This window comes from Mustela erminea, chromosome 18 (genome assembly GCF_009829155.1).
Source record: "Mustela erminea isolate mMusErm1 chromosome 18, mMusErm1.Pri, whole genome shotgun sequence".
NCBI classification, from domain to species: domain Eukaryota; kingdom Metazoa; phylum Chordata; class Mammalia; order Carnivora; family Mustelidae; genus Mustela; species Mustela erminea.
The window spans coordinates 4402305-4543180 of NC_045631.1; the positions used below are offsets into that span (position 1 = coordinate 4402305).

At 41.6% G+C, this 140876-nt stretch overlaps 5 protein-coding genes and 1 long non-coding RNA gene across 8 annotated transcripts in view; 1 reads left to right on the plus strand and 5 right to left on the minus strand.

The window, feature by feature from the left end:
• Window positions 1-503: 503 nt before the first annotated feature.
• On the plus strand, window positions 504-36357 carry LOC116577374. Its single transcript, XR_004280496.1, has 6 exons — window positions 504-528; window positions 17404-17471; window positions 17672-17699; window positions 18788-18891; window positions 19561-19660; window positions 34690-36357. It is a non-coding gene; the product is annotated as an uncharacterized LOC116577374 (long non-coding RNA).
• On the minus strand, window positions 5097-34068 carry MYH8 (myosin heavy chain 8). Its single transcript, XM_032320456.1, has 39 exons — window positions 34024-34068; window positions 32227-32466; window positions 31487-31630; window positions 31244-31400; window positions 28828-28855; window positions 28617-28731; window positions 28440-28532; window positions 28248-28311; window positions 27288-27386; window positions 27093-27196; window positions 26755-26893; window positions 25486-25604; window positions 25246-25395; window positions 23968-24138; window positions 22436-22745; window positions 22258-22325; window positions 20360-20447; window positions 20160-20277; window positions 19684-19807; window positions 19454-19590; window positions 17757-18012; window positions 15098-15340; window positions 14828-15004; window positions 14602-14747; window positions 14430-14520; window positions 13952-14341; window positions 13406-13532; window positions 12931-13049; window positions 12610-12806; window positions 11361-11544; window positions 11112-11277; window positions 10892-11016; window positions 9652-9960; window positions 8777-8980; window positions 7661-7786; window positions 7400-7570; window positions 7107-7211; window positions 6438-6533; window positions 5097-5384 (listed from the first exon to the last, which is right to left on the minus strand). Exons 2-39 carry the CDS (start codon window positions 32434-32436, stop codon window positions 5235-5237), a joined length of 5820 nt encoding a protein of 1939 aa, XP_032176347.1. The 5' UTR covers window positions 32437-32466; window positions 34024-34068; the 3' UTR covers window positions 5097-5234.
• Window positions 36358-52669: 16312 nt separating the features above from the next.
• LOC116577892 (myosin-8-like) lies at window positions 52670-53923 on the minus strand. The gene is made up of 3 exons (XM_032321682.1): window positions 53906-53923; window positions 53662-53757; window positions 52670-52869 (listed from the first exon to the last, which is right to left on the minus strand). Exons 1-3 carry the CDS (start codon window positions 53921-53923, stop codon window positions 52717-52719), a joined length of 267 nt encoding a protein of 88 aa, XP_032177573.1. The 3' UTR covers window positions 52670-52716.
• An 81-nt stretch (window positions 53924-54004) lies between these two features.
• LOC116577895 (myosin-4) lies at window positions 54005-77946 on the minus strand. Its single transcript, XM_032321684.1, has 35 exons — window positions 77728-77946; window positions 77497-77640; window positions 76967-77123; window positions 75965-75992; window positions 75758-75872; window positions 75173-75265; window positions 74950-75013; window positions 74707-74805; window positions 74477-74580; window positions 72653-72791; window positions 71946-72064; window positions 71695-71844; window positions 71412-71582; window positions 69599-69908; window positions 68747-68817; window positions 68275-68362; window positions 68070-68187; window positions 67637-67760; window positions 67410-67546; window positions 67027-67282; window positions 65427-65669; window positions 64954-65130; window positions 64585-64730; window positions 64238-64328; window positions 63762-64151; window positions 61410-61536; window positions 60830-60948; window positions 60510-60706; window positions 58829-59012; window positions 58584-58749; window positions 58358-58482; window positions 57400-57708; window positions 56448-56651; window positions 54314-54439; window positions 54005-54223 (listed from the first exon to the last, which is right to left on the minus strand). Exons 1-35 carry the CDS (start codon window positions 77929-77931, stop codon window positions 54005-54007), a joined length of 5514 nt encoding a protein of 1837 aa, XP_032177575.1. The 5' UTR covers window positions 77932-77946.
• A 13116-nt stretch (window positions 77947-91062) lies between these two features.
• LOC116577371 (myosin-1) lies at window positions 91063-115333 on the minus strand. The gene is made up of 39 exons (XM_032320455.1): window positions 115235-115333; window positions 113300-113538; window positions 113065-113208; window positions 112786-112942; window positions 111652-111679; window positions 110789-110903; window positions 110612-110704; window positions 110414-110477; window positions 109643-109741; window positions 109449-109552; window positions 109159-109297; window positions 108863-108981; window positions 108623-108772; window positions 108338-108508; window positions 107263-107572; window positions 107096-107166; window positions 105894-105981; window positions 105694-105811; window positions 105268-105391; window positions 105043-105179; window positions 104695-104950; window positions 102260-102502; window positions 101990-102166; window positions 101027-101172; window positions 100857-100947; window positions 100381-100770; window positions 99656-99782; window positions 97935-98053; window positions 97594-97790; window positions 96107-96290; window positions 95667-95832; window positions 95453-95577; window positions 94730-95038; window positions 94440-94643; window positions 94004-94129; window positions 93743-93913; window positions 93372-93476; window positions 93153-93248; window positions 91063-91324 (listed from the first exon to the last, which is right to left on the minus strand). Exons 2-39 carry the CDS (start codon window positions 113501-113503, stop codon window positions 91172-91174), a joined length of 5820 nt encoding a protein of 1939 aa, XP_032176346.1. The 5' UTR covers window positions 113504-113538; window positions 115235-115333; the 3' UTR covers window positions 91063-91171.
• A 2953-nt stretch (window positions 115334-118286) lies between these two features.
• LOC116577369 (myosin-2) overlaps window positions 118287-140876 on the minus strand; it is a 25741-nt gene continuing 3151 nt past the window's right edge. For all 3 annotated transcript variants that reach the window (XM_032320452.1, XM_032320451.1, XM_032320453.1), the window contains 36 exons: window positions 140127-140283; window positions 139030-139057; window positions 138832-138946; window positions 138655-138747; window positions 138196-138259; window positions 137977-138075; window positions 137253-137356; window positions 136571-136709; window positions 136085-136203; window positions 135848-135997; window positions 134548-134718; window positions 134137-134446; window positions 133445-133518; window positions 132536-132623; window positions 132304-132421; window positions 131150-131273; window positions 130925-131061; window positions 129233-129488; window positions 127459-127701; window positions 127189-127365; window positions 126961-127106; window positions 126786-126876; window positions 126313-126702; window positions 125344-125470; window positions 124552-124670; window positions 124215-124411; window positions 123322-123505; window positions 123079-123244; window positions 122855-122979; window positions 122374-122682; window positions 122084-122287; window positions 121411-121536; window positions 121150-121320; window positions 120962-121066; window positions 120748-120843; window positions 118287-118439 (listed from right to left, as the gene is read on the minus strand). In XM_032320452.1, coding sequence (XP_032176343.1) covers window positions 118287-118439; window positions 120748-120843; window positions 120962-121066; window positions 121150-121320; window positions 121411-121536; window positions 122084-122287; window positions 122374-122682; window positions 122855-122979; window positions 123079-123244; window positions 123322-123505; window positions 124215-124411; window positions 124552-124670; window positions 125344-125470; window positions 126313-126702; window positions 126786-126876; window positions 126961-127106; window positions 127189-127365; window positions 127459-127701; window positions 129233-129488; window positions 130925-131061; window positions 131150-131273; window positions 132304-132421; window positions 132536-132623; window positions 133445-133518; window positions 134137-134446; window positions 134548-134718; window positions 135848-135997; window positions 136085-136203; window positions 136571-136709; window positions 137253-137356; window positions 137977-138075; window positions 138196-138259; window positions 138655-138747; window positions 138832-138946; window positions 139030-139057; window positions 140127-140283 — 5475 coding nt within the window. The remainder of the gene's footprint in view (window positions 118440-120747; window positions 120844-120961; window positions 121067-121149; window positions 121321-121410; window positions 121537-122083; window positions 122288-122373; window positions 122683-122854; window positions 122980-123078; window positions 123245-123321; window positions 123506-124214; window positions 124412-124551; window positions 124671-125343; window positions 125471-126312; window positions 126703-126785; window positions 126877-126960; window positions 127107-127188; window positions 127366-127458; window positions 127702-129232; window positions 129489-130924; window positions 131062-131149; window positions 131274-132303; window positions 132422-132535; window positions 132624-133444; window positions 133519-134136; window positions 134447-134547; window positions 134719-135847; window positions 135998-136084; window positions 136204-136570; window positions 136710-137252; window positions 137357-137976; window positions 138076-138195; window positions 138260-138654; window positions 138748-138831; window positions 138947-139029; window positions 139058-140126; window positions 140284-140876) is intronic.

Sequence of the window (140876 nt, forward strand, 5' to 3'; positions counted from 1 at the left end):
GGGAAGAAAGGCCAATAGGGCAGGGGCGAAGGGAGCCAGCCATTGAGGGAATGAAGCGGAAGAGGTGGCCAGGGGCCAGATGGCTTAGAGCCCTGCAAGCAAAGGTAAGGACTTTGGGTTTTAAATGTCAGCTGTTATCATAACGGCGGTTTATTCCTCTTTATTGTGTTCCGAGTGTTGGGCCTATGAGCATCTCTGCTTCATCCTGCCCAACAGAAAAGAATTCGGCTCATGAAAACGCTGTGGCAGGTATTGGGGATAAAAAGCTGGTTTTCAGTTTATAATGGGGATGGATGCGCCACCGCTCTGAAAACCTGGGAAAACACCCCTCCCCTGGGCTCTGAGGGCCACGCTGATCTGTTAGAAAGAAACAGTGTTTCCATGCCCAGAGAGGGGAGGGGTCACTTCCGGTGTGCCCCCAGAGCATCATGGGAGGAGTTGTGGTGGTGGTGGTGATGGGGGGAAGACCGGAAGTGACCCGTCGCCACCGGTTGGGACCCAGTGGGAGGCGCTGACGAGACCTGGAGGGTAAGTGTGCGTGTGTCGGGGTTTGTGAGGCGGGTGGCGTTTGCGCCTCCGCGACCCCAGGACCTATTCGACCTGTTCGCGCTGGAGGTGACAGAGAATAGCCCCCCGAGGCAGTGTGGCGGGGAGGGGACGGAAGTGGGACTGGGGAGCGAATTTGAAGGCGGGGCCAGAGGAATGATTCTGGAAACTTCTCGAGCCGCCAGATTGCACGTGGCGTGTGGTGAAATCTCGCGAGTCGCGTGCTGCGGCGTGCCTCGTCCTGTTTGGGTTCCGCTCTGTGGGTGTCCACGGCGTGGTTTCTCCGAGTCCTGAGAAACAGTAAGATTCTGTTGCTCGAAGGCACCTCCCTTCCCCCGTTCCCATCTGCGCTCTTCCCGCCTCCTCTCCTGGCTCGAGACCTTGGGCTTCGAACCTTTGAACCTAGGACCTCCGTCTCCCTGAGAGCGCGCCTCGAACCCTAGTTTCTGGGAGACGGGGTGGGAACACAGCCTACCCTCCTAGGAAGGTCGGGCTGCTGTAAGCCAAGAGAAGCCCTTTCCTGGGGGCTTTCCCCAAGGAGGGACTGGTTTTCCTAATTTCTCACCTTCCCCACCGGACAGGCTTGCTTTCTCCTTGTGGGCTCCGGAAGCAGCGTCTTGGTGGCGGCCCTGGGAGCCAGGAGGGAGGGATCGGGCTGCCAAATTCCAGCCTTAAGTAATTTTCTTGCCATCTGCCCACGGATGATTCTTGGGCTTCCCACTTAGGAAAATGTGACCCGTGAAGGCCGCCCTGAAGGTGGCCGGGGACACTGGTATGTGTAACATGGGCCCAAACCCCAGCCAGGGCCAGGAGGCAGAACTTGGGTTTGCTCCCTGACAGCTGCTGTGTTGGCTCTGGAATGTTAATCCCCGCCCGCTGAAAGCTTGCAGAGGCTTTTAGCAGCTGTGCTGATGGGCTCCTCCATCAAATGACCCTCTCCTGCTTCACCTTTCTGCAGTCGGTTATATCCACGTCTTTGATGAGAGGAGGGTGTGAAATGTCCCCGAGGAACGGGTCATTTTTATTTTTTCTTAAAAAAAAAAAAAAAAAAAAAAAAAAATATATATATATATATATATATATATATATATATATGCCTTTAAAACAATTCCAAAGCGGGGCTCCTGGCTGGTTCAGTCGTTAGAGCGTGGGGCTCCTGGTGCTCAGGGTCGTGAATTCGACCCTCACCTTGGGTGTAGAGATTGCTTAAATCAATACACTTATGGGGGAGGGGCTTTGGGAGAAGGGGGTGGGATTATGGACATTGGGGAGGGTATGTGCTTTGGTGAGTGCTGTGAAGTGTGTAAACCTGGTGATTCACAGCCCTGTACCCCTGGGGATAAAAATATATGTTTATAAAAAATTAAAAAAAAATACACTTAAAAAAATTTCTCCTAAGAAAATTTCCCACAACTAGTGCTTACGTTATAGACTGAAATGTAGGATCAAACCGCAAAGGAAAATTTTAGATCTCTCCTGAAATTTTAGCATAGAGTTTACCTAAATTTTGGGGTAAGTTCTTTTGCATTTCTCCCACCGTGTTTGTAAACATAGACACAACTTTTTATTTTTATTTTTTTTAAGATTTTATTTATTTATTTGACAGATCACAAGCAGGCAGAGAGGCAGGCAGAGAGAGAGAGTGGGGGAACCAGGCTGAGCAGAGAGCCAGATGAGGGTCTCCACCCCAGGACTCTGGGATCATGACCCGAGTGGAAGGCAGAGGCTTTAACCCACTGAGCTTCCCAGGCACCCCTAGACACAACTTTTTAAACCAAGTTGTTAAATCCATACACAGCTGGGATATCAGCCAATAGACAGGATTTTGTGGCCTGCCTTTAAAATTTAAGAGATAATGAAAAGTTTCTTGTGGTATTAACCCTTCTTCCACATGATGATTTTTCTAAAAAGAATTTATTTACGTGGCGGGGGAGGGAGGAAATGGGAGAGGGGAAGGAAGGGGCAGAGGGAGAGCAAGTCTCAAGCAGACGAGTGAGGAACTGGAAATGATGATGACCCAGTAATGCTCCACAAGAATGAGTTCAGTGTTAAAGGATTAGGAAGGCCCTTAAAAATACTGATGAAGCCATCATACATTTCTGCAAAAAAGGACATTTTTGGGGCGCCTGGGTGGCTCAGTGGGTTAAGCCTCTGCCTTCAGCTCAGGTCATGATCTCAGGGTCCTGGGATGGAGCCCCGCTTGGGCTCTCTGCTCAGCGGGGGGTCGGCCTCCCCGCGGGCCCCCCCACCCCCCGCCTGCCTCTCTGCCTGCTTGTGATCTCTCTTTCTGTCAAATAAATAAATAAACCCTTAAAAAAAGGGACATTCTTTGTGACTTCATTGCAAAAATTGAAGATAAGGGATGTCACAGCATGGAAGACTGCTTATTACACTTTGGCTACTGTAAATAATGGTGCAGTGAACATGGGCTGGGAGGGAGTGCATGTATCTTTTCAACTTAGTGTTTTCAGTTTTTTTCAGGTAAATACTCAGAAGTGGAATCGCTGGATTGTAGGGTAGTCCTGTTTACAAATACTTGAGAAAAGTCTGTACTATTTTCATGGTGGCTGCACCAGTTTGGATTCCCACTTACCAGTGCACGAGGGCTCCCTTTTTTCCCCACATCCTTGCCAACACTCGTTTCTTGCTTGTCCTTCTGTCAGGTATGAGGTGGTGAAATGTTTATTTAAATCTTTTGCCTCTTTAGGAATTGGGCTGTTTTCTTCTTACTGAATTTTTAGACTTTTTCCAGTCTTCTGGTTACTAGTCCTTTATCAGGAAAGTAATTTGCAAATATTTTCAGTCTGTGGCTTGTCTTTTCATCCTCTTCAACAGTGTTTTCAAAGCGCAGCAACTAGGGGCACCTCGGTGGCTCAGTGGGTTAAAGCCTCTGCCTTTCGCTCAGGTCATGATCCCAGAGTCCTGGGATCAAGCCCCCCCGCCTCTCTGCCTACCAGTGATTTTTATCAAATAAATAAAATATTTAAAAAAAAGAGCAGCAACTATATTATGGTGAAATCCAGTTTATCAATTTTTTCTTTCCTGGCTTGTGCTTTTGGTGTTGTAGCTGAGAAATATTTGCCAAAACCAGAGTCACAAATATTTACTCTCATGTTTACTCCTAGATGTTTTTGTAATTGGGGTAGTTTTGGTTTTCTCATTGATCTAAAATTTTCCTTAACAAAATTTATTTTATTTATTTTGAAATTTTTTTCATTTTAAATTTTGTTAGTAATCTTAGATTTGAGATCATGGGCTATACAGTTTATACTGTAAAAGACTGAAGCTAACAGCGTTGGTAACTGGGGGGCATAGATGCTGGAAGAGGGACATAAAATACGGTCTTTGCCTAGGTCACCGTTTTTGCTGTACTGACTCCCCTCTTTCTGGAGACCAAACTCCTAATGTTTGCACTGTACCGTTTCTTTCTTGTTTTATCCTTTGTCCCACATTTCTCAAGTTCCCCCGTCTTTCTCTTTGACTTCCTCATTCACTTGGTCAGAAAGTCCTTGTGTGCTGCCTTCATAATTCACCTAGTATCCTGCACGCTCATCATTTCCCAGCACTGTTTTTCCAGTTTGAGCTACTGTCATTTGTTATCTTTTATTTTACTGTAGGCTCCCAGCTAGTCTCCCAGTTTCCATCTTTGCCGCCTGCAGTCCTTTTCTCAACATAGCAGCCAGAGTAATTTTTAAAAAATGTGTGTTAATATATCTTCTCTACTTTAAACCCTCCAAAGCTTTGGCATCTCACTGTAAAGACTCAAGGCTGTGGAAAGGCCCTCAGACCTTACGTGATTAGGCCCCTGGTTCCTCTCTTATGTTATAACTCTATCTTGCTCATTCTCCTCCAGCCCCTGAGACATGTCAACTTGCCCCTACCTCAGGGCCTGTGCATTTTCTGTTTTTCCCTCAGCCTGGAAGTATTCTGACCTCACATACTCACTTGGCTTATTCTCTTGGTTCCTGCAGGTCTCTGCGCAAATGTCTTTTTTTTTTTTTTTTCTTTTAAGATTTTAATTAGAGAGATAGTGTGCCTGCATGTGCCTGAGTGGGACAGAGGGAGAGGGAGATGCAGACTCCTCACAGGGAGTCCAGCCCTGCTTCTTTATTTTCCACTAGCAATTATCATTTGACATATTACATGCTTTCTTATTCATTGGTTGCCTTTTTGCCCTCATAGAATTTAAGTTTCCAGAGGGCAGGAACTCTCTTTGCTCACTGCTATACCCACAGATCATAGAATAGTGCCTGGCATGGAGTAGATGCTCAGTAACTACTTGTGGAGTGGATCAATGAAGAGGTCCTGTCTGGAGAAGGAGACTTAGGGAGTGTTTTCCTTAGTGATTTATAACAATCTAGAGAGATTTAATAAAATCAAGTCCAGTAAAAGATACTTATATGTGTGTTTGTGTGTGTGTTGCGGGCGTGTGGTAGGGGTGGGAAAGGTGATGCTGGGTGGTGATGGAGGTACAAAATACTGAATGCTCTGTAAGACCATATATAGTATTAAAAAGTAGGTGAGAACTGTATTTGAGAGTAAATAAGTTTGTAAATGAAAAAAATGAGTATGAGCTTGCTCCAGTTTTTATTTACTCAACATTAAGAGAAAAGTGAACATCATCAGTGGCCCAGAATAGCACATTTTGTGCATTTCTTCAGCCTCTTGACAGCATCAGGCAGATGTGTTCACTCTGCACTGATTTTCGTGTGGACCTCCCGGCTCTTCACCCGCAGCTTGTTGACCTGGGACTCGGCAATGTCAGCCCGCTCCTCGGCCTCCTCCAGCTCGTGTTGGAGCTTGCGGAATTTAGCAAGATTAGTGTTGGATTGTTCCTCCTGAGAGGAAAGATAAAATTGTGAGAATTAGACTTAGTGATTCTCACTGCACTTGTCACCAAATAAGATTATTTCCTCAACTCAGATATGTCCTTATGGTCTGTTTCGCATGTCTGACTTCAAATCTGAACAGAACTTGTCACTTCAGGTGTGTATTTTTTTCACTCTAAAGAATGAAAGAAGAAACACTTTTGAAGTGGAAGGACTGCCTTAGTCTGTCAAAGCCATGTGTACGTGAAATCTGTTTCTGCTGCATGGACTGGATAGAAAGAAGGAAGAGAGCCATGTGCCCTGACAGAGTTTAGTAAGTAAATGCAAGGTCAAGTTTCAACCTTGAGACAACCTCACCTAGCAATTTTTTGGTCATATATTTTGACTCTGGCATACAGAGAAAGGGAAAAAGTGGGAAAAATGGGTCTGAGAAGATGCATGCATCTGTTGGTTTTACTTATTACCACTTGAGCTCCTCCCTTCCTTCTTTCCTCTCCTAACTTCCTGTCTACTTCCAACCTACCACATTGTGTCTGGAAGAGTGGGGAACATCAGGAAAAGTGAGGCTGGAGAATCTTCCAGCATGTTCTTATCTGCTACAGTACATGTGGAGAGATGAGCCCCTGATGATACTGGTAGTGTCAGGAACGAATCAGCTGGGGTAAAGATTTATGTTTGGCTCTTAAGAACACTTGGTCTTGTACATTTCTAGAGGGAGAGGAGTATTTATCGTGGACTACAGTTGTGATGATGTAGTCTTTGCCGCTATCAAGGTGGGTTATTTGGAACTTTGCTTTATTCCCCCAACTCTTACAAAATGCCCAATAATAAAAATATCTCCTCTTAAGTCCTATTCTGTAATCAGGATTTGGGGGTAAGTTCATGTTTATAATATCATACAATATGAGTGGTATATTAATTGAATTTAAATTCAAAACAAAACAATAAAAAATATTACTGGTATATTCTTATTTTGCTTGTTTTCTCATTGACACATTCTCTTAATATATTTCTACCCCAAAAGAAGTTTTCATCCTCCCTCAAGGGCTTAAAGGTACTCACAGCCTCCTCAGCTTGTCTCTTGTATGATTTCACCTTCGCTTGTAATTTATCTACCAAGTCCTGCAGCCTGAGAACATTCTTGCGGTCTTCCTCAGTCTGGGGGTGTGGAAAAACAGTCTGCATTCAGTACAATGGAATGAGTCTCTCTCAGGAGATAAAGTAAACCACTTTGGTATGGTGGTAGGTGGACCTCGGGTAAACTTGGTCAACCTTGAGCCTTCCTCCGTAGTATTAACTAGCCATTCTTGCTAAATGTCCACACTGTGCAGGCACTGTGTTAGGGAATTCTGCACATCTTCTCTGATTCTCGCCTCCCTACTCTGAAGAGTACATGCTGTTACTCTCTTTTATAGGGAATGAAACTAAGGTTTAGAGTGTTCAGTAACCTACCCAAGTTCAAAAATTAAGAAGGGCCAAATTAGGATTAATACCCTGTTTATCTGGCTTTAAAACCTGTATTGTTTTCTCTGATACACAATTTTCTAAAGTCTTCCATGACCCTCCTAACTTAGAAAAGGGTCTGAGACAAGCATTTTTATCATTTGCCCCTTATATTTATATACTGAGTTCAGGCGGATTTGTCTGTGAGCACCACGTAAATAGTTAAACAGATTGTCAGTTTCCCTTTGGGCAGGAAGTCTGGATGTTCTAGAAAATTTTTCCCTTTACCTGGTAGGTGAGTTCCTTTACTCTTCTCTCGTGTTTCCGCAAACCTTTAACAGCCTCAGCATTACGTTTCTGCTCATTTTCAACCTCTCCTTCAAGCTCACGTACCTACAACCAAGAAAGATACGTATATAGCTAGTCTTAGGGGATATTAATTAGCTCACGACCTGCTGAAGATATTTTGGCTGAATGCCTTCAGCCTCAGGACAAAGCTGGGCTTTAATATATAGGGAGAGAGAAAAAGAGAGGGAGTGTCCTTTTCCCCTTCCCAGATTCAGAGAGATTGTGAGACCCACCCTGGCCTCCAGTTTCTGGATCTGCTTCTTCCCGCCCTTCAGGGCCAGCTGCTCAGCCTCGTCCAGACGGTGCTGCAGGTCCTTCACCGTCTGTTCCATGTTCTTCTTCATGCGCTCCAGGTGGGCGCTGGTGTCCTGCTCCTTCTTCAGCTCCTCGGCCATCATGGCCGCCTATTTAGTAAATGCATCAAGACAATAAGGAAACCTGGTAATGGCAGGTAACACACCTGTGTCAGTAAAACCAATGCTTAGCTTGCTCACATCAGTGATGGCCTTCTTGGCCTTCTCTTCTGCATTGCGTGATTCTTGAATGACTTCTTCCACTTCACTCTGGAGTTGTGAAACGTCATTTTCCAATTTCTTCTTGGTGTTGATCAGGCTGGTGTTCTGTTAAAAGTAGTCAATGGAAAGTGATAAGACTTGTTTGCCAATGTGGGATTTTACAGATGTCTTACTTGTTGGCTTGTGCAGGGGACCTGACAGCAACAGTTTACTCAACTTTAAATTTTGTTCACTGCAAAATATTAATTATTTGAAAGATTGGAACAGCCCCCTCCCACTACCCCAGTGTCTGTCTAATTTATGCATGAGGACTTTTGAGATTTAAGAATGCCTATATTAATTAATTGTTCTTTCAATTATATTTCAATCAGACATTACTAGTGTTATATCCTCAAAAGGTTGGAAATAGAAGAAAGTAATTGATTTTTTTTTTTGTGAGTGCCTGGCATTGGGAGTTTTTCAGTTGAGAAAGGATCTATTCTCTGATAACTTTCATGGTTTGCTCCCCAGGGGAATACTGAATTAGTCTTAGGAAAACATTTTATTAAAAATTTAACCCAGTGCTTCTCAAAGGGAATCAGCACTGCCTCAGTGTGTATTTGGAAACATTTGGAGGTAGGTGTTTTTGCTTGTTAAAATGACCACCCGATGCTACTGCATTTAATGTCCAGGCAAATCAGCAATATCCTGCAGGACTCCCATACAATAAACAAAACAGTGCTAAATGCAGAAGGACTCCTGACGAGAAACACTGTGTGGCATATTTTTGGATTCCGGAGTTAACAAATCATCTTTATTCAAGTTTATTCTAAGTCATGGTTTTCAGGATCTAAGAGTCAAAACTCTATAAAGATTTTTTAAAATAAAACTCTCCTTTTAGATATTAGAAAATCTTAAAAAAAAGAGACATGTAGGAACACACACCAAAAAATTGCCTATTGTCTCACCATTCCAAGATAACTGCAGTTAATATTTTAGAGCATATCCCCCATCCTTTTTTATATACATATATTTATAAAAATGGAACATTTTTCTGCTATAATTCTGATCCATCACTCAGCATACATCTGCATTTGTCTGATGTGGAGGTCTTACCTGGGTGTGCAGGAGCTGGACGCGCTCACTGGCATCCAGGAGCTCCTGTTCTGCGATTTTCCTGCTCCTCTCTGTCTGCTCCAGAGTGGCCCGAAGCTCCTCGATCTCAGCCTGCAGCAGGTTGGCTCTGCGCTCCACCATGGCCAGCTGCTCCTTCAGGTCCTCCTGGCCCCGCAGGGCGTCATCTAGGTGCAGCTGGGTATCCTGTTAAGTTAAAAAAAAAAAAGCCTTAGACACTCTGAAGAGGATGAGAACATCCCAGGAGGTGAACTGGCAGAATGTACTGGTGCCAAGAGCAGGAAGTGACAGGCCTGTCATTTGAGTGTGAAAATGGTGATGTCACCAGCTTAGGTGAGTGAGAATGATCAGGAGACCGAGTCTCATTCTATTTATGCCATTAACTGGTTATTTTTTCATGTGTGAATAACTAATGTCTGTCACTTAGAGAGTATTTTCCATATGCTCTCCTTAGTACTTGACATCTGTTATCTCATTTGATTCTCACAGGAACCCTATGAAGAGGGTAGTTTCATTCTTAATTTGTAGAAACAGCAGAGAGGTTCTGAGAGGTTAAATCATTGGCTTAAAATCAGGCAACCAGTAAGTAACACAACCAAGGCTCAGGCTCAGGCTTATTGGTACCAAAGTCTTGTACTCTCTCCCATCTCAAAGCTTATCTCTGGGCTTCTGTTTGTTCTTTTATATAGCATTTCTGTAAAAATATATTCTGTGCATATTTAATTTAGCTATCTCCATACTGTGAGCTGTATAATTTGTTAAAAGAAAAAAAAACTGGTTTTTTTAGCACAAAGATGTTTTGCTGAATGGAGGACAGGTCACTTCCCTGACTTAGCTGTTGATGTGGACCCGTTTACCTTCAGGATGCCTTGGGTGTTCCTGTAGTTCCTCAAACTCTCTGCAGCCACGCGGTTGGCATGGTTCAGCTGGATTTCCATCTCATTGAGGTCTCCCTCCATCTTCTTCTTGAGCCTGATGGCATCATTCCTGCTCCTGATCTCCGCATCCAGGGTGCTCTGCATCGACTCCACAACCCTGATGTGGTTTCTCTTCAGCTGGTCAATTTCCTCATCCTTCTCAGCAATTTTCCTGTCGACCTCAGACTTGACTTGGTTCAACTCCAGCTGGATGCGCAGGATCTTTCCCTCTTCATGTTCAAGAGATGCCTTAGCAAAAATAGTGATCAATTAATAATGATCAATTATTATGATCAATTAATTATAATGATCAATTAATAATTAAAATAACTTAAATATTGGGAGTGTATTGCCTTGTGAGCTAAACTCTTAACATTAGTTTGTCTGATTTTACAAAGTACAACGTAACAGTTCCAGCAACCTGCTAGGTAAATCATTTTTTTTGTTGTTGTTTATTCAGTCAGATTATATAGGGCAGCTCTGTAATAATGGTGCTTTGTAAAGTATTAAGTGCTGTGTAAGTATTACTCATGCGAGTACTAACAGAACTTACTTTTAAATTCATGTAGGAAAAATGAACCCTCAGTCTGTTTTATACATTAAGATGTTTGTAGAAATTCTCAATTTAAAAACATTTTTCTGATTACAGAATATATATATTCACTGTAGAACATGGGGCAATATATAAAAAAAGGGGGAAATTCCTATTGTGCGCCCTACCCAAAGATGACCATTTTAATATGGTACATATTTTTTAGTCTTTCTTTCTACTTATGCATATATTTTTATATGATGAAAATTATAGTGTATATCCACATGTGTCCTTGCTTTAAAATTATTGTCCACCATAAATACTTCCCCACATTAATTATATTTAGTGATTGGATACAATTGCATCATATGAATGTTCCATAGTTAGCTTCGTCTTGTTCTGGGATTGGAAATCTTTGTGCTTAAAGATTTACTTCCATTTAAGAGAATTTTCCTGAGGTAGATTCTTATAGAATTTATGGGTCAGAGTATTATATTTTTAAGGCTTTTGCTGACTATTGCCAAATCATCCTTCATAAAGGCTGTACAAGTTCATATTCTCCCAAGTGCTGTAATAATGGGTCCATCGCCCACTTTGAGTGTTTTCACCCATGTCTTTGATTTTCCCCCTTAGCAGAATAATATGTACCTCTGCTTCCTCTAAGGCAGCCTGAATGTCACATTTCTCTTGTTCCACTTGCTTCTTTATTTTCTCCAATTCATGGATTTGCTTCCCTCCCTCAGCAATCTGCTCAGTGAGGTCAGAAATCTCCTCTGTGGGTGAACAGACGGGAGGAGCAGTCAGACTCATGCAACATTGCAAGGGTCTTGCCAGGCTGTTGGAAGTACAGAAGTTCAAGAGCACTCACGCTGCAAGTTCTTGTTCTCTCGCTTTAGGGTTTCCACATGATCCAGGGATTCCTCGTAGGCATTCTTGACCTTGAACAGCTCAGTGCTGAGCGCTCGGGCTTCCTTCTGGGAGGCCTCAAGTTCAGCCTGAGTTTCCTCGTATTTCTGTTTCCATTCCGCCAGGACCTGAAAAGCACCAAATTGTCAGCTTCTGCAAGGAGTAAGGGAGACCAAGTAAACATCGATGAAGTTTAAGCAGGGCGGGCCACCTTGTCGAAGTTCCTCTGCTTCTTGTCCAGGGCGGCACAGGCCGCGTTTGTTCTCTCCACGTCCAGCATGAGGTCCTCTACCTCGTTCTGGAGCCGCTGCTTCGTCTTTTCTAGAGAAGCACATTTTGCGTTCACGGCTTCTACGTGCTCCTCGGCTTCTTGCAGACGCTGGGCCAGCTTCTTCCTGAAACGTTAGCCAGGCAGTTAAGGAGAGTGGTCTGGAACCGGGGCAAGCGATAACATTATAGAAGCAGGCCTGCTTTTATAATGGCAGAGAACATATGGTTATCCAAGCTGTGGCAGCCAGAGCTGCTTTTTTGATCGGTCCTTCATGAAGAGGTCCGAAGTGGTGAGCCCCTGGGTTCAGCCCTTAGAAGCTGCTGCTGGTGCTCCATTGTACGTGTCTTTCCACAGAAGTAATTCAGGATTTTCAGGACTTGCGATTGAGTCTGGTCGCAGAAAATGATTATTCAGGACAATTTTATTGATTGATGTATATATCTCATCTCATCCCAAAAAGAATTTGAGGCTAACTAGATATTTTACTGGGCAGAAATGTACTGAGCATACTCATTTGCTTTCTGACTTTCCATTTCATTTTATGTACTTTTTCCTTAGAGAAAAATAGTTTCTGTTAATATGTATTTGAAGTTCTCACCAGAGAGAGAAATTGATGGATAAATCAGGACAGTTTAAGCAAGGCAAGTTTTCTTTTTTCCTTTTGAATTGCCCACATTCTTCATTCCCCATTGAGTGCTAACTCTACATCCTAGTGGTACAGAAAAGCCTTTCATCCAGAAGCCCAAGAAGATCTACTTGAAGGTCTTCTGTGGTCTATACACAGACTAAGGGTTTATTTTATTTAGACCAACCCTGGACATTATGTACAGTTTGGTAGCCTCCAGCATGGGTTTGAAGAGCTGTGTCTTCCTACTGCAATACTAAAGAAGGTGGGCTCTGGAATCAGGATATCTGGATTTAATCATGTACCCTTGGGTTAGTGGGTAACCTCTCATAGCCTATTTCCTAGTCTGTAACATAGGGGTAAAACATGATGTTGCTATTAAAACTAAATGAGGTAATGTGTATATATAGTACTTGACACATAGTATGCGCTCCATAAATTTAGCGTCTGCTATTACTGTCATGTTACCATCATCGACATCATCATCATCCTGTTTCTGGGAGTTGCTGGGTTGTGCAGCTAGAAACCATGTAATTTTCCTCCCCCAGTGATCACAGCACGTACTTGGCCTCCTCCAACTCCTCCGTGCGCTGGATGGCGTCCGTCTCGTATTTGGTCCTCCACTGGGCCACCTCACTGTTGGCCTTGGACAGCGCCCTCTGCAGCTCGGCCTTGCCCTCCTGCTCCTCCTCGTACTGTTCCCGCAGCAGGTCACAATCGTGGCGGGAGGACTGCAGGGCATGGGCCAGGGCATTCTTGGCCTGCGGGAGGACTAGTTCAGTGACTTGAATGCATTTCTTCAGTGATACATAATTTGTATACCCAGACTAGAACCTAACGGGATGTACTTCGATTTGCTCAGCCAAGATCGTTGGTAAAACTCACTTTAGTTTCTTCTTCCAGCTGACGTTTCAGCTCCTCTATCTGCTGCGTAGATGCTTGTTTGCTTCTTGAAAGCTGAGAGACTAAAGCATCTTTCTCATCTAATTGTCGGGAATATTCTCCTAAGAATAACAGACGTAAATGAATTGGTTAATGGCATAAAACTAAGCTTAAGCATTCATATATGTGTATACCTGTACATTTATATATGTATATACATCAAATATATATTTTATCTGCTTCTAAATATGCATATAGAGCTGGTTAGAACTGGAGGCAAAAAGCAGAAATGCCACAGAAGCGTCACAGGTAAACTATTCTGCCGATTCTCGCTTTGTATTCTTTATTACTTGCTCATCACATTGCACCAGATTGTTTATTTCCCTCTAAAGTGGGAGGGAGTATTGCTGTTTCTCCAGAACCACTGGAATCACTTTTATCTAGTATATAGTTCCAGGGCCCAGGGGAAGGTCCGCACCTGCTTCGGTCTGTAGACGCGCTCTCTGAGCCGTCAGGTCGTTGATCAGCCGCTGCTGCTCCTCTTCCTTCGTCTTAAGTTCACTCACCTGGTCTTCTAGAGTGCGACACATCTTTTCAAGGTTCCCCTATGGGATGTGGCAGTGAAAGATGAGTCACTGAATGCAGTAAAAAAAAGTTAAAACTTGAGTAAAAATACTTTCAAGTATTTTTAGAGTGAATAAATTCAAGCATGAGTAGAAAATTATGGTGCCAACTTGGATGGGACAGGCTAATATTTCAGCATGGTGAGGGTGGAATGTCCCTGAAGTAGCCCTTGTTGGAGCCCGTTCATTTTTTCCAGCAGTACTGACACTTACTTAAAGTGGATTTTGAAATCATCTTAACAGGTCATAAGGAAATGCTAACAGAAATGAAGTAGAATGGAATATATTAGAATAGGAAATATTAGATTAGTGCTATAAACTGCCAGCAAACAACGTTTAGTGACAGAACAATGAGTATTCTGCCAGGTTAATTACTATCAGTTGGAGACGGTTTGGGGTACCTTGGCTTTGGAAATGGCCTCTGTGTTACTGGCGAGGTCATCGATTTCCATCTTCATCTCGCTCTTCTCCTTCTCCAGCTTCTGCTTGACCCTCTGCAGGTTGTCTATCTGCTCCCCGAGCTCGGCCACGCTGTCCGCGTGCTTCTTCCTCAGGGTGGCCGCCGTGGCTTCGTGCTGCAGGGTGGCCTCCTCCAGGTCCCTGCGCATTTTCTGGAACTCAGCCTCACGCTTCTTGTTCATCTCGACCTGGGCAGAAGTGGCCCCACCGGCTTCCTCCAGGCGCTCGCTGATCTCCTCCAGTTCCCGGGAGAGGTCAGAGCGCTGCTTCTCTGCTTTGGCTCGGGAGGCCCGCTCTGCCTCGATTTCCTCTTCCAGCTCCTCGATGCGGGCCTGAGGGTGACACATCAACATTAACATAAACTCATCTCAGTCTCAGGGTTTTTGGGGTACAGAAAAAAGTGAAGGTGAGATGGTTTACCTGCAGCTCTTTGATCTTCTTCTGTAGCTGAACTTCTACTGCCTGCTCATCTTCAATTTTGCTTAGCAGATTGCTGATTTCAAATTCTTTCCTGTAGACAGAAGACCAAGACATATTACTACTCATGAATTGAAAAATGATATCACATGGAATTTTTTTCTGGAGTTCCTACTTTTTGAGTTTCTCATCAAGTTGCTGCTTGTCATTTTCTATATCCATTGTGGATTCTTGGGCCAATTTTAGGTCTCCCTCCAGTTTCCTCTTTGCTCTTTCTAGATCCATTCGAAGTTTCTTTTCTTGCTCTAGAGACCCTTCAAGCTAATGAGAAAGGAAAATATGTTAAACATTGAAAATGTTTTTTAAAAAATCCTTTAGATGGATATAAAAAACACACTTACATCATCCACTTGCTGCTCTAGCTTGGCTTTAGCCTTGGTCAGGGTGTTGACTTTGTCCTCTTCTGCCTGCAGGTCATCCAGGGTCTGCTGGTGGGCCTCTTGGAGGGCTTTCTTCTCCTTGGTCAGCTTCGCGATGGTTTCGTCCAGACCTGCCATCTCTTCCGTGAGGTTTTTCACCTTAAAAAATTAAAAAAAGAAATGCTAGCTGTGCTAAAGCATGTTAATAGGGTGGTAGAACGTCTGCATGGTAGAACAGAATATGATGCATACCTTGTTCTCTGTGGCGTGCTTCTCCTTTTCAACCTTGGCCAGGGTCAGCTCAAGGTCGTCAATGTCTTTCTTGAGTTCTGAACACTCGTCCTCCAGTTTCCTCTTCTTGGCCGTCAGCTCGGCGTTGATCTCCTCCTCATCCTCTGCTCTCTCAGTCACCTCCTTGATCTTGGCCTCCAGCTGGATTTTGTTTTTGATCAGTTGCTCACACCTTTCCTCTGCATCAGCCAAGGCATCAGCTTCCTGTGGAGAGATTCGTTAAGGTCATTAGAGAGCTTGTTATGGTTTTGAACTTGTTCTTTGCACAAAATAGTAGTGTTTGCTGACTTGTCGTGCCTTTTTCGGTATGAATATATATTAAACTTAATTGAACATCATTACCTGGCCTGGAGACATGGAGTTAATTAAAAGCAAGACTATATAGACTTAGAATCAAATTAATTTGAAAAATGACTGGATTGAAGTGTCTAGGAGAATGATAGGCCTTGGGAAGCCTGAGGTCTTGTCTCCGTATTGTCTCCAGATGGATGAACATGGGCAAATTACTGTATTCCTTTATCTTTAGTTTTCTGATACGTAGTTGAGAGGGCGGAAATAAATGATCATTGGGAACATTTCAGGTGTGATATCAAAAGATTTTTTTAAAAGAATTTATTTATTTATTTGTCAGAGCGCACAAGCATGGGGAGTGGCAGCAGAAGGAGAAGCAAGCTCCCCACTGAGCAGGGAGCCTGATGTGGGATTTGATCCCAGGACCCTGGGATCATGACTTGAGCCAAAGGCAGACGCTTAACTGACAAAGCCACCCAGTGCCCACAAAGATTTTGACTTAGGTTGGTTAGATTTGGTTTTGCTCATTCCCTGTTCACCTCAAGAAACTAGTTGTTTGGCTGAATTTAAAAAGGAAAAGAAAAAGAACTTAAATAATTTTATGCCTGTGAATACATTTCCATGAATCGTTTGTTAATACACTCACAACCTTCCTGATAATCCACAGTAGTGCTGTAAATGTCCACAGTTTTCATTTGTACTTTAAGGATCACCTGTTAGTCTCAACATGAAGTTTAGAATATACAAGAATGTGTAATTTTGAGGCATTACATAGCCCTGAACAGTTTTTATGAGTGACTGAGGAATTCAAATACAAATCAGCTCAGCCTTATTAGATTACTCTTGCCTGGGGAATTTCTTTGACTTCTCACTCAGTGTTTGTTTTGTTCATAGCTTATGTTTTTTAAATGCCTAAATGAATGACAATGGGAACTTCCCAGGGGTCCTTTGCTCTTATTTTTAATAGTGATGTATTTGGTAAGTGTTTATTCACTGACTGATGACAAGAGCTGTGAAGAGACGCAAGGCTGAAGCAGCTGTTGGTTGTGTGTTTTGGAAAAATGTAACCTTCATGTAAGTGAAGGTATCAGAAGGGAAGTTGAAAATAGCTTTAAGATTTTAGGGAAACTATCCTTTTCACAGGTTTTTTCATGGCAGCGGTGGCTTTTGGACCATGCAAACGGGAGGTTGTCCTTGGTCAGAGTACTGGTCCAGTCTGTCCCCCACCCTGAGGACAACTTCTTCCTGAGCTAGTAAACAGAAGCTTTAAGAGCTTGGGATGTCTGTCAGAGGAGGGCTCACAGAGGGAACTTGGCTCTACCTTATACATTGGTGGCTCAGTTCATGTAACTGCAGGCAGATTTATTGAGCTAAATCTCAGGGGTTAGGGATGGAGAGAAGTAAGAATAAGGGGCACCTGCACCCCAGTGTTTATAGCAACAATGTTCACAGTAGCCAAACAGGCAAGAGCTGAGATGTCCATTCGACAGATGAATGGATAAAGAAGATGTGGTTCGTATATACAATGGTATATTACTCAGCCATTAGAAAGGATGACATCTTACCATTGACACTAATGTGGTTGGAACTGAAGGGTATTATGCTGAGTGAAATAAGTTAGTCAGAGAAAGACCGTTACCATATGGTTTCACTCATATGTGGAGTATAAAAAACAGCAAAGAGTATCATAGGCGAAGGGAGGGAAAACTGAATGGGAAGAAATCAGAGAGGGGGATAAACCATGAGACACTCTTATGTATAAGAAAACAAACTGATGGTTGTTGGAGGGGAGAGGAGTGGAGGAATGGGGTAACTGGGTGACAGGCCTTAAGGAGGGCACATAATGTGATGATGGGCACTGGTGTAGTATGCAACTGATGAACCAGAAGTTTCTGCTTCTGAAACTAATGAGGTACTGTATGTCGGCTACTTGAATTTAAAAAAAGAATAATGGCCTTTCTTTAATTTCAGTACAGTTTCAGATTTGCATCTGGAGAATAGGACGATCCTCATAAGGCTGGGATGAAGCACGCCAGGCAAATGGGTAAGCTGTCTGACTGCAAGCTGGGTCCTTGCCTTTAAAAGGCTTCCTTCATGGCTGCTAGATTTGTTATATTATTGAATGGTCTTTAGTTCTCCCTTTCCCATTTGTAATTTGGAAGTCATTGTGCATATCTTCCTCATAGGTCTACTGAGAGGTAAGTGAAACACCTAAAAAAGTAACTTGAGATTTTTCTTTTCCAGGACAAGGCTGTTTGTAAATCTGAAGTAGGTATGCCTTCCAGAAATGCTGTGGTAACATGTTGCATTCAGAATACAGAATACTCACGGACTGAACCTGGAGCTGCAGGTCATTTTTCTCTTTTAAGAGAGTGACCATTTTTTCCTCCAGTTCCTTCCTTTTGGCCTCTGACTTGGCGAGCTCGTCTTTGGTTTTCTGAAACTCTTCCTTCATGGTGGCCATCTCCTTCTCGGTCTCCGCGCTCTTGAGGAGTGGCTTGATCCTGAAGAAGAGCTTCATCCAGGGCCAGTGCTTGACGTTCATGAAGGCGCGGATGTTGTACTGGATGCAGAAAAGGGCTTCTCTGAAATGATGTAAAAATATCAGCGTCGATCAAGTCATCGGGACCAGTGTTACTGTTGTTAGTTTTTATTTTACTCATAGGTTCCCCTTGTGGTGAGTCCCCAGGTGTAAATGATACAGCAGATTTTGTGTATGTTCCATGCGGGCTTTATACAGACACAGACACATTCATCGTAGTGCCCCGTGTAATCAGTTTGCTGAAGTGTATGGCTCATATTGAACAGTTCTGTGTTCTCAAGACCCATACCACGCTAGCAAAGGAGCAGACCGTAAAGCGGGAATACTTCGCACATATGAGAAACACATACCAATTGAAGACCATTTGAGATATTGCAGTATTGGTGATTTGGGAGTGGATGTGGCATTTGTGAGTTGGTTGTGCTGCCAGGCTGTTGGCCTGCAGAGTGAGCTGTGAGATGACACCGGATGCTGAGATGCCCCGCCTGAGTAGTTTAGGATTTAGCACATCTTTCTTGAAGCCTTTCCTCTTATTTTGATTACCACTGAATTATCCACTCATAACTTTTGTTAGCTTTTTCAGATAATGTACTGGCTTTCCTCAGATTCTTTCAGATGCCTCATTCTTATTTGCTTAATTAGATTGTTAATATCTATGGGTGATTTAGCATGCATGGAGCACCCAAATTTGTTTTATCTAAGTACAATTTTTAAATAGTAATAAAAGATGTCCCTTTTGCAAACTGTAGCACTAGACTAGCAAGCTTTGCTGTATACCTCTTCAAGCTTATTAAAATGAAAATTCACTTTCTGTATAGGTCCAAATTATAAGAACCATGACTCTGAGAAGGCAAATACCATGACACAAACCACAATGTAGATGCGTGGGAAGGACTTGGGAACACTTACAATACCAGTCCAAGTAAGCAGGGGAGGAGCAAAATGAACGCAAAGTTTGTGTGGTGGTGGTAGGAGGGGGCAGGGAGTGCATCAGTGCTGGACAGATACAGCTGGATGAGGCTCACTGGAGAAAGGACAAAGGCAAGTTCTGGATTGGTAAGTAAGTAAATTAGGACGAAGGGGAAGGGCTGGGGCAAACCGGAAAACAGGAGATCAGCAAATTACTCAGCCTGGCTGGAAGAGGCTGTGTGGTTGGGAATGACGGATGTCCTGGGGAATACAGAGGACCTTGACAGCCACGCAAGGCAACTGGATTTGTCAGGGGGGCCACAGACTGAGATACGCATGTTGGAAACTGTGCTTATTACACGTTATTCTGGCAGCTCTGTGTGAGGTGGATAGACAGGGAGAAGCTGGAGGGAGTCCAAGTGTGAGGGCTCAAGAGAAGGCGGATATGTCTTAGCAGTATGTCCTAATCGTGTGAAAAGCATGTATTTGTCACAAAATAAAAGTTAATAAATGAGAAAGGCTGGGTGATAGTCCCATAGGGACTTTACAGTGCAGATAATCTGCACTGTTGTTACCTCCTTTGCAACATCTTCTGATACTCGACCCTCATTAGGAATCCCCTGCAGACGGCCTGAGTTCTTGTTATAATCTGGGCCAACTTTTCATCTCTCATTTCTTCCAGAAGACCCAGAAGTCCAGCTTTGAAGAAAACCTGGAAAAAACGAGAATCCCGAGTCTCCCCCATGGTACAGGAGACACAGAAATAGAAGGGCATGGAGCAGGTAGGAATAAATGACAGATATACCTTGGTATGACCGAATTTATACTGGGTGTGGTCAATATCAATAGAGGCAAGAAGTTTCTCTGAAGCCTTCTTGCTGTCGATGAACTGTCCTTCTGGAATAGCACTTGCATTTAAAACTTTGTATCTGTTCAGTCAAACAAAGGAAAGAATGATTAGCAAGGTATGATTATATGGGGCAACCAAATGACCACAAAAATCTGAGAGAAAAAGTAAAAGAAAATCCAGCTGTCCTTCAGGTGCAGATAGTAACACAGTGTGATTTTTCTGTAGTTTAATGCATGCGTCCTTCCTGTTTATAAGAAATACCACCTCTTCGAACTCTCATCCTGTCCTACTGCCAGAAGACTATATTACCTGACTTCTTAATTTTATAGCATTTACTAAGCAGGGCACATGAAATATGATGAACAGAGGACAACAATTAAGATGATAGAATGTTCACAGCATTCAGTGAAATACAACAAAGAGACACTGGCCTTTGTTTAAAATCCCCATAAAGGATCCTGCTCGGGAACCCCTTCCTGCAGATGCGGATCCCTTCCAGCACCCCATTACACCGCAGCTGGTGCAGGACAAGTTCATGCTCCATGGCCCCTGAGAGGAAGAACACACATGCCTCATTTCATGGTCTAAAGCAAGCACCCTGGAGCTTGTTTGGGCATCAGATGGGTCTTACCTGGAGTCTTGGTTTCGTTGGGGATGATGCAGCGTACAAAGTGGGGGTGAGTGCTTCTCAGGTTGGTCATCAGCTTATTTAGGTTTTCCTAGAAAGCCAGACAGAAGGGACTTGATGAGAAAGTTTGATTTCAGATTGCTTTTTTGTAATTATTCAGAGTGAACCTAGGCACTTCCTTAACTGTGAGGTATAAGCCTCTGAGGCTTCAACTGCTCTGTGTTTTTAAGGTCTTCAGAGTTCTAGTCTGCCAGTTAGTCACAAGGCCAAGTGTTGGGAAGAAATGCAGGTCTCCAGGGTATTCATTTATAACAGTTAGGATCTAGTGTCTAAACAAACTGCAAATCCCATAGCCTTGATGCATAGGAATTGCTCTCGCCTGGGAATCAGAAGACAGAATCTGTGGTCTCATTCTGATGAGCTGCTTGACTATAAAATCCCACTTGTCTTTCTGGACCTTAATCTGAAAAGAGTTGAGATTACCTCTTAAATTCTCTTTCATCTCTCTCAGTGCTAGTAATTTTCACAGTTGTAGTTGACACTGGGAACCTAAGCTAGCCCTTGTCCCACCTTTGCCGTTCCTTCCTTGAGGTTATTATTCTCCATGGAACCTGTGACATCTTGTTTGTAATTTTTTTTTTTTTTTTTTTTTGATGAGCCTAAAATCACGAGACTGTATAATCTTGCATGGGTGGATCTTGGGTGCCTGGAAATGATCCACAGCCTGAAGCATCTAGGGGATGTTATTTCAAAAATAAAGTAATTGCTTATGACTGATGATGTTGTCTTACTCAACTATAGAAAACTCACATGTAAATATTTCTCAGTATTTCTTAGGTATAGTCTTTGAGAAGGCACAGTTGCTTTTTTCTTCTTTCATATCCCAGTTAACTATTAGGAAACAAAGTAAGTACTGTGGGCTTCTCTTCTTGAAGACATGTGCAAGGATAAGTTTATGAAGCAAGAGCCTACTTGGTGAGATAAGGCAGATTGGTAGTGAATAAGAAAAAGAACTGGCCAGTCTTCCTCTAGTGACAGGTTATAGTCTTCAGTTTTAAAAGGAATGAGATTTAACCATGCAGAGTCTGACAAAGCAGCTGTGGTCCAGACATTTCACACATTTCCCTTTGGAAGAGTTAGTTGTTAAGCTATCTGACAAAATCACATTACTTGTAGTAAAATTATTTGTTATTTTAATTTTAAGAGATATTTTGTACCTTAATCATCCAAATAAATCATTAGTCTTGGTTTTAGAGGATTTTCTGCCATTATAAAAAATTAAATCGGGGCGCCTGGGTGGCTCAGTGGGTTAAGCCGCTGCCTTCGGCTCAGGTCATGATCTCAGGGTCCTGGGATCGAGTCCCACATCGGGCTCTCTGCTCAGCAGGGAGCCTGCTTCCTCCTCTCTCTCTGCCTGCCTCTCTGCCTACTTGTGATTTCTGTCTGTCGAATAAATAAATAAAATCTTTAAAAAAAAAAAAAAAAATTAAATCCACGTCAGAGGACAAAGATGTATATTGAGGGAAGGATGTGCTAAAGAGCGTGTCTCTGGTTCATTGTCAAAGAACTCAGGAGCGTTCTTGAAGGGCAACATTAGTAGAATAAAGATAACAGCTTTCCTTGGGTACAGCTTTGAAGTTCAGCTATGCTTCTTTAAAAATCAGCCTGATTACATAATATGAAAGCTGCTAAGGCTGTTTCGGCATTACTGAACACATTAGATGATCGTAATGAAGAATAATGGGTAGAGCATCTGGCCCTGTAAGAGAAGTATTGCTTGGTTCTATCATGATAAGAGTGAGTATTTGAAGATTCCACTCTCTCCTGATTTATTCTGAACCCTGTAATTATGATAATTTATAGAAACCGAATAGAGTTTTTGGGTGAAATTGGTACTTTACCCTGAAAAGGGCTGACACTGTCTGGAATGAAGAACCCTTCTTCTTAGCACCTTTCTTTGCGCCACCATCTGAGGTAGAAAGAACAATCTGTTAATTAGAGCAGAATCCTAGAGGCTGGAATGTTATATTGACATTTGGTGGGAATGGGCTTGATTTAGTTTAAGGGCACAGAAAGTACCTGCTTCAGCACTTGCGTAGGTGGAAAAGAGACTGGCCAGAGTCTTCATTGCGGACTTCTGGTACAGCCCAACCACAGTGTCATTCAGAGGGTCCTTGTTCTTGTCAAGCCAGCCACCAATGTTGTAGTCCACAGTGCCAGCATAGTGGATCAGAGAGAAGTGGGCCTCGGCCTTGCCTTTAACAACCTTGGGCTTCTGAAAGTTGGCCGACTTGCCCAGATGCTGGTCATACAGCTTGTTCTTGAAGGAGGTGTCTGTGGCCTTGGGGAACATACACTCCTCTTCCAGGATGGAGAAGATGCCCAGTGGCTGAATTCAGAAAGGTGGACATTAGTGTCAATGTCTCTTTCCCAAAAGATGCTGATGTGGTGGTTGTATCTGATTGAATTATCAGAACTGCCAGATATATATATATATATATGAAATAAACCAAGTCATAGCCCACAAAGAAATCCTTTCATTATCATTGGAGTGGCTTTCCCACCATTCCTTGTCATATTCAATCCATACCACACTTTCAGGTAAAAGAATAGCAGAATACAGTCAGTATAACATGTACGGGCATTTTGTTAAAATGTTCTGTGTTATCACACATTTTATCTATTTAATGAATTAATCTACTGTCACTTTTATTTTGTTATGAAAGGGATTTACTGACTTAGAGTGATGTTTACTTTATATGCAGTAGTTGAATAATATAAATAATCCAAACTTTATTTAAGACATTTTCTGTATTTAATCCCCTTTGGTTTATAGAAAACTATAAGCACTTAGACTTCTTGACTTCCAAACAGATTATCTTTCATAGAGGTTCTCGCTGAGTTACATGTGTACTAATTTTTATCTAGAAAAAAGATTTATTTATGTTGCTGATGTCTTCGATTGCGATGGAGATAGATTCAGAGCTAGTGAGGTAGTTCTGCTTTAAAACCAGGTTTGAGTTGCTATTAGGACAAAACTGGTTAGAACAGAATGAAACTAAACACGCTAATTCTTCTTCTTCTTCTTCTTCTTCTTTTTTTTTAAGATTTTATCTATTTATTTGTCAGAGAGAGAGAGAGAGCAAGCACACGGGCAGGCAGAGGTAGAGGAAGAAGCAGGCTTTCAGCTGAGCAAGGAGCCAGATGTGGGATTCGATCCCAGGACCCTGGGATCATGACCTGAGCTGAAGGCAGATGCTTAACTGCTGAGCCACCCAGATGTCTGCTGCCACTCTGATCCTTGATACGCAGAAGTTGAAAAGAGGAGGTTAGTTCTAAACAAAAATTCTGTTTGTTCTGGTATCCTTCTATGTAAGATCACTGTGATACTTTCTAGAATTGCTTCAGACACTTGGGAAAGTTATCCTTGCACTCTGTCTTTCCTTTAGAAGTCAAACAGAGCAAGGTGCTGGGGTGGCTCAGTCAGTTAAGTGTCCAACTCTTGATTTCAGCTCAGGTTTTGATATCAGGATTGTAAGTTCAAGCCCCGAGTTGGGCTGCCCATTGGGCATGGAGCCTACTTAACAAAACATGAAGAAAGTCAAACAGACCTTCTCGATGAGCTCGATGCAGGCAGCCAGGTCCATCCCGAAGTCGATGAAGGTCCACTCGATGCCCTCCTTCTTGTACTCCTCCTGCTCCAGTACGAACATGTGGTGGTTGAAGAACTGTTGCAGCTTCTCATTGGTAAAGTTAATGCACAGCTGCTCCAGGCTGTTGAACTAAATAATACAAAATTTTCAACATTAAGTGGGTTTTTTAGCAATAAAATTCTGAAAAATTCTTTTATTGAAAAACTGAAAAATTCTTTTAGTGAAAAAAATATGGAATCCAGTAAAGAAATAAAATTAAACTAATTGTTGTTCTTTCAGAGGTCCCAAGGGAAAAAAATGATAATTTTTTTGACATGAGCCTTTATTGTGAATTCTGGGCATTATTTAAAGGCACAGGTGTCAATTATACAGCAAGACTTCTGGTAGAATCGACCTCTTCACAGCTATAAGCTTGCATAGCAAAAGCATACCTTGAAAGTACAACCACGGTCCCATGAGATATGGTTTGGTTTTAAGGGTGAAGGAAATTTATTGGAAAGACTTCTTTTACCATCCCACTCTCCAATTCAGGATAAAGTTCTCATTTTCAATCTTGTCTGTCACAGAATAAGGAAAGCTTATGCTGCAAACTTTTAGTGGATGTACAAAGTGGAATAATAGGCAAGATTTTCTCCTCTCCATCTCAAACGTCTAAATGCTATTCTTCTTGCTGGGTCTGTCAAAGTAGGGACCTGATGACCTGAAGGAATCTTTGTACTAATTTACACCTGCCTTTTACACATGCTACAGCAGATGCCCTGGAGGTGAAATAGTGCATGTCCGATGAGCCTGGGACAGGAGAGACTATGACCAGTGTGCTTCCTCCTCCACCGGAGATGCCCTGTCTACATGTCTGGGCTCTTGTCCTGGCTTTGCCTTAAAGGGCTATGGGATCTGTAGCAAGGGTTTTCATTTCCCTGTGGCTCTTGTTTTTCCACATGTAATTAGTAGTAATATTCATTATCCTTTCATGGGTTGTTTGGAAGATTAAATGAGGCATCATTAAATGAGCATATTAATGTGCTTAGTGGAGTCCAGAAATACCCTCACTCCTCCACAAATGCCAGTGATGGTTGTCATTACGTTTCCGTTACTGCCTAGTTGTGTGGGAGGTCACTGCTGTCCTGGGTGCTGATGGAGGAAGCAGTGTGGACACCATAAATATACAGGAATGCCTAGTGTATCAGAGCTCATGGTATTTTTCTCTCACTTTTTGTTAATATGAAGACAACTCACATCAAAGATCTCAAAGCCAGCGATGTCCAAGACCCCGATGAAGTACTGCCTGGGCTGCTTGGTGTCCAGCTGCTGGTTGATGCGGGTGACCATCCACAGGAACATTTTCTCGTAGACGGCCTTGGCCAGAGCACCCACGGCGTTGTACACCTTTGTGGACAGGGTAGTGATTATTGGTGCTACTGAAGACATGTTGTGAAGGCCTGGGACAGGTATCATTCACTGAGGTCACACACTCACCTGCTGCACAGTTTGGCCTTTGGTGACGTACTCATTGCCGACCTTGACCCTGGGGTAGCAGAGGGCTTTGAGCAGGTCAGCAGAGTTCAGGCTCTGGAGATAGGCTGCCTTGTCAGCCACTGCAGAGACAAAATTCAAGAAACGTTTAATGGTGGATATCCCCTTTAACCCAATTTTCTATGCTTCTCCAACCCATTTTCTTTATTATTTAAATAAAAAGTTTTGAGTAATTCTGTAGAAGGTCAGATGAGGTTCCCTGTACATAAGAGCACATGCTTGCTAGTAAATAGTCAGGTACATTGGTCTTTGGGGATTTATTGCAAGCAGCTTTTGAGAAATTCATCAACAGTTAACATATGTCCAGTGTATATGGCAAGAGCCATAGGACCTGCTCTTAAGGCAGGCACGTTAGGTGTGGTAGGAGGCAAGAGATAAATACATCTTAATATTTGCTGTTAGGGAGAGATAAAAGTGACAGTATTTGGGTCCTGATTCCAGTTTTGTTCCTCCCAGTTTAAATCCACTTTTTCAGTTTCATTATCTGAAGATGTGGGTATTAAATTTCACTGTGCGCCCCCTTCAGAGTCTCTTTCTGAAATTCTGCCAAGGACTGTAACGTAAATGCCACAGGTCCAGTACCACAGAAACTGCTGACAAGTTTAGAGGAGGGAGAGATTGTATCAAGCTGGGGGAGGAGGGTTTCAGAAAGGCTTCAAGGAGCAGGTAACTTTAGTTTCCTTGGTAGGTCCTTTATGGAACAGATGATTTTTCTTTCTCAGTTCTTTGTTTATCTGACGGCCTAGAGTGCCTGCGGGTTTATATATAGACAGTACAGATGTGCACAGATATCTAGGGATGTCCTTTGTCCCCTGCTCTATCAGGCAGATCCTGTCTGCCCACGCACTAGTGGGCCAGCCAGTGCTGAAGTAGGCTAATATGCCAACTTGTCTCACGTATGTGGCCACCGTTGCCTTAGCAGAGCAGGAGCACTGTGCTGTCTCTTCCTTTCTCTCATGATCTGGCCCCAGCTGTGCTTTTTAGATATGTCTTTCTAAGCACCTGTTAGGGTTCATTTTAACTTATTTGGGCTACTTAGAAATGATAAAGCTAGGACACATGAGGGAGGAAAGATGGGGAGGAAAGTGTGTGGTGTGTGTAAATATGTACATGCCCTCCAGAATTTTAGCTGTAACAGAGATGTGAGTTTAGAATAGACTTTTTTCCTGCCATAATCTTTAATTCAGACCCAGAAGAAGGTTCATCTGGGACCTTCGGTGCCATCCGGCTCGGCCTGCTCCTCACGCTGCTTCTGCTTGAACTTCATGTTCCCATAATGCATCACGGCACCCGTGAGCTTGTAGATGGAGACTTTCTCTTCAGGAGTGAAGCCCAGGATGTCAATGGCGCTCTGCCAGGAAAAATGACAGGATAAATGTTAGGACAGAAGACACTGACTTATTTTGGAGAATTTATACAGTATTGTAGAATAACCACACCTACAGTGGGCTATTTTTGCACTTAATGAAATTTTTTTCAGAGAGAGAGAGAGTGAGTGTGTGTGTGTGTGTGTGTGTGTGTGTGTGTGTGTGTTTGTGAGTGAGACTTACATCTGTGGCCATCAGCTCTTCTTGGTCATCAATGCTGGGGACTGTGATCTCCCCTTGACTGATGAAGGCATAGTCATATGGGTTGGTGGTGATCAGGAGCATTTCTGGGTACATACGGTTGAGGGTATACATTTTACATTAGAAATTTTTAATAGAACTAATAATGTTTATCTGTAAATTTAAGTTCTTCCTTACCAATCAGATCTGGCTTCTTATTGGAAGTAATCTGATAAAAAATATGATAGCTTCTTTCTGCCTTCAGCTGGAAAGTAACCCTAGACTTTTCTAGAAGATCTGGAAATAGAAATATATATTAAATTAGAAAAAAAATCAATACAACTTAAATATATATTTTTTTAGAGGAGAGAGGGAGGGAAGGGAGAGAGGGAGGGGGAGGGGCAGAGGGAGAAGGGAGTGAGAGAATCTTAAGTAGGCTCCTCAGTGCAGAGCCTGGTGCAGGGCTTCTTGATCTTACGACCCTGAGATCATGACATGAGCCAAAATCAAGAGTTAGATGCTCAACTGACTGAGAGACCCCAGTGCCCCAGTGCTGCTGAAATACCAAATGAACCTCAGTGTCTTTGCTAAAACTGGGGGAATTATGTTAGACTTTGTTGACATTTCTGCCTGTTGATTGATCCTCTTGGTGCTGCATATAAGAATTCCAAATACATATGGCAACTGTGCAAGTTTCTCATCATCTAAGAGTAGAGAGAGAAACCTGTCTGCTTCAGTAAAAATAAATTTTTAATGTGGGTGACCCGTGACCTCTGGATTATAATTGATCTGTAATATCTCCTCCTTCCTCATGTCACCTGAGACTTTGTGGTGAGCAATTACTTAGAAGTATCTGCCAAAGCTCAGATGAAGAGAAGTACTATAAGCCTATAGGTGACTTGCAGGAATCCAGATGTAGCCCTAGTGTTTGTCCTGGAAAGAATATCAGAGTTCCTTCTGTGGCAGGAATTTCAGAATGTGCTCCAGAACTATCAGTCTACACTGAGGTTGACAGAGCACACAGCGGGTTTATGGATAAGTCTGGTATTAGCTCATGGGCAACACTGGCAACAGGCTTGGCACATGCCAAGTGTTCTGAATATCCTGCACATGAAATCACTCATTTCTTTTTGGATTTTGAGTCGTCCTGTTACTCACATGTTTCAATATCTGCAGAAGCCAGCTTCCCTGTAGTACCAAAGTGGATTCGAATGAATTTGCCCTTGAAAAGAGAAAGATTCGTATGGAAAAGTTGAAACACACAGAAGGATGCAATTGAAATGATAATCCGGATATGTATTCTCTGGCATGGAAGGGCTGAGAAGATCCCTCTGTGACCAGGAGACTTACAAAGCGAGAGGAGTTGTCATTCCTCACGGTCTTGGCATTGCCAAAGGCCTCCAGTAGAGGGTTGGCACTGATGATTTGATCTTCAAGGGTCCCCTGCAAAGGCAAGAGCAGTCCTTACTTCTGGGGCTCCAGACTTTCCAAGAGCCCTGCGAGTCTAGAGTCTGGCCGCAGACCCACCTGCATTTTGCCAGGGGTAGGTTCCTCCTTCTTCTTCTCCCCAGTGACTGCAATTGTTGCAAAGTACTGGATGACACGCTTGGTGTTCACAGTTTTCCCTGCACCAGATTCTCCGCTGTCAAACAGAGACCAGAGAAGAGATCAGAAATATTACAGCTCACGTTGTCTATATCTAAGACAATCAAAACCAGAGAAGGGAAGAATCACGTACGTGATCAGGATGGACTGGTTCTCCCGATCTGTGAAAGAGAAATCAAGACCATCAGTTAAAAAAGAAAAAAATTTCAATATAAAGATTAATGAGTCAGTTTAGATCAAACACAGCTTGTTCTTTTAACATTTTGAAGATGTCACCTATGATTTTGGTTTTATGGTTAGTCCCCAAAGAGCCCTTGGTTCTTGGAGTAAAATTTGTGACAATGACAGTCAGGCTATCATCGGTTTCCTTTTGTATCTTATTAATTTTTAAAGACTTCGTGAAGATCAATTTCAAACACATACCAAGTAGAGACAGTAACATAGGGAGCACCCCATGTTCCTATCATACAGCTATGACAATTATTACCATTTGGCCGATTTTATATCTTCTATACTCCCATTCCATTGTCCCTGGATTATTTTAAAGAAAATCTCAGGCATCCTATAATTTCCTCTATCAGTACTTCAGTAAGAATTATAGAATTTTGAACTCATGAGGGATCTTAGAAATTACCAAGGCCAACTCTTTTATTTAACAAACAGATAAAGAAGAGGAGACCTACAGAGGAATCAGTGACTTTTTGAATAATAATTATGTAGCTCATTAAGGTCAAAGATATTCAGGTCTTTTGACTTCAACTTTATATATTTTTCTGCTACTTGCCCTCCTCCCAGCTCTTAACATGACTAATTTGAGTGCTGGTAGCACTAAATAGGGAAGGGATCTGGAATTGTAAATGTGTTCATTTAGTCTTACGTTCCTTTTAATTTCATGTACATTTCTAAATCACAAAAACAGACATTTTTACTAGTTATATGACTGATGTTTTGGATTTATACCAATTATCTGACATGTTACATCTCTAACTCTGTTTGAATGAATTCTCAAACCTAAAAATCTGTCATTGAAATAGATATAAATCTGGATGTTATTTCAATGTGGATGTAGACTTCAGAGAACTTATTCAGAGCAGTAAATGGAGACTTTAGAACAAATTCAAATGGGTTTTTTCCAATAGCAGAAAAATTATGAAAGATCCTATCATATCTCACGGGAGCACTGATAAGAAAACAAAGTTCTAGTCTCTTTTGGCAAAGCTAAAATAAGATGAATCAGGTCAGAGGCCACAGTTTAGCATGGTTTTGTATGCAGATCACATTTGCAAGCTGTAAGTGATCTTGAACTTGGAGCAGTCCCAACGTTGGGGAGTGGAGACCTTGGTGTAGGGGTGGTGGTGTATAGAGCTGAGTGAGTGCAGCTGCTGAGTATTACAGCCTCTGAAATGAGCCAGCCCATGGATCATTTCTGGAAGGTAGCTAGCTTCTGCTGACAACGAAAGAACAGTTTCCTGGCATGAAATCCTTATGGAATTGCTGGCCAATTTATAATGGAAGATTCCTATTTTATTCCTTTCTCTTCTCTCTTCTCCTTTAACACACAGCTTAAAAACAAGTACAGCAAAACAAAACAAACCCAGAAAAGAACGAAACCCTCTCAGTTTCCAAAACCCTATGGAACAACAGGAAACTCCGGAATTTGGAGTATTTCCAAAGGCAGTACATTTGGTATGTGAAGATAAAAGGTTTTGATGCTATACTTGGGCCTGTAATGTCTATCAGATCTGTTTGTTTATGCTTTGAGAAGACAGGAATAACAGATTTTGAAACAATTTCAAAAATATTTTCAGAGGAAGAGGTATTTTTGTTTTCTTCTGTTCTAATAGGAAAATGCTTCAGAATCATTGAGAGGAAAGTGGTAGCTCTTTCTACACCAAAGGCTCACACTATTTGCTGTGTCATTTAACCATGGAGGTAAGAATTCACAAAACTTTCCAGCTGTAGCTGGTAACCGTTTTCCTTGATTGCTGTGGATGTGCCTATTTTAAAATAATGGGTTTGAACTTTTCTCCTGTTGAAATCAGAAATTAAAACCTATGGGAGGGCGCCTGGGTGGCTCAGTGGGTTAAGCCGCTGCCTTCGGCTCAGGTCATGATCTCAGGGTCCTGGGATCGAGTCCCGCATCGGGCTCTCTGCTCAGCAGGGAGCCTGCTTCCTCCTCTCTCTCTCTCTCTGCCTGCCTCTCTGCCTACTTGTGATCTCTCTCTGTCAAATAAATAAATAAAATCTTTAAAAAAAAAAAAAAAACCAAAAACCTATGGGAGAGTGGCAGATGCGTTTACAGAGGTCTTCTGATTGTTTCTGCCTGGCTCCTGCTTACTGGATGGGTTAGCTGGGCAGGTCAGTGAGCTCGGCCAGCTGCCCTTTCTTCTCTGAAATGTGGATGACACTATAGCTCTGGGAGTTTTGTGAACATGGCGAAGCCCCGTGTGGCTGCGATGTATTATTATAATCAAGGGCTAGACAGAGTCTGTCTGTTAAAGGTTCTCTTTCCACGTATCTGGACATAAATAGCTGCGTCACCCACTCACCGGTCAGCATGAACTGGTAGGCATTGTCGGAGATGGAGAAGATGTGGGGCGGGGCCTCCTGGCGCTTCTTGCCTCGGTAGGCGGCCACCACCTCAGGGTTGTACACCGGCAGCCACTTGTAAGGGTTCACGGTGACGCAGAAGAGGCCCGAGTAGGTCTGAGAAAACCAGAAAATGTGACATGTGGATCTTGTCTTTACCCAGAGAGATAGACAGAATAGAGATATGCTGAAGGGTCGCTCACGTAGATCATCCAGGCTGCGTAACGCTCTTTGAGGTTGTACAGCACTCCAGGCTCGTGCAGGTGGGTCATCATGGCCATGTCCTCGATCTTGTCGTATTTCGGAGGGTTCATGGGGAAGACTTGGTCCTCCCTGACGGTTAGAGTCTGGCAAGTAAAGTGAAAGACCACTTTGTATTAATGGTGGGACAGAGTTGGTTTGTCTGTTTGCTTTGCTTATAAAACTGTAATTACTGACATCTTTCATTTATTTAGTATTCTTTAAATAAAGGGATGAAAGTATATTTGTTTGAGAGTCTGATGCAAAGAAAATCTGTCTCCTATGATGAACTAGGATACTACCTTTTTTAAAAGACGGTTTTTCTTCCCCCATCCAATCTGGGGGGAAGGGATGGGGAAACTAATACACTATTTAGCTCAGTAATTAACAGTACTTCGCTGACAGTAGAAGTTGGCTTCTGTTTCTAAACCCCCAAACTTGGGGTTTAGAGTGGGAAGTGGGGAGTTCAGGGATATGGTGGCGGCTGACTCCAGCGTGTCAAAGTCCTGTGGATAGGTGGGAAGGGGGGGACCCGAGGTGACTGCTGGGACCCTTCTTCACCATCTAAATCAGGCATCCATAACAGACAAGGAGGGTGTCTGTGGTGGCAGGAGGCTGAGGTTCCCAGCAAGGAGAGCTTCACCGTGAATGAGGAGACACAGGAAGACAGTTGGGAGTGTTTTCTCCCGGTGTGTTTACTTACTGCCCCACCTTCCGTCTTCACAGTTACTTTCCCTCCTTCCTTGCTCTGTATGGTGCTCTTCACGTAGGAGGCCTTGGGCTCTGCGACAAACACCGATGTTTTAGCATCGAAGGGTTTGTTTTGGGCCTCGATGCGCTCCTTTTCCGATTTTCGGAGGAAGGGAGCAGCTTCGCCAAAAACCGCCATCTCAGCATCCGAGCTCGCGCTCATGGCTGTGGTTTATTTAGCAGACGATTCTGTGTTGGGAAGGAAATGGGGCAGAGAGAGAAACAGCAGTCGGAAGTTATACCTGTGAGCTAGGATGTGTCATGAAAGACGTGTTGCACCCTCATTGCTTGGGCTGTCAGTGCTCCCCCAGGCTGTCCTTGACCCGTGTCCTCACACAGGCCAATGGACTGGGCAGGCATGAGGTTGTGACTGGAGGGCTTCATTCTTAGTAATTTGCAGATTTCCTTCTGGGATCACATACCTTGATCCTCTGGGGCCATGTGCCTACAGTGGAATTCTTGCATGTTTAAATGTCTGCACTGTCACAGTCTCTGCAGCTGGTGGATTGTTCTGCCACATACTGGGACTGTCATATAGTCAGGAGAGAAGTTTTGTCTTGTGCAGAGCAAGTTTGATATTTCAAAGCTTCAAAAACTTGCTTTACCATTTTAATTGGCCATTTTTTTTTCCTCTTAAGGCTCGTGTTATTATTATTATTTTTTAAGATTTATTTATTTGGGGGTGGGGAGCATAGGAAGAGAGAGAATCTCAAGCAGACTCCCTGCTGAGCATAGAGCCCAGTGCGGGGCTCGATCTCATCACCCTGAGATCATGACCTGAGCTGAAATCAGGAGTTGGCTGCTTAACCCACTGGGCCACTCAGGTGCCCCAAGGCTTGGGTTATTTTTAATATTTAGTATATGTTAATATTTAGTACTAAATCTCTCAGTGGGTTGTTAAAAGAACCATATAATAAATTCCTAATACCGTGTGGTTTTGTCATTTGGCCTGTTACCAAGAGACCTAGCGTTGCCTAATTCCACAATCTCTTTTGACACTTTATTTTTTTGCGTGAGAGATGTCAACTGTCAGTTAACAGATCTAACCACAGAGAAATGAGAGCTTCAGCATGAAGAGGGCCCTTCTTCCCACATACATTCCCCAGGCTTCGGTTCTTTCCATCAGTAAAAAGAAGAGAGAAATGTAAGGGTTCATCACATGTAAACCATTGTCCTCTGATGGATAGATAGGCTTCTGCAGGATTGGTGTGTTAGATTGGTTGAGTCTGTCCTTTCCTTTCAGGTGTAAATTACTTGGGGAAGGGCCAGGACCTCTTCTAAATAAGGCACAGTATTTAGCACTCTGTGGGTGTATCACCAGGGACCTTTTAGATGAGCAATAATCAAACTTTCTAAAGAAACAAATAACAATGAATCATCAAAAGTAACTAAAACATTATGGTTGTCACAAGATGTTTGTCTTTTCATTTTTTAAAAGGATTTTTCCAGGGTGTTTAAAAAGATACCCATAAGATGTCTAAGGGTTAATGCTTTGCAGGAGCACTGTCAGAATTCATTCTGTCCCAAATGGTCCTTCAGCCCTGGAACTCAGGCCAGGGGAGAGTGGAGGAGAAGGCATCCTAGAACCACATTTTCCTAGCATGCACAAGCAGTCATTTGGAAGCCCTGGCTGCTCAGGTAAGAGCAGGAACGTGGAAATGGTATACAATTAAGAGTTGTTCCCAATTAAGAGTTCTTCATTAGCCTGAATGCCCTGTGTCGTCAACACGCCCAGAAAGCAGAGGCTTACCTTGGGAGTTCCAGATGAATCACAGGTTCAGAAGTGGCTGACACTGTAAAACGACAGGTCTCTTATTAGCGAAGCTCTGACATTCCGGTAAAACAGTGACAGAATTATATTGCCCTGCTCTAAAGCTCAGCTCTGTGGAGATAAAAATCAGACTGGGGAGGGACAGTTTCATGCCCAGAGGTGGGCCACCGGGTCAGCTCTTCCTGTCCCTGGGGGTCCTTTCAGCCCCAAGGTTCCCATCACTCACCTCTGGTTCTCGGTGGAGATGTGGCAGGCGGGGCCCCCGTGCTTATGTAGGCATGAGTGTGCTGACGCCGCGGCCTCTCACTTTTGTCAGGGAGGGCATTTGGCAACATGACCCTCGGCATAATTCGTACTGACATTTGGCATGTTTGGATATAATTAGAAGTATTCATATCATTTTGAGTATGTGAACCAATCTCCTATAAATAATTTGACAGGGACCAATCTGCCGGCAGAGAATGCTTTCTAGTATGCTGGGAAGGTGATCTTTGACCGTGCCTGGTGGGGCCTCAGAGTCCGTTCCCATGAGCTATATTCGAGCTGGCAAACTCTTCTACACATACCTGTGGTAACCCAGGGATCTGATTCTCAGCGACACATTGCTGTCGGACCGTATCCTCTTCTCTTTATTTGTTTCCACAGGAGGCCTGCACTTCATCCCCCTGGGGCACTTCTAAGGCTCACCATTGGAGTCTGGCCTTTGGCAGCAGCGCCTAGGAGGGAGGAGAGTCTCCTCTGCGCCCCCACCATCGGCCCAGTGCCCACCCCCTCAACAGTGAAGAACATTAGTTCAATACAGAATCGTATGCCTTCATTGCAGGGAAAAAAAAAAACCCCACAATTAAGCAGAGAGAAAAATTGTCTATAATCCCAGTATGCACAGATAAAATAAGATAAAGATGTCTAAGTGGCATCATGCTATATACGTGATTATAGTACCTATATGTCCTGTAATCTACTTAAAAATTATATTGAAGGTAATTTTCATATCAGTGATATAATTTGCACCTTTTTTAAATAGAGTATTGTATGATTGTTTTTAAAAAATTAAGATCTTTCCTTTTTAGTACTTTGGGGTTTAATTTATATGCAGCAAAAATTCACTCTTTAGTCGGCAATTGTATGAGATTTTTTGGTGCTATTTAAAACACTTTTGACCTTGACAGTAAAATTCCCTTTCTCTGTTGCATGGTTCTAGTTTTTACACATGAACGGATTCTTGTAGCCACTGTCACAGACAGGACACAGAACGGTTCTGTTTCTATGAATTTTGATAAATATGTGTAGTCCTATAATCTCTTGCATTTGAATTACATGAAAAATTAAAGCCTTGGACGTGAGGCTAGAATTCTCCTTTGATGAACTCACAATGGAGGTAGCTCCCTTCTCTCCAGAGGTGACCAGTTACACCAGGTTGGTGTGTAATAGTCCAGACCTTTTCTGTGCCCTTAACTAAGTTATATTTGGGAAAACATAAATTAATGAAATTGGCCTAAGGAGATTAGCCCATAGGAAATACATAATGAGATGTTTAAAATATGTTAGAGATAGTATCATAGTTTACATATTTACCAACTTGGTTTTTTTTTCATTCTGTACTCTTAAGATAATTTTGCATCTTAATACATAAACCAAAATAAGCAACAATTTAGAACATACACGAAAATAGAGAAAATTGTGTATGAACCCATTGTAGTTGTCATCCAGTATTACTAATTATCAGCTCATAGTCAGTCTTGTTTTGTATATACTCCAACCCACTACTCTATTTCCTGGATTATTTTGATATCACTCATTTAAAAATTTTTATGTAGAATTCTCTTTGTTCTAGATTATAATCATTTCTTTTTTGTACAAATTCCAGAGGTTTCTCCTGGTCTAATAGTGATCTTAACTTTGTTTTGGCATTTCAGTCTTAGGGAAGTTTTAAAATTTTAATGTAGTCAAAGTTACAAATACTTTTCATTTGTATTTTTGCTGGTTTTTTTGCATATTTTAAAAGAAGGCCTTCTCTAATTGAAGAATTCAGGGTCATAAATATGTTCTTCTGCATTTCCAGTCTAATGCTTTAAAAATAGATATTGACAGTTGTAAACTAGCTGTATTTGTGTAATCTAGCTGTATGTATGTGTGTGTGAATGTAATGTTTCTGAATTCTGTACTTTGTACCATTGTTTCTGAGCCGAAAGCACATATGCTTTGATATCTGGTAGGGCACATTATCCCTAATTATTCACTTATTTAAAACTTGTCTTTGACAATTCTAACATTCTTTTGTATACATTTTTAGTGTTTTGTTGCTATGGCAAATGGAATTATTTTCTTGATTATCCATCCTACTTGGTTTATTGTTGGCATGTGGCACCGAACCTCAGGTCTGTCTGTGGCAGTCGTATGCCACCTTCCTTCATTTCCCAGATGCCTTGCAGTGTAGGGCAGCCATGTGACACTGTTTTGGCTAATGAGGAAGTGTGAGCAGGAGTTGCTGGGTGGGACTTCCAGAAAAGGGAGCAGAGTCCACTGGTAACTATCTGTCCCTTTCCCTTCTCACCCCATTTTGGTGGAGAACACAGATGTAATGGTGGAGCTGTAGCCTTGAAAGAAAGATAAGAAAATTTCAGAGACAGTGTTGACATTTGTGAGATGACTTTTAATATGTGAAGAAGAAAATGAACCACTGATATTAATAAGGCACCATTTATTTAGATTTTCTGTTGCATACAAACTCAGTCCTTAACAGATATGTGGTTTTTTGGAAAGTTGTTTTTACTGGTATCTTTCATTTGACCCCCTTGCAGAGCTTCCTTGTCACTTCTGACGGTTTATGTGATTCTCTTGGGGTTTTGATGTAGTATGTACAAATAATCACAATTTTGTGTCTTCTTTTATAACTTTTGTGTTATTCATTTTCTTTTTCTAATTGCATTTTCTGAGACACTTAGGACAATGCTGAATAATAACACTAGGTTACTTATACCCTAGAAAAGGTAAATTATCCTTATTTTGTTCCTGGCGTTAATTGGGTTGCCTCTGACATTTCAAGTGTGATATTTACTGTATACTTTATATCTAGTTTGCCAGTGATTTTAATCATATACATGAATTAAACTGCTTCATTCCTGGATACTTGACGAAGAGAATTGAAAACATACACTTACACAAAATTTCATACACAGGTATTCATAGCACCATCATCCATAATAGCCAAAAAAGCAGAAACAATCCAGATGTTTACCAACAGGCAAACGGATAAATGAAATGTGGTCTATCTACTTGAGGGAGTAATCTTCAGCCGGAACGGGAGTCAAGTACTGATACATGTTACAGCATGGATGAACCTTGAACCTCAAAAAGATTGTGCTGAAGTGACAGACATAGTGCACTTATATTTGACGATCCCTTACCTATCAAGTGTCAACAACAGGCAAATCCATGGAGACAGAAAGTAGAGGAGGATGGTCTGGAGAGGGGAGACTGGGGAGTGGCTGTAATGGGATTTCTTTTTGAGGTGACCAAATGTTCTGAAATTAGATAATGATTGTGAAACTTTGTGAATCTATGAAAACCACTGAACTTCTATTTAAATGGTGAATTGTGTCTTTAAAAATGCATTGGATTGAACAAAAAATTTAAAAAATGCATTGGATTTTTCTTCTGCATCTATTGAGATTTTTTTCTCCTCAAATTTATAAAGGTAGAGAATTTTGTAGGAGATTTTCTCACTTGTACTGCTAAAATTCATGAAATGAAACCTATAGAAATAACATTGTTTAATTTTCTGCTGATCAAGTGTACTAATTTTTTTTTTTTATGTGGGATTTCTGCATCTGAGTTCATTATGGGACTATGACATGGTTTTCTTTTCTTATGTTGTCCTCTTCTGGTTTTGATATCAGCATCGTGCTAGGTCTTGTATAATAATAAGTAGCTTCCTCTTTCTATTTTCTGCAGAATTGTGTTTAGAATATGAGTACTCTGTTCTGCAAACATTTGGTACAGTTCCTTCATAGCCTCTTTGGAAAAGGAATCTTTTACTTACTCTTGTAATAGTTTTCTTAAAAGATTTTATTTATTTACTTGAGAGGGAGATCACAAGTAGGCAGAGAGGCAGGTGGGGCTGGGGGGAAGCAGGCTCCTCGCCAACCAGAGAGCCCGATGTGGGGCTCGATCCCAGCACCCTGAGATCATGACCTGAGCTGAAGGCAGAGGCTTTACCCACTGAGCCACCCAGGCATCCCGATATTTTGACTTTTGTTGTGCCTATCTTTTTATAATTGAAAACCTCCTAAACGGTTCCATTGTATTCTTATTCCTCTTCTACATAGTTTAATTTTGTTCTTTTTATTCCAAATCGTATTTGCTAAAGTTTTGTCTTTTGTGTTGGTCTTTTAAATTTAGTTTTGCCGAATAACTTTTTTCCCTCCTGTTTCTCCTACTTTGTATTTGCTTTTTTTTTTTTTTTAAAATATTTTATTTATTTATTTGACAGAGATCACAAGTAGCAGAGAGGCAGGCAGAGAGAGAGGAAGAAGCAGGTTCCATGCTGAGCAGAGAACCCGATGCGGGGCTTGATCCCAGGACCCTGAGATCATGACCTGAGCCAAAGGCAGCGGCTTAACCCACTGAGCCACCCAGGCGCCCCTGTATTTGCTTTTAATCTCATCCATTCCTTTCTTTTATTTCTTTAGGCTTATTTTACTGGTCTGTATTCAACATCTTAAATTGAAAGTTTCATTTATTTTCATTCTTTCATATGATCTTACAAGTTTATTTGTGGTTATAAATTTTTCTTTGGTAACTACTTTGGCTGAATTCATCCCACAGGTTGATAGGTGGTACTCTGTTTGTCCTTCAGTTATACTTACTTTAAAATTTCCATTTCCATTTCAATCCCCAAATTGTCTAAGGTACATTTGGTTTTTAGATTTTCAGATGAATAAATTTAGGCATCGGAGGAAGGGTTCTTTTTTAGCTGTTAATTCTTTTCATTGTATGTGTGTGTGTGTATGTGTGCTCAGCTTATTTCCTGGTAGACCCAGTAGGAATGAGGGATGTTTTTTGTACATGTATGTTTCTGTTTCTCTTTGTGTGTGTAAGTAATAAGAAAATTCAGATAGCATCCAGGTAAGAATATTATCAGCGCCCCAGAAACCTTTCAGGACCCTCCTCATTATAACTCTGATTTCCCTCACCTAAAGGTAATTGTGATTTTTGCTTTTATGAGAATCATTTCTCTGCTTTTCTGTATAGTTTATTATTTGTGTATGCATCTGTAAATAATACATACACATTTTCCTGCCTGTTTTTGAATTTCATATAAATACAACTTTATTTATTGTTTAGTATCTCTCTTCTTTTACCCGGCATTATTGTGTGGTGTTTTTTGCCTCATGAAGTTACATGTAACTGTAGTTTATTTTCTTTACTGTGCAGTATTACACTGTATGATAATACTTTCAAAAAAAATTATTTGTTTATCCGATAGAGAGAGAGAGCACACAAGCAGGGGGAGTGGCAGGCAAAGAGAGAATGGGAAGCAGGCTCCTTGAAGGGTTGGGGAGTCTGATGTTGGGCTTGATCCCAAGACTCCAGGATCATGACCTGAGTCGAATGCAGATGCTTAATCAACTGAGCCACCCAGGTGCTCCTATATGATAATATTCTATTATAGACAAAATTTGGGGTTTTCCCCAATTTTTTGCTGTAGCTTTTTATTTTACTTATTTTTTGCGAGATGAATAGTGACTGTCACTTCTGTAGTCGGAAGTTGTTGTTTATTGTTATAGAAATAGTTGATACTTCTTTTGTGGTTTTGTACATGGGTCAGTTCTCCTCCTCTTCTTTAACACCTTTATTCAGGTAGAATTTTATATACCTTAAAAATCACCCATTTTAAGTATAGTTCGATGGGTTTTAGTAAATTTATGCAGTTATACAACATCACCATAGTCCATTTTTATCAGCACTTTAATCAACTCAGAATGTTCCTTGGCGCCCATCCGCATTCAGGTCCCATTCCAGCCCCAGGCCGCAAGCAAACACTTACCTGTTTTCTGTCTCTGTAGTTTTGGCTTTTCTAGAAATTTCCTGTAAATGAAATTGTACAGTGTACCTTCTCTTGTGTAGGCTCCTTTCCCTTGGCCTGTTTTGGACTTCATGCATGTTGTTGCTTATATCAGTCGTTTGATCATTTTTATTGCCAAGTGTGAGCCCCTCGTATGGATGCATAACGTCATGTTCATCTGTTTACCAGCTGATGGACATTTGAACCATTTCCATTTTTGGCTGCCATGAATAATGCTGTTAATAATGTTCCATACAAGTTATTGTATGGACATTTGTTTTCATTTCTTTTACGTAAATAACTAGGAGTTGAATTGCTAGGTGGTGCAACTTTTTAAGAAACTGCCAGATTCTTTTCCATGGTGGCTGTACATTTTACACTTCCACCAATAATATGAGGGTTCTAGTTTCTTTACATTCTCACCTACACTTGTGTTGTCCTTTCCCTTTGCTTACGGCCATCCGCCTGAGTGTAATGTGGTATCCCATGTGGTTTTAATTTTGATTTCCTTAATGAATAATGATTTTGGTTGCTCTTTCATGTGCTTATTTGCCATTTATGTATTTTCTTTAGGTGAAGTGTCTACCTAATTCTTTAGCCCATATAGTCTTTTTTCTTTTCCCTGCATGGCTCAGTTTTTGAGTTTTTGTTGTTGTTGTTGTTGTTTGTTTGTTTTTAGGTAGACTCCACACCCATTGTGGAGCCCAGCATGGGGCTCTAATTCATGCTGGTGAGATCAACACCTGAGCTAAGAGAGTCAGGCACTTAACTGACTGAGCCATCCAGGTGCCCTAAGAGTGTTTGTGTTTTTAGCCTTTTTTTTTCATTACTGCCCCCTGAAGAGAAAAATTAACTGAATTAAATTCATTAATTAAGTTTAATTCTTGCTAAGAAATGAAACACTAAGCAAGTATTTTAATTAAATACATTTAGATTTAATTAATTTCTCCCTAACAAGAGAAATTAAGTAATAAGTTTTTTTTTCCAGGTAGGGTCATGCTTGGCAGGGAGAGGGAAGAGGCACAAGTATTATAGTACCTAAGATTTGTTTTGCTTCTCTAAGAACTAATTTTCACTTCTTTTTTTTTATTTATTTTTTTTATTTCCAGCATAACAGTATTCATTATTTTTGCACCACACCCCGTGCTCCATGCAATCCGTGCCCTCTATAATACCCACCACCTGGTACCCCAACCTCCCACCCCCCGTCCCTTCAAAACCCTCAGATTGTTTTTCAGAGTCCATAGTCTCTCATGGTTCACCTCCCCTTCCAATTTCCCCCAACTCCCTTCTCCACTCTAAGTCCCCATGTCCTCCATGCTATTTGTTATGCTCCACAAATAAGTGAAACCATATGATAATTGACTCTCTCTGCTTGACTTATTTCACTCAGCATAATCTCTTCCAGTCCCGTCCATGTTGCTACAAAAGTTGGGTATTCATCCTTTCTGATGGAGGCATAATACTCTATCCCCAGGGGTACAGGTCTGTGAATCACTAGGTTTACACACTTCACAGCACTCACCAAAGCACATACCCTCCCCAATGTCCATAATCCCACCCCCTTCTCCCAAACCCCCTCCCCCCAGCAACCCTCAGTTTGTTTTGTGAGATTAAAAGTCACTTATGGTTGGTCTCCCTCCCAATCCCATCTTGTTTCATTTATTCTTCTCCTACCCACTTAAGCCCCCATGTTGCATCACCACTTCCTCATATCAGGGAGATCATATGATAGTTGTCTTTCTCTGCTTGACTTATTTCGCTAAGCATGATACGCTCTAGTTCCATCCATGTTGTCGCAAAAGGCAAGATTTCATTTCTTTTGATGGCTGCATAGTATTCCATTGTGTATATATACCACATCTTCTTGATCCATTCATCTGTTGATGGACATCTAGGTTCTTTCCATAATTTGGCTATTGTGGACATTGCTGCTATAAACATTCGGGTGCATGTGCCCCTTTGGATCACTACGTTTGTATCTTTAGGGTAAATACCCAATAGTGCAATTGCTGGGTCATAGGGCAGTTCTATTTTCAACATTTTGAGGAACCTCCATGCTGTTTTCCAGAGTGGCTGCACCAGCTTGCATTCCCACCAACAGTGTAGGAGGGTTCCCCTTTCTCCGCATCCTCGCCAGCATCTGTCATTTCCTGACTTGTTGATTTTAGCCATTCTGACTGGTGTGGGGTGATATCTCATTGTGGTTTTGATTTGTATTTCCCTGATGCCGAGTGATATGGAGCACTTTTTCATGTGTCTGTTGATCATCTGGATGTCTTCTTTGCAGAAATGTCTGTTCATGTCCTCTGCCCATTTCTTGATTGGATTATTTGTTCTTTGGGTGTTGAGTTTGCTAAGTTCTTTATAGATTCTGGACACTAGTCCTTTATCTGATATGTCGTTTGCAAATATCTTCTCCCATTCTGTCAGTTGTCTTTTGATTTTGTTAACTGTTTCCTTTGCTGTGCAAAAGCTTTTGATCTTGATGAAATCCCAATAGTTCATTTTTGCCCTTGCTTCCCTTGCCTTTGGCGTTGTTCCTAGGAAGATGTTGCTGCGGCAGAGGTCAAAGAGGTTGCTGCCTGTGTTCTCCTCAAGGATTTTGATGGATTCCTTTCGCACATTGAGGTCCTTCATCCATTTTGAGTCTATTTTTCTGTGTGGTGTAAGGAAATGGTCCAATTTCATTTTTCTGCATGTGGCTGTCCAATTTTCCCAGCACCATTTATTGAAGAGGCTGTCTTTTTTCCATTGGACATTCTTTCCTGCTTTGTCGAAGATTAGTTGACCATAAAGTTGAGGGTCTATTTCTGGGCTCTCTATTCTGTTCCATTGATCTAGGTGTCTGTTTTTGTGCCAGTACCATGCTGTCTTGATGACGACAGCTTTGTAATAGAGCTTGAAGTCCGGAATTGTGATGCCACCAACGTTGGCTTTCTTTTTCAATATCCCTTTGGCTATTCGAGGTCTTTTCTGGTTCCATATAAATTTTAGCATTATTTGTTCCATTTCTTTGAAAAAGATGGATGGTACTTTGATAGGAATTGCATTAAATGTGTAGATTGCTTTAGGTAGCATAGACATTTTCACAATATTTATTCTTCCAATCCAGGAGCATGGAACATTTTTCCATTTCTTTGTGTCTTCCTCAATTTCTTTCATGAGTACTTTATAGTTTTCTGAGTATAGATTCTGTGTCTCTTTGGTTAGGTTTATTCCTAGGTATCTTATGGTTTTGGGTGCAATTGTAAATGCGATTGACTCCTTAATTTCTCTTTCTTCTGTCTTGCTGTTGGTGTAGAGAAATGCAACTGATTTCTGTGCATTGATTTTATATCCTGACACTTTACTGAATTCCTCTACAAGTTCTAGCAGTTTTGGAGTGGAGTCTTTTGGGTTTTCCACATATAGTATCATATCATCTGCGAAGAGTGATAATTTGACTTCTTCTTTGCCGATTTGGATGCCTTTAATTTCCTTTTGTTGTCTGATTGCTGAGGCTAGGACCTCTAGTACTATGTTGAATAGCAGTGGTGATAATGGACATCCCTGCCGTGTTCCTGACCTTAGCGGAAAAGCTTTCAGTTTTTCTCCATTGAGAATGATATTTGCGGTGGGTTTTTTATAGATGGCTTTGATGATATTGAGGTATGTGCCCTCTATCCCTACACTTTGAAGAGTTTTGATCAGGAAGGGATGCTATACTTTGTTAAATGCTTTTTCAGCATCTATTGAGAGTATCATATGGTTCTTGTTCTTTCTTTTATTAATGTGTTGTATCACATTGACTGATTTGCGGATGTTGAACCAACCTTGCAGCCCTGGAATAAATCCCACTTGGTCGTGGTGAATAATCCTTTTAATGTACTGTTGAATCCTATTGGCTAGTATTTTGTTGAGTATTTTCGCATCTGTGTTCATCAAGGATATCGGTCTATAGCTCTCTTTTTTGATGGGATCCTTGTCTGGTTTTGGGATCAAGGTGATGCTGGCCTCATAAAATGAGTTTGGAAGTTTTCCTTCCATTTCTATTTTTTGGAACAGTTTCAGGAGAATAGGAATTAGTTCTTCTTTAAATGTTTGGTAGAATTCCCCCGGGAAGCCGTCTGGTCCTGGGCTTTTGTTTGTTTGGAGATTTTTAATGACTGTTTCAATCTCCTTACTGGTTATGGGTCTGTTCAGGCTTTCTATTTCTTCCTGGTTCAGTTGTGGTAGTTTATATGTTTCTAGGAATGCATCCATTTCTTCCAGATTGTCAAATTTATTGGCGTAGAGTTGCTCATAGTATGTTCTTATAATAGTTTGTATTTCTTTGGTGTTAGTTGTGATCTCTCCTCTTTCATTCATGATTTTATTTATTTGGGTCCTTTCTCTTTTCTTTTTGATAAGTCGGGCCAGGGGTTTATCAATTTTATTAATTCTTTCAAAGAACCAGCTCCTAGTTTCGTTGATTTGTTCTATTGTTTTTTTGGTTTCTATTTCATTGATTTCTGCTCTGATCTTTATGATTTCTCTTCTCCTGCTGGGCTTAGGGTTTCTTTCTTGTTCTTTCTCCAGCTCCTTTAGGTGTAGGGTTAGGTTGTGTACCTGAGACCTTTCTTGTTTCTTGAGAAAGGTTTGTACCGCTATATATTTTCCTCTCAGGACTGCCTTTGTTGTGTCCCACAGATTTTGAACCGTTGTATTTTCATTATCATTTGTTTCCATGATTTTTTTCAATTCTTCTTTAATTTCCTGGTTGACCCATTCATTCTTTAGAAGGATGCTGTTTAGTCTCCATGTATTTGGGTTCTTTCCAAACTTCCTTTTGTGGTTGAGTTCTAGCTTTAGAGCATTGTGGTCTGAAAATATGCAGGGAATGATCCCAATCTTTTGATACCGGTTGAGTCCTGATTTAGGACCGAGGATGTGATCTATTCTGGAGAATGTTCCATGTGCACTAGAGAAGAATGTGTAGTCTGTTGCTTTGGGATGAAATATTCTGAATATATCTGTGATGTCCATCTGGTCCAGTGTGTCATTTAAGGCCTTTATTTCCTTGCTGATCTTTTGCTTAGATGATCTGTCCATTTCAGTGAGGGGAGTGTTAAAGTCCCCTACTATTATTGTATTATTGTTGATGTGTTTCTTTGATTTTGTTATTAATTGGTTTATATAGTTGGCTGCTCCCACGTTGGGGGCATAGATATTTAAAATTGTTAAATCTTCTTGTTGGACAGACCCTTTGAGTATGATATAGTGTCCTTCCTCATCTCTTATTATAGTCTTTGGCTTAAAATCTAATTGATCTGATATAAGGATTGCCACTCCTGCTTTCTTCTGATGTCCATTAGCATGGTAAATTCTTTTCCACCCCCTCACTTTAAATCTGGAGGTGTCTTCGGGCTTAAAATGAGTTTCTTGGAGGCAACATATGGATGGGTTTTGTTTTTTTATCCATTCTGATACCCTGTGTCTTTTGACAGGGGCATTTAGCCCATTAACATTCAGGGTAACTATTGAGAGATATGAATTTAGTGCCATTGTATTGCCTGTAAGGTGACTGTTACTGTATATGGTCTCTGTTCCTTTCTGATCTACCACTTGTAGGCTCTCTCTTTGCTTAGAGGACCCCTTTCAATATTTCCTGTAGAGCTGGTTTGGTGTTTGCAAATTCTTTCAGTTTTTGTTTGTCCTGGAAGCTTTTAATCTCTCCTTCTATTTTCAATGATAGCCTAGCTGGATATAGTATTCTTGGCTGCATGTTTTTCTCGTTTAGTGCTCTGAAAATATCATGCCAGCTCTTTCTGGCCTGCCAGGTCTCTGTGGATAAGTCAGCTGCCAATCTAATATTTTTACCATTGTATGTTACAGACTTCTTTTCCCGGGCTGCTTTCAGGATTTTCTCTTTGTCACTGAGACTTGTAAATTTTACTATTAGGTGACGGGGTGTGGGCCTATTCTTATTGATTTTGAGGGGCGTTCTCTGAACCTCCTGAATTTTGATGCTCGTTCCCTTTGCCATATTGGGGAAATTCTCCCCAATAATTCTCTCCAGTATACCTTCTGCTCCCCTCTCTCTTTCTTCTTCTTCTGGAATCCCAATTATTCTAATGTTGTTTCGTCTTATGGTGTCACTTATCTCTCGAATTCTCCCCTCGTGGTCCAGTAGCTGTTTGTCCCTCTTTTGCTCAGCTTCTTTATTCTCTGTCATTTGGTCTTCTGTATCACTAATTCTTTCTTCTGCCTCATTTATCCTAGCAGTGAGAGCCTCCATTTTTGATTGCACCTCATTAATAGCTTTTTTGATTTCAACTTGGTTAGATTTTAGTTCTTTTATTTCTCCAGAAAGGGCTTTTATATCTCTCGAGAGGGTTTCTCTAATATCTTCCATGCCTTTTTCGAGTCCGGTTAGAACCTTGAGAATTGTCATTCTGAACTCTAGATCTGACATATTACCAATGTCTGTATTGATTAGGTCCCTAGCCTTCGGTACTGCCTCTTGTCCTTTTTTTTGTGTTGAATTTTTCCGTCTTGTCATTTTGTCCAGATAAGAGTATATGAAGGAGCAAGTAAAATACTAAAAGGGTGGCAACAACCCCAGGAAAATATGCTTTAACCAAATTAGAAGAGATCCCAAATCGTGATGGGGTAGAAAGGGGATAAAAAGGGGTTCAAAAAGGAAGAAAAAAAAAAGAAAAAAGAAAAAAAAAGAAAAGAAAAGAATTAAAAAAAAGAAAACAAATAAGAAAAATATAAAAAAGAAAAAATATATATATTGGATAAACTAGTTAAAAAACGTTAAAAAAGAAAAAGGTAAAAGTTAAAAAAAAATTTACCAGAAGGCGAGAAAAAAAAAACAAAAAATGAAAAAGAAAAAAATCAAATTAACTGCAAGACTAAAAAAAATCACAGGGAAAAAGCCATGAGTTCCGTGCTTTGCTTTCTCCTCCTCTGGAATTCTGCTGCTCTCCTTGGTATTGAAACCGCACTCCTTGGTAGGTGAACTTGGTCTCGGCTGGATTTCTTGTTGATCTTCTGGGGGAGGGGCCTGTTGTAGGGATTCTCAAGTGTCTTTTCCCCAGGTGGAATTTCACCGCCCTTAACAGGGGCCTGAGTGAGTAATCCACTCGGGTTTGCTTTCAGGAGCTTTTGTTCCCCGAGCGCTTTCCGTAGAGTTCCGGAGGACGGGAATACAAATGGTGGCCTCAGGAGGCCCGGAGGAGCCGAGAGCCCAGGGCCCCACTCCTCAGTGCGCCCTCAGAGAACAGCGCCTAGTTACTCCCGTCTGCCTGACCTCCGGCCGCACTCCGAGCTCACCGAGCCTGCGACCGGTTCAAGGTAACCCCGAGCTGTGAGCTTACTGTCGGCTCTGTCTCTGTAGCCGGCTTTCCCGTTCCAATACCCGCAAGGTCTGCGACACTCAGACACCCCCGATCCTTCTGTGACCCTGCGGGACCTGAGGCCACGCTGAGCCCACGTCGGCTTCGCACCGGTTTAGCCTCTGGAGCGATGTCCCTCAGCGGAACAGACTTTTAAAAGTCCTGATTTTGTGCTCCTTGCTGGGAGCCGGCCCCTCCCCCCGGGGTCTATCTTCTCGTCGCTTTGGATTCACTTCTCCGCCGGTCCTACCTTTCAGAAAGAGGTTGTTTTTCTGTTTCCAGAATTGCTGTTCTTCTTCTCTTCGATCTGCTGATGGATTTTCAGGTGTTTGCAATCTTTAGATAAGCTATCTAGCTGATCTCCGGCTAGCTGAAGTAGTCTCAGCCTGCTACTTCTCCGCCATCTTGACTCCGCCCCCTATAGTGGATTTATTTTTAAGATCTCTATTCCTCTCTATTCTATTCCAGCAATCTATATTTTTTCTATCTTTATGCTAGTACCACACTGTCTTAATTAGAGTAGCTTTATTTTAAGTTTTTAAAACGATTGAGTAACTCCTTCAACTTTTTACTTCTTTCTCATGCATTTAATATTAGCTTGCCAATTTCTCAAAAAAAAAAATGCCTGATGGGATTTTTATTTGTGTTACATTAAATATTTGTATCAATTTGGAGAGAATTGACACACTTAAGATGTTGGGTCTTCTAATCCAAAACAATTGTGTCTCTTTCCCCTTCTTTCCATACATACACATAAACCCATATATATATATATATATATATATATATATATATATACACACACACACACACGTATTATAATTTTAGATATCCTATACTTTCTCTCAGCAGTGATTTATAGTTTACAATGTAGAGGTTTAAAAAAATGTTTTTATTAAGTTTATTCCTAGAATATTTTGTGATTTCTTTGATGCTATTGTAAATATTACTGATTTTTAGAATTTCACTTTCCAGTTGTTTGTTGTTAATATAAATATAAAAATAAAACTTATTTTTATATACTGACCTTACAATTTGACACATGCTCAGTTTACTTCTTGAATTAAGTAGTTTTTTGTAGACTTACTGAAATATTTTATGCAATTTTGTCATCTATATATAAAGATAGTTTTACCTCTTTTATTTTTTTTTCCCAATTTCTCTGTCTTTTTTTTTCCTCTTATTGCATTAGCTAGGGCCTCCAATGTAGTTGGCTAGACATGGTCAAAGTGATTATCATTTCCTTAGTCCCAATCTTAGGTAGAAAGTCTTCACTGTTTCATTGTTAAGCATGATATTTTAGTTGTGCTGTTTTCTGTAAAGATTTTATTTATTTGAGAGAGAAAGAGAGAGCACACATAAGCAGGGGGAGGGACAGAGGGAGAGGGAAAAGCAGACTCCTTGTTGAGCAGGGAGCCCAGGGCTCCCAGGTTGCTGGGGCCCTGAGATGATGATCTGAGCTGAAGGCAGCTACTTAACCTACTGAGCCACCCAGATGCCCCTGTGCTGTTTTTTTAATAGGTGCCTGTTACACAGATTGAGAAAGTCCTCTTTTATTGGTAGTTTGCTGAGATTTTTAAAAATTTATTTTATTTTAGAGAGAGCGCACATGAGTGGGGGTGGGGGTGTGGGGACAGGGGGAGGGAGAAGGAGAATCCTCTAGCAGACTCTCCACTGAGCACAGAGCCAGATGCAGGGCTCAGTCCCAGGACCCTGAGATCACGACCTGAGGTGAAATCGAGACTCAGCCACTCAACCGACTGAGATACCCATTCGCCCTGAGAGTTTTTCTTTTTTAAATTGTGAATGGGTGCTGGATATTGTCAAATCATTTTACTGCATCTAGTGAGATGATCATATAATGTTCACTTTTATTCTGTGACTATAATGAATTACATTGAGTTTTGAATGTTAAACCAACCTAGTTAGGCTGTCCATTTTATTCTTTGGCTAGGGAGAGTAGGTGTTTTATGGGGCTTTTTTGTCTATGCCTGTTGGTGTTTCTATGTTGTCTGCTTCTTCAGCTCCTTAGTCTGAGGGATATGTTGCAAAAAGAAAACCCAGGGAACTTACCTAGTCCATCTTCTTCTATCCACCATTCAGAATCTTTTGTGTTAGTTTTATATATATAATGTCCAGGGATTTTAGTTGCACTTAGTGGGAGGAAAAAGTAGGTCAACTCTATTTTCGTGGAAACAGAAGTCTTCTTACTGATTTCTTTTTTCTGTCAATTACTGAGAAAAAGGTACTTAAATGTCCTTTCCTTTAAGATTTATTTATTGTTGGGGGGTGATAAATGTAAAATGTCTAGCCCAGTGCCTGGCACAGATTAAATTCTTCTTGAATTATTATGTGTCCCACAAATATCTCTTGAGTACTTATTACATGGTGGGCCCGGAGAGGTTTAGCTGAATTTATAAATGTAAATGCAGGGCTGTAGATTATCATGTGTAATTCCTCTTTGAAAGAATTGGTGATAATGTAGAACTGTGGTTTCCAGAGTGTGGTTCTGGACTAGCCACATTATCATCACCTGGAAACTTGTTAGAAATGCAAATGTTTGGGGCCCAGCCTATACCTATACCTTCTAACCTCTTGAGTTAGAAGCTCAGGAGGTGGTGCCCCCCAGTCTGTGTTTTAGCAGGGCCTCTAGATAGTTCTGATGCATGCTAAATTTGAAAGCCCCTGATGTTGAGGCTCACACAATCCCTAGCCTCATGAGGAAGGGTGCCAGGCATCTTAATACCCAGGGTCAGGCCTGCGTTTAGGCAAATGGCTTTTGTAGGTGTACTTTTTACATCTCCCCCTTTCCTTCCCTTCAGGCATAGAGATCTCAAGAGATCTCATTCTTTAGATGCGTTCTCAGCTGATTATTCCTTAATGTTGGCTAGGATGTAGTGGAAATAAGTATATTTACTAGGAATTTAATAGGAGGTTAAATATCTTTCAGGATGCCAAAGATTTCAGTCTCATAGTGAGAAATTTACAAATAATAGAGAAGGGGAGGTGATGCTTCAGAAGAGAGGGATTTCAAGATTTCTTTTGTTCTTGATATATTTGGTTATGAACTGAGTTGAGGAAAGAAATTCATAGTATTTTCAAATATCAGTATGTGAATGATACTAGTACTTGCTTTCAGTAACCATGGTCTTGAAGTCCTTAGAAGATAAGGAAATAAAGAATCTGGCCTTATTATAGATTCTTTGATTTTATTAGTGTAATGATAGCTGGCTGTATACCAAAAATATCAGGGCATGGCCATCTCTGCCTAGTTCATTACTTGTATGCTTTAAGTATGTTTATCTATAGGTTATCTCAAGGTTGCCCTTTGTGACAGCCCATAGTCTCCTTCCAGTCTCAGTTTCTTCCCATCACAGTAGGTCCTAGTGTTACTGTTTGGGAAGAGTCAGACATAAATTGCCTCTTTATCCTAATTCAGAGTTGTTCTTGGAGATGGTCTCCTGTCTGCATGCGTCCCATTTGGATCCTCATATCCAGCATCAGTAAGTTATGAACAGTTCCCACATCTCAATGAAAGGAAAGACAAGAGTATTATAAGCATTTCTGGATCTTCCTGGGTGGCTTTGTTGTGAGAAAGGAAATAAGTCTATAAATCACCTAATCTGTGAGGACGATGAGAAAGAATATTAATCAGAGTTTCCGTGACTTTAAATCCTTGCTGCTTTAATCAGGGACCCCAGGATAATCCCCCCTTACATAATGAAATCCACTCCCAACTCTCTATATAAGCAATTATTTAAATAGTTAGGAGACAGAGTAATAAAGCAATTGCCCTGTGCTTTTGAGGTCAATAGGTTAACTCTACAGAGTTTAATTAAAATTTGATAATAAATGCTTGCTCTCGGCAGGATATTTCATTAGTCTTCATCATGGCCTGTGTTAAATATTCCTTATTAATTAATTTTCACCCCTCTTAAATCCTCTTCTCATGAAGCAGGGTTCTCATTACTAATTAGGATTCCCACACTGTGGAAGGAGATTCCTTGAAGCAGCCACCTTGTTAGGAAGGGATATCCACCACCATAAAAGAATAAGATTTGGGATTCTATGATCTTATTTTTAAAATATCTACACAATGAAACCAAATGATAAGCTTTTAAAAAGTATCAAAGAAAACACCATTCTGGCAATAGCTATGGTATAATCTCAGTTACACTCTTTTTGATATTAATAAGTTAATTTCCTTTCTGATCCCTCCTTAAAATAGGTATGGTACTGAGAAAAATGAGGTTCCTTGGGCTTGGTAAGTAGACTTGTACATAGAAATTAGGAATTACCTAAGAAGTTCTGTCCCTTTTCTTGGAGGGGTTCAGAGGAAGAGAATTTCCCACAAAAGGAAATAAAACGCATAGTTTCAAGCTACCTGGGAGGTTTGAAGGCCGTGAAATTGATACTCTTCTCAGTACTCTTCCAGTCCCTTCCTTGGACCAGTACTGGAAGCCTGCTTGCGTTCTGCATTCTTGTTCATTGCCATCAATATCACTTCTAATCTGGATCATTTTTCATAGCCTCAGTAGTCTGCAGACTTTGGTTTTTCCTCTCCTGCTCCACCCTCTGGGCTACTGCTGGAGATGGGTCAGCATCTCACCAGGTCCATACATACCCTGATTGCTCAGCACCCCACAGGAGGCTGTTCCCTTCACAGGCAGGCCTTCCCTTCTGTCTCTGGCCTCATCTGAGGGCCTTGTTTGTGGGGCCTATGCTCAAACTACTTTGAAACTGCATGCTGCTTTTCTCAGAATGACCAGTTCCATTTCTCTTTCAGCAGGTAAGTGTCACTCATCTTCTAGGAAATGTTTGAATTGCTGTCTCTCCTGCTAGCTTGAGCTCGGCAGGGATGACTGTCATATCCCTGGTGCCCATTTCTGTACAGACACACAGTTGGTTCTCAATAGAATTGGTTGAATGGATTTCGGGGTGCACTAACCAACTTTGTATTTTCTCAGAGAGCTGAATTTCACTTGCCTTCTGTTAACATTGGTTCACTGACCACACTCACTTTTGTCATCATCATCCGATTGCGCCATGAGGAGCTTCACAAGTGTTGAAAATGAATCAGTTCTCATAGCACTACAGAATTTGTAATTAAGAGAGACATGTATTTTTAGATTGGAAAAATCTCTGCAGATTTTATTGCCTTGATGCTATAGTGACATGCGACAGTGACAAAGAACTTCACATTTTGCACATTTCTTTGGTCACCTTTCAGCATATAATGAATTACTCTTCACTTATGACTTTCGTGTGGACTTCCCGGCTCTTCACCCGTAGCTTATTGACCTGGGACTCAGCAATGTCAGCCCGTTCCTCCGCCTCCTCCAGCTCATGCTGGATCTTGCGAAACTTGGCAAGGTTGACATTGGATTGTTCCTCCTGAGAAAAGAAATGGATTTCAGAGAATGAGAAAATTTGGCATTTTCTGATTCTCACCGCCTTTGTTACTAGAAGCAGCTACTGGATTTACTTTGTAAATGAGAAAGCAAAGGTTCTGTTATTTGATCATGAACTTATTTGGGGGCAAGGCATCCCACATTGTTAACTCTGAATGAGTGGGCTCATGAGGGACCCTGCTCGGTCTCTCTCACTTGAATCCCTTCCTGGCCAACCTAAGATGCTGCAGTGACCTCAGGGAGATCAGAGTAGCAGGAATCTGAATCTATGAGACAAACTTTAAAAAGTAGGCATGGTGATAGTATTGGGTGCAGAGAACCTTAAGGAAAGTTTCTAAATTAATAAGATGAGAAAGGAGCCAAATGAAAAAGAAATGTTCTGATGGATTTATTGTGAAGTCATCTAACAGTCATCTAGCAGATTTATTGTGAAGTCATCTATCAGACTTCAGAGCCCTCCTTTGTACAACCCCTGTGAGCACTAGAGATGGGTAGGAGTGGTAGAGTGTTCTAGATAGGGAAGTGGGTTGTAACCAAAAGACATTTCTATACTAACATGTCTGGAAAATTGCTGAAAGAGGTCTCAGAAGAAATACACTTGGATCTCTAAGGATCTAGTAATTACTGTTAAATTTTTTTCATTCCAAATATTCATTTTCACACCTAATTTTATACTCTTTTGCCTTAAAGAAAGGCTTTTAATTCTATAAACTTCAGGCTCAACAAAACCTGGACCTTCTCCTGAACTTTTCTCTTTCATTATGAAGCTACTCACAGCCTCTTCAGCTTGTCTCTTGTAAGCTTTAACTTTGGTTTGTAATTTGTCCACCAAGTCCTGCAGCCTGAGAATATTCTTGCGATCCTCCTCAGTCTGAAATGAAAGAGGTAGCAAATAGTGTTGTTGGTTTGAAAATGCCTCATTATTTTTATTTTCTTGAGAGCAGCAGATCTGAGAAATATGGAAAGGTGGGTCACCTGATAAGTGAGTTCCTTCACTCTCCTCTCATGTTTGCGAAGACCCTTGACGGCCTCAACATTGCGCTTCTGTTCATTTTCAACCTCATTTTCAAGCTCCCTCACCTGGAAGAGAACAAAAGCTCTTAGCAGTTTGGCTGTAACTAACTATATGAGCAGGTTGGGAATTGAATGAAGTGGTGGGGACCCACCCTGGCCTCCAGTTTCTGGATCTGCTTCTTCCCGCCCTTCAGGGCCAGCTGTTCAGCCTCGTCCAGACGGTGCTGCAGGTCCTTCACCGTCTGCTCCAGGTTCTTCTTCATGCGCTCCAGGTGGGCACTGGTGTCCTGCTCCTTCTTCAGCTCCTCGGCCATCATGGCTGCCTGATGAGTGGTAAGACAAAACCAGTTGAGAGAGCTGAACGAGCACATCAGGATTCATATTTGACCACCACCGTGCTGCCCTCTGCTCACATCAGTGATGGCCTTCTTGGCCTTCTCCTCAGCGTTGCGGGCTTCCTGGACAATGTCCTCCATCTCTCCCTGGATCTGGGAAATGTCTGTCTCCAGCTTCTTCTTGGTGTTGATCAAGCTTGTGTTCTGTTTCAAGTTAATAAAAAAAGGAAAGCACATTTAATTACATCCTATTTACATTGTCATTTTGACTAGTGTATACAGGCAAAAATTCTTAATCTAGGAAAATTTCAGAATAAACACCAAATCAGAACTTGACTCTAAGTTATGCCTTCTTTTCTTTTTCTGAAAATTTTCTGGGTAAAATGTGATTTTATTTTTATTTTTTTAAAGATTAAAAAAAATTATTTATTTGACAGACAGAGATCACAAGCAGGCAGAGAGGCAGGCAGAGAGAGGAAGGGGAGCAGGCTTCCTGCCAAGTAGAGAGCCTGATGTGGGGCTCGATCCCAGGACCCTGAGATCACAACCTGAGCCGAAGGCAGAGTCTTAACCCACTAAGCCACCCAGGTGCCCTAAATATGATTTTTAATACTAAAGATGTTCGACTATTACCAGTGGCTGCTTATAAGCATGAAGCACAACCTTAACCCAAGAAAATATTTAAAGTACGGTATCACCACACAGCTCGTGGAAAATGGATTATTAATTTGTAGTTGTTCATGTTTGGTTGGCTTTATATTTAAAGGGCATAAGTAGCATTGTTGTAAAAAATGAACCAAGAATCTGTTACGTTTTGGAAAGCTGATAGTATTTGAAATATTTAATCGATTCAGGATACTAAAAATGAGTAAGAAAGATGTTCCGTTTTCATATGAATTTAAAATTATTTGTAGTTTAAAGTTTCCATGATGGCTCTTTCCTTATAATTTTTAAAAAGTATGGCACGTGTGGCATGGAACACTGGGTGAGGTACATGAACAATGACTTCTGGAACACTGAAAAGAAATTAAAAAAATAAATAAAAATTTTAAGAAGTATATAATAATACATGTTTATTGTAAAAAAATAGACTATACAAATCAGCAAAACAAGAGGTAAGGAATGCTTATTGTACTCTCCCTACTCAGAGATAACCATTGATAACACTTTGTTTATCCTTCTGGATGTTTCCTATGTATTTTTAACAAAAGAAAGAGATGATGTTTTATATAGGATTTTTTTTTTAAGATTTTATTTATTTATTTGACAGAGACAGAGCATGGGAGGGGAGGAAGTCAGAGGGAGAAGCAGACTCCCTGCAGAGCTGGGAGCCCGATGCGGGACTCGATCCCAGAACTCTGGGATCATGACCTGAGCCGAAGGCAGTTGCTAATCAACTGAGACATGCAGGCATCTTATATACTATTGCTCTTTTCATGTCTGTGAAATCTTTTTGTGGCAATAAATGCATACTAAATGGCTGCTTACTAGCCTTGTGAGGATAATATACTGCCATTTATTTAGCTATCCGTTATAAACAACAAGGGCTGAGTAGCAGTAATGATGGCCTCTGTGAATTTGAACTGAAGAGTTTCTTTCACGTAGTTAGCTTTATGTGTATACAGGATACACAAGAATAACTTGGTGGCTTATCCTTTTTCCTTCGTTTTATTTGCTTATCTATTTGTAGCTTAGAGTTGCAAAGACAAGGTGGCCACTAATGTCATATATATGGTTATTAGTAGATGGCCTTCTGTGCTTTTTTTTTTTTTATAGATTTTATTTATTTATTTGGCACAGAGAGAGAGGGAGAACAAGCATAAGCTGGGGGAGCAGCGGGCAGGGGAGAAGCAGGCTCCCCACTGAGCAAGGAGCCCGATGTGGGGTTTGATCCCAGGACCTTGAGGTCATAACCTGAGCCAAAAGCAGACGCTTAACCGACTGAACCACCCTGGTCCCCCTGCCTTCTGTGGTTTTTAACAAAAGTTTCTCGAATTCTAAATTTTTTTCGAATCAACATGATGATCCCAGGCCATAAATATACCCGTGAACTGGTCAGGGCCAGTACATCTTAGTAATACCCATTTTCCAGAACTTCAGAAGAGACCCTTGCCAAGCTTTCTTTATTCCTTCCTTTACAAACAAGCTCATCCCTTCATATTATCTTCAGTGGCAGGGTGTGCATTTGCTCAACCAGAGTCCTGAACCTCACCTGGGTGTGTAAGAGTTGCACACGCTCACTGGCATCCAGAAGCTCTTGCTCTGCCACCTTCCTGCTCCTCTCAGTCTGCTCCAAGGTTGCCCGCAACTCCTCGATCTCCGCCTGCAGCAGGTTGGCTCTGCGCTCCACCATGGCCAGCTGCTCTTTAAGGTCATCTTGGCCTCTGATGGCATCGTCCAAATGTAGCTGAGTGTCCTACACAGAAAGAGGCAAAGGCGCTTACTTGTGCTTCCATTAAAGTGAGTATAAATTGGGTCATGTACACACTTTGTTCTCAGTAACTTAGAGTATGTTTAAAGAGGGAAAATCTGCAAGTCCCCCCCCTTTTTTTTTTTTAGGTTTTTAAATTTATTTCACAGAGAGCACAAGTAGGGGGAGCAGCCCCAGAAGGAGAGAGGGAGAAGCAGGCTCCCTGACGAGCAAGGAACCTGATGTGGGGCTCGATCTCAGGACCCTGGGATCGTGACTGAAGCTGAAGGCAGAGGCTTAATCCACTGAGCCACCCAGGAGCCCCTGCAAGTCTGTTTAATGACAAATTCTTTGTATTCTAGGGTAGCAGGTCTACTCAAAAGAACAGGATGTTATATTTTAGAATAACCGCGGCTAAAGTTACAAAATATTAGAGCAGGAAAGCATCCTCAGAGATGAGCTAGTCTAATGATGTTGTTTTATGTATATTAAACAAGTATAGAAATGCATACTTAAAAATATACATGTATATATTTATATACATTATGCAGATAGAGTTTGTATAAATGATTTGTGGAGTGTCTTCTCTTCAGTTGACAAAGTGAACTTTGTCTTAGACTTTCCAGATGTAAGCTGTTCTTTAGCTGTATATGTGAAATTTTCATCTGATTACCATATTATTTAGATTTATGGCATATAAGTCACACAGTTACACCCAGACTGCATGACACTATGTGTGTTTATCCCAGTGTACCTTGAGTATTCCTTGTGTGTTTCTTAGATTCTTTATTGCCTCTGCAGCCTGGCGGTTGGCATGGTTCAGCTGGATTTCCATCTCATTGAGGTCTCCCTCCATCTTCTTCTTGAGCCTGATGGCATCATTCCTGCTCCTGATCTCCGCATCCAGGGTGCTCTGCATTGACTCCACAACCCTGATGTGGTTTCTCTTCAGCTGATCGATTTCTTCATCTTTTTCAGCAATTTTCCGGTCAATCTCAGATTTCACCTGGTTTAACTCAAGCTGGATGCGAAGGATTTTACCCTCTTCATGCTCAAGAGATCCCTTTTTAAAAAGCAACATTTTGGTTACTCTTGGCTTGCAACCCTCACAGATCTTCCCTGCTATAATTGGAACCTGGCCCCTATACTTGGAAGGCAGGGAGAAGACCAAAGAAAGAGGCGGGCTACTCCAGCTTGGTGGTTGCAGCTTAATAAGAGGAACTTACGTGAGAGGCTCGCCTTGGGTGGTGGGATCCCCGGATCCACCCACCAAATTTTAAAAGTTTACAAAGAGGCCTTCAATAGATTTAGTCACAAATACCGTGTAGGTGTTCTCAACACCAAACCACTGTCTCAAGACTATGTCTTTGGAGCCCTCTGGGAGTGGAGAAGGCAGGTGGAACTCACATTCCTAGGATAGGGGGACATTCAGGTGTCATGTCTTTCTGATGGTGATTTCCTCCTTGCTACCTAAAGAGCTGTTATTTGTTTTGCACAGTATGATAGTTTCTTGAAGAAGGCATTAAGAAAACCAGAAACTTTCATTCATCTTAATTTAGCCTGTTTGTTCTGCATTCCCAAGACACAATTTAGTATTTCTCACTGAATTACATGAGTTATCCCCTGCAGCTCTGCAACATGGTAGTTGCTCTCAGTTGCTATGAATTTTTCAGTTTATTTATAATGCATAAGTGAGCAAATGGAACGTGTACCTCGGCTTCCTCCAGAGCAGCCTGTAGCTCACTCTTCTCTTGATCTATTTGTTTCTTCACTTTCTCCAGTTCATGGATATGCTTTCCCCCTTCTGCAATCTGCTCTGTCAGGTCTGAAATCTCCTCTATAGGTTAATAATAAAATACCACACTCAATTGAGAAAAACGAAAACTTGAAAAGATGTCTCCCTACCGTTTTTGAAGTAGGATGGTTACAAAGACTCACGCTGTAAGTTCTTGTTCTCTCGCTTGAGGGTTTCAAGGTGATCCAGGGATTCCTCATAGGCATTCTTGACCTTGAACAGCTCATTACTGAGCGCACGGGTCTCCTTCTGGGAGGCTTCAAGTTCAGCCTGAGTTTCCTCATACTTTTGCTTCCACTCTGCCAGGACCTGGAAGTACATCAGAACTAAGCCTCTGTAATCAAGAGTCAGGCCTCTTTCCCCCAGGCAGCTGCTCATCGTGGGCCACCTTGTCAAAGTTCCTCTGCTTCTTGTCCAGGGCGGCGCAGGCCGCGTTAGATCTCTCCACATCCAGCATGAGGTCCTCCACTTCATTCTGGAGCCTCTGTTTTGTCTTCTCTAGAGAAGCACATTTGGAATTCACAGCCTCCACATGTTCCTCAGCATCCTGCAGACGCTGGGCCAGCTTCTTCCTGAAATGTTGGCCAGTGTGAGTGACCAGGAGCAGATTCAGAGATGCCACAGTGAACTTTATAAAGCTGCTGACTAGGAAAGCATATTTTCCCCAAGAGTCTTTGCTCCTCTGTCCACAAATTGTTAAGGTTTTCTAAAATGTCTTATCACTACCCATTTCGTCTCTGTAGTTTTCCCTAGTGAATTCTTAATCTTTATGTCAGGGGTGGTTAAACATATCCATGACATCTTTTTGTATGCTTGGTGGTGGTGTCTGCATGCATGAGAGAGACAGAGAAAGAATGAATGAGCCTCTTTGATTATCCAGCTGTGGAAACCACCATCTCATCCTTATAGACCAGTGTGTGTCCACTGAAGAATGGGCCAGGGCTACAGCCCTCCCCACATCAGCTGAGTGAGCAATGTGAAGACATGACCACTGTGAACCGGAGGCCTGTCATCAAAGCATGCTGGCACTGGATAGTGGCGTTAAGCATTTTTTAACATGGTCCTCTTCATAAATGAAGCTGTGGCCCAAAGTGATGCATATGAGGTCATATGATTATGATTATGATTAATCAATCACTGACTCTCTGGGTCTGATGCCCCAGACAGCAAATGTTATTCCAGAATTATATTTCCCAAATAGCCTCCAAAGTTGTACTGCTTCCTTCACCAGCTCGCACTTATCTGGAGTGTTCCCTCTGTAAATGCTCACCAAACCCCTTCATTCTGTTTAATTCTAGCAACTGCTGAGATAAATGCAATTTAGAGAAGTTTCCTTCACTGGGAACATAATGATTATTTCCCTTCCGTGTGTCACTCCCATGAGTTTTATTCCATAAGAAGCGTGTGTAATTAAGTGAATCAGTTTATTGATACTGGTTGTTAGTTAAATGACAGAGTGTGATAATCTCATTCTGGACTTCTAGATAGGGATAAACTGATTATTGTTAATGATAACATTCATAATAATGTACCAGATAGTCTCACTCTTTCCATATTGAAATTAATTCTACTTAATCCATAAAGTGTATGTTGATAATTTTTAGTTCATTTTGGTGGAAAGAAATTTAAGATATTTTTTGTAATAAACCAAAATGCAGGGAGAGCTGTGGTCTTGGCTCATTTTTCAGTGGACACATGACTGGTCTGTAAGGAGAAGATGGTATGGTGGTTTCCACGGCTGTAAAATCGTATAGGCTGAAATTTTCCTCCTATCTTTTTTTTAAAAATATTTTTTAAATTTATTTTTTATTTGACAGGCAGAGATTACAAGCAGGCAGAGAGTCAGGCAGAGAGAGAAGGAAGTAGGCTCCCTGCTGAGCAGAGAACCCAATGCAGAGTTCTATCCCAGGACCCCGAGATCACGATCTGAGCTGGACCTTAACCCACTGAGCTACCCAGGCACCCCTCCTCCTATCTTTATGCCTGAAATATTCTTTTTTTTTTTTAAATTACTTTTCCTTCACTGCCTTTAAACTTTTCTTTCTGCATCCATCATTAAGAGCCCATACTTGGCCTCCTCCAGTTCTTCCGTGCGCTGGATGGCGTCCGTTTCATATTTGGTCCTCCACTGGGCAACCTCACTGTTGGCCTTGGACATTGCCCTTTGCAGCTCAGCCTTGGCCTCCTGTTCCTCCTCATACTGTTCCCGCAGCAGGTCACAGTCATGGCGGGCTGATTGTAGGGCGTGGGCCAAGGCGTTCTTGGCCTGGACCAACCAAAAATTGTGTATTATACATTTATGTTCTGGTCACTGATATTCTGTAAGTGAAGTTCAATAGCATGTCACACTGCAAAGTTCAAGTGAGTGAAAGTCTCAGAGAGTTCTCACCTTAGACTCCTCTTCCAGCTGCCTCTTTAATTCCTCAATCTGTTGTGTAAATGCTTGTTTGCCTCTCGACAGCTGAGACACCAGAGCTTCTTTCTCATCTAGCTGTCGTGAAAACTCACCTGTGAAAGACAAAACATGAATAGTTTAGTTCTGTCGTCTAGGTGAAGACTAAGGAATGTGATAATATTATAACTCTCTTACTCCATGATGAATAACTAAAAAATTTTGATGTGGTTGAGAAGGTTATTTCTTGCTTTTGCAAAAATGTGAACTTTGATATTTTAGGATTTTCTTTTCCTTCCTTCCTTCCTTCCTTCCTTCCTTCCTTCCTTCGTTCCCTCCCTTCTTCTTTTTGCTGAGGCAGCAAAAATCTCCTCGGCCCAGGAAGCTTAATTTTTTTCCATTATAGTTTATAAGCATCCTTTTTACTGTCTCTCAATAAAAAGAAGAAGGAATGACAAATGATGATAAATGGGCGTGTGTGGCTTAAGAAATGATGGGTGTTCAAGAGGTGTCCACAAGTGGAGGCTCGCCTTTCTTCTTTTGGCTCTCTGTGTGCTGGCTCTGTATACCCACTGACCTGATTCTGTGTGTAAACGAGCCTTCTGGGCTGACAGCTCATTGATGAGGCGTTGCTGCTCCTCTTCCTTTGCTTTGACTTCACTAAGCTGGTCCTCCAGGGTGCGGCACATTTTCTCAAGGTTTCCCTATGGTGGAAAGTAGAAAACAGGGAAAGATGATACATTTTTATTTGTAAGTCTGAATTTGGACATAACTACGTGTGGAAAGGAGCTGAGTTGTATTTACTTCTCTAGCCACTCCAAAGCCCTGCACAGTGCCTTGGAAGTAGAGACACATAATTTGGGCTACATAAATAATATGAAAACCAGATTATTGTCTTTGGAAAACATGAACATCATTTAAATTCTGCATCATGTGGAATATGGTTTTTAGAAATTCTTTTCTGAAATTACATTTTTTTCATAGTTATAGTGACAAAAGATAACATGATTTCTACAAATCCGATAGGAAGACCAAAATGATTCATTTCAATATAGTGATGCCTAGTAGGCATAACAGGAATAATTTTATTTTATTTATTTATTTTTAAAATATTTTATTTACTTATTTTACAGACAGAGATCACAGGTAGGCAGAGAGGCAGGCAGAGAGAGAGGAGGAAGCAGGCTCCCTGCTGAGCAGAGAGCCTGATGCAGGACTCGATCTCAGGTCCCTGAGATCATGACCTGAGCCGAAGGCAGAGGCTTTTTTTTTTTTTTTAATTTTTTATTTCTTTTCAGTGTAACAGTATTCATTGTTTTTGCACCACCCCCAGTGCTCCATGCAATCCGTGCCCTCTCTAATACCCACCACTTGGTTCCCCCAACCTCCCACTCCCCACCCCTTCAAAACCCTCAGATTGTTTTTCAGAGTCCATAGTCTCTCATGGTTCACTTCTGCTTCCAATTTCCTTCAACTCCCTTCTACTCTCCATCTCTCCTTGTCCTCCATGCTATTTGTTATGCTCCACAAAGAAGTGAAACCATATGATAATTGACTCTCTCTGCTTGACTTATTTCACTCAGCATAATCTCTTCCAGTCCCGTCCATGTTGCTACAAAAGTTGGGTATTCTTCATTTCTGATGGAGGCATAATACTCCATAGTGTATATGGACCACATTTTCCTTATCCATTTGTCCGTTGAAGGGCATCTTGGTTCTTTCCACAGTTTGGCGACCGTGGCCATTGCTGCTATAAACATTGGGGTACAGATGGCCCTTCTTTTCACTACATCTGTATCTTTGGGGTAAATACCCAGGAGTGCAATTGCAGGGTCATAGAGAAGCTCTGTTTTAAATTTCTTGAGGAATCTCCACACTGTTCTCCAAAGTGGCTGCACCAACTTGCATTCCCACCAACAGTGTAAGAGGGTTCCCCTTTCTCCACATCCTCTCCAACACATGTTGTTTCCTGTCTTGCTAATTTTGGCCATTCTAACTGGTATAAAGTTATATCTCAATGTGGTTTTAATTTGAATCTCCCTGATGGCTAGTGATGATGAACATTTTTTCATGTGTCTGATAGCCATTTGTATGTCTTCATTGGAGAAGTGTCTGTTCATATCTTCTGCCTATATTTTTATATGATTGTCTGTTTTGTGTGTGTTGAGTTTGAGGAGTTCTTTATAGATCCTGGATATCAACCTTTTGTCTGTACTGTCATTTGCAAATATCTTCTTCTATTCCATGGGTCAAAGGCAGAGGCTTTAACCTACTGAGCCACTCAGGCGCCCCAACAGGAATAATTTTAAAGTGAGATAACATTATAGCAGCAATGTCCACAATAGCCAGACTATGGAAGGAGCCCAGATGTCCATTGACAAATGAATAGGTAAAGACGATGTACACACAATGGAATACTACTCCACTATCAATAAAATAGAAATCTTGCCATTTGCAGTAATGTGGATGGAACCTAGAGGGTATTATGCTAGGTGAAATAAGTCAATCAGAAAAGGACAATTACCATAAGATCTCACTCCTGTGTGGAATTTAATAAACAAAACAGGATCGTGGGGGAAGGGATGGAAAAATAAAATGAGATGAAATCAGAGAGGGAGATAAACCGTAAGAGTCTCTTAATCATAGGAAACAAACTGAGGGTTGCTGGAGGGGAGTGGGTTGGAGGGATGGGATAAGTGGGTGACGAATATGAAAGAGGGCATGTGATATAATGAGCGTTGGATATTACATGCATCTGATGAATCACTGAACTCTACCTTTGAAACTAATAATACATTAATAATTGAAATTAAATTTAAAAAATAAAATGAGGTAACATTTAAAGTTTGCACAGTTAGATCTATTCATATGTAGACTCTAATTTTGAATCATTGCAAATAGAATGAAAAGGGGACAAGTTCACACAGACCTTGGCTTTGGAGACAGTCTCCATGTTGCTGGCGAGGTCATCGATCTCCATCTTCATCTCGCTCTTCTCCTTCTCCAGCTTCTGCTTGACCCTCTGCAGGTTGTCTATCTGCTCCCCGAGCTCGGCCACGCTGTCCGCGTGCTTCTTCCTCAGGGTGGCCGCCGTGGCTTCGTGCTGTAGGGTGGCCTCCTCCAGGTCCCTGCGCATCTTCTGGAACTCGGCCTCGCGCTTCTTGTTCATCTCGATCTGGGCGGAAGTGGCCCCACCGGCTTCCTCCAGGCGCTCGCTGATCTCTTCCAGTTCCCGGGAGAGGTCAGAGCGTTGCTTCTCTGCTTTGGCTCGGGAGGCCCGCTCTGCCTCGATTTCCTCCTCCAGCTCCTCGATGCGGGCCTAGGGGTGACACATCAACGTGAATGCCAACTCATGACAGTTTTGATTCCTGGAATGCACAAAAGAGATGGGCGGGTCTGACTCACCTGTAACTCCTTGATCTTCTTCTGTAGCTGCATCCCAAGGGCCTGCTCGTCTTCAATCTTGCTTTGCAGATTGCTCATTTCAAACTCTTTCCTGTTGGAGGAGCAACACATAAGCTCTCCATCAGTTCTTTTACCAGTTTTCTTTCCCATGTACAGTGGAATGTCTTTATACTGCTGTGTTGAGGACATGAGTAGTACATGTTTTTACAAGTCAATAACATACCATTTTCATTAAATAAAAAAGTCAAAGATGTTATTTTTTTGGTTATGTACTCTGACGTAATATTTTAGAGATCTTTAAAACATTTATTTCACCTGAATTGACAGATAACAAGCAGGTTACTCACTTTTTGAGTTTCTCGTCGAGTTGCTGCTTGTCATTTTCTACATCCATTGTGGATTCTTGGGCCAACTTTAGGTCTCCCTCCAGTTTCCTTTTGGCTCTTTCTAGCTCCATGCGGAGTTTCTTTTCTTGTTCCAGAGATCCTTCAAGCTAAATGTATACTGGATTTTATTTATTCAGTCTAAGGCATTGAGCCATATGTGACTAGCCGTCAAAGATACACAGGAGAATTTTTAAAAATACAGCAAGTAGCATGGAAATTTTAATTATTGTTTTCAAAGCCACAATGAAAGACTTATGAGCATTATTGACAGTTGCACGTCATAACTGTTTATTTTATATTGAGAGGAAATACTGTGTTTTTCACACTTACATCATCCACTTGCTGTTCTAGCTTGGTTTTAGCCTTGGTTAGGGTGTTGACTTTGTCCTCTTCTGCCTGAAGGTCATCCAGGGTCTGCTGGTGGGCCTCTTGGAGGGCTTTCTTCTCCTTGGTCAGCTTTGCGATGGTTTCATCCAGACCTGCCATCTCTTCCGTGAGGTTTTTCACCTTAGATTTGAACAGATTATAGAAATGTTAATGACATCTGTCATCTTGATGAAAAAGAAGCATAGGACAGTGTGGGCCTGAGATGGAAAATGGAGATAAGAAGCAAAGCCAGGTCTACTTCACTGATAAGTGTGGGGGATAAAGGTTAAGATAAAGAGAAATGGTGAAGACTAAAGAGACATAAATATAATAGCACTTTCTTTCATATTCAATAACTTAAGGATTAAACTTTTAATTAAAATACTTCAGTAACGAGCTAGCACTTATAAAGAGTCTAAAATGGATCATGATTGTACCTTGTTCTCTGTGGCGTGCTTCTCCTTTTCAACCTTGGCCAGCGTCAGCTCAAGGTCATCAATGTCTTTCTTGAGTTCTGAACACTCGTCCTCCAGTTTCCTCTTCTTGGCCGTCAGCTCAGCATTGATCTCCTCCTCATCTTCTGCCCTCTCAGTTAGCTCCTTGATCTTGGCCTCCAGCTGGATTTTGGTTTTAATCAGCTGGTCACATCTTTCCTCTGCATCAGCCAAGCCATCTGCTTCCTAACGGAAGAAATGAAACAATTTCATTTGTCTAAGCTATCTCTGCAAACACACTGTAATTTATTAAAAGGTGGACGCTTCAGGGCACCTGGGTGGCTCAGTCATTAAGCATCTGCCTTCGGCTCAGGTCATGATCCTGGGCTCCTGGAATTGAGCCCCAAATCGGGATCCCTGCTCAGTGGGAAGCCTGCTTCTCCCTCTCTCATTCCCCCCGCTTGTGTTCCCTCTCTCATTGTTTCTCTCTTTGTCAAATAAATTTAAAATAAAATAAAATAAAAAATAAAAGGTGGTACTTCAGTGACTCAATCAATTTGGTCAACATACTTGCCAACTTTTAACAGTCTACAGGACAAAATGTTAGTAATTTTAATATGCTAATTATAATAACAGATTTTCTCCAGCTATCCATGTGTGGAAGATCAGATTAGGGAAACTAGCCTTTTGGCAAAATCTGCTCCTGTACTACTTTGGAAAATTTGCTTATTAATTCTAGGACTCTTTCCTTACATTCGAAGGGGTTGGTTAATTTAGTTTTTTCCCTGACCTTGTAAGAAAAACATAACTTCTATTTATGCACACAAATATTAACTAAGAAAAGGATAGTCTCATCTAACAGAAGGATCTATAAAGGAAGGAAAATGTCCATAGACATCTTTGGTTTTTTTGTTGTTGTTGTTAAGAATTTTATTTATTTGGGGTGCCTGGGTGGCTCAGTGGGTTAAAGCCTCTGCCTTCAGCTCAGGTCATGATCCCAGGGTCCTGGGATCAAACCCAGCATTGGGTTCTCTGCTCAGCAGGGAGCCTGCTTCCCTTTCTCTCTCTCTCTTTCTGCCTGTCTCTCTGCCTATTTGTGATCTCTGTCAAATAAATAAAAATAAAATCTTTAAAAAAAATTTAAAAATTAAAAAAAAAGAATTTTATTTATTTATTTGACAGAGGTCACAAGTAGGCAGAGAGGCAGGCAGAGAAAGAGAGAGAGAGAGGAAGAATTAGGCTCCCCACTGAGCAGAGAGCCCAATGCGGGACTCGATCCCAGGACCCTGCGATCATGACCCGAGCCAAAGGGAGAGGCTTAACCCACTGAGCCACCTAGGCGCCCCCATAGACATCTTTGTGACTGGGCTCACCAATGACCATGCCGCATATGAATGTGGATATGAACATACACAGCATAATTGGTGACTTCACACCTATTGCTTTTTTAGGTCGGAGTCTTAGTGTTCTTGAATGACAATAATAGTGCATGTTTTAGTGGAAACCATTCATTCAGAAACCTTAAGCTAAAACCTTTTCATAGCCACTCTCACAAGGTCTGGAGGATAAGAAAGGGCTGAACTGTGCAGTGAATGACACTCACAGATTGAACTTGGAGCTGCAGGTCATTTTTCTCTTGCATCAGAGCTACCATCTTCTCTTCAAGCTCTTTCCTTTTTGCTTCTGACTTCGCCAGTTCTTCCTTGGTCTTCTCAAACTCTTCCTTCATGTTGGCCATCTCCTTTTCTGTCTCTGCACTCTTGAGGAGCGGCTTGATCTTGAAGAACAGGTTCATCCAGGGCCAGTGCTTGACATTCATGAAGGCGCGGATGTTGTACTGGATGCAGAAGATGGATTCTCTGTAGGAAAGAACAAAGATGCAAATAAGGAACAATGTGGACAATGACCATCACTTAACAAAGTAATGACTACATCAGATTCAACCATGAAAATGTGGAGAATGGGGACTTGGACTTGTTCCCTCACCTCCTCTCCATCATCTTCTTGAATTCCACCCTCATCAGGTACCCTCTGCACACAGCTTGGGTGCGTGTGATGAGTTGAGCCAGCTTTTCATCTCGCATCTCCTCTAGAGTTCCCAACAGGCCAGCTTTAAAGAAAACCTTGCCAAGGAACAAGCTAAATATGTTATTTCCACTCATGAGAAAGTCCAAAGGTGATGAAATTATGGTAGAGATTTAGGTTGATGGTACCTTGGTATGACCGAATTTGTACTGGGTGTGGTCGATGTCAATAGACCCTAGGAGTTTCTCAGAAGCCTTCTTACTGTCAATAAACTGACCCTCTGGGATAGCACTTGCATTTAGAACCTTGTATCTATCAGAATAAAAAGATATAAAAGCATGGCCTTCCTTTTTACCAGAACTGTTAGTAGCTATCATTGAAAAAACAATAGACTGAGTTTTAGAGAAAAAAAATTCCATTAAAACAATCCAGCAGTGCTTTAGGTGAACCCTGGGAAAATATATGTAAAAAGTTATGATAATAATAAAGCAAGCCATCGTTCTTCTATGATCACCTTTCAAATACATTTCAGTTTTCAAGGAAAAGTTAAAAGATGTTTGAACTGTGTGGGGATACTCCTTTAGGCTAGCACATTGAAAGGGTGGGTAATGAGACACAAACCTCTGTTTGAAGTCTGCATAAAGGATCCTGCTTGGGAACCCCTTCCTGCAGATGCGGATCCCTTCCAGCACCCCGTTACACCGCAGCTGGTGTAGGACAAGTTCATGCTCCATGGCCCCTGAGGGGAAAAAAGAGACATGTTTCTATATGATAGTCTAATGAGAAGTCACACTGGAATCTTACTTGGATATCATAAATTTCTTACCAGGAGTTTTAGTTTCATTGGGAATGAGACAGCGTACAAAGTGGGGGTGAGTGCTCCTCAAGTTGGTCATCAGCTTATTTAAATTCTCCTGCAAACCACATGAAAAGATTTGAAGTCATTTTTTATTGCATGAGAATCCCTGTCAATGATCTGTAGTGAATGTGCCCCATTTCCCAAATAAAGTAAATGTAACTGACTACAGGGGCTGCTTTTAAGACAGAGTTTGATTTCACGTGAAATGTGTTCCACTCTAGATTTTTAGATTTGGAGTTTTAAGGGTAACTGGTTCATTTATTGTAAAGTTTGAACCCACATTATGGGTTTTCTTCTTGTTAAATTTTTCCCAACACATTTTTCATTTTCCTTCGTACAACACTGCTTTTTCTTTAGTTTTATCAAAAGTTTTTTTAAAGTTACAACAATTTAATTTTGTTACAGAAGTAGTCTTTTGGCATTCAGGAATATACTGTACCCTGAAAAGGGCTGACACTGTCTGGAAAGAAGAACCCTTCTTCTTGGCACCTTTTTTTCCACTGCCACTTTCTGAAAAATAAAATAGAAAAAACTATTTGTAGCAACTTTAGAAGCACTATCCACAGGTATGAGGCCTGCCAAAATTCCTTCTGAAATTTAAATTTGCACTTGTTCACTTGTATCATTCCTGTTTTTTCTTTCTGTCGACTATAGATTAGGAAAATAGAAGCATTGGCTCACATTATAGGTATTCAGGAAAACAATGACAGTAAAAGAACTGGATGAAAAGGGTAGATGTGGGGAAGGGATGGCACTCTTCTCCTCCAAATCAGCAAAGTATGTCCCCTGAAAGAAGTGCCCAGGAGACAGAGTAGTACTGTACCCTTAGCGTACACAGTCCCAGGAACCTAGTTGCATGCTTGCTATCAGGTCAGTGGGCCTCTACTAACTTGCAGGAAAGTCATGCTTTCAATTTGCTTGTGCTTCTATACTGTTATGTGCACATCTGATCTTAGGAGACTTAGAAGAACAGAACTTCCAATTTCTCAAGCACTAGTGCCTTGACAAAGGATTTCCTTATCTCCAGATTAGCTGGATCCTCAAAGGAACCAATACTATGAAAATAGTAGAAATGAGCTCTATGATCTTGAGCAAGTCACTTAACCTCTGAATCTGTGTATCCTCATTGGTGAAATGAGGCCATGGACAAAAGGATCCATAGTGTCAGCTTCAGCTCTGAAAGCTTATAATCATAAGACTGTATCATACTAATTAAATACACTTCCTTTCATTAGATCTATATTGGCCAGTATTTTAACTCTGGGAACATACTAATAATATTAAGAATGACCTGCTTCAGCACTTTGTCCCCCAGCAAAGAGGAAAGCCAGAGTCTTCATGCCAGACTTCTGGTACAGCCCAACCACGGTCTCGTTCAGGGGGTCCTTGTTCTTGTCCAGCCAGCCGGCAATGTTGTAGTCCACAGTGCCGGCATAGTGGACCAGAGAGAAGTGGGCCTCGGCCTTGCCTTTGCCAGGCTTAGGCTTCTGGAAGTTGTTGGACTTCCCCAGGTGCTGCTCATAGAGCTTGTTCTTGAAGGAGGTGTCTGTGGCCTTGGGGAACATGCACTCCTCTTCCAGGATGGAGAAGATGCCCATGGGCTGACAGTAGGAAAAAAGAGATGATAATAATGAGTTCCTTAGAAAAATATGCTCCAATAGTTTATGTACCTAGTGGAAACCTGAAAATGTTCCAGAAGAATGGATGATAAGATATTAAATAAGCACGATCTTACTTTATTGTCTCTTCTCTGCTACTGAAATGTGAAACAGTCATGTACCATGGACATATGGGAAATATGTTTGCTAGAAAGACTCAGTTAAAAAAAAAAAAAGAAGTCCATCTGTACCATTTGACAAACTTTATGTTCAGAGTATAAAATTAAATTCCAAAACTACCATTTCAGAGCTGAATTCTTTATCCTGTAAACATATAGATCTAAATACTTTCTTACCTCCTGACAATGCAGCTTCCTCACCTCAAATCTAGACATGACAAAAGTATGAAGAGAAAAATTACGGATAATGATTAAAAATTATCCATCCCCAGGATGAAAGAGCTTCTCGTGTTGTGTCATTAGAACTCTTTGTACTCTGAGCCATTTTCCCCCCACGGTGGAGTTAAGTGATGATAATTTGGTTTTGCTTTGTAAGCAGATTGCCTCCTTTCAATTGCAAGTTTGATAGGAAAGACTGATAGAAAATCCAATGTTGATGATTTTGCTTCAGTCACAAATTGTCTCAAAACTATTTGGATGTTCCAGGAACTGAGTGCCATGTCGTTTTCATGAATAGCAGAGATAGTATGTTACCAAATTAAAATCACTTTCTTCAGATTGGGTAGACCTGGTCTGATGTGATGCTCTCATCTTTCTTATTTTTATGAATTTTGGCCCAAGTATCTGCAGTTTCCATAGAAGGCAGTTGTGTTTGCTTTTCCTTTCCCCCTGCTTAGGGTAGTGTTCATCTATAACCATATACTTTATTGGTATTCACAGTTACAGGATGTAACTGTGCATTTGAAAATCTTTAATGATTGCTTGATGAATTTTAACATATTCAACACTAACAGAATTATTGCCCCACTCCCTTGATAAAGGAGAATTCAGGGTTCGTTTTCCAGGGAAGATTGTAGAGAGGTCTGGTATTTATTCAGTAGTTATCAGAGTCTGAATGCCTGCAACAACTGAAGAGCTACCCTTCCAGCCTGGAAGACATCTTGACACATTCTGCCTTGATCTCCATGAAGGATGATCCGTGCACGACACACCGTCATGGAATCACCAGGATCAATGACAGTGCTCAGAGGACTAGCTGCAGTTTCATTCCTTACTTCTGTGCACGTGAGGGAGAGTGAAGTTCTAAGAGGGAGAAACGTGCATCCCTGTGTCTGTGTATGTGTTTGTAAGCACTGCAGCCATTTTTTTTATGAGAAGCTATTCCAGAGTACCAACACATCACTTGTGACCCACCAGACAACTGATCAGATCATGAGCCTGTCATCAAGCACCATTGCTTGTTCTCTGAGAACTGGGATTGCAATTAAGCATATGGAGGCGGACTATTTGTGTTTCGTGTCCTGAAGGCTGGAAAAGTCAAACAAACCTTCTCGATGAGCTCGATGCAGGCAGCCAGGTCCATCCCGAAGTCGATGAACTCCCACTCAATGCCCTCCTTCTTGTACTCCTCCTGCTCCAGCACGAACATGTGGTGGTTGAAGAACTGTTGTAGCTTCTCGTTGGTAAAGTTGATGCACAGCTGCTCCAGGCTGTTGAACTGGGTGTTGCAAAGAGCAAGAGTTGGAGTGAGTCTGGAAGATCCAGTGGGGACTCCGCAAAGAAGACACAAAGTGGAAGGGCCTTAAGAGGCATTTATTCGAACAACTCACGTCAAAGATCTCAAAGCCGGCGATGTCCAAGACCCCGATGAAGTACTGCCTGGGCTGCTTGGTGTCCAGCTGCTGGTTGATGCGGGTGACCATCCACAGGAACATCTTCTCGTAGATAGCCTTGGCCAGAGCGCCCACCGAGTTGTACACCTTCAAGAGCAGTGGTGGTTTGGCTTTTTTAATTGAACACGGTGATGGAGCCTTGGGTCTTCTGTGACTCAGACAAATCATGGGGGTTAAGTCATGTTTACCTGCTGCACAGTCTGGCCTTTGGTGACGTACTCGTTGCCAACCTTGACCCTGGGGTAGCAGAGGGCTTTGAGCAGGTCAGCAGAGTTCAGGCTCTGGAGATAGGCTGCCTTGTCAGCAACTGCAAGAACGAGATGAGAACAGTGAAACTGACCATAGCGTACACAATTTAAGGTGGGAAGGGTAATGACAAAGAAAAAGAAGTTTTGCTTGAAAAGGAATATGGGAATATGTGCAAATGTGACAAAACCATTCGTCACACTAATTTTAGTCTTTTTTTTTTTCTTTGAGAAGATAATTTGGAACTTAGGGAATCGATGCTCTGTATGATACTTAAAATATAGCTAAAGTAGACCACAGATAAAAATAATTTAAGAAAGTCTAACCTAGAGGAGGAGTGATAGGAAAATTCCAATCTGTTTTTTTTTTCTTACAGTGCATATGGGCATGTAAATTATTGACTAGAATAAAAAAGGTCTTAATCAGATCATAAATACTAGCTTACAGTAAGTCAGGAAAATTGGAATGGGCAGAAATTACACCTCCACAAATCTTCACAGTCATTTAAAATATGCAGTGTGTCATTTCTGTCCTCTAATACTTCTCCCGTCCCATCACATAGGTCAAGAAAGTGAAAGCTTGGCCCCTGCCCTTGAGGACCTGATGGTGTCAGTTCAGTCAGCTGAAAGATGTGAGCAGGGTGAAGTACCTTCGGTGCCGTCGGGCTCAGCCTGCTCCTCCCGCTGCTTCTGCTTGAACTTCATGTTCCCGTAATGCATCACGGCACCTGTGAGCTTGTAGATGGCCACCTTTTCATCAGTGCTGAAACCTAGGATGTCCACAGCGCTCTGTGGAAAGATTTGAATTTAAATCTGCTTCCACTTATCACCAAGGCAGACACCCTCAGGACACTGGGCCCTCCCTCCCCTGCCTTCTTATGATATCTTGATTAACACAGTGTTTTCAAAAGGTAGTCCTGTTCTTCAGCTCTTTATTCCACAAAGCAGCATCAGTAAATATGCGTCAGTTTCCCGTTGAGTCCTGTGGGCAGTGAAGATCTTATGTGACCTGTCCACACACACCCAAGACTCAGAGCCTTGGCTTTGGATGCCAAGGTTGACACTCTTCCTATTTCTCACATTAGTTGGGCCTTATCCACAGGTTTCTTATCTCATGGGTTTCCTTTTCTTCACGAATCTGTTTGCCCCTTTTCCTCCTATGTTGTCCAAGCCTAATCCTAGCCTGCCTCCCCGAATGTGATGGATGCCGTTGGAGAGAGAGTCAGGGGAAGAGCAGTGGCCCTTGAGTTCTTCCCTCTCTGATATCAGGTCACAGCTCAGCTGGCCATGAGATGCCTGGCAGTGAACTTCACCTGATCATTACTCATGCAGGGAAGAGACATTTGTGAAAAGAACAACTTTTATTGAAATTATTGTTGTGTATTTTTTCCTCTACTAGATTTTGATCACTTTCTTAGTTGCCCATACTAGGCTTTGCAAAAGCTCATGCAGTGGAGGTGGACATCAGACAAGGAAGGGGGAGTTTACCTATGTAACTTTCTCTAGATTATTTACCCCCAGTTCAGCTTACCGACTCAAGCTATTTAAAATGCTCAGAGATTAATAAAGTCTGAGAACAAGATTATGATGTCTTTTTTTTTTTCAACCTCCAATACTAGGGGTTATTTCTCAACTCCCTAACTCCTTTGGAGTTATCAATAATAATGAGGTAAAGCTGGTAAAAGCTGATATTTATGAGATGAAGGATCACAAATAGTTTATAGACTTTTTGAAAATAGTATTTGAAGAGAAGAAGTGTTTTTGTAAGCAGCTCTTAATCCTATATTGGGAATGTTAGGATATTCCCACTGGTATTAAATTTAAGAATAATCAAAGATGGTTGACTATTCAGAAATGGAAAAGAAAACTTGAAATATGTATAAAGTATATGTATAAAGAAAATAAGCCAAGAAGTCTGTAGATCCAAAAATAAAAGTAAAGGTTCATGGAGGACAAAAAGAGATTTTTTGAGGTTAGAGAATCTATTTCTTCAAACACTGCAGAGATGGGGGAGGGGAATGCTATTAGTCCCAGAGTGACATTTGAAACAAAATTTGTGCTTACATCTGACTATAGAGGAACTGTGAAAATCATCATGTTCTGTTATAAAAATCCTAAAAGTATCATATGTCTTTTTCCCAGGTTATTGGATATAGGGTCTGACAAAAAATAAGAGAAACATCACTACTGGAGTACAAAAATTGACCCAGAGGACCTATTGGGGGGGGGGGAAGAGCCAACTAGCCAAGAAATGTCTAATACTTAAGATTTATTACAGACATTTTGAGTTTTCTGATACCTAGGGTGGAAGGTGGGCATTGAAATACCCCATAATTTTATTCCAAGAGTAAGGAAGCCTGAAAATCCATATTGCCTATTTATTGTCTTCCTGCTAATGCTGTTGACTCTATAGAGGGGAGTGCTGTATAGTGCAAAGTGAATTTACTTCTTCCTGTTTTGTACCTGTTACTTACATCTGTGGCTAGAAGCTCTTCCTGGTCATCAATGCTGGGCACTGTAATTTCACCTTGACTGACAAAAGCAAAGTCATATGGGTTGGTGGTGATCAGAAGCATTTCTGTACACATGAAAAAGAACAAGTACAGACAGAATTACTTTGGTCATCAAAAACACTTTAGAAGGACTTTCAAGAAAAAAGGCTTTTGTTCTTCCTTGGTAGAAAAAAATCATGGATACTTCTTACCAATAAGTTCTGGTTTCTTGTTGGACATGATTTGATAAAATATGTGGTAGCTTCTTTCAGCCTTTAGCTGGAAAGTAACACGGGACTTCTCCAGGAGATCTAGAAAGTCAGATTGAGCACACTTAAAGGAAAAGGCCACAATGGAAAATTAAGCATTTGAGAAGTTGACACAACATAGATAACACTATTTTCACTATATAGCCCCCCCAAAATATTTTTAATCACTAGTGTTCATTAACTTACATGTTTCAATATCTGCAGAAGCCAGTTTGCCTGTTGCACCAAAATGGATCCTGATAAATTTACCCTTAAAAAGGCAAAGGAAGACTTCTTTTTACAAACTCAAAGGCAGACAAATATTTTCTTCAGTTATGGACCAAGTGGATGGGAAAGATGCTGATACCACAGGCGCAGAAATGTCTGTGCTTGCTGGTCCTCACAGGAAAAGGAGGACCAGAAGACTTACAAAGCGAGAGGAGTTGTCATTCCTCACGGTCTTGGCGTTGCCAAAGGCCTCCAGTAAGGGGTTGGCGCTGATGATTTGATCTTCAAGGGTCCCCTTAAGAGAAATGAGTAAGACAGATAAGGAGACCCTGGAAAAGGTGAGATAACTTTCCATCAACTTCTTTCTCTGCGCCCTTTCCCTTTACAATATTCTGTAACTTTGGGGTAAGGCTGGTTGGCTTTCTCTTTCTTCATTTCTTTTGTAACACATTTCTTTTTTTAAATTTAAGATTTTTTACTTGAGAAAGAAGGAGTTTTTGAGTAGGGGTTTCTAAAGTAAGTAGAAGGAAGACAAACAGAAGGAAGGGTGACATGGCCTTGAGTTCTGTATTGCTCAGGCTCATTTTTTTTCCCTCGTAATAAATGGTTTGAAGAACTTCTGTCTGTGGCATCTCATAGGCAACACATCTCATTCTCACAGCCCATCTAAGAGTTATCCTTCAAATTTTGGCATCACTTGCAGTTGGTAGCTATGGCTCTGAAGTACCTTAGCCAAATTTTTAGAAGCTTAGGATTTCTTCTGTCCTGGGATGAATATCATACCCACCTGCATTTTGCCAGGAGCAGATTCCTCTTTTTTCTTCTCTCCAGTAATTGCAATTGTTGCAAAGTACTGGATGACACGCTTGGTGTTCACAGTCTTCCCTGCACCAGATTCTCCGCTGTCAAGTCCACACAGAGGAAAAGTCAGAATCTAAGTAACCACTACAGTGATCAAGAATTCAGCAGAAAGAAAGGCATGAAATCTACATACGTAATCAGGATTGACTGGTTCTCACGATCTGTGAAAGAAATCGGAGATAATGTTGAAAAATATACTTAGCACATACATTTTATAAACTCAGAGCTGTCTTTTACAGTTCCCCCCCCAAACTATATCTATTGTTAGTTTGATTTTTCACAATTTTCTTTTTAAAATAAATGGCAAAAGATGTGCTAATTAGTCCATGTGTTATACTCCTATTACCTTTAGTGTGATAGACTATGTAATGAATGCACTATTTCACTGTACTTCCCATGGGAATGACTTACCAATATCAGATAAATACTAGTTCCATGTTCCATTTTTGTCACTTGGTTCATAGTTCAAAATCATGTTATTAGTGTCTGATCCAAAGTTTTGTGTAGTAATTGGGATAACCTGGACTGTAAGCTTTCAAAACTTACTTTTTAGGAGAGGTGATATATTAGGTATAATTAAAATACATTAGGTATAGTTAAAATTCCTAAATTTGGATTAATTTTAATCTGGAATTAGCATTAGTTTGGGTTGTAGCATAGAACTCTAAGCAAAATTCTCTCTGCTTTTGAAACTGATCCATTTTATTCTTTTTTTTTTTTTTAAAGATTTTATTTTAGAGAAAGAGCCTGCGTGGTGGGGGGCAGGATGAGAGGATCAGAAAGGGAGGGAGTGGGGAGAGGAAAAAATCTCTAGAAGACCCCACTGGGTGTAGAGCCTGACTCAGGGCTTGATCCCAAGAGCCTGGGATCACAATCTGAGTCAAAACCAAGAGTCAGACACCCAACAAACTGAGCCATCCAGGTACCCCGGCCCCTCTTATTTTAAATATATTTCCCTAATTTTATTACATTACACTACTAATCATATTAGAATACTATCATTATACTGTTGTTATTACTATTATGTTTGTGCTGAACATTTTATTCTCCAGGCACTGCCTCTGTGTCTTCTGTGTTATCACTCTACATGTACTTTATGAGTAGCTCTGCAGACTGTAATTATGGACTCACTGACCTGTCAGCATGAACTGGTAGGCATTGTCCGAGATGGAGAAGATGTGGGGCGGGGCCTCCTGGCGCTTCTTGCCTCGGTAGGCGGCCACCACCTCGGGGTTGTACACCGGCAGCCACTTGTAGGGGTTCACAGTGACGCAGAAGAGGCCTGAGTAGGTCTGTGTGAAATGACAAGCTTGCTTTATCTGCAGTCACCTCATTAATCTGCCTTGGAAGTACTGATTTATGTACCAAGTGAGAGAGACCCAAGCACCGTGTCCGTTCTCCTAGGGCTTAGGGGTCTCATTCCCTGGCTGCCTCTTACCCCCAGGTGTTCTACACAGTACACTTACTTCTGCTTGCACATAGATTCTGCACTAAGCACATGGCTTTCAGCATGCAGAGTGTCAAGTACATCACAATTCACAATACTAACCCAATGATAGTCTTGAAATTGTAGTAGCCAAATTGGGAAGCAGTCTTGAGTTGGTTTTGACTAACAGTTCATGGACTTAAGTTAGTGAAAAGTAGAAAGAAAAAAGGGACGCTCACGTAGATCATCCAGGCTGCGTAACGCTCTTTGAGGTTGTACAGCACAGCGGGCTCATGCAGGTGAGTCATCATGGCCATGTCCTCGATCTTGTCGTATTTGGGAGGGTTCATGGAGAAGACTTGATCTTCCTTAACTGTGACAGTCTGTTAAGAAAAGAAGGAGCCAGTGCATGTCAACTAAGTAGCGGAAAGGATCAGTTATATCTTACTACCCCACTTTGTGTTACTTACAGTCCCTGCTTCGGTCTTCACGGTCACCTTCCCCCCTTCCCTGCTCTGCACCGTACTTTTCACATAGGACTCCTTAGCGTCCACCACAAAAACAGAATTCTTGGCATCAAAAGGCCTATTCTGGGCCTCAATGCGCTCCTTTTCAGACTTTCGGAGGTACGGAGCCGCCTCCCCAAAAACGGCCATCTCAGCGTCGGAGCTCATGGCTGGGGCTTATTGGCGACAGCACAGCACCAGGGTACCTGGAGGACAGAGACAGAGCAGGACAGTGACCCAGGGTGGGGGTGGACGTTGTCCTGTTGGTTTCACACTCCTGCACCTCATTGGCCTGGCCCGTTTCCTCAGCCCTGCCTGTAGGGATCACACCTATGTCTTGTGCAAAGGTGCTGAGAGATCAGATCAAGGATTTCAAAGCCTTATATTGGGAACTTAATTCTTGTGATGTTGTAAGGCTCTGTTCCATCCTCTGTGCTGTGAGCCTTTGTAGATGAGTATGAAGGAGTTTGAGTTGCAGTCATCAGCGTTCGGGATGCCCCAAGTGTGCTTAGAATCTTTTCTTTTTCTTCTTGCTTTGCTTTTTCTTTTTCTACTCACCCTTCCCACTTTTTTTTTTTTTAACATTGCAGTGATACAAAGAAATGCAAAATAGCTGTTTACAATGGCTTTACAACCTGAACCTATTTTAAAAACTCAGATATTTAGTAAAATTTTCCTCCTGGCCTCAATTTTTAAAATCACATGGATAAATTGGATGCAAGTATTATTAAAACTGGATGGATGAAAGGTACATTTGTTCATTCAGGACGCAGTCCAGATTGAAAACACTTAATAAGTACAAATAAACCCCTAGTTTAGGTGTAAATTGTTTAGGTATCACATAATAAAGGAAAAGGTAAATGCAACAAAAGTTGAAAATCTAACAAATGATTTGTCCTAAGTCAAAATTAAGTCTCATTTATTCTCAAATTGTATGCAAGTAGTATTATCAAAACAAAAGATAACTTTAAATGGTTTTTGGAGAAAAACATTTGGATGAAAAACCTAACATATCATAGTGTTTATATATTTTTAGTTTATAATAATTTGTTTTTAGTTGGATTTCAGGATAACGGTTGTTTTTACCTAGTTTGTATGATTTCAGATCTCTCTCTCTCTCTCTCTCTTTCTTCCTCCTTTTTTATAAAAGTACCAGTTCTGTAAATATCTCTTCCAAAGTTAGTAGCCAGTATAAAATTTCAAGCCAAAGTGAACTTTAACATTTTTTTTCCCACTGACACATGAATTACGAGATGGCAGAGAATTTCTCTGATGGCAAGGACAGGACGAATGACCAGTGACAGAAACTGACTTCTGTGGAGGGAAGGGGGCTGGATTGCATTAAACTTCCTCTCGATTGTTAGATATGGAATTTGCTACATATTCTGTCTCTAAAATCAAACTAATTCATACCTATGAAAACCTCTTGATGATACAGTGCAATTTAGAAATACTTCCTGGGGACAGATATTGAATATTTAACCTTAGGGTTTTTTCTTCAAAAGAAAAATCTTATCCTGTTAATGTTATTTTTTGTTTCTGTGTTTTTACACAAGGTCATTTTGCATTAAAAACACACTACTGTGGAGAGATTATTGTAATAGAGTGCATTCACCAAACACAGAAAGGATGCCCTTCTTCCCTCCTTATCTGAGATCATTGGCTTCCCCAGCTGTGGGTCACAAGCCCCCAGGGATTCTCAGGGTTGTTGCAGGGGTTCCCGAATCTACTTGCTTCAAGTTTGAGCAAGCGAACAGTATGTTTTCTGTTAGGAAGTCTAAATCACTATAGCTTCTTATTAAAAATAAACCAATTAGGAATTTATCAAAAGTGTAGCAGGTTTTCATCATTATTTGTATTTTTAACAGACTACTTAAAATATAAGTCCCAACATATGGAGATGGGGAGGAGGTCTGTTGAAAGTTTTGATTGTATGGAGGAGTAGTCAGAAGCGTCGGTCTGAGGTTGTAGATGCAAGAGCTGCAGGGACCTTACCCATCACTTAGAATGCAGCCTCCTCATTTCACCGGTAAGAAAACTAAGGGCCAGAAAGGTGAAGGGTCATTCAGCGTCACAGAATTGTAAGTGGTGGGGCTGGGACGTGAACCCTGCTCTTCCAAATCCAGGTTCAGTGTTGATTCCACTGCAAGATCTGGAAGGCCACCTGGCTTCCCTCAGATAGCCAGAGTCCTTGGAAAGCCTGGATTATGTTGACTGCCCAGTCAACATGTTGTTGATTTTATCAGATGGTCTCTGTAATGCATCTTCAGTGGTCAGGCTGGACTAGCAGCTCACACTCAATATTACATTGTAATTGCTGTATTTTTGAAGTGCTAACAACACATGGAAGAGATGAGTCGTTAAATTTTGTGTGGTTAAATGGTCTGAAAAGTCAATATTTCACGAGAAGCCATTTTTAAAGAACAGCTCCTCCTTGTATTACCCTATTCCCGTTACTAGCCCAGGAAATAAGATGATCGTTTTTTAAGACTTAGCAGTAAAGATCCCTTTCTTCTTTAGAAAGTAGTAATAAATCCCTCTTACCTCTTGTGTTACCAGGTGAGGAAGGTGGCAGGCCTGAAGCAGACAACTACTGCAGAAAGAGAAAAGACAAGAATGCAGATTCTTCTTTTTCCCATTTAGTTGCAAAATCCTAGTTAAATATATCATGTACCATATCATCCTTAGGAATGATGGAAAGAAAAATTAAAATATGGAAAATAGAGGCCTTTCCCTTAAGCTGAAAGATCATTAGCAGCAGGAATGTAGAGCTGGCTAAGAGTTCATCAGGTATACATACCTTGAAGAGTTTTGAGGAAGGACAGGACGAGGCATGTGGGCTCCCCTTTTATAGAGACCGTTGTGCAAGCACAGCAGCCACCTCAGCTGTCCTAGCTGGAACCTACTTGGCAAAACCTTTTTTGGCAATCTCTTTGCACAATATTCACTGACTGTGGCTGTGAATGGATATAATTAGAAATATTTCTTGTCACCTATAAATAATTTGACAGAGGATAATCTAGGGTTCTTTATAGGCATTTGATAGGGGATGTGGACTCAGGGCCTCTAAGGCTGTTTCGCCGGCTTTACTGTTACATCATTCACTACAGAATCCAAAGCCAGGTTCCCACTTACTGTCCTGCTTGTAAATTGGGTCTGACAGTACGAGCCAGACTCAAGGAGTCAGGACTAATTGATGTGTTAGCACTCGAAGCCATTACGGAGCTGGGATGAATTTTAGATCTGACACTATGAGTGGAAGCAGCAAGTGATGGATATTAAGGCAGAAAATTCCTTGTCAAGGTCCAGATTTTACAAACACTGGCAGTAGAGTCTTCTAAAGTCTGAAAAGCTAAACATGCTGGAGAAAGCGTGTTGTCAGGGTAGGCAGTGGTGGTGACCAGTGGGGGAGTCGGAAGGGATTTAGAACAGATACAAACACTTGTTTTGCTAAAGGACTTGCCATGGATATCTCCAGCTCATTTGTGTTCACTGAGGGGACCCCAGGATGCTGTGTGATGCTCCATGCATGTTTCCACTGCATAATGGAAGGAGACCCAGACATGCATTTCTAGTTCATGGGCACATCCCCATGACTAGCTGTAGCTCTAATGAGGTGGGTACTACGTACTTTTACTTAAGGTGGGAGGAAGGCTGTGGTATCCACAGAACTATTGTGGGTGGAGAACATGAGTGGGCATCACCTGTGCCCATGATGCTTACCAGTTGGGTTTTGGTGGCTTCACCACCTACACAGCTGTTGATGAATATGACGGGAAATCTGTTGACTCTAAATGTGTCCCGAAGTCCTGATATGGTATTTTTTACTATCATCTGCCAGCTTAAATTACTGATTAATGTGATCACTTTCTGTATGCATCCTATGGACTTAGAATTTTCTCTTTAACATATTGACAGATTGAATCTTTTATACTTTTTTGCTTCTTTTGATACAATACTGTGGAATGGGCAGACATTATTTTTTTCCATCTCTGTGGAAATGACTCTCGGAAGCTTAGTGATTTATGCAAAAGGCTGGACTCTAAGTCTGAAAGAGGAAAGGTCTGATTATACTCTATGTTAAGATTTTCACAACTCATTTATTTTTACTTCTTTTGGAACCTGATATCTAAATTAGAGAGAGAATATTATCAAACACATGCAGTATTTTTAGAACTGACAGATAAAAGAAAGCACTATGGATAAGACCAAGAAACACAGGCTAAGTCACACAGCAGTAGCTAGTGAGGACCACACCTGGAACTCAGAGCTTTGACCAGTTGCAGAGCCTGACTGATCGTCCAGATCTTGAAAGCTCTAAAAGAGCTTTCGTGTTCACCAACAAGAGCATACATGTTCTGGTGGAGACTGGCACAGACCACCAGGAGTGGGTCAGAGAACCTTGCAGAGCTTGGACAAGGACAGAGAGCAGCAGTGCTGAATGAGGGAGGGGCGTTTCCCTTACTTCTGCTTCTCTAGGGACTGCCTGGATAGGACCTTTAGGGAAGCAGCGTGGAGCCTTCTTGTATTTGTGCGGTTCTTTATGATTTGGATGCTGTATTTATGCAGTCTGGGTAAAAGCTTCTCTCTAGCGTTTCCGCCCATTATCCTTGCAGATTTGGAAATATTATAGGCTTTAGTGATCTTGCACTTCTTTATCTACTAAAAACATAAATTCAGTAAAAACCTGATGTTCCCTTTACCTTATCGAGTTGAATGAATTAAGTTAGGCTATATAAATAATCTTTAGTATAAAAAGCTTTTATAAGGAATGGATGTATTATAGATTATTACTATTGAAGATTACAGATAATCACTTCATATATATAAATGGACATATATATATACATACATATACGTGTGTGTACATATGTATCATATATGTAAAATGCTTAGAACAGTGTCACGAGGGGCTGATGAAACAGACATTTTGTAATTACAGGTACGGTCACAAGGGTATGCTGACCCTACTCCTGAATATACACTGGCTGTCAAAATGGTAGTAAGGGCTACAAAGAGACAGTGGTTAGAAAATTTTGGTGAACAAGATTATTTTTGTTGTTATGCTCTTAAACTTTTTTAAAAGTAGGCTCCATGCTCAGTGCGGAGCCCACCGTGGGGCTGGATCTCATGACATCGAGAGTTGAGATCAAGAGCCAGACACTTAACCAGCAAGCACCCAGGTGTCCCTGTTGTTAATGACTTTATTAGATAAATTTAGTTGAAAAAGTATAGCTGGAACCTAGTTTGGAGATGTTGTTGCTTACCTTCTGCGGCGCCCAGCATAGCATCACAAACTCAGTAAAATCCCTCGGGATGTGGCAAGTCAGGTTGTTGTTTTTCTTTTAAAAATTTCTTAGGGACGCCAGTGGGTCGTCACTTTTGAAAAGAAGTTGCACATTCATTTTAAGTCAGTTGCTTATTACATTCTGCAGAATTCTCATTCCAGTGTGGTTATAATCACTCACTCACTTTTCTAGTCTATACATACTTATTAAATGTCCACTGTGTGTCAGCCACTGTCATGACTCCTCCAAACTGGCCAAGACCACACTTGGCTTGGCCATGGCTTGGGCCATGTCCCATTTAGTGTTGCCAACATAACATATTCCCCAGACATAATGGCTTAAAACAACCATCTTACTATGCCCATTGGTTTTGATGGTCAGGAATATAGATTCTGAAAGGGACATAGTAGTCTCTGTTCTTCAAAACTGGGCCATTTGAGAATAAAGCCTGGGGGTGATTCAACAGCTAGGGGGCAAGTGTTTTGTTTCATAATAAATGTCAGAGGAAAAAATAAGGATTGTTGGGAAGGGTAGCTAATAAATGAAGTAGTGTCTGGAGGCAGACATGGGGTCAAGGGAAGATTTGTTAAAAGAGGGAGAGAGGCTAAGCATATTTGTATTTGTGAGAAGGATTCTGGAGAGTTAAGACAAATTGATGACCCAAGAGAAGGAGGGGATTACTGTGGGAGACAAGACAGGAGGGACTGGAGTCCAGAGGCCAAGAGGCAGATTTAGACTCTGAGCATGGACACTGCATATATTAGGAAAGAAGACAGAGTGAGGGCAAGTTGCAAGTTAGTTGATAGAGTTGACATTGGGAAGTTGAGGGAGTTCCTATTTGGTTCTGTTTTCTCAGTGAAGTATGAGGTGAAGTCATTGGCTGAGAGTGAGGGCAGGAGACATAGCAGGTGTACCAAGAGGAGGTGTGAAGTGTTCCTTTTGGAGAGCGAGAGGCTTGGCTGGAAGTATTGAGTTCAAGTCAGACAGTTAAAGTTAGACCAGTTTAACAGATCTGTTTTTCTCCTGCAAGTTCAGTTGCATGGATGTGGCCATAGAAAAGCCACGTTGAACCCAGGTGAGACTTTGTCCAGCAAGAGAAATATAGGGCCAGGGCCAGAGGAGTTAAGAATCTTTCAAGTGAGTTATTATAATATTGGGCCATGAGATTTAAGCTTGGACAAGGAAGAAAACGAGAGGACATATCAGAACAATGAAAAAGTAGTGACCAATGGATAGGAGGTCTTGATGATGTGAAAGAATTGCAGGCATGGAATATCTAGAGCAGGCAAGCTAGAAGAAGAGGAGGTATTAGAAACCCTGCTTGGTTGACGTGTCACTACTTTATATATATGGTTGCATTGGATTTGCTAGTGTCTTATTAGGGAACTTTGCTTTTATGTTCATAAGAGACGTTAGTCTGCAGTTTTCTTTTGTTGTAATGTCTTTATCTGGTTTTGATATTAGGGTCATTCTGGCCTCACAGAGTAAGTTAAAAAATTTTCCCTGTGCTTTTTTTCTTGAAGACATTGTGGAGAATTGATGTTATTTCTCCTTAAATGTTTGGTAGAATTCACCAACAAAATTCTCTGGACCTGATGCTTTCTTTTTTGGAAGCTTATTAATTATTGATTAGTTTCTTTAATAGATGTAGGCCTGTTCAGATTATCTGTCTCTCCTTATATGCCTTGGTTATTGGTGCAGAGACTGGATGGGATGCTTGAGATTGTGATTTTTGTGAAAATCTTGATCATGGCAAGGTCAGTGATGTCTATATGCTCAACTACCTCAAACTACTTTCCGGGGGTGATTTTCTCTATATACAAGTATATAGTACATATAGTGGTACTCATTCATTTAATTTGTATTTATCGGGAAGACATACAAGATTTTAAGAAAAGAAATCCCTGCCCTCTTGGACTTGACATTTTGATGGAAGGGGGTGGTGGAGACAATGAATTCCCAGGAAAAAAAGTTAAAGATATATTGCTTATTCTATATGATGTGCTATGGGAAGTAAAAAGTTAAAGTCATGAGGTAGTAATTATTGTAGTCAGGGGGCCACATTTGAGTTGGCAAACAGGATAGTCTTCTTTGAACCGAGACTTGAATAATGCAGAACAACGACCTCTGCAGACCTCTGAATGAGAAGCATTCTAAGCAAGGAAAATTGTGGGGAGGTGAGTGAAGGAAAAATAGGTCTGTATTTTGAGTACCTATCAAGAGCCTTGTGTATATTCTAAGTATTTGATTTATACTACTTCGTTTTATCCTCATGCAAACCTAAAGAGTAGAAAATGTTAGTATTGCTGAATACTGAAAAGGAATCAGGCCACAGTCTGGTTGCATAAATTGCCCTGGATCATAGAGCTGATGTGTGTGATAGAGCAAAGACTCAGCTCAGGCAGGGCAGCCTCAGCAGCCATCACCCAGCTCCTAGCTGTACAGCCTCCAGAGCCCCTTCCAACTCAGAGGCTCTGTGTTTATCTAATGATGTTACTGACACGGTAAAAGCTATGCCAGAAGTAAAGAGCTAACAGAATAATAAATGAGAGACCTCCCACTAAATGACTCACATTTTGTAAAAACTGCCTTTTATGAAGGCAGCATGTGGTGTTATGGTGTCCTGTTGTTGGATGCGCCATAATGCTTGCCCACCAGAAGCCAGCACACAGAAAACCAGAAATGCCACAGACTACCCCATGACACATAGAACTGTGTGAAGTACATGCTGCCAAAAAGACAGAGATATGTAGAGACTTACGTTTTCTTGCTACAAGATATAGGTGGAACCTTGAAAATGTTCTTCAGAGATTCTGTCTTGGTAGCATATTAGTAATCTGTCCCTACTCACAGGCAGCAGCTTTGCTCACTCATCCCCTGCCCCCTCTAGCTGTCTACACCTTTCACTTGAATAGAATAGAGAAGCGTCTCCTAGGTGTTATAATTAACTCAGAGGCACATAGATTCCCTGAGGAGCAGGTCTACGTGAGAAAATAATGGGGAGACAGAATCATTCAGCTCTTTCTAGTTATTCTATTTTATACTTTAGGGCCTTCCTGGTTCCTGGGAGTTGGTATGTGGTTGTCTGGCTCATTCTTACTTTCTCCTCGAGTTGGTATCTGATATTTCACCTCTTAGGTGTGAGAAGTCATGTGCCTTCCCTACTACTCGGGAAACAATTAATATTTGAGAATCTAATGTCCCCTGTATTGATGAACTTTAATAAAAATAAATCAGTGGACAAATTTAACTTAAATCTTTTAAAATTATTTCTCCTTCTGAAACCCAGTAAGACAACAAGACATAGTTTTAAGATCTTTTTTTCTGGTCAAGTCTTAGGTATGGTGCTAAATTCCCTTTATTTTAGCAAAGAAGTACCAATAAATTGCTGCTGTCCATGTTGACAGTTGGTATCTTCTACAGAATTGGAAGTAGAGGTAAGAAGAGAATATATTACATTTTGGAGTGGCAGGATATCAAGGAGAGGTGTAATTATAAAGAAGTAAGAAGCACTTGTGTAGGGGAAATGGAAGTAAATGTTTTAGTATTCCTGTGCTGGTTTTTGGTGGATATTCTGCGTTTCTGTAAAGGTCACTATGTGTTTTGAAGGTGTTGAAAGTAAGAGAAAAAATTACAAAATGTTTTTTTTTTCTTAAATACATTTTGTAGATGGGACAGTTCAGAAGTAAACTTGAATAAATACAACTATATTTCTTTAAACAAGTAAAACGGACTAAGCAGTCTAAAATCTGGACTTTCCTTGAGTACCGGGAGAGGTCAGACAGGACACATTAACCAAGCAGGAGGCATGAACAGGATAGAATATCTGAATAGAGGAGCTAAAACAAGATACAGGAATTGAAGGGGAGAGACAGGGAAGCATGCAATAAAGGTGAGGAGGGAGAGAAGATGTGATTCAAAAACTGAGTGGGAAAGATAAGACACAAAGGAATCATGGACTAGGAGAAGGTACAGGTGAATGCTCTAGAGAGATTCTCCCTCCTGCTCAGGAAGGCTGCTTGGAGACAGTGCCCTTGAGGGATAAGGAGGGTGGACTCACAAAGAAGAGGAAAGGGTACCATGGTCAGAGGCAGTAGGAGCAAGGAAAACATGACAGTGATATTAAAATACAGGAAAGGGTGTCCTAGAACATATCAGAATAGACGCTTTGATGCCGAAAGAAGGCATGAAAAGGAGCCATGTGTAAGCAAAGACTTGAGGAGTGGGTAAACACTTGCCAGTTGGGGAAGGCTTGGAGGGCACACAGACAGTAAATCCAGAGGTTCGGAAGCATTCATTCATTCATACTTCAGAATGTAGTAATTGAGCATGTACTCTATTCAAGGCCCAATGCCAGGTGGAGGGATATAAGGATGAATGAGTAAGATCCCAAACCTGTACTTCACGTAGCTTCCATCTTAATGAGGGAGAAAGACATTATTTGCGGTTTTGTAAGTGGTAAGTAAAGAGAACATATAACAGGAAAATTGGACCTATTCTGGAGGGCCCAGGTCTTTTTCTTAAAGTAGTGCAATTAGCTAGTCTAAGTATAGAGATGAGAAGTGAGAGAATCCTTGAAGCTGAGGCGGTAATAGTGCTAAGTCTGTGATGTGCGAAGGCTCACAGTACGTTCCTGGAACTGAAGGGAGGTCATGAGGCTGAGACACACACAGGGAGGAAGAGAGTGTCACAAGATGGAGCTCGCAATGTGGGCAAGAGCCGTCTTCAGGGTTTTAGTCTCTATGCTAAGAGCAAAGAGGGTAGTTTTGAGCTGGACAGTGACATGATCAGTTCATTATTTTTAGAAAGATTTCTCTGGCTGCAGTTTAAATTCTATTAGAATGGGTTAGACTCAGGATGGAAGAGTAGAGTGTGGGAGTCCAGGCAGTAGACAATGGCCATTTGGGTAGGCGATATGACAGAAGAGACAGAGAAGTTGATGGTTTTGAAAGGTGTTTAGGAGTAGTAAAGAAAAAAAGCATGATGACTGATTAGATATGGGTGAGTGAGGACAGGTCAGTTTCAAGGCTTGATTTTCTGAGTATTTAGCTTGAGCAACTAAATGATCACTGTTGCCATCCACTGTGATGAGGAACAGTATAGGAATGTAAGAGAAGCTTAAGGATTAGGGACTACAGTCATGGATTAATTTTGACCGTGTTGGGTTTAGAATTTCTGTCAGTAGGAATATCAAGCTTGGAGCTCAGAGGTGAGAACTGGAGTTGGGATATAAATTTAGAGCTCATAGTTTGTGGATGAAACCAAGGGAGTGGACGAGATCCTCCAAGGAGAAAATGTCAACAGAGGGGAGAAGGGACCTACAATGGAGATGTGGGCTCCATTGCACTGAGTTCACAGAAACACGTGATGGTTAGGCAGAGGCAGGTGAGCTGACGGAGGAGAAAGAGAAAGAGCCTGGAAAGCCTCAGTTGTGATGAATACCAAAGCAGGTCTGAGTTTTGGAAATCAAGGGAAGAGAATATTTCCACCTAGAGAGAATGGTCAGATGTATAACATGCAGTTGAAAGGTCAAGGTGATTAAAGATTGGGAAGTGTCCATTTGATCAGCAATGAAGAGGTCACTGAGGATCACAGTGAGACCCATTTAGATGGAGCGGAGGGGACAAAAGCCAGACTGGAGTGAGTTGAGGAGTAAGTAGATGGGAGGTGAGGAGATGAAGACAGTGTGTTTATGCAATACTTCCAAGAGATTTTGTTGCAGAGGAAAGCGGAGAAGTGAGAAAGGAACTAGAAGAAAGAAATAGGGTCAAGAGACAATTTTAAGAAAGAATGCAGTAGAGTGGCAGATATTGGGGATAAAGTGGGAGAAAAGGGGTCCACTGTATAACCGTTCTAAGAAGGGAGGGGATGATACTTAAAACTGGGCTGAGGAGGTGGCCCTGAAATTAATTGGAGCAGCACCTCTGCATTGAAAGGATAAATATGACTTGGCATCAGGAATAGGAGGCCATTTCCATCTGGTGGCATCTAGTTTTTCTTTTAAGCAGGGTAAGAGGTGATCTTCTAGGGCCAAAAGGCAGTGAATTGAGATTTGAGGAGAGCAGAGAAGATATGAAATAGAAATAGAGAGAGTGAGCAAGTTGACAGCATAACTCTAGCACCAAAGGCCCAGTGGGGCTTGTGGTTGGGAATTTATAGTGGTACCATCTTCTTGCAAATGTGGAGTAGTGAAATGTTGGGTTCGTTCAAGTTGTTTCTTTCCACTCAAGTGTGACAGGGGACAGGAGATGGCAAAGAAGCTTAGAGTGGTGTGAAGAGAGTAGACAAAGAGATAGATTATGAATTTTTGTTTCCTTGGGAGGGAAGTAGGGACTAATGAATATGGAAGAAATAAAAGGTCAGAGTACTGGAGGTCCCATATGGTTAAATAAGAAAAGCAGAAGATCAGAAAGGAGTTGCTTGACTTGGTGAGTGAATGTGAGTAGTTTGGGGATTTTCCAGAGGGAGGCAATAAACAAAGTGGACGGAGGGAGAAAGCACCAGGGGACTGGAGTCAGTATATTGGAGGCATCATCCATATGGACAGTGACATCTCCCAGGAATGTCGTAAGAGTTGGGTGGATAGAGAAGAGGAGCCAGAATCGTAATGAAGGAGGTCAGTGGAGGATAGCAGTAGGTATGGGGAATAGCAGAAGAGCATGAATCTCAGAGAAGAAGAGCTTTCTACAAGAGGATAAGCAGCAGAACTTAAGTTCTGAAAGGCCTGCGAAAGGGTAAGTCACCTCTCAGAAGAGTTTCCTGGGAAGTGCTGTGATTAGGGAGTGGAAGATTTCAGTGTAAAGTGCAGGTCCAGATGTCAAGTTGGAATAAACAGTTGTCTCCAAGGATCCACAGAATACAAGTGGAGGCACCGAACAACCCACTGGGATCTTCCCCAGGAGCCAAGGTCTGGATGAGGGCAGCTAGATAATTTAACCCACCAGATAGTACCATTTAAAACATGGAGCCTTATATTGTTCTTTTGAAATAGGTGTATGATTTCTGTAAGATCTTTGTTACCTTGCTAGCTGACAAGATACTCGCTATTTTACCTGCTCCCCATCTATTAAAAATGAGGTGAGCAGGAGGCCCAGGCTACTCTCAGCCATGTTGCTCTGAAGTAGTGATAACAGTTATAATCAGGATGGTGGTTTGCTGCAGTTTTGTAGAAAAGCACAGTGTCACAGTCCAGAGACCAAATAATGAGAGTAGGGACCTGACAGGAAACAATTAATTGGCCTTCCACTGCTGTGAACGAGACTGGGAGAAAGCCTTGTGAGAGTCACAGAACTTTCCAGAGAGAGCATAGATACTGCCAATGTATTCATTCTTAACTCCCTCCTGTTTCCTGTTCTAATGTGACAGCAAGGGAGGACCCCCAGGAAAACCACTTAAACCTATTGCAGGGAAAAAAACACTAAAAATCTCTTACATTGAAAAAGAACTAGAAAGTCCGCAGAATGTATTTCCCTCTCAAGGGATCCTAATCCTGACTTAATAGTTGATATATTTATAGTGGAGAGTTTGCATTTGGAGCATTTTTGAGTGTCCAAATGTTTTACTGTTTCATTTGTCTTATGTAGGTAATTACTATTTTATTTTTACTCAATCTTGAGATTAAAATAAATTACTTCATTAACAGAAATCAGCCTTTTCTGATAACTAGCTGGTGTTTTGCCCAGTGAGATTTATCATATGCTATGTTCTGTATGCCTCATGCCCACCTCTAGGCCTCATCTGCTCCCCACAGAGACAAGTGTGGCATTCACTATCAGGGACTGGCCTGCCGGTTCCTATCATGTTTTATTCTTGGTGACTAAATCCTGCTCCATAAGATAAAAGCCAAAAATCTTCCTTTCTCTCTCTTTCTTTCTTTCTCTGTCTTTTCCTCCTTCCCTCCTTTTCACCTTTCCATCCCTCTCTCCCTCCTTCCCTCTCTCTTTCTTTCTTTCTTTTCTTGATGCAGAAAAAGATTAATTGACACAGTTGGACAGGGGAAGAGTCTCACAAGTTATTTGCGGATAAATTTTTTATCTGCAAAAAAACAATGTAGAAAACAGAGTGACAAAGATGTTCACATTTTGTGCATTTCCTTGGTCACTGTTTAGCATTTCGTTGAATTACTCTTCACTTATGATCTTTGTGTGGACCTCCCGGCTCTTCACCCGCAGCTTGTTGACCTGGGACTCGGCAATGTCAGCCCGTTCTTCAGCCTCCTCCAGCTCGTGCTGGAGCTTGCGGAATTTAGCAAGGTTGACATTGGATTGTTCCTCCTGAGAATGAATGGAGATGCATTTAGGAGGGAAAAGAGTTAAGAATTTCTAGTTTCTTAGGTCAGTTGGTCTCAAATTTCTTTTTACTTAAAAATGCTTCACTCTAGTAAACCTTAAAAAAAAAAAAACTAGACAAAAGCTCTTGAATTTTTTTTTTTTTTTTTTTTTTTTTTTGGTATTAACTCCTCTCATGCTTCTTGAACTCATGGATAGGAAGAAGGGACAGGGGGACAGGTGACATTTGCTATCAACATTCCTAAAAGTTCTCCTTTTTAACATGTAAACATCTTAGAGCTACTACTAAATAGGTCAGGTTTCCAACCTCTTCTCCCCCCTCCCCACCGCCAGAGTTTGGTGAATGAACCAAACCTTCTAAAACACAAAACAAAACCTTCAAAAAAAGCCTATATTATATCAAGCTATTAGCCTTGAATATTAATTATTGCCCCTTGAGTATTTGAGTGTAACTTATTGCCATTTAATGCAATTTAGAAATGAAACAAAATTTGTTTCCCAGAATACTTTTCAATAGTCTCTGATGATGTTCGAACAGATAAGCAGTGAATTTGGGAAGGTCGGTTTGGGTTTAGTCTTTAGTAATTGTTCTTTTTTAAAAGACTCATTGACAACAGTTCAAAATATGGCATTCAAATTCAGAAATTAATAAAACTTAGGATTACTAAATAGTAGAGTGTGAATAAAACCTCAGATCTTCCTGTTACAGATGAGAGAAGTAGGGGTTAGAGACACACATTAAGTCTCTCTCTCTGTCCCCCTTATGCCCTGCTTCCCACCCCAGACCTTAGAGGTCAGCCAAATCATGAAAACCACTAATGAACAGAGGAACTAATTTGTGATGAGTAGGTATATATAACCATTCTTACATATTTAGAAAATTTTGTATTTATTATTTTAAATAAATCATAGGTTGGGGAAATGAGATAAGGTGGAGTGCCAAGAACCCATTGGTCTGAACATGAGCAAGACAGTCTGAGCTCCAGACTTAACTGTTCACTTGTCACCTTCATTTCTGTATATGTTGGCATTTCAAAGAGTGTTTCCATAACAGAATTCCTATTTCTTTCTTGCCCTGTGAATCTGTCCCTCCCTTAGTTCCCCATTGTAGTCTTTGTTGCACCATCCAACTGGTTTCTCAAACTGTGAACTTGATGAAGTACCCCTGATTTCTTTTCTGTTACCTCCCAGGGCAACCAGTTAGGACATCCTATAGTTTCTCCCTCCAGAATGTACCCTGAATCGCTTCCCTCTTCTCTATTTGCTTCACTACTGCCCTCAGGCAAGCCACGAGCCTACCTGAAAAGCTTCCTTGAATGTCATCTTGTACCTACCTATGTTACTAGGCAGTCTATTCTCCACAATGTATCCAGAATATTCTTTTTAAAAAGTATAAACCAGGGCATGACTGAATAATTTAGAACCCTCCTGTGGCTTCCTAGTGTCCCATTGTACTTAGAATGTGATCCAGACTTCTTACCAAGACCTAGAAGACCCTGTGATCCGCCTCCTCTTTTGCTCCTTGACCTGTTCTCTACTGCTCTCTGTGCTTCTTTCTGCTCCTTGAACCAGACTCTTGTCCTCTTAAGAGCAGTGTGTTGCTCTTCTCCTTTCCTGGAAGTGTTCCCTGGCTCATCAAGTGGTTGGTTTCTTCTCGTTCTTCAGAACATTGTTGACCCATTTCCTTTGATCCTTCCTCATTGTATCCTTCCTTCCTCTCCTTTCATTCCCCTAACTAAGCTGGGTTGGCCATACTGAAGTCTGGGGCTGGGTGGAGGGATTGTATGATGACTCCAAGGGGTTCAGAACTCACCGCTTCCTCAGCTTGTCTCTTGTAAGCTTTCACCTTCGCTTGCAGTTTATCCACCAGGTCTTGGAGTCTGAGCACATTCTTGCGGTCTTCCTCAGTCTGAAATAATATTTTGGAGGGTGGGTCTCTTGAAAGTGCAAATACCATGAACATTTTGTTGTACATTAGCTTTTTGAGCCCTTGCAGACTAGGGTGAAAACCTAGACAGGCCATTTTCTTTACCTGGTAAGTGAGTTCCTTCACTCTCCTCTCATGTTTGCGTAGACTCTTGACAGTTTCAACATTCCGCTTCTGTTCACTTTCAACTTCTCCTTCAAGTTCACGGACCTGCAAGAAGATAGGTATTTTAAAAAACATTTACAGTGATTCTTTCACTCAGTGTATTTCTGTTTCTTCAGATGACTTGCAGTGCTTCTTTTACTCTGCTTTATGTGTATTTTGATGCCCTAGTCTAGTTGTACCCTTAAAAGCTCTTGGGCAGGAAGGAACATTTCGATTCATTCTGTATGTCCCAATCATTCAGCAGTATAAGGTACTCAAAATCAAGAACTGGATTGGAATGAGGTGGGAAATATGCTGATCAGAAGACCCACCCTGGCCTCCAGTTTCTGGATCTGCTTCTTCCCGCCCTTCAGGGCCAGCTGTTCAGCCTCGTCCAGACGGTGCTGCAGGTCCTTCACCGTCTGCTCCAGGTTCTTCTTCATGCGCTCCAGGTGGGCACTGGTGTCCTGCTCCTTCTTCAGCTCCTCGGCCATCATGGCTGCCTGATGAGTGGTAAGACAAAACCAGTTGAGAGAGCTGAACGAGCACATCAGGATTCAGATTTGACCACCACCGTGCTGCCCTCTGCTCACATCAGTGATGGCCTTCTTGGCCTTCTCCTCAGCGTTGCGGGCTTCCTGGACAATGTCCTCCATCTCTCCCTGGATCTGGGAAATGTCTGTCTCCAGCTTCTTCTTGGTGTTGATTAAGCTCGTGTTCTGGTTAAAATATCAAATTTAGAAATATTTAGTACATGAGAGAAAAATTAAGATGCCAGATTTTTAATGAACTCACAAACTAGTTAATTAAGTAATTAGTATCCCTCCTTGTTTCATGAATTATCTGAGATGACACTATGTTTTTAATGTGACTGGATGTCACAGTATAGATATTGTTAACCCACAAATATAAGTATTTTAAATTTCATCCCACATGAAACATTATGAATGCATTTTTAGGTAATACCAAGATATGAGCAGGAATTTCATTTTCATTCCTTCGTATTTTTCACTATTGTGTTACACTCACCTGGGTGTGCAGGAGCTGGACACGCTCACTGGCATCCAGGAGCTCCTGTTCTGCCATTTTCCTGCTCCTTTCTGTCTGCTCCAGAGTGGCCCGCAGCTCCTCAATCTCGGCCTGCAGCAGGTTGGCTCTGCGCTCCACCATGGCCAACTGCTCCTTCAGGTCCTCCTGGCCCCGCAGGGCGTCATCCAGGTGGATCTGGGTGTCCTGTGGGATGAACGATCACTGAGACACCTCATTCTTGGGGCTGCGGTCACCCCAGCCACTTGGGGCCATCTTTTGAACGCACTTACTTTGAGGATGCCTTGGGTGTTCCTGTAGTTCCTCAGGGCCTCTGCAGCCATGCGGTTGGCATGGTTCAGCTGGATTTCCATCTCATTGAGGTCTCCCTCCATCTTCTTCTTGAGCCTGATGGCATCATTCCTGCTCCTGATCTCCGCATCCAGGGTGCTCTGCATCGACTCCACAACCCTGATGTGGTTTCTCTTCAGCTGGTCAATTTCCTCATCCTTCTCAGCAATTTTCCTGTCGACCTCAGACTTGACTTGGTTCAACTCCAGCTGGATGCGCAGGATCTTTCCCTCTTCATGTTCAAGAGATGCCTTTAATGACAGCAGGGGGTGACATTAGCAGGGAATGGGAGTTTACAGTATTCTAACAATAGGAATTAGTTCTTGCTCTTGTGCTGTCATAACACATATTTTTCTGTTGTTCTGGAAATTTCTATAATGAGTTGTTGGTTTTATATATTTTTGTCTCCCCAGCTAGATAATGCCCTTGAGGGCAGGGGGCAGGGACCTTAACTTATTCATCTTAGTTTATTTTCAGTGTCTAGCACAGTTCCTGACCTACAGGTGTGTTTTTTGCTTGCATTGTTGATTCTCCATCCTCAAGCAGAGTACACAGAGTCAGAATTACTTTTTTTTCCTCTTAATTCAAGAATTTCACCAATTCTTGCATTCAATGGACTCTAATTCCTCTTGTAATTGTTTTAGAAGGTACAATAAATTTTCTACCTCTGCCTCCTCTAAAGCGGCCTGAAGTTCAGACTTCTCTTGTTCCACTTGTTTCTTTATCTTCTCCAGTTCATGGATACGTTTCCCTCCTTCTGCAATCTGCTCCGTGAGGTCAGAAATCTCCTCTGTTGGTGAATAAAAATATAAAAGTTTATTCAGTGAGGGAAAATATTTTTTCAAATCTTTTGTTACAGAAAAGGTGAAATGTACTCACGTTGTAAATTCTTATTTTCCCGCTTCAAGGTTTCAAGATGGTCTAAAGATTCTTCATAAGCATTCTTAATCTTGAACAACTCTGTGCTAAGGGAGCGGGACTCCTTTTGGGAAGCTTCAAGTTCAGCATGAGTTTCTTCATACTTCTGTTTCCATTCTGCCAGGATCTAGGGGCAAAGAATGGTTCAGAAATTTAATGGATAAAGTTGATGGGATGGGGGCACCATGTATTCTGGCAATTGTCAGAGTTGAGGTGATCTGGGACTGTCAAATCATTATGAGAACAGTAGAAACCATAGGCATTGTTCCCCTCCACTGCCTCCTGTGGAGTAGGAGCTACTGAGAACAGCCCTCACGTGATCCGAGTAATGTACACTGAAAGTAACAGGCTGTCTTCCATCCTGTGTTGAATACTGAGCCAGAGGCTAATATATGAGTTACCTTGTCGAAGTTCCTCTGCTTCTTGTCCAGGGCAGCACAGGCTGCGTTGGTTCTCTCCACATCAATCATGAGGTCCTCCACCTCATTCTGGAGCCGCTGCTTTGTCTTCTCAAGGGAAGCACATTTGGCGTTCACGGCTTCTACGTGCTCCTCGGCATCCTGTAGACGCTGAGCCAGCTTCTTTCTAAAAAGTAAAATAAGGACAAGAGAAGTGAATGGCCATTTGTAGAATTGGATGTTTCAAAGTAGGTACAAAAGAGTGACTTCCACAGCCAGACGCCCAATACTTTGGTTTTCCAACTTGTTTTGTAGGTCCAGTTCTGTGTTAACTCATTCTTACTCTCCTATGAACCAAATACTGAAAACAGTATAAATTTCAACACTGCCGTACTTCATACTCCTGCTTAAAGGCTGTCTGTTATCAGCCCAAGCAATATTTTCCCCATTAAGGTGGCTGGTTTACTTCTCCTCTATAGAATAATAATATCTGCCTTGAATTACTGTTATCTTTGTCTTATCTCCACTGAATTTTCATCTCCAGAGGGTAGAGTGTGTATGTTACTCATCTTTGTTTTCTTGTAGGCTGTCACACATATTAAATGCTCAAATGTTGGGTGAATTGAATTTAAATGAATGAATTTGACCTCAAATCAAATATACTTGATTTTGGCTAATTGTGTTTTAGCTAATTATGTCCCTTATTTTTCTTGGTTTACAGTAATCATTTAATAAAAATAAACTTTTCCAAATCAATATCAATTTTGTTTTGTGAGCTCCACTCAGATGCTCTTCTAAGGCATCCAGCCACCATGATTCCAACTACATAGTTGTACATGGGTAACAGGATAAACAACTAGATCTCTCCTGAAACTTCTGTTGAATGAGTAGGTTTCTTCTTGTCCAGATTTCTCTATTTTTACAGTTCAATCTTGAACTGTTTGATTGCATTGAATATTTGGTCCCTTATGAAATGATGTGTTTCCTTTCTTATTGCAGAACTTGTTTTTTTTTTTTTTTTTTAAGTCTTTAACAATATATGTCTTTGTTCCCCTACCAATAGCCATGTTTTTACATCTCAGAAGGAGGAGCTGTGTTCTGAGGCCCAATTATTTTTTTCCCTTACACGGCTAACACCTTGAACTGATTTTCCCATTAGTGGCTGAGAGGGAGGAAGGGCACAGGGGAGTACAGTTAACACTTACTCTGTCTACAACTTTGTGGATAGAAAGATGTCAAAAGTTCCCCTTTTTAAGAGCAGTCCTTCAGGTTCCTCTTGCCTTGTTTGCTTTCTTTTTTCTGCCTTCTCGCTTAATTTCTTTTCCTTCCTGCCTAGAATGTTTGTCTTGCTTTGGCTTATGATCATGCATGTTTTTTCCTTGGCTTTTCAAATTTGTTTTGGGAGCAATAGACATTTTCCCATACAGTGCTTATGGCAGATATGCTTTGTTAACAGAGATATTTTCATTTCTGCTAAGTCTAAGACATACTTGGCTTCCTCCAGCTCCTCTGTGCGCTGGATGGCATCCGTCTCGTATTTGGTCCTCCACTGGGCCACCTCACTGTTGGCCTTGGACATTGCCCTTTGCAGCTCAGCCTTGCCCTCCTGCTCCTCCTCATACTGTTCCCGCAGCAGGTCACAGTCGTGGCGGGCTGATTGCAGGGCATGGGCCAGAGCACTCTTGGCCTGAGAACATAGAGATCAGAGACCTAATTTGATATCTTTAAAGTGACATTTAGTCCCTAGGCTCCTATAAGCCATCAGGAGACAATCTATAGAAGTAAGAGAAATAAAACCTGAAAAATAAGGGTAGTGACAAGTAGGGCTTACTTTTATCTCTTCTTCAAGCTGCCTTTTCAGTTCCTCGATCTGTTGTGTGAATGCTTGTTTGCCTCTTGAGAGCTGAGAAACTAACGAGTCCTTTTCATCTAGCTGGCGTGAATATTCACCTGTTAAGACCAAGATGGAGAAAACTCAACCTCACTTTGGAAATTAGTTCTGGATTAAAAACTGGAGCAGGGAAAGGGACCTGAGTTTGAAATACATTGGGGAGCATAGATTACAGCAAGCCACCAAGCTCCACTTCAGTTCTGATGAGCAAATCTATGTAAAAATGAGAAGTATGGAAAGCTTGGAGGCTGATTACATACTTAGGAGCAACGCAAGATATTTTGAAAGATATATAAGATTATATATCACAGGGGAGCCTGGGTGGCTCAGTTGGTTAAAAGGCTACCTTCGCCTCGGGTCATGATTCCAGGGTCCTGGGATCCAGCTGCTCCTCAGGCTCTCTGCTCAGCAGGGAGCCTGCTTCTCCCTCTCCGTCTATCTAGCACTCTGCCTACTTATGCTCTCTCTGTCTGTCAAATAAATAAATCTTTAAAAGAAGATTATTTATCACAGTAGAAATTGGTCAAGAAGCATGTAACAAGAGATGTTAATATTTAATAAGAATCACAACTTTCTTTTTTTTCCATGCCACTAAGTTAAAGAAGGAACTTAGAAAAGAGTCTGCAAGGAGGATTTTGATACTTTGAGAATACAGACTTTAAAAAAAAAGATTTTATGTATTTATTTGACACACAGAGAGACAGCAAGAGAGGGAACACAAACAGCGGGAGAGGAAGAGGGAGAAGCAGGCTCTCTGCAGAGCAGGGTGCCTGACATGGGACTCAATCCCAGGACCCTGGGACCATGACCGAAGTCTAAGGAAGATGCTTTAATGACTGAACCACCCAGGTGCCCTGAGAATACAGTTTTTTTTTTTCCATGAAGTCTACTAACTACCTGTATAACAGTAATAAAAGCCTGACTTTGACTTTGTCTAGAAAGAACAATACTTGAATGCATGTGAAAGAGTAAAGTGGTTCTTCAACATTGACCTGCTTATCACTTTAGTAGTCCAGATGACCCATAAAATAATTTCCATCTTATTACCTCTCACTTGGGGAGGTGGAAATTTGGTAAAGTTGGATGATTTGATTAGGGGACAGAGGAAATGCAGAGACTCTCCAATTTGGATAGTCAAAACTCTACAATCATCACTTAAGGCTCTTGGGCTGGGTTGTACTACTGAATTTCTCTGCATGACTGTGCGAGCTAGCAGCATTTGGCCAGACTTCAGGGAGAAGAGAGGAGTAAGCATTCCTGGACAGTCACTTCATCACTGCCATCGCCTGTCATCTTTAATACGTGTATTACATTACACAGACTGTTGAGGGTAATAAAGTAATAAATAACTTGTGTGAGCATTTTGAAAAGTGCAAATAAATACTATGAAGCTACACTTTTAATTTGATAACTTGATTAAAGTCAAATGTGCTTTAAAATGTGTAGAAACAGAAGAGCCTGGATCTCTCTAGTGAAAGTCACGATTACAACAAAAAAGAAAGCAATGAATGACAGTGGTCAGTGATTTGTTCATAGTGGTGGGGACAGGTGTCTCCCAGGAGGGTAATATGTGATCTCAATAAGTCAGTGCAGAGTTTTCCAGCGAATTAAGCATCCAAAGGAAATTTGTCATTCAAGGTCAACACTGATAAATGGCCCACCTGATTCCGTCTGCAGACGCGCTCTCTGAGCCGTCAGGTCGTTGATCAGCCGCTGCTGTTCCTCTTCCTTGGTCTTAAGTTCACTCACCTGGTCTTCTAGAGTGCGACACATCTTTTCAAGGTTCCCCTGCATTCAGAAGGTGGTAGAAAGCTTCTCAAGCAAGCATTTGGACCACAGGAATTTTTCATAATTTGAGCACTCCACAGGGGCTGTGGGCCCTGTGATAATACACTATCTTTACAAACACACACTACAGAGGCCTAAGATTATTAAGGAAAGAGTAACAAGTGATATAGTCCAAACATGCCACCAGTGAACTGCTTTGTGAATTCAAGTCTGTACTCAACTGGCTTTGTCTCTGATGGGAGAATAATGATACTTGATTTAATTCTGGGCAATTTTTTTGAGGAGCAATTTATTTGTGCTTAAGGGGAAAAACAGAAACCTTATCAAGGTGAGGTGTTTTTAAAATCCCAGAATGTATAGTCCAATGGTATTTTTTTATTTGGAAGAGCTTAACTTCCCACCCTACTGTTCTTTGGGTGTGGCTGTTCTCACAACAAAGATTGAACACTTGGCCTATCACACCCAAGTGCCCTTGCTCCCGCCTGTCTCCTGCTTGCACTGTCTGTATGTAGTCTCCTGCCAGTTACTAAGGATTCCTGAGCCTCTCACTCACCCCTGTCTCATAGAAATCTCTTTAAGACTTAAACCATGATTGCACCTTGGCTTTGGAGACAGTCTCCATGTTACTGGCGAGGTCATCAATCTCCATCTTCATCTCGCTCTTCTCCTTCTCCAGCTTCTGCTTGACCCTCTGCAGATTGTCTATCTGCTCCCCGAGCTCAGCCACACTGTCGGCGTGCTTCTTCCTCAGGGTGGCCGCCGTGGCTTCGTGCTGCAGGGTGGCCTCCTCCAGGTCCCTGCGCATCTTCTGGAACTCGGCCTCGCGCTTCTTGTTCATCTCGATCTGGGCGGAAGTGGCCCCGCCGGCTTCCTCCAGGCGCTCGCTGATCTCTTCCAGTTCCCGGGAGAGGTCAGAGCGTTGCTTCTCTGCTTTGGCTCGGGAGGCCCGCTCTGCCTCGATTTCCTCCTCCAGCTCCTCGATGCGGGCCTAGGGGTGACACATCAACGTGAATGCCAACTCATGACAGTTTTGATTCCTGGAATGCACAAAAGATATGGGCGGGTCTGACTCACCTGTAACTCCTTGATCTTCTTCTGTAGCTGCATCCCAAGGGCCTGCTCATCTTCAATCTTGCTTTGCAGATTGCTCATTTCAAACTCTTTCCTGTTGGAGGAGCATTTTATGTCAGTCACAGATATAATAATAGTAATTTCCCATTGAAAGTTTTGTCCTCATTGCTTACTTTTTGAGTTTCTCATCGAGTTGCTGCTTATCATTTTCGACATCCATTGTGGATTCTTGAGCCAATTTTAGGTCTCCCTCTAGTTTCCTCTTTGCTCTTTCTAGATCCATTCGGATTTTCTTTTCTTGTTCCAAGGATCCTTCAAGCTAAAAGTTAATAATGCATGAATACAGTTCCTGGAATGTTACCACCTTTCATCGAGGGTTGGCCTTGTAAACATTTGACTCCTGTCTAACCCACAGCTTATTTTTTATTTTTCTATTCATAAGACTAATTTGTTCCATCCATTCCATTCCCTTTGCTGAAGAGTCATCACTTAGAAGGTGAACCATACCTCATCACCATATGATTACAGTAAAATGCTAGGGAAATGCCATCCCTTCGGAATCCCCCCACTGGAAACCACTGTTATTAGTGTTTCACCATACCTGTAGACACTGCAGCAATGTTTCTAAACCATGACTTCTTCCAGGCCCTCCCTTACTCACATATTTACAGTGGGTTCTCTACTCGCTATAAGATCACATTTAACCCTCAGTGCATCTTGCTCATTCCTTATTTGGAATCCCCTTCCTCACTGTGAGAGAAAACCTTCCAGATATTTACTACTACTTTGCTCTTGCTCTGCTTGCCCCTTAGAGTACTGTCTCTGTTTCTTTCTGGCCATTTGCTTTTTGATCCCAACCAAAACCCATTTTGTTTGTACAGCTTTTCCTGATAAACAGAATAACCTTCCTTTCCCCTATTTCTTTTTACCCATACTGTCTGTTACCTACAACGTTCTTTATTGATTTTTTTGACTCCATGGGTGTCCATCTTAGACCTTGAATCAGGGATAATGTTCTACGCTACTTATTCATTGGAAGCTCTTGAAAAGTACCCATTATATCATTAGAATGTAAACTCAGGCTGATTTTATTACTAAATAAAAATAATTATTTTTTTACATGATGTTAGGCTTACATCATCTACTTGTTGTTCAAGCTTGATTTTAGCCTTGGTCAGGGTGTTGACTTTGTCCTCTTCTGCCTGCAGGTCATCCAGGGTCTGCTGGTGGGCCTCTTGGAGGGCCTTCTTCTCCTTGGTCAGCTTCGCGATGGTTTCGTCCAGACCTGCCATCTCTTCCGTGAGGTTTTTCACCTTAAAAAATTAAAAAAAGAAATGCTAGCTGTGCTAAAGCATGTTAGTAGGGTGGCAGAACATCTGTATAGTAGAACAGAATACAACTCATACCTTGTTCTCTGTGGCGTGCTTCTCCTTTTCAACCTTGGCCAGGGTCAGCTCAAGGTCGTCAATGTCTTTCTTGAGCTCTGAACACTCATCCTCCAGTTTCCTCTTCTTGGCCGTCAGCTCGGCGTTGATCTCCTCCTCATCCTCTGCTCTCTCAGTCACCTCCTTGATCTTGGCCTCCAGCTGGATTTTGGTTTTGATCAGCTGGTCACATCTTTCCTCTGCATCAGCCAAGCTATCTGCTTCCTGAAAAGGGATAATAGACACTTTTAGATTTTAGTTCTCTGGACATTTTCGGTTTTTTTAATATTTTGAAGCCAAATAAGTAAATTGTGTTTTAAACCCTTGAGTTAATTTTTATAAGCTTTCCATCATCTAGAAGATATTTATTGAGCACTTATTATGGCACTGCAGATTTTTTAAAAAAAGAATTTAAGTCAGGGCTCCTGGTGAAATTAGGATACACTTCTATTTGCTAATGATGAGGTTCAGGACATTCTGTCCCTAAATATGGCATCTTGGCATATTGCATGCCATAAACTGAAGGCATTTGAGAAAATGGCTAAGGTAGGAAGCCCATTCTGACCTCCTCCCCTCATCCTTCTTCCCTGAAACATGTGAAAAGTACCTTCCTGTACTAGGAGGAAACAAGACATTCTTATCACCAGAGATGGGAACTGGGGGCCAAGAAGGCTGCATAAACAATCTTTGTTAAACTAACATTTATCTTCTTTAGTTACTTCTTCACCATTTACTATCCTGAGCTCAAACCCCTTTGTCTTGTCAGTTCTTTACAAATCTATCATTTGTCTAAAGGATATACAAGCTTCCTGCTCTGCTTACTTCTTTGGGTCTTTAGTCTCTTGTAAAGACTTACATATACGTGTAAAAATCAACATATATACATGCTTCTCTCCTGTTGATTGGTTTTTAATATTCAAACCCACCCAGGGACCTTATTAAGAGGGTCCAGGAAAACTTTTTCCTCCCCTGCATGATGTCACCTACATTTAATGTGTTGGTATATAATTTCAGATTAGTCACCTTTCTTTATTTAATATTTATTTCCAGAAAGCTTAGTGTATGAAAACAAAATGATTGGGTATCCAGTGGATTGCCCAGAGGGAGGGGTAAGACCAAGAAAGTGTCTTAAAGGGAAGATGTCCTACAGAGTAACTGGGAATTACAGGGAACACATGGAAGAAATAAGGGGAGCTGAATATGTTCAAAGGTGGTGCATAGAGAAGTAGCGAGCATGTTTCTCATGAGAAGGAATAAGGGTTGGAATAGAAACTCTGTAGGAGCAGGACTATGTCTCCTTCAAGTTGTATTCCTAGCAGTTGGAATGTCCTCATGTATTTATTAAATGTGGAGAGTTGAGAGAATGGTTCTGAAAAGTGGTCATACTATTCTCAAAAGAGAGGAGTATGCACAGACCAAACTTAGATATGCCCTATGGTGGCTAACCGTAGATATGACCTAAACTTAGATATGCCCTACGGTAGCTAACTGGTTCTCCAAGGTGTGATGAACCTTTCTCCTCAATTTAGAAAACCCTATTGTACATGAACTATAGGGAAAGACACAATGCCAACCTAGGTATGTACAGATAGTTCATTTTTCTTTAAATTTTCCAGTTGAGTGTTCCAAGTGTAAATACCCAACTGGACCAGTGTCAATTTGCTTCTGAACTCAGAGGACTACCGGGTCACTCTCAGGGCTTAGGTTGTGTCTTAGTAGCAAACTGAAAGTCTCTTTTCAAATGACTTTTTGAAGAGTCAAAAAGTCATCTGAATCACAAAAGTGGGTTAGACAGTTGTGTTTGATCAAATATGTCTTCCCAGTCTTCTGGATGTTTATTGGGACATTGGAACAAGAATATCAAACCATATCAACCCATATGAGAGTATCTCACGCTTTGCCTAAAAACTGACACACTCTGTAGAAAGTATTGCCATTATCCTTGCAATGACTATTATTTCAGGTACTGGAGAGTTTCTAAAGACAGAGTTGAGAAGTTGGTTTCATATTGGTTTGTCAGTTGGTTTCATATTGGTTTCAAGTTGATCCATTTCCATCACAGTGTCTCCTCCCTCCCCACTGTAAATATTGTTTTTCTTTTCCCTGGTCTTATGTGCTTTTTTCAGTATAGGGAGAGTCTAATGGAGCAAAGGTCACCTCACTTTTTGCTCAAATTTTGCTAGGAAAAACATTAGGGGGAAAAGGGAAGTGCTTTTGTTTTTTCCTTTTCGACAGCAAGAGATCCTACCACAATGCCTGGTAGTAATGTTCTGTCTGGGATTGTGTAGAACTTCTAAGGAGTTGTGAATTTGGAAAGATTGATAGTCCCTTAGTGAGGTGGAATCTAAACCTTTCTTCAGCAACTGCTGAGCCAAAACGTTAGCATCTGATTGCAAGAAATGGGCTCTGATACTCACAGCTTGGACCTGGAGCTGCAGGTCGTTTTTCTCTTGCATGAGAGCAACCATTTTCTCCTCCAGCTCTTTCCTTTTGGCCTCAGCCTTTGCAAGGTTTTCCTTGGTCTTCTCAAACTCTTCCTTCATGTTGGCCATCTCCTTTTCTGTTTCTGCGCTCTTGAGGAGCGGCTTGATCTTGAAATACAGCTTCATCCAGGGCCAGTGCTTGACGTTCATGAAAGCACGGACATTGTACTGGATGCAGAAGATGGATTCTCTGTGATAGGAGCAGAAGTGGTCAAAGTCAGGTTCCAACAGGAAGTAGAGTTAGAAGGGTCAAGGGTACTTGTAGAGTATCTCTGTTAATACCTTCTCTCCACCATCTTCTGGTACTCCACTCTTGCCAAGTACCCTCTGCACCTGGCCTGGGTTCTAGTAATCAGCTGGGCCAGCTTCTCATCTCGCATCTCCTCTAGGAGTCCCAGAAGACCAGCTTTGAAAAAGACCTATGCATGGGAGGAGTTGCAGATCAAACACTATACAGAAACTTCACAGGGACAAGAATAGCATCAGATAGGCTTTTGAGACCATTACCTTGGTGTGACCAAATTTATATTGGGTGTGGTCAATGTCAATGGACCCAAGAAGCTTCTCAGAAGCTTTCTTGCTGTCAATGAACTGTCCTTCGGGGATAGCACTTGCATTTAATACCTTGTATCTGTTTAGGCCAAGAAAACAAATGATAGAGCTATTGTCACCAACAAGACAACATCTTGCCTTACTATAGAAATGATGTAGACTCTGGATAGTCCAGCAAACATAAATAAATAAAGAAATCATATCCATGTCTTCATTCTCTGTGTATCAGAGGGTGTCAAATTTTGGCCTGTCAATACAGTGCCTGCCAAATGTGTTTCTCTTTTCTTCAATTATAATAGAAAGTATAAAGGATTTTTCCATTGAAACAATTAAAATAAACAAAAGAACCTCTTCAGATAATTTGCAGTGAGAGAGTCTGACCTCTGTTTGAAGTCTGCGTAAAGGATCCTGCTTGGGAACCCCTTCCTGCAGATGCGGATCCCTTCCAGCACCCCGTTACACCGCAGCTGGTGCAGGACAAGTTCATGCTCCATGGCCCCTAAGAGGAAGAGCACACATGCGTCATTTCATGGTCTAAGGCAAGCATCCTGGAGTTTGTTCAGGCAACAGGTAGGTCTTACCTGGAGTCTTGGTTTCATTGGGGATGATGCAGCGTACAAAGTGGGGGTGAGTGCTCCTCAGATTGGTCATCAGCTTATTCAAATTCTCCTGTGGAATTTATGAATATTTGATTTTAAAAAGCACTGTTTCTGTATATTCATATTCACAGACATAATCATTGTGACATCTGTGATATTGGCTCAGCTCTAATAGTATCTAGTTATAGGATCCAATAATATCTAATTCAAACACTATCTGAATGTGTCCAGATTTGAAAATGAGGAGTTGGAATTTCCACATTCTCAAAATGTCCTTCTTTTTCCTGTTTTCGTGCATGATAAACATACTTTTCTGTTAGTCATTGAAGCGGTCACTGCTGCTGAATTTCCTAGTGTGTGTTGTAGCTTGAGTATGATATTCTAAATGTAGGGAAACATTCTACCCAGACTCTCCGGTCTAGCTGTATGATTGAGCTTTACAAATAATTCAGTGTCTTCTTCCAAATCTCTAATTTCTTTCTTTACCCTATTTTCAATTGTATCTGCTTCTCTATCACATTCTTACTCCTTATTCTAATTATAGAGCTATATCCTCTGGCTCATTCCACAGAAAGTGGCCTTTTAGTGCCTCACTCTGGGAATTGGCAGAACACCAACAGCCATGTTACCAGGTATGAGAAGAAGTCTTCCAACTTGTGGAAATCCTGGTTTTTCAGAATAACTAAAGCTTTTGTTATTACAGATGGGATTGTCCTAAGAAAGGTAAATTTTCCTTTAAGAGCTATTTCTTATTGCATCTGGTTTTTTAATTCCTTTGTTTAGAATCAGTCTCCAATTCCCAGCAGGGATCTTCTGTCATCAGCTTTCAAAGTCCACTCACTTCAGTTCTGAGCCAGTATACACCTAGGCACGTACATCATTTGGAGGCTCTCACAGTCTCTAGCAAGTCTCATGTTTTGCCTAGTCCTATCCTAGCAGAACCTTTTAAATGTCAATGACCTTATTTCCTGCCCCCCCAATTTAATTTTACCATCTGATACTCACTCGTGCAATTTACTCTCATCCCTCTTGACACCTTGTCTCCTGTATACTGATCTGTCTCTTCCAAACTCCTCTACCACCACCCACTGACTTGTCTCTAGAGTCATGTCCGGTTCTGGAATCCTTGCAAGATTATGTCCCTTTCCCTGAATCTAATAAGACATAGCAAAGACATTTCATACCCTGAAGAGAGCAGACACAGTCTGGAAAGAAGAACCCTTCTTCTTGCCACCTTTCTTGCCACCGCCAGACTCTAAGGTGGTTAGAGAGAGCACAAGCAATCATTGCACAGGCTTCCTTAGTGTGTGTTTGACACATTAAATAAAGGATGACTTCTGTTGGAATTTACCTGCTTCAGCAGCTGCTGCCCCAGAGAAGAGGAAAGCCAGAGTCTTCAATGCAGACTTCTGGTACAGCCCGACCACGGTCTCATTCAGGGGGTCCTTGTTCTTGTCCAGCCAGCCGGCAATGTTGTAGTCCACAGTGCCAGCGTAGTGGACCAGAGAGAAGTGGGCCTCAACCTTGCCTTTGGCAGGCTTGGGCTTCTGGAAGTTGTTGGACTTCCCCAGGTGCTGCTCATAGAGCTTGTTCTTGAAGGAGGTATCTGTGGCCTTGGGGAACATGCACTCCTCTTCCAGGATGGAGAAGATGCCCATGGGCTGAAAAGATGAAAAGAAACAAATGCCTTTCAATTTTGTCTGCTTGTAGAAATAATATGTGACATCTTAATCCTATTTGAGTAAATTCATCCTTTAATTTCTTACAATTAATGGAAACTCATCCCTTGGTTCATAAGTCGTTACATTTGCAAATATTTATTGAGTGCCTATTGAGATCCAAGTTCTGTGTTGGGCTCTGGGATGTGATGGTGAGGGAGAGGAGCAAACGCCATACTCTCCTGGAGTTTATGTCTTGCCCCACGGCTCCACAGCTGCATTTCTCCCAAGTTTGACTTGCAAACTAGTTGGATCAGAAACCCTTGGTGAAAATGCATATTCTAAGGATCCATCCGACACTTCCCGAAGAGTTTTCCCAGGGGTGAGATTAGGGAATTCTGCAGTTTTATTAAGCACTTGTGATGAGTCTCAAACTGAATTTTGAGAGCCTCTGCTTTAAGTATTAGAAATACACATTTCAGTTGCCAGTAAAAATGAATCTAAGAATGACAAAGGGAAAATGAGTGAAAAATACTCTTTATAGTATGCTTTTTTAGGGAAAGGTGGTTTTAAATATAAGGTCTTGCATTGCCAACTATTGGGAAATGGCGATTTCTGGTTGCTAGAGAAAATATTCACTTTCCTTTTACCAGAATATCTCCCTCAGAATTAGCAAAAGAAGGACTTTTCCTGATTTTATTTATGAGTTGAAGTCTTCTAAGATTTTTCTCAGTGGTATAATCCGTGACCTGAAAAAAGGAAGCGAACCTTCTCAATAAGCTCAATGCAGGCAGCCAGGTCCATCCCGAAGTCGATGAACTCCCACTCAATGCCCTCCTTCTTGTACTCCTCCTGCTCCAGCACGAACATGTGGTGGTTGAAGAACTGCTGCAGCTTCTCGTTGGTGAAGTTGATGCACAGCTGCTCCAGGCTGTTGAACTAGGTGTTACAAAGAGCAAGAGTTGGAGTGAGTCTGGAAAATCCAGTGGGGACTCTGCAAAGAAGACACAAAATGGAAGGGCCTTACAAAGGCCATTTATTCAAACAACTCACGTCAAAGATCTCAAAGCCGGCGATGTCCAAGACCCCGATGAAGTACTGCCTGGGCTGCTTGGTGTCCAGCTGCTGGTTGATGCGGGTGACCATCCACAGGAACATCTTCTCGTAGACGGCCTTGGCCAGAGCGCCCACGGAGTTGTACACCTTTGTGGACAGGGTAGTGATTGTTGGCGCCAGTGAAGACATGCTGTGAAGGCCTGGGATGGGTATCATTCATTGAGGTCACAGACTCACCTGCTGCACAGTCTGGCCTTTGGTGACGTACTCGTTGCCGACCTTGACCCTGGGGTAGCAGAGGGCTTTGAGCAGGTCAGCAGAGTTCAGGCCCTGGAGATAGGCCGCCTTGTCAGCAACTGCAGAGACAAAATTCAGGCACCCTGTGTGACCTACTGTGGGTCCCACAGTTCATGGGGACAGAGTGATGAGTGAACCATTCTATAGAAAATCTGTATGGGGGTGAATATGCATACGTTCATCAGAAACTCAACTATAAAGAAGACATGAATTTGGAATGATCTTGTCTGTATTACCTTCGGTGCCATCTGGCTCAGCCTGCTCCTCACGCTGCTTCTGCTTGAACTTCATGTTCCCATAATGCATCACAGCACCTGTGAGCTTGTAGATGGAGACTCTTTCATCAGAGGTGAAGCCCAGGATGTCAATAGCACTCTGCCAGGAAAGATGAGAGGACAAAAGTTAGGGCAGAAGACACTAATTTATTCAGGAGAATTTATAACTTATCCTTAACCACACCTATAGAGGAGTGTTATTGCCATTTCATACATAATGGATTAAAAAAAAAACTATATATGTGACTTACATCTGTGGCCATCAGCTCTTCCTGGTCATCAATGCTGGGCACTGTGATCTCCCCTTGACTGACGAAGGCATAGTCATATGGGTTGGTGGTAATCAGGAGCATTTCTGGGTACATAGAATTCAGGGTATGTTTTCCATCAGGAGTTGTTAATAAAGTGATTAACTTCTACCTTATAAATTTAAGCTCCTTCTTACCAATTAGGTCTGGCTTCTTGTTAGACATGATTTGATAGAAAATGTGGTAGCTTCTTTCCGCCTTCAGCTGGAAAGTAACTCTAGACTTCTCCAGAAGATCTGCAATGAAAAGTAGACACTGGTCAGGAGGAAAAATTGCAAAGTTCCTGAAGTGATTTTGGAATTTGGGATAATTAACTAAAAAATCTCCCTGGCCTGTTGTGATTTCAGCTGAGTGTTGTGCCTCTACAACATAGGCTACATATTGTGCCTCTATAAACGCCATCACAGGTGCTCTTACCACCTCCAGAAAGAGACTAAAGCATGCCTGGCCCAAGACATAGACATTTCTCATGCAGAAGATCATTGACATTCAGGATATAATTGATTCTGGAGAACCCCTCCCTCCTCAGGGTCTTTTCTCACTTTATAATAGAGGAACCACTGAGAGCAACATTTATCAAGCCTCAGGCTAGGAAGAAATCACCCATTCTCAACTTGAAGGCAACTCATTTACCCTAGTGTTAGTGTTTTCTAAGAGAAAATTGAAATCTGTTCTGGGGCTGGAATATCTCAGACAAGCCCCATGGCTCCTGGCAGTTCTTATAGAGTCATTAGTTCATGACTGGGATAAAGCACACTGTGGGCTATGGATAGGAGGGCATTAACTATGGGCATGTTTGGCAGCAGACTGGTGTTTCATAGGCCCTGGGATAAGCAGGAGCTGCAAAATGTTCCTCCAGACCATCATTTGTCATTCGTGGATTCTGTTTAGGAGGTCCTGTTACTCACATGTTTCAATATCAGCAGAAGCCAGTTTTCCCGTGGTACCAAAGTGGATCCTGATGAATTTACCCTTGCAAATAAAAATGATGATGTTACATACAAAACTTGAAGCACTCAAGAAAAATGAGATGGAAATGATAATTCAAACATTCTTTCTCTGGCATGGAAGGGCTGAGAAGATTCCTCTTTGACCAGGAGACTTACAAAGCGAGAGGAGTTGTCATTCCTCACAGTCTTGGCATTGCCAAAGGCCTCCAGTAGGGGGTTGGCGCTGATGATTTGATCTTCAAGGGTCCCCTGCAAAGGCAAGAGCAGTCCTTACCTCCCGGGCTCCAGACTTCCTGAGAGCCCTGAGAGTCTGGAGTCTGATCCCAGACCCACCTGCATTTTGCCAGAGGTAGGTTCCTCCTTCTTCTTCTCCCCAGTGACTGCAATTGTTGCAAAGTACTGGATGACACGCTTGGTGTTCACAGTCTTCCCTGCACCAGATTCTCCGCTGTCAAACAGAGACCAAACGTACGTGAGGAATTAAGCTGTGTGACAAATGAAAGACCCTCCATCATCAGCATTTACTACCTTATGCACCCATTTTTATGTCTTTGTCAGTTTCTCCCCACTCTTCTCTTCAGCCTACTATAGCTCATATTATTTCTGTTGCTTTGCACTGACAAAAAGTAGGGGAATTCATTCATTAATCACCTAACACATATTTCTTGAAAATGTGCCAGTCTTGTTTGTAGGTGCTGTGACCTGGGCTGGGGGTCCAAGAGGCAGCCACCCAACGGCTATGTGGAAAATGAAAACATAAAAAACAACAAATGTAGTTCCTCAGTTTCCTTAGACTAAAGACATGGCTCAAGTGAAGTCTTTGAAGGACTAGATGTTTCTCAAGTAGGCCTTAAATAGTGGGCCACTGGGAATAATCCCAAATGGCTCAGTGTTTAGATGGCTATATGTTATTCACTGCCGTGTACCAGGTCCTGGCCATGCACAGAGAAAGGATTTATAACCCCTACTCTTAAGAAAGTTCTGGCAGCTTTTAAAACTGGACTAGCATATGACAAAGTTTAGGCGATTGTTATTTTACATTCTGATGCAGTCTAAACCCTACGACACGGCACAAACTGTATCCTGTTCCAGGCTGAACAGCATTGCTTCAGCACGAGCACTAACTAATTCGTTTTAGTTTGGCATTCTCCCCATGCGAATAAAATACCAATATATCCCAGAAGAGTAATACATACGTGATTAAGATGGACTGATTCTCCCGATCTAGGAGAAAGACAGTGTACAATCAGCATCATACCAGTTAAGCGAACAGAACTTTCTATAGGGAAACACTTGGGGCATTGACTATAAATACTGTGTCATTTTGAATGGAGTTTAAAAATTTATTACTGTAAAGTTATATATATTATTCTTAAACATTTTAAGTTGAAGAGAAACATAAAATGTTGTTATATCTGAAATTCCTTAAGCCCTCATAGTTAAGTGTGTCCTTCCGGTTTAAAAGAATGAGCAGTACTTTCCAAAGCCAGACATACTCTGTAGTTGTCTGCTGTGGATTTCAGAAGCATACTCTCTGCTGATTCATGCATAAAGGAGTGAAAAATGCAGAATACATGAAGGATTTGGATGGTAGTTTAATAGGTTTAAATAGTGCTCATCAAGCCAAAGTTGAGATTTGGTTTCTAAATGAGTCAGTTGGCCTCACAGAGTGGGGGTGAAAAGAGAACGTATCATAGGCCGTAACCCAAACTCTGATCAGTCCTGTCAAAAGTGTGCTATCAGGGCAAAGAAAGATCAGGTGAGGAGAATGCCCCAGTCAGAACAAAAACGCTTTTAAGGGGGCAGAAAACAACTTATGTTTCTGTGCATGTTCAAACACCATCTTCATTCAATTCATTCATTCATTCATTCATTCATTCATTCATTCAAGAGGCTATCTTCTGTGGGATGGTCTCTGATGATGTTAGAGGTGACAGTACTCCTGAAAGCATCAGAGTGGTAGTCAACAAGGAACTTGAGCACAGAAGGATTTTTCATTTCCATTCAGACAATATGATTCCGTAGTTACTTAATCTTAACTATTGTTACTTAAATCTATACCATAAATTATGTATTTCTGCGGAGAATACAAACAAGTTAAGTTTCAAAGGATAGAAGCAGAGGCGTGGCCTGGTAAAGTCAAAGAGGTGGGGTCTAGAGAGCTCGGTTTTAGCTCCAGCTCTGACAGCATGTACCTCTCTGTGCTTCAGTTAACTCTTCTGTACAACCAGGGGCTTAGATTAGATTATCTCTGAAGATCTGTTTAGCTTTAACACTGTGTGACTCTAGGTGGTTAAGTAATTTGTATGAGAAACACTTGAGCCACTGACCCGTCAGCATGAACTGGTAGGCATTGTCCGAGATGGAGAAGATGTGGGGCGGGGCCTCCTGGCGCTTCTTGCCTCTGTAGGCGGTCACCACCTCTGCATTGTACACCGGCAGCCACTTGTAGGGGTTCACGGTGACGCAGAAGAGGCCTGAGTAAGTCTACACCAAAAATGAGGAAAAAAAAAAAGGAGTATAATCATCTCATAGGGACCTTAATAATCTACTATTTTTCAAAACTGTTAACCAGCTGTCTGAGCAGAAGGCCATGAGAATGAACTCACGTAGATCATCCAGGCTGCGTAACGCTCTTTGAGGTTGTACAGCACAGCGGGCTCGTGCAGGTGGGTCATCATGGCCATGTCCTCGATCTTGTCGTACTTGGGAGGGTTCATGGGGTAGACTTGATCATCTTTCACTGTCACAGTCTGGCAAGCGGGGAAGATAACAGCTCAGGTGAGTCGAGAGACCAAACACAAGAACTGACAGAACGGGGCCAGCTCCAGGGGCTCCACTCACCGCTCCACCTTCGGTCTTCACCGTCACTTTCCCTCCTTCTCTGCTCTGGACGGTCCCTTTCACAAAGGATTCCTTGGGATCCACCACAAAGACAGACGTCTTGGCATCAAAGGGCCTATTCTGGGCCTCAATGCGCTCCTTTTCAGACTTCCGGAGGTACGGAGCCGCCTCCCCGAAAATGGCCATTTCCTGGTCTGAACTCATGGCTGCTGAACTCAGCCCAGTCGCGAAGACCCTGCCTGGGAGGGAAAGAAAAGATATTCTGGAAATTCAGATATTTGATGTCACATTTAGAAAAGGAAAACATTTTTGAATCACTGAGGAACCGAGCACTTTAGCTTCGTGTGGAGTATGACCTCTCTGGCTTGGCTGGAGATGAAATGTCAGCGTTCATGTTCTGTGCCAAAGCTGATAGGTAATCGAGCATTTGCAAAGAGACTGTGGTTTCTGGCTCATCTGCCATATGATATTTTAGCTGCATTCTCTGTTGTATATGGTATGCATGTTAATTTCTATATGCGCGCTGTGATTAGCTTATACAGAGCACAAAGCGAGGATGATGGCAGGTGTCCTCCGGCTCTTATCATTGAGAGCTCTTATCTTCCAGATGGATTATAAGCACCCTGTAGGTGGGGAGCACCTCTCTTTCAAGGCATCCTTCGTGCCTCTTAGGATACATGCTGAATACAGGGAAGGGCTCAAAGCTGGCTTTGTGAATTAAAAATACAATAGGTTTATGTTGTGAAAATTCCGGGAACTATTTGTATGTAGTGAAAATCTTTTCATTATAGATTTGGATTCATTATAGATTTACAAAGGCTACCTGATCAAAGAAAGCAGAACTGTAGGGAGCTTTGCTTTACATTGTTTTGTTAAAAACAAAACAAAACAAAAACTCTGGGGTGCCTGGGTGGCTCGGTGAGTTAAGCCTCTGCCTTCAGCTCAGGTCATGATCTCAGGGTCCTGGGATCGAGGCCCACATTGGGCTCTTTGCAAGGTCCCCCTCTTTCTCTGCCTTCCTCTCTGCTTACTTGTGATCTATCAAATAAATAAAATCTTTAAAAAAATAAATTCTATTTTACATCAGTTTCTCTTGTTTCCACACTTCTGGCAAATTTGGCTTTTTCAGTTGTCCTTAATATTTTTAAAAGCCTTATAAAATATTATTATGTTTTCCTTATTACTTAGATTCTCATAAAAATTTCACAAAACTTTCTTTTCAGGATCCTTCCATCTCTTGCCACTTTAATATTCATTAATCCTGTCAATAATAATCAGAGGTAATTTGTTTTATAATAATAAAGATATTCTTTCCAGAAAAACTCAAAGCATTTGTGTAAACTTTTCTACATTTTCCCAAACTGTGGTGATTTGGATAACACAAAAATGCTTTGTGTTGCTAAAAATGCTCATAATCATTTTTCAGAGCATTTAAATTTTTTTTCCCATTTTATAGACTGTGAAACAACATGAGGATTGAAGCTACTTTTTCAAGGTGCAGGGACTCAATTCATCCAGACAGCATCTCAAGTTTTGTTTTTGTTTTTTGGTTTTTGTTTTTTTTTTGTTTTTGTTTTTGTTTTTACAGCATATGGTGCTGAGGAAAATCTATAATATAGGAAATTTATATTTTCTCTATAACTAACACCAAAATGTATTGCATGTCATAAGTTATTTAAAAGACAGACTACAATGCTAAAAATAGAAAAAAATGTATATAAAATTCAAAATTCTAAGAAAGCATTTTCAGGTATTGCAGAGGATATAACTTAATGAGAACAAGTTTCTAAAATCCCTCTCAGAATTCTTCAAGGGAAACATGATCAACCATGAAATGAAAATGCTTTCATTTTATAGCCCCCTGAGCACTCTCCAACCACTGTGGAAGATTTCTTGCACCCTGTGAAGAACGAGGGAAAAAAATCAGTACCTTACCTTAGAAATGCAACCTGGAAGTGGGTCAGAACTGTAAGAAAAAGAGCAAATTTCTTCTGGTTAGACTCTAACCATTCCCAAGAATAGCGCAGTTCTTAATGTGAGAATCAGGAAATGACTGGGAACACTCAAACAGCTAATTAAAATTGCTACAGAGTAAGTTGGAGCCTGTCTGGAAGGGCTGCCAGTTGTGGTGGGGGCCAGGACGTGGGGCAGGGCTTTGGGCTGCCAGAGAGCGCTTGCCGTCCTCAGACAGACCCTGTCCTCACACACACTCACCTTGAAGCTTTATGAGGAAAGACAAGTCCTGCCCATTCCAAGGGTCCTTTTATAGGGTCAAATATGGAAAACACGTAGCCTCCTCCTCTTTCTTAAAACGTATTTGGCAAAACATGTTTTTGGCAATGAAGGTCTCCAAGCATAATTCCCCTCATATTAAAGATGTTTGGATATAATTAGAAGTATTTCCTCTCACATTTGGTTAAGTATATGAATCAATCTCCTATAAATAATTCGAGAGGTTAGCCACATGAAAGCGATCTGCCTGGAATAATGTAAGGTGGTGTTTCAGAAAGGGCTACGTTCCGCAGTCCCTGCGCTTTTGTTGCCACCGCTGTTCTGTTTTGCCCGGTCGCCTGCCTGTGAAGTCTTTTCAACTGCCCGCACAATTGCAGATACTAGACTGGGAAGGGAAGTCGCTGCTCTCTACCAGAGTGTCAGAAAAAGATTGTCCGTTCCTCTCCAGAAGGCATGAGTTTTGTGGGCGGGGGGCGGTGCAATGTACTGTGCTTTGTTGAGGGTGCTTGGAAATGTGATTTTAAAACTTGCTTCGTAAAGAGCAGCCACACACAGCTGCTTGTATTGTCTCTGGTCAACTGCCCCCCCAACCATTCATTGTCAGATCAGACCACTCCCACCTCAGGCATGCTCCCCACTGCTTTGCCTCGCCAAGCTTAGAGGTCCTGCTTCTCTCCGCTTTGAAAAAATGCAAGTTTCTTGTGAAATCCTGTTTCCTCTTTGAAACTCAGGACAGGAAGATAATAGAAAACAGGGCATTTCTCTGTCTAAATACGCAGCACCCAGAGCTTCTCCATCAGCTGCCCGTGGCATACATTTCTCACTTTGCTTACCAATGACACCTGAATGTTGTTATCTAACTTTTAATTTTTATAAAAAATGATTTGTTTCATTATCTCTTGTCTTGGGTCTCTCTATGTCAGCCTTGTCTGTCTGCGATGGAGACTAAATTTTCTTCATATCCCGTTTTGCAACAGCTCCTGTATTATTATACATACATCTGAATCGATTTAATGACATAGATAGCCATAGGAAAGCAGATATCTGGAGATACTGGGTGCAGTGGTCACGTGATATATTACTGCCTGAAAGGGACTGTCTAACCCATATTCCTCATTTGACTATGAAAACAGCTGCGATCCAAAGAATAGAAGAGAGTGATCACAAATCACACAGCAGCCTAGACCCGGGGCCCCTGATTAGCACGCAGCCCAGCATGCTTGCTGCTACCAGTCTTCTACCTGGAGTAGATTAAAGCCATCAGGAAGGGTCTTCCAGGAGACCTGCGTCTGATGGGATCCTTCCTAGCCAACTCTCAACCCGCTTTCTGACCACAGGTATAGCATTTTACTTTCTTACAATCCATGTTGTTTGCCCCCCACTCCAAGCCATGTTCTTTAGCAGTCATTTGAAAAACGGGGGCAACGCTTCTCAGGAACAGAGGACGTGTTCATAATGTTCTCAGTAGGATTTGATAGGCATTTCAAGATCTCCTTTTGACCTGTGCTGGATGGGCTTTGCAGTAAGCTTGTTATAAGATGTTGTTTTTTGCTTATTACTACCAAGTTATGAGGCACTTGAGCATTTACAGTGATGTGGAACAAAGGGAAAGATGGGCCAAGCAGGGAGAAAGGTGATCCCACACTCTTCCTTGGGCCATTGGGACAATGGGAATTCTAAGTACCTGCTAAGCTGCTCCCACGTGTCTGATATAAGTCATTCTCCCACAGTGCAATTTAAACCCATACACTCTTGCTTCTCATCAGGTGGGTAGTTACCACTTAGCTTTTCCTTTATGCTGTCCGGGAAGGTTATACCTTGGGCTATGCATCTCAGTGGAATTCAGATTAGAAAATCTTGATCATCTAGGAAAACATTTCCGAGTAATTCAGATTGTTATAATTTCCGGGTTTTGCACCACAGTCATACTGATGGTTATGTGTGTTGAACTTACACTCAAATTATCTATTTCAGGACTCGTATTTTATGGACACTCCTGATAATTTATTTTGGCCTTTCACATGATTATGAAGGCAGCCATCAAGTCTGGAAACATAGGCTAATAACTTACTGATAATACATTATAGTATATAGAAGAATATTCTCTTGGCCCCAGACTTGAGAGCAACCTTGTAGCTTTCATAGGGAGAAAGGTCACATCTCACTCATGTCATACCCATTACCTGGTGTGCATTCTCTGACTATATGGTGTATGGGTATTCATGATGAAAACCTTTATGGGTTATTAATAATACTTTGGATTTGTGTTCTTGATAACATCAAGGAAAAGTAACGGTATAGTGTAGTCTGAGTCCCCTATTTGAGAATATAGCCAGTGCCATTTTTTGCATAGACCTGGAAAATTAAGTACATGTCGGGGGGATCAGGAGCTTTCTAGGATCCTATTATATCCTGGTATTAAGGAAAGGTTAGAAAGAAAAGGTGACTTCCAAATTTCTTCCAGAATGGGCTTCCCTGATAGGCAACAGCTTTATAGCCGTAAAGTATTCCTGTAGACTTAAAAGTGAATGCTGCTTCTTAGTGGCAGGTTGAGTATAATTGTTTGATAGACTTATGATTATTTTAGCTTTGACACCACTTTAAGAAAGACCAGTCTAAGGATGTTGTTTACAAAATACCCTGTGCTCTTTATTTCCTTGTAGTAGGGTAGAATGGACAATAATTACAGAGGGAGATGACCAAAGACTTCACATTTTGTGCATTTCTTCAGTCAGCCCATAGCATCCGGACATGATCACTCTTCACTTATGACTTTTGTGTGGACCTCCCGGCTCTTCACCCGCAGCTTGTTGACCTGGGACTCGGCAATATCAGCCCGTTCCTCAGCCTCCTCCAGCTCATGCTGGAGCTTGCGGAATTTAGCAAGATTAGTGTTGGATTGTTCCTCCTAAGAATAAAAATGGAATTGTAAGGAACCCATACTGTGCATCTTTCTAGACTCTGGGCTTAAGGGGAGAAAGGACTTGGTATCCGTGAAGAACTTAAAATACCGAGCAGGGGACATTTTTGTCTTAACACCTCCTGGATTTTGGTTATCATTGGAGTGAACATTATGATTTATTTGGGGCTTGGTGTCCCACAAATAATTGCATATTTATTTTTGGAACAAAAACCTATTAAATGATATGTACCACAAGTAAAGCAAGAAAAAATATAAGAGCAGAGAACACAAGAGTACAGGGCATCGGGAGCACTCAGTTGGTTAAACGTTTGCCTTCCGCTCAGGTCATGATCCCAGGGTCCTGGGATCAAGTCCCACACTGGGCTTCCTGCTCAGTGGGGAGTCTGCTTCTCCCTCTGCCCTTCCCCCTGCTTCTGCTTCTCCCTCTGCCCTTTCCCCCTGCTTGTGATCTCTCGCTCTCTCAAATAAATAAATAAAATCTTTTTTTAAAAAAGGCAAGAGTACTGAAATCTTTCTTTTTGTTAATGCTTGTTATAAGATGACTGTGGGCTCAAAGTAAATATTCTATATCATATTAAGGATGAATTTCTTAAAGGTCTCTTTAGATCAAAGTAAATTTGGAATTTTGTGTATCATTTTGGAACATTTCAAAACAATCATTTTTCTCCTGTTTTGGATGTAATGATTCTACTGACAAATTCCCTAATATTAAGTAATCCTTACATTGAAGGAATTAACCTGTTCAATCACTGATGACAATCCCCTTAATAAAGGGTTTCAGAGACTTGGTTATTTATCTTTGCAGAAATTACACTCGTGAGCAAAACTGCCTTTAGTTCCATCCTCCGCCCCCTTCCCCCCCACCATTCTCTCTTGGACACGTTTTGGTATGAGGGTTACATGAGCTTCTTAAAATGATTTGGAAAGCTTCCCATCTTTTCCCATGCTCTGGAATGGCTTACATAGCTCAGGGATTATCTGTTACTTGAAATTTTGAAAGACCTGTCTGGACCTCAGTCCATTTTCAGAAGTAATTCTCAAGTTATTCAGCCAACTTAGTAATTCATGACCTCCTATAAAAAATAATCATTCTCAAAGATTTCACCTTTGTTGACAGGTTTATATTTTACATTAAAAAATTATTTTCTACTTGTGGTTTGTCCCCTTTCCCTTCTTTTCCTTTCCTTTCCTCTTTCTTTTCTTTTCTCTTTCTTTTCTTATCTCTACACCCAACATGGGGCTTGAACTCATGACACTAAGCTCAAGAGTCACATCCCTGGGGCCCCTGGGTGCCTTAGTCAGTTAAGTGTCTGACTCTTGGTTTTGGCTCAGGTCATGATCTCAGGGTCATGGGACTGGGCTCCCACACTCAGCATGGAGTCTGCTAGAGATTCTTTTCCTCTCCCACTCCTCTCCCTCTGCTCTTTCGCCTGCTCATGCTTTCTCTCTCTCTTTTCCAAATAGGTAAAATCTAAAAAAAAAAAAAAAAAAAAAGTCACATGCTCTTCTGACTGAGCCTGCCCAGCACTCCTTTTTCATTTCTATTGTGAGTTTGTATTTTTTTTCTCCTTTTCCTGCCTAGCACTCCTTTCTCATTTCTATTGTGAATTTGTATTTTTTCTCCTTTTCCTTGATTAAGTCTATTTATTTTATTTACTCCTCAGAAATTTTCAGATATTACTAAAATTATATTAGAAAATAAAATACTCTCATTTATCAATTCCTACCTTTATATTTAACAGTACTTCTTTCACTATTATTTTTAATTTCTTCATTGGACTGTCAAGTTTTTTAAAAATTTTGATTCATAAAGCAATGAATGGTCCTCCAAGGACGGCTTTGACTACATTCTTTAGGTTTATAAAGGTGGCATCTTCCTTGAAATTTTATTTATAACTAATAATTATTCAGTAGTTTTTTTCCTTTCCAATTTAACCCAAAAATTATTTAGGAAAGTTAGTTTCTTAATATTTAACCATTTGGAAATTTGTGTTTATATTTTCTAACCACTTTACAATTTTATCACACTATGGCTAGAGAATGTGGCCTTCACAATTTCTGCTTTGAAATTTTTTGAGGTTTTTTTGTGTCCTGAAAATTTACTTAAAGTCAAGCTATTAATATTACAAATAATAAGCAATAATTACAAAAATGTGCAAATGTTTTTAAGAAGTACAGTCTTCTAAAAAGCAAATGGCTTATTTACTACAAAGAGTGGTAAATCTACTAATTTGTTCATTAGCTTTTCTTAACAAGGGACTTCTCTCTTCCCTTCCATGTTAAGGATACTTACAGCCTCCTCAGCTTGTCTCTTGTAAGACTTCACTTTGGCCTGAAGTTTATCTACCAAATCCTGAAGTCTGAGAATATTTTTCCGATCTTCTTCCGTCTGAAAGATAATGAAAAACCACAGGGTCTCACTTGAAAAGCACTTGACTGTTGTTTCATTGTATGAGTGTTTCACGTATGCATGGGGAGCACTTAGCTGATCAAAACCATTGCCATACCTGGTAAGTGAGTTCCTTCACTCTTCTTTCGTGTTTGCGCAGACCTTTCACAGCTTCCACATTACGCTTTTGCTCACTCTCAACCTCTCCTTCCAGCTCACGCACCTGCAAATAAGTAGACTCTTAAGAACTTTGAACTAATAAGACACTGGGAGGAAATGGAAGTAGACAGAGATTGAGAGGCCCACCCTGGCCTCCAGTTTCTGGATCTGCTTCTTCCCACCCTTCAGGGCCAGCTGCTCAGCCTCGTCCAGACGGTGCTGTAGGTCCTTCACCGTCTGCTCCATGTTCTTCTTCATGCGTTCCAGGTGGGCACTGGTGTCCTGCTCCTTCTTCAGCTCCTCAGCCATCATGGCTGCCTGATGAGTAGTAAAACAAAATCAGTCGAGAGAGCTGAGCTAGCACATCAGGATTCAAATGTGGCCATTATAGCATTGCCCTCTGCTCACATCAGTGATGGCCTTCTTGGCCTTCTCCTCTGCATTGCGGGCTTCCTGGACAATGTCCTCCATTTCTCCTTGCATTTGGGATATATCTGTCTCCAGCTTCTTCTTGGTGTTGATCAGGCTGGTATTCTGTTTAAAAATAAATTATAATTTTTTTTATCGCGTTACCAAAGTACTCATTTGTAGCTATTTTTTAAAAATAATTTCAGATAAAAATTTACAAGTCTGATGCCCTTCGATATTAGTTTGTTATATAGTACTCTATGATATATAGTAAATAAAATAGAAATGTTATAGAATATTCAGTATCTTCAAGTACATAGTCCATAGTTAGACCAAATAGCTCTATAATTTCATAACTGTTATTTATCAATGAGACTATTCACAGGGTCAGAATTATAAGAGATGTTCAAATATCCCATTTCTCCAAAATAAAAATGCTAATATTGAGAAGGATCAATAAAGATACAAACACAGGAGAATATGGGCAGCTTTAGAATATTTTAGGAAGTGAATCTATAATTTATGTGAAAATAAAACAGTAAAAGATCTCTCAATAATACAGTGAAAACTTGGTAGAAGTATAAAACCTGGCTGTTATATAAAGCATGTAAGCTTGTATTGTTTGGGACACACAAACATTTACTGAAGGTGAGTTCTTTGTGCCAAACCCCACCTGGGTGTGCAGGAGCTGGACACGCTCACTGGCATCCAGGAGCTCCTGTTCTGCCATTTTCCTGCTCCTCTCTGTCTGCTCCAGAGTGGCCCGCAGCTCCTCAATCTCGGCCTGCAGCAGGTTGGCTCTGCGCTCCACCATGGCCAGCTGCTCCTTCAGGTCCTCCTGGCCCCGCAGGGCGTCATCCAGGTGGATCTGGGTGTCCTGTGGGATGAACGATCACTGGGACACCTCGTTCTCGGGGCTGCGGTCACCCCAGCCACTTGGGGCCATCTTTTGAACGCACTTACTTTGAGGATGCCTTGGGTATTCCTGTAGTTCCTCAGGGCCTCTGCAGCCATGCGGTTGGCATGGTTCAGCTGGATTTCCATCTCATTGAGGTCTCCCTCCATCTTCTTCTTGAGCCTGATGGCATCATTCCTGCTCCTGATCTCCGCATCCAGCATGGTCTGCATCGACTCCACAACCCTGATGTGGTTTCTCTTCAGCTGGTCGATTTCCTCATCCTTCTCAGCAATTTTCCTGTCGACCTCAGACTTGACTTGGTTCAACTCCAGCTGGATGCGCAGGATCTTTCCCTCTTCATGTTCAAGAGATGCCTTTAATGACAGCAGGGGGTGACATTAGCAGAGAATGGAAACATTCGGAAGTTTTTCTGCATACCTTTCCTTCTGTTAATTTTGTGCTGCTTATTTTTTTAATTCAACCTATGTGGATGGGCCAGAGTCTTTTCTGACCTGATTTGTTTATAATGTACAATTGGACCTATACCTCTGCTTCTTCTAAAGCGGCCTGAAGTTCACACTTTTCTTGTTCTACTTGTTTCTTTATCTTCTCAAGTTCATGGATACGTTTTCCTCCTTCTGCAATCTGCTCCGTGAGGTCAGAAATCTCCTCTGTTGTTTGGATAAAAGCAAGTAGAGATTTGATCAGACAGAGGACCTAAGGGATTGGTTCCCAAGGCATGAATATTATTGCAAGGGAAAGGGACTCACGCTGCAAGTTTTTGTTCTCTCTTTTCAAAGTTTCCAGCTGATCCAAGGATTCCTCGTAGGCATTCTTCATCTTGAATAGCTCGGTGCCGAGAGAGCGGGACTCCTTCTGGGAGGCCTCCAGCTCGGCATGGGTTTCCTCATACTTCTGTTTCCACTCTGCCAGGATCTAAAAAACCCAGTGGGGTTACCAGTTGTAAAGGACAGAGGAACACAGTGGCAAGCAGAAGTTGCTGCACAAGTTACCTTGTCGAAGTTCCTCTGCTTCTTGTCCAGGGCGGCGCAGGCCGCGTTGGTTCTTTCCACGTCCAGCATGAGGTCCTCCACCTCATTCTGGAGCCGCTGCTTCGTCTTTTCTAGAGAAGCGCATTTGGCGTTCACGGCTTCTACGTGCTCCTCGGCCGCCTGCAGCCGCTGGGCCAGCTTCTTCCTTGAAGGTTATATATGTTTGTAGAGGGGAGCAAACCAGAACAAGAATTAAGAGCTATGGCCACGCTAAGAAGTACTGGAAGCTTCATATGAAAAATATCCATTCATCCATTCAACAGATACTGTTGAGCTCTTTTTATGAACCAGACACTGGGTTCACAGCAGTGAGCATGGTGACAAAAAGGGCCCTGACTCATGAAGCTTCCAAGTGAGGACAAGAGAGAAATAGTAGGCAGGTGAGAAAATGCCTGACAACGTACTGCAGATATAAATGCAGTGAAGAAAAGTAAAATAGGGTAAGGGGTGGGCAGCTATTCTAGATATTCTAGATACCTCCTCTGAGGAGATAGCATTTGAGTCAAGGTCTACAAAGTCAGAGCAAGCCAGAGGGAGGTCGTGGGAGAGTACTCCAGACGGAGGGACCAGCACATGCAGAGCCTTGAAGCAGCAATCAGCTTGCTGTGCTGGACAAACAGCAATAAGGCCTGGCTATTTGGATAATTATTTGTTACTCATTTCCTTAAGTAGATTTTAGCATAGGGGGCAGGTATCCTGTTTGTTTTACTCAGGACTTATTCTCAGGGCCTGATAGTGCCTGGCAAAGAGGAGCTAATTAATGAATGTTTGCGGGCTAATTCACTGAAGGTCGCTATCTTAATGATTCAACATTGCAAAGTTGTCTGCACATTCTCTCACATCTGCACACATACTTGGCCTCCTCCAACTCCTCTGTGCGCTGGATGGCGTCCGTCTCGTATTTGGTCCTCCACTGGGCCACCTCGCTGTTGGCCTTGGACAGCGCCCTCTGCAACTCGGCCTTGGACTCCTGCTCCTCCTCATACTGTTCCCGCAGCAGGTCACAGTCGTGGCGGGAGGACTGCAGGGCGTGGGCCAGGGCATTCTTGGCCTGTGGAGATAGTTACAACTTTATTTTACTGGCTATGTTTAACTATTGAGTTTCAAAACCCTTTGCAAGTTGGTGTAAATGGATTCCAGTTAGGGTTAGGTCATACAAAAAACAGGGAGTCTGACAATATTATCATTTACCTTTATCTCTTCCTCCAGCTGCCTCTTTAATTCCTCAATCTGTTGTGTAAATGCTTGTTTGCCTCTCGACAACTGAGACACCAGAGCGTCTTTCTCATCTAGCTGTCGTGAAAACTCACCTGATAGACAAAAGAAATGGCATGATTTTTTAAAGTAAAGAAAGTTTTGCTAGCCTGTAGTAGAAATAGCTTTTAACTCTTGACTCCCTGCCCCCTGAGTGCTTGAAAGATTGAATTCTGTATTGCCGCCTTCATGCTTAATGTCAAGTTTCTGATTTTTATGGCAAAACTCATGCATGAATCTGAATGAATAAATACAGCTGAAATACTTTTTGTTCTCTCCGTAACTGATTCTTTCTGGGTTTATGGTAGTGTGGAAAACCTGGTTGTAGGAGCCAGGACACTGAATTCTACATGGTCCCAGTTTCATCGGACTTCTGAGAGACAGGGTTATACATTCCCCATTTAGGAGTCTGGTTCATTCTGATGTACAGAGACAGAAACTCGGTCTGCAACAGGAGTCCTGGGCCCAGGCTAGAGTGACTCCTAAGCCCAAGTGTCCCCTTAGCGTGGCCAACTACTCCAGGCTTTTCTGGAGCAGAGCTTGATCCAGTCCTATCGAAGTCTTTATCTCCAGCTTTGTCCCCAGGAGACCTGGCAAGTAAGTTGGAAGTCTGAGATTTTCAGTAAAGGACACATGTCCTCAGCTGTTTTTATTAGGTTCTCGCGTTACCAAATCAGTTGTTTTCAACCACATCATCTTCATTCTTAGTGCCCAGAAGAGGAGAGTTACCAGATTCTGTCTGCAGGCGTCCCCTCTGGGTTGTCAGGTCATTGATGAGCCTCTGCTGCTCCTCCTCCTTTGATTTCAGCTCGCTCACTTGGTCCTCCAGCGTGCGGCACATTTTCTCCAGGTTCCCCTATGTGCAGAAAGGCAAAAGAAGGAAACAAAGATGCTGTGATATAATTTTAAAATATACATAAACATATAGATAAATACATAAAATAAAGTATAAGTCAATACTTTTGGCATAACATCAAATTATCTTGTCTATAATATGATACACAAGAATTGTTTTCCTTGTATTTTGATTGCTGTCCTCAGTAAAAAATACATGTCGGGATTTTTAAAGAGCTAACTGTGAAGTTCTGTGCCCTGTTAACCCACAAAAAATTTAAAGCCTGTGTTCTAAAATTTAAGATTTTGTAAGAATTACATGGTGTATTTCTCTAAAAGCATGTTTAGGGGCACCTAGGTGGCTCAGTGGGTTAAGCCTCTCCCTTCGGCTCTGGTCATGATCTCAGGGTCCTGGGTTTGAGCCCTGCATTGGGCTCTCTGCTCAGTAGAGAGCCTACCTCCCCCTGCCCCTCTTCCTGCCTCTCTGCCTACTTGTGATCTCTCTCTCTGTGTCAAATAAATGGATAAAATATTAAAAAAAAATAAAAGCATGTTTATATGTACATGATTGCCTTTGTGTGCAGTGAAACGGCAAATCCGTTAATTGAGAATGTTGGAAACCTAGTTCTCCAGCTGGAGCCTGAGAGAATGCAGGTGACCTTTGTTCAAAAGCTGGTCTGGTGTGATGGGGCCAGTGTGCTTAACTTCTTTGAATTTCAGTTTCTTCATATGTTAAGTGGAAATAATACAAATACTAGTATCTTTCTTGCTTATCTCCTAGATTATTGTAAAAAAACAAATGACATAATGTGTGTAAAGTACCCTGATCATTGTCACTAATAACAATTTTCCAGATTCTGGTACCTTGGCTTTAGAGATTGTTTCTACGTTACTGGCGAGGTCATCGATCTCCATCTTCATCTCGCTCTTCTCCTTCTCCAGCTTCTGCTTGACCCTCTGCAGGTTGTCTATCTGCTCCCCGAGCTCGGCCACGCTGTCCGCGTGCTTCTTCCTCAGGGTGGCCGCCGTGGCTTCGTGCTGCAGGGTGGCCTCCTCCAGGTCCCTGCGCATCTTCTGGAACTCGGCCTCGCGCTTCTTGTTCATCTCGATCTGGGCGGAAGTGGCCCCGCCGGCTTCCTCCAGGCGCTCGCTGATCTCTTCCAGTTCCCGGGAGAGGTCAGAGCGCTGCTTCTCTGCTTTGGCCCGGGAGGCCCGCTCTGCCTCGATTTCCTCCTCCAGCTCCTCGATGCGGGCCTGGGGGGTGAAAAGCACACACTTAGCTTCTCTGTGTCATAACTATGCCTTTCTGAGCCAGACTGATAGAAATCGAAGCGTACTTGCAGCTCTTTGATCTTCTTCTGCAGCTGAATGCCAACTGCTTGCTCGTCTTCAATCTTGCTTTGCAGATTACTCATTTCAAACTCTTTCCTTTTTGAAAAGTGGCAAAAAAACACAATTGAGTGTATATCCACCCATTGAAGGCAAGGTCATAAGCAATTCTTTCACACTTACTTCTTGAGCTTTTCATCAAGTTGTTGTTTTTCATTTTCAATGTCCATTATGGATTCTTGGGCCAACTTGAGGTCACCTTCAAGTTTCCTCTTAGCTCTTTCTAGGTCCATGCGAAGTTTCTTTTCTTGCTCCAAGGACCCTTCAAGCTAAATATAAATAATGTTTAGTCTAAAGGAATGCTTAGCTTCTTTTCGAAGAAAATAATCTCCTTGATAATCTTAGACTTACGTCATCCACTTGCTGCTCTAGCTTGATTTTAGCCTTGGTCAGGGTGTTGACTTTGTCCTCTTCTGCCTGAAGGTCATCCAGGGTCTGCTGGTGGGCCTCTTGGAGGGCTTTCTTCTCCTTGGTCAGCTTTGCGATGGTTTCATCCAGACCTGCCATCTCTTCAGTGAGGTTTTTCACCTTAAAAAATTAAAAAAAGAAATGGTAGCTGTGCTAAAGCATGTTAGTAGGGTGGCAGAACATCTGTATAGTAGAACAGAATATAACTCATACCTTGTTCTCTGTGGCGTGCTTCTCCTTTTCAACCTTGGCCAGGGTCAGCTCAAGGTCGTCAATATCTTTCTTGAGCTCTGAACACTCGTCCTCCAGTTTTCTTTTCTTGGCCGTCAACTCAGCGTTGATCTCCTCCTCATCCTCTGCTCTCTCAGTCACCTCCTTGATCTTGGCCTCCAGCTGGATTTTGGTTTTGATCAGCTGGTCACATCTTTCCTCTGCATCAGCCAAACCTTCAGCTTCCTTGAGTTGGAAACAAAATCAAAATTGGAAAGAAAGAATGAAATATTTCACAGTGATAACAATGTCAATCTCTGCTGTTCTTTGGATTTAGGTTTTTGAACCACCTCCTGTGTTCAATCCAGGATACATTGTGGGAAAACAAAATGTCCTGTTCTTTTAGAATAGTATATTCTCTAGTAGATTAGAAAGCCCACCCCTCCCCAAATCTGTCATGAATTCAGAAAGCATTTGTGAAGGAAGAGATCAGAGAAATTCTATTAGAGGTGGTTTCTTGAATAAGGTGACATTTGAACTACACTTTGAGAGGTGGGCAGGATTTCATTTTGTAGAAATCGAGTCATTAGGGGATGGAGCAGGAAGAGAGAAGGCATCGCAGTGGGGAATTCAGGATGCAGCTGCTAATGAACTGCTTCTCTTTGTAGTACTGGAGGAAGATGGTGGTTATAATCTTTCGACATTCAAGTTGAGGCATAAAGTAATCAAGAAATTCCTGACAACCTGCCATGTTTCCAATTACGAGGGTTGGGAGCGGACAGAATATGAGCGAGAAACTGATAAATACATTCACCAGTGAGCCTCCATACTAGCCTTTGAATACGTAAGAGTAAAATGTACAGTGTGCTTATGTAGTGGATATAGTGGTATAGGACAGATTCTAAGTAATTCTCCAGGGACAACAGAAGAGCATTTTGGATAGATTGGAAGGGGCTGGGTCAGAAAAACAGCTCTTTTTCCTTCCGTAATCTAGAAGAAAGAATTATTACATTGCCCAAACTTGACAGAAGAAACTTACTTTAATCAACAGGAGAAATATATGATTTTGTGTTGAGTAGATGATACCAGACCAATTTAGTTCACTCTGAATGAAAGACAGTCTTATAAATTACATTTCAGAGTTATGGAGGCAGTTCTCAAATGACCAGTCAAATGACTGGTGCAGGAGTGAGCAGTGAGTGGGCGGGATGGAGGGAGAGCTGGGAACAGGCAGAGCATCGGGGGTGCCAAGGCAGCGGTCTGCATGCCATGGGGGCATTGACTGTGCACGTGGACTGGAATTTTGGAGGTCAGTGACAAACACCATTTCTGTAAAATGTGATGGAGAACACTCACCTCTGTCAGCTGTACATATCATGATTTAAAACTCCTGGATATTGAGAAGTTAAAGGAAGTTTCAGAGATTAAAAAAAAAAAATCAATCTCTACATGCTATCCGCCCCTATATATTTCATTTGGGATAGTTTTGTGTGAAAATCATTTTCAAGGACTGACGTCAAAGGGAAAATAAGTCATAAGTCCTATAGTTCGATGAAATAGTGGAGAACAGGTGACAGTGGTCCGTTCTACTTTATTGCCCCAGTCCTGGTTTGGGCGATGAAGGGATATATGGACTGTACTTGAACCATCAGAGTGCTCTGACCTTTCCTTTCCAGTGAGTGTCCCCACACTAACTACCCAGCGCACCACCACCAGTGCCCAGAGTTCGAGTGCTTGCATCCCGATGAGCAGCACCCACCATGACCCCATTACTTACAGCCTGAACCTGGAGCTGCAGGTCATTTTTCTCTTTTAAGAGAGTGGCCATTTTTTCCTCCAGTTCCTTCCTTTTGGCCTCTGACTTGGCGAGCTCGTCTTTGGTTTTCTGAAACTCTTCCTTCATGGTGGCCATCTCCTTCTCGGTCTCTGCGCTCTTGAGGAGCGGCTTGATCTTGAAGAAGAGTTTCATCCAGGGCCAGTGCTTGACGTTCATGAAGGCGCGGATGTTGTACTGGATGCAGAAGATGGACTCCCTGAAATTTAATTAATGAAAATTTGGTATTGCGTGGATAAAGAAATTGAAGTCTTGGCAGCAGGAGCTAGGGGTTCTGCCCCCACCGTGTGCCTCTCCTATCTTCAAAAGCACAGATGCAAGAAATTCTATTTGGGGATGATGGTCAAGGACTCTGTAATCACTCCTTTCTTTACATCAGTGCCTCTCAAACTTTTGGTATGCCTAAGGATCATGACGGACTTGATAAAATGTTAGTTCCTGAACATTATCTCCAGAGATTCCCCCAGAAGATCTGAGAGACAGTCTAAAATTCACATTTGTAACAAGTTTGCAAGAGATGCTGGTGATATAGGTCTAAGGACCACCCTTTGAGAACTACTGCTGTAGATCAGTGCTTCTCAAGCTTTCCTTCTGGAACACCACTAAGAGCAGTGGTGAAATCACTTTCAAGACCCCTGAGGGATGAGGGCACGGAACAAAAGGATTCATTAAAAACAGAATTACTGTGAAGAATCTCTGGTTTTGCATTTTATGTGTTGTGTGAATTTTGCATTCTACTCTGTAATATTATCACATTAAAAAAATCTAATTTATTTAAAAGATTAATTACCCCCCTAGATAGGCAATCAACTGCCCAAATATATACATATGTGTATATATACACACACACACACGTGTATATACATATATATATATATATATATACACACACACATAGTGGGTTATGACATACTATTTTTAATAAAAATAGATTACAATAGAAAATATTAACATAACTACAGGATAGAGAAATAAAATTTGTTTGATGTAAATTACATATATATTTACATACACAAACATATGAATGTGTATATGCCCATAAAAAATGCATTTCTCACTGTGGGGCCCATTCACATGCATTCTGCAGTCTGAGACACCTGGATCTTAGATTTAGAACTCTGTCCCTGCATCAGATCAGATCACCAGAAAGCCACATACCTTGGTGACATTGTATTAACTTACTGAAAAAAAAATCTTTCACAGATAAATGCCCTTAATATTTTACATCATAATAGCTTGATAATAGAACTGATCAGAGGGAAGAAGTTGTTTCTGCATCTTGTATAAAATCACTATTGAAAATACCATCTGCTGTTCAGCTCAGTGTATCTAATTTAATGATCTACCCACTAAATTCACACTGGTATATTTTTATACTGGTATCTTTTCTCTTGTGAGATAGGAACTGGCCACGCTTTATGCTTTCTCTCTCTTTCTTTAACCTGGACAGTCAGAATATGTTTCATGGTGATGATTCTTAACTTCAATTTTCTGGTATATCTCTATGCCCACTTCAGTATAGGACACTTTATTCGTTCCTGCTTATGTTTGTGGCCTTATCATATCTGGGTTATGCCAACTTAATGTGTTTCTGGAGCAGAAAGATGGGAATAAGGAAACAAATTATGTTTATACCTTCTCTCCACCATCTTCTGGTACTCCACTCTTGCCAAGTACCCTCTGCACCTGGCTTGGGTTCTTGTAATCAGCTGGGCCAACTTCTCATCTCGCATCTCCTCTAGGAGCCCCAGAAGACCAGCTTTGAAAAAGACCTATGCATGGAAGGAGTTGCAGATCAGACACTGTACAGAAACTTCATAGGGACACAGATAGCATCAAGTAAGCTTTAGAGACCATTACCTTGGTGTGACCAAATTTATACTGGGTGTGGTCAATGTCGATGGATGCAAGAAGCTTCTCAGAAGCCTTCTTGCTGTCAATGAACTGTCCTTCGGGGATAGCACTTGCATTTAATACCTTGTACCTGTTTAAGTAAATATTTTTTTAAGTTTATTTATGATGACACTAATAGCAGACAAACATTAAATGATCTCTAGAAAATCAGAGCTTTAAACAAAAGTATCCTTCTTTGTTCTCAGGAAGGACTTTAGGTACATGGGTGGTCAGTCTAGCACCAATAGTTTTCATTCCATTCCACCCTCCTGCACAGTTGCAGACTTTCCCTTCTGTGTCATCAGAACTTGTTCTCAGGAAAGGATCCTATGATCTTGTTCGCATCTAGGTGTAGATGACCAATGAAATGTGACATGTTTTCCTGGCTAGATTCATTTGATTTTTATGATCCTGAGTCCCAAAATGAAAATTTTTAGTGAGGAATTGGGTAGAAAAGTCCAGTTCAGGTAGGAGAAACTGTCCTGATCACCCCAATAAATGTGTAATGGAGCTTTGGGTTTTGTACACTGAAGTTCTCTGTGCACTCCACCAGGCCCAGCCTTCGGAGGGGGCAGCTCCCTGGAGCTGCCACCAGCCTCTTGCCCCTTTGCCTCTTATTTGATTCCCAAGATGGGCTTGTCTGGGGAGGAGAAAGAATTGCTTAGGAGCTTGTATTGTGATGGTTCTGGAAACCCTGGGAAACCAGGGAGAAAGAAAGTAACAGAAAATGACTCAGAGTTTCCTAGCCTAGCTACCAGGACCCATGTGACTTTGGACAGATAGTTTAATCTCATGAGCCTCAGTTTATTCATCTATAAGAGGAGGTATTGATAGTACTTACATGTTATACATGAAAAAAATGGTAGTTCTCCTAATTACTGAGGTTAATGTGTTTTTCTACAAGCTGTACCAGGAGCTCAATAAAGCCCACGAAATTTCTGGAGTACAAAATAGGTGGTATATCTATATTTTGAGGGTATTTTGAGGCTTGTGATTTTTTTACTCTTTTTTGTGGCAAATTAAACATGAATAGAGGCATATTTTCTTCACCAAATTATTTTGTTTGCAATAAATATATTTATACTAAACTTCAAGATGTACCATAATTCAGAGAGTCTGACCTCTGTTTGAAGTCTGCGTAAAGAATCCTGCTTGGGAACCCCTTCCTGCAGATGCGGATCCCTTCCAGCACCCCGTTACACCGCAGCTGGTGCAGGACAAGTTCATGCTCCATGGCCCCTGAAAGTATACATATGGATTACACTGCAGAGTTGTCATTGTTGTTGTTGTTGTTGTTGTTTTTAAAGGAGATGTGGCAGTCCTGCTTCATGCCTTCACTCTAGAGCTTCTTACCAGGAGTCTTTGTTTCATTGGGGATGATACAGCGCACAAAATGAGGATGGGTACTCCTGAGGTTTGTCATCAGTTTGTTCAAGTTCTCCTGTGAGGTCAGGAAAAAGCTTGTTATCTCTAACTTTCACCATGGTTGTGGGCATTTGGCAAGGTCTATTAAGTTTGATGTTTATGGCTGAGTTGAATGACTGGTATGGATCATTTCCATGTAAAGTAATAGCTTGCTATCCTTCTCCAGAGATGTAGGTTTCTCCTCTTTACCTCTTTCTCCCCTTGAGTTGGCAGGAGTTACACACGGGAAGCAGCTTGACACAGGCCTTACTTCCTCCCTGGTCCATGGCTTCCCACATACACTTACAAGGCCATTGCTTTCTTATACAAGATGGCCACACTTTCTTCTACCCGGCTCCATGGTTCTCCAGGGAGGACATGTGAACCTGCACCACACTGCTTTTTCTCACACATAGCTCCCCTTTCCAACCCAGTTAACTCTTAGGGCATAAATGTTATCTAAAGGGGAACAATCTTACCAGCTATAATTGAGGACTGACCAGATTAAGGACAAGAATACTCTATTAAATTTCCCATAGGCTAGCTGCTAGATTTTCATTAGCCTTACTGTTAATTTAATCTCTCTGAGTACCATGTCATTCATTGCTTAGTCTTATGACTCAGCTAGACTATGAATGGTAGAATATTCAGTTTTATAAAATTTCCTATAAAATACTTGGCATGAAAGATGAGCTAATAATTTCTGAGTAATTTAAACGTCTTCTCTCCAAAACTAGATTAACAGATATCATTAATCAGTATCAGTCTTTTCCTCAGTGACTTGTGGAAAGAACTCTGTGGTTTTAAAAACAAATTCCTAAAGTAAGTGGGGAGTGTCAAAAACAGTTTCTTCCTTACTCTGAAAAGGGCAGACACGGTCTGGAAAGAAGAGCCCTTCTTCTTGCCACCTTTCTTGGCACCACCACTCGCCTCTGGAAAGCAAATAAGAAAAGGTGTCATTCAAGTGTGGTTTTGAACTGACAGGGCTATTTCTTGCTTGTTTATTGCCAATTTCTGCACGCATCTGATGGAGCAGTTTTTGGACACTACCGGCCTCTCCACTGGAGCCCAAATGACACTTAGCTGTCAACTAAGCTTGTATTCACTGTTTTTGATTTTTTTCTTCCATTAGAAGATGAAGTAAAGGGCATTCACTTCACCATATAAAAATGGATCCTCAATGTTAGGACATGTGGAGACAAAATAACTTCAAAAACCATCAATAGAAGCTAGTCTAGATAGGCAGAAGGTTGTCATTCCATTTTCTTAAATATCCCCAGATACTCAATATCCAGCAGATGTGGAGGAAGAAGTAGGAGAGAATCATAGAAGCTGAGGCTTTTCATTGGTTGAGATCATAACAGTTCCTCTCTAACCCTTTGCAGTAAGTGAGACACAAATGTATGATTGTAATGCAGCCTACTTAGTCAAAACTTGGAAGAACAATGGATCTGGCTCTGCAATCCTTCTGGAAGGGTTCTGAGATCAGCCTCAAACTAACAGCACTTTTTGGAATACCTAGAGAAAGTGTTAGGTTTCTTGAATGTTACCTGCTTCAGCAGTTTGAGCCCCAGAGAAGAGGAAAGCTAGAGTTTTCACCGAAGACTTCTGGTACAGCCCAACCACGGTCTCATTCAGGGGGTCCTTGTTCTTGTCCAGCCAGCCAGCGATGTTGTAGTCCACGGTGCCAGCATAGTGGATCAGTGAGAAGTGAGCCTCGGCCTTGCCTTTGACAACCTTGGGCTTCTGGAAGTTGGCCGACTTTCCAAGATGCTGTTCATACAGCTTGTTCTTGAAGGAGGTGTCTGTGGCCTTGGGGAACATGCATTCCTCTTCCAGGATGGAGAAGATGCCCATGGGCTGCATTAAAGCAAAACAAAATGCATATAGGGTAAATATGAGCTGTAGGATGAGTCAGGGAGTTTACGAGAAGACGTTACTGAGTGGACAGTTCAGGAGACCTTCTCGATGAGCTCGATGCAGGCAGCCAGGTCCATCCCGAAGTCGATGAAGGTCCACTCGATGCCCTCCTTCTTGTACTCCTCCTGCTCCAGCACGAACATGTGGTGGTTGAAGAACTGTTGCAGCTTCTCGTTGGTGAAGTTGATGCACAGCTGCTCCAGGCTGTTGAACTAAATAAATACATGTGTTCGCTTTTCTCTTGAGCAAGTTGAACATTTTTAAATGTAGGCCTTCTTAATTTAAAAATATATGTCGAATAGCCTTTAGATTACAGATATCAAAATCATGGTGCAGGGGAGCACTATGAAATCTACTGTTTTCTCTGGTGCCATTTTACTACAGAATCCTAGATCACATTAAAGCTCTTGCCCTGCACCGGCTTAAGCTCACTCAGGTATTTTTCTGAGTTCCCACTTCATCATTTCATGTTTATTCCATTATCTTCTCCATTTTCCATTGACACAATTAAGAGCTAATGGGCAACCCGTTTGGAGTTGGCTGTGAGGGGTCTCTGTTGTATGGAAATCACGAGTGTCTGCTTTGCAAGTGGACAATAATTGACACTCTTGTTCTTCTTCATTGAAAATTAAAACAAAATCAAGATACCAGCTATCATATACAGTGCAATAACACACTAATGTTAAAAAAACAAAAACAAAAAACCCCAGACGCCAAAACATTAACATTAGCTTGATACAAATAGTGGTGTTAATAGGGGACCCTTCCCCTTGATTTGGCGTATTTTCTATAATGTCTGACTTTTGCTTTTATAATTAGAAAGAGATAAATTTCCTAAAACTGTAAGCAGGAAAACTATATTTCATCAAATAGGGATTTTTATCTTACAATATCCCATTAATGAGAATAAATGCTGACTTTATTAATTACTACTCTTTTTTCTCTGTTCTTCTTGTCTTGTCTAAGTGTTTTTCAATGACTTCCCCCACCATATTTTCAGAACATGTTATATGTTTCACAGGATTACTTTGACATTTTTATGTTAACTTCATTTGGCGCTGTGGGAGTTTTAGGGCTCCCTCCTCCCCCTGACACTGAGCTAGCTCCTAACCCTCTTTGGGTCCCATAGCAACTCAGAGTGCTCATCAAGTGCATGGTCTCTCATAGAAGGGGGACTGCTACTGCGGTAAATGCTTAGTAGTTACTCCATCATTCTCTTCTAAGGTTCAGCATAGCTTTTTGGGAGTAGTGAGAGAGGGTTATAATATTCACAGATTTCTTCTTATTGATATTTCTGTTGCCGTACTGTAAATTCCCCTTACCAACCAGCTACCAACTCACGTCAAAGATCTCAAAGCCGGCGATGTCCAACACCCCAATGAAGTACTGCCTGGGCTGCTTGGTGTCCAGCTGCTGGTTGATACGGGTGACCATCCACAGGAACATCTTCTCATAGATGGCTTTGGCCAGAGCACCCACAGCATTGATCACCTTGAAAAACAAGAATATATCTCTTGAGGTTATCAGAGGGCTGTAAAAATGCTTGATTCTGCCGGTGAATTTGAATTATGCACCTACCTGCTCTACAGTCTGGCCTTTGGTGACGTACTCGTTGCCAACCTTGACCCTGGGGTAGCAGAGGGCTTTAAGCAGGTCAGCAGAGTTCAGACCCTGGAGATAGGCCGCCTTGTCAGCAACTGAAAGGAAGAAAGGATAAAACAATGTTATTATGGCCCAGAGCAATCCATTTTCTAAAAAAAAAAAAAAAAAAGTGTTTTTAAGCTACAGACATTTTGTGCAGTGTTTTCAGAATATCTCTTTGAGCATTCTTACCCATTTCTTTTTCACTAAGTTCAAGAATTTTATTATGGGTAGTGTGCCCTAAGGAACTTCATAGGTGATAGAAAACATCTATCTAACACAATGCTTCACATACTATATTATCTGGGTATACTTTAAAACTCAATTTTTAAAAATGACTTTGTCTTCCTTGAAAAACTTAAGGGTAACAAGTTAAGAATGTGATTTTCAAAACAAAAAATCGGGGATGACTTAGTTGGTTACCTTCGGTGCCATCTGGCTCAGCCTGTTCTTCCCGCTGCTTCTGCTTGAACTTCAAGTTCCCGTAATGCATCACAGACCCTGTGAGCTTGTAGATGGAGACTTTCTCGTCATTAGTGAAGCCCAGAATATCAATAGCGCTCTGCCAAGATAACCAAGAGAATAACTGTTAGGTTTATGATCTACACGCTTACTATGCATTGTTCACATTCTGATTCCTGACATGTTGGTCAAACTGAGGAAATTATCATTGCTGATGGGGGTGCAAGGAACACTTTAGAGAGGGCTGTTGATTAACCAAAGGCTAGTGAGAGTTGATCAACCAAAGACCAGCACTGAGCTTTAGAATTATAGGTGCAGATCCTATATCTGCAAACCCTAGCAGATTGAAGAAGGAAACAAGATAGAGAACAAGACAGTAAACTTAAGGAACTTATTGTTTTTGAGAAGTGGTATGGATCTCATTCATGTAGATTACCCAAAAAAAAAAATGTGGTTTAGATAAATTCAGAAATGATAGACCTTTAAAAGTCACGTGTTTTGGGGGCACATTTTTATCTTTTTGGCACATCCATGCACATCTTTGAACCCTCTTTTGCTATTTCTACTAGAAACTGAATATTTATCGGAGGGACCATTGCTCTAACCCAACATCATCATTCTGAGTTTCTTGTGTTGCACTTACATCTGTGGCCATCAGCTCTTCTTGATCATCAATGCTAGCCACACTGATCTCCCCTTGACTGACAAATGGGTAGTCATATGGGTTGGTGGTGATCAGAAGCATTTCTAAGTACATGGAACAGAGAAAAGGTAAGCAGAATGATCCCCTTCATTAAAACAAGAGATATCTAGACAAAGTCCAAGACAGTGTATGAAGCTAAAGAAGATTATCACATACTGGGAGAAGTTATATCTGTAAGAATGATCAGCACATTGCTGACTATTAAAAATCCAGAATTGGAAACAACCTAAATATCCTTTGAAAGGTATGGCTAAATAAGTTATGCTTATCTCTAGAATATAACATGATGCAACCATTAGAAATAATAATGTGGAGCTATAATTGGTGACATGGAAAAAAACCATGATACGGTATTGCCTGATGAAAAAAGTACATCACAGAAGAACACTGACGTAGGATTCCAGTTACTGTAGTCTGAGTATCTTTATGTTCAGAAAATGAGTACAATAATATTCACCAAAGTGTTTACAGTGGTTATTTCATAGTGATAGGATTTGAAGGTGTTAAATTTTTGCTTTTCATTTCTATAATCACAATAAACTCACAAAACTACTTTTGAAATCAAGGTGATAGACCTGACAAAATTCAGTCATGGAATACTAGGCTGGACCATGCAAGGAGAGGAGCTGGTGCAATCATTCTAGAAAGGGATGACATTTCTTACCAATTAGTTCTGGTTTCTTGTTCGATGTGATCTGATAAAAAATATGATAGCTCCTTTCAGCCTTAAGCTGGAAAGTAACTCTAGACTTCTCTAGCAGATCTGGAAGGAAATAACCAACAGGGCAATACAAAAATTCACGTGGGATGCACATTTTACTTTGGGTTGACTTTGTAGGTTATAAGAAGCAGAAATGACTATAAAGGAGATCCAAGCACTCACATGTTTCAATATCAGCAGAAGCCAGCTTCCCTGTGGTGCCAAAGTGGATTCTGATGAATTTACCCTTGAAAGGAAAACTAATATTACTACTTTGTTTTCAAATCATATCAAATCTTTGGGAAACTCAGTATACTTAGAATGCTAATTGGTTGATATTAAATCAATCCAGAGACTAATTGTATGAGGCAGAAAAGGTATATCCTGTTTCTTTAGGTAAAAGAATTTTATCTTTGATTTTCATATTATAAATAATTGTAGGTAATGACAGATGAGAAAGAACTCAGATATAGGTCACATATCTTTTTAGATGGGACTCGGATCCATGTTATTACATGCTCAGAGGGAAAGGAGAAGACCGATGCAGTATAATGTGAACAAAAAAGATTCAAAGAACATATTCACAAACACCCCATACACTGTGACCAGTGAACAGGGTCCATACTTGTGTCTGCAACTTACAAAGCGAGAGGAGTTGTCATTCCTCACGGTCTTGGCGTTGCCAAAGGCCTCCAGTAAGGGGTTGGCACTGATGATTTGATCTTCAAGGGTCCCCTGCAAAGGCAAGAGCGGTCCTTACCTCCGGGGCTCCAGACTTTCCAAGAGCCCTGAGAGTCTAGAGTCTGGCCGCAGACCCACCTGCATTTTGCCAGAGGTAGGTTCCTCCTTCTTCTTCTCCCCAGTGACTGCAATTGTTGCAAAGTACTGGATGACACGCTTGGTGTTCACAGTCTTCCCTGCACCAGATTCTCCGCTGTCAAACAAAAACTAAGTGAGATGAAGTTCCAAACCTGGCAACCATCACAGCCGTGAGAAGAAAGCATAAAATTTACTTACGTGATCAGGATTGACTGATTCTCTCGGTCTACAAGAGAGAAATAATAGCCATTTAATACTGGGGTGTGTGTTTGTTATTTTTGTTGTTGTTTTGTATTTTTGTAAACAGTGAGTAAAGTAAAATGGAATAAACTTAGTATTTTTCAGACTGGCCTTTGCAATCCCTAAGGCTTTTCCAGTGCCCCTTCCATGTACCGCAGTACTTCCCCACAACCCACTCCTGACTTAAGCGCACGTGCATCTGTTTAAACAGAACACTGCAACAAAACACCGGACTTTTTTTTTTTTTTAATATTCTGTCACTAAGGACATATCAGAAGTGGACTGAGCCTTCTCTTGGGTTTAGATGACAACTCTAGCAGTGAATAGTGAGTGTTTATTGTAGGTGTAAGAAGTCATGAAAAGTAAGCATTTTAATATGCGGGATGGGGTAAATACAGCACAGGTGGTAGCTTTGGAAGTAATCACGGCTTTAGTCATAGTGTGAGGGAAAGGTTTGTTTTACTCTCTTCGAAGACGAGTTCTCTAAGTCCTTTCCCCAACTAGCTAAGAGTAGGCTGGCTGAGGTAGTCTTCCAGGGAGAAGATTCATGGCAAAGCTGTTTTAATAACAAATACACCTTAAAATCTGGAGCGCATGGAGGCTGGCTCAGGACAGGAGCATTTATGCCCTCCCTAATAGAGAGGGCATTCGTTGGTCACAGTTTCTGATATTGAGGATAAGACAGGGGCAGATTGTACTCTTCCAGTTTTCGGCTCTTGGCAATGGGAGCACAGTTTGTACGTGTGATTGCGTGTGTGCACACACATAAACAATGTTTGTCATTTTTGCTCAAGCTTTTCTAGTTTCTGAGTCATTCAAAAACAAATTCTCTCACTATGGCCAACCCCTGTTGCCTTTTAGAAGTCAAAGAGACCATGAGCAATTGTGTGATGGTAAGAATTGCAAATCATCTTTTACACCCCCTCCTTCCTGGACCGCCTCCCTCACCAATACACCAGCCCAACCGAGGGTCTCAAAGAGCATCTCGAGACTCTTAGTGTCTCTCTCTCCTGTGGTTCCAAAAAGATTATGCACACACAAAGCATTTAACTCACCCGTCAGCATGAACTGGTAGGCGTTGTCGGAGATGGAGAAGATGTGGGGCGGGGCCTCCTGGCGCTTCTTGCCTCGGTAGGCGGCCACCACCTCAGGGTTGTACACCGGCAGCCACTTGTAGGGGTTCACAGTGACGCAGAAGAGGCCCGAGTAGGTCTACCCAAGGGAATGAGAAAGAGCTTTTCCCGTCAGGTGTGCAATTCACTTGTTAAACGAATTCTGACTCAAAGGAGCACTTTAAGGAAGTACCCTACATTTCCTGAAGGCATTGGCATGAAAATTAGTTGGAACTTTCAACAGTGAGATAGCAAAATCCTTGAGGGAAGGGCTCACAGTTTTGTTTTTATTGTTCCTCTTGGGACTTAGCATAATGATTTTTGGATATTAGGAGCTCCAAAGGTTTTTTTGTTTTTGAGTTGTGTTTTTTTGTTTGTTTGTTTGTTTGTTTTTTAATGTGTAGGGTTAGACATTTTTACTGTGTTTTAGGAGATATGTGTGTATTTCCTTTGCAGCATTAAGATCGTTCAGATGCATGAAAACAGAAGTTTGGACACAACTGAAGTGCCCAATGATAGGGAGTTTGTTAGGGGAACTGTGGCGATCCTAAGACAGTATGATGCAGGCATGTAATCAAGGATCCAGCAATCCTGGGGTGACATTTGCAGAATACTATTAAGCTATAAAGACACGGAACCCAAAATGATGTAAATACATCATGATTAAACAGGGAACTTTTCAGAATCTTAAAC

What these genes read in the sequence shown, in the direction of transcription:
- MYH8 (XM_032320456.1), bottom strand. Translation starts at nt 32,436, where the DNA reads ATGAGCGCGAGCTCGGATGCTGAGATGGCGGTTTTTGGCGAAGCTGCT. An exon ending in AGCACGCCACAGAGAACAAG is followed by an intron (nt 15,005 to 15,097) that starts GTATGCATCATA and finishes TAATTTTTTAAG; the next exon opens with GTGAAAAACCTCACGGAAGA. An exon ending in CTGCCTTAGAGGAAGCAGAG is followed by an intron (nt 9,961 to 10,891) that starts GTACATATTATT and finishes ATTTTTGCTAAG; the next exon opens with GCATCTCTTGAACATGAAGA.
- LOC116577892 (XM_032321682.1), bottom strand. An exon ending in AGAGACAAGCTGAAGAGGCT is followed by an intron (nt 52,870 to 53,661) that starts GTGAGTAGCTTC and finishes TTCTTTTCTCAG; the next exon opens with GAGGAACAATCCAATGTCAA.
- LOC116577895 (XM_032321684.1), bottom strand. Translation starts at nt 77,931, where the DNA reads ATGAGCTCCGACGCTGAGATGGCCGTTTTTGGGGAGGCGGCTCCGTAC. An exon ending in CTCGACGAGAAACTCAAAAA is followed by an intron (nt 64,329 to 64,584) that starts GTGAGTAACCTG and finishes CTCCTCCAACAG; the next exon opens with GAAAGAGTTTGAAATGAGCA. An exon ending in CTGCTCTGGAGGAAGCCGAG is followed by an intron (nt 57,709 to 58,357) that starts GTACACGTTCCA and finishes CTTTTTAAAAAG; the next exon opens with GGATCTCTTGAGCATGAAGA.
- LOC116577371 (XM_032320455.1), bottom strand. Translation starts at nt 113,503, where the DNA reads ATGAGTTCAGACCAGGAAATGGCCATTTTCGGGGAGGCGGCTCCGTAC. An exon ending in CCGGCTTTGAGATCTTTGAC is followed by an intron (nt 108,509 to 108,622) that starts GTGAGTTGTTTG and finishes TGTAACACCTAG; the next exon opens with TTCAACAGCCTGGAGCAGCT. An exon ending in GCATTGAGCTTATTGAGAAG is followed by an intron (nt 107,573 to 108,337) that starts GTTCGCTTCCTT and finishes TCATCTTTTCAG; the next exon opens with CCCATGGGCATCTTCTCCAT.